This window comes from Larus michahellis, chromosome 6, assembly GCF_964199755.1.
Source record: "Larus michahellis chromosome 6, bLarMic1.1, whole genome shotgun sequence".
NCBI lineage: Eukaryota > Metazoa > Chordata > Aves > Charadriiformes > Laridae > Larus > Larus michahellis.
In genome coordinates, this window is record NC_133901.1 from 29,866,938 (window position 1) to 29,985,873 (window position 118,936).

General features: G+C 53.6%; 7 protein-coding genes across 19 annotated transcripts; 4 read left to right on the plus strand and 3 right to left on the minus strand.

The window, feature by feature from the left end:
- The first annotated feature begins 1,197 nt into the window (after window positions 1-1,197).
- Window positions 1,198-27,345, plus strand: MASP1 (MBL associated serine protease 1). Of its 3 annotated transcripts, none has more exons than XM_074592650.1 (11): window positions 1,198-1,850; window positions 4,163-4,388; window positions 12,696-12,873; window positions 13,121-13,252; window positions 13,700-13,896; window positions 14,232-14,379; window positions 14,880-14,998; window positions 15,861-15,939; window positions 20,469-20,606; window positions 21,153-21,227; window positions 24,768-27,345. In XM_074592650.1, the coding sequence occupies exons 1-11, from the start codon at window positions 1,609-1,611 to the stop codon at window positions 25,661-25,663; spliced, it is 2,430 nt and encodes an 809-aa protein (XP_074448751.1). In that variant the 5' UTR covers window positions 1,198-1,608; the 3' UTR covers window positions 25,664-27,345. The 3 variants fall into 3 exon arrangements, with proteins under 3 accessions (XP_074448751.1, XP_074448752.1, XP_074448753.1); XM_074592651.1 differs by having other exon boundaries at window positions 26,797-27,345; XM_074592652.1 differs by lacking the exons at window positions 20,469-20,606; window positions 21,153-21,227; window positions 24,768-27,345 and adding an exon at window positions 17,597-18,146.
- A 4,638-nt stretch (window positions 27,346-31,983) lies between these two features.
- LOC141745356 (receptor-transporting protein 3-like) lies at window positions 31,984-33,998 on the minus strand. The gene is made up of 2 exons (XM_074593034.1): window positions 33,853-33,998; window positions 31,984-32,748 (listed from the first exon to the last, which is right to left on the minus strand). Exons 1-2 carry the CDS (start codon window positions 33,996-33,998, stop codon window positions 32,199-32,201), a joined length of 696 nt encoding a protein of 231 aa, XP_074449135.1. The 3' UTR covers window positions 31,984-32,198.
- Window positions 33,999-42,700: 8,702 nt separating this feature from the next.
- On the minus strand, window positions 42,701-49,811 carry PDCD1 (programmed cell death 1). Of its 4 annotated transcripts, none has more exons than XM_074591435.1 (6): window positions 49,699-49,811; window positions 48,780-49,022; window positions 46,238-46,570; window positions 45,095-45,250; window positions 44,410-44,444; window positions 42,701-43,569 (listed from the first exon to the last, which is right to left on the minus strand). In XM_074591435.1, the coding sequence occupies exons 2-6, from the start codon at window positions 48,886-48,888 to the stop codon at window positions 43,351-43,353; spliced, it is 852 nt and encodes a 283-aa protein (XP_074447536.1). In that variant the 5' UTR covers window positions 48,889-49,022; window positions 49,699-49,811; the 3' UTR covers window positions 42,701-43,350. The 4 variants fall into 4 exon arrangements, 3 of the variants coding, with proteins under 3 accessions (XP_074447536.1, XP_074447535.1, XP_074447538.1); XR_012587559.1 differs by lacking the exon at window positions 49,699-49,811 and having other exon boundaries at window positions 42,772-43,020; window positions 43,175-43,569; window positions 48,780-49,103; XM_074591434.1 differs by lacking the exon at window positions 49,699-49,811 and having other exon boundaries at window positions 48,780-49,103.
- A 4,539-nt stretch (window positions 49,812-54,350) lies between these two features.
- On the plus strand, window positions 54,351-60,949 carry DYNLT2B (dynein light chain Tctex-type 2B). Of its 2 annotated transcripts, none has more exons than XM_074589939.1 (5): window positions 54,351-54,500; window positions 55,020-55,153; window positions 56,752-56,821; window positions 59,836-59,899; window positions 60,506-60,949. In XM_074589939.1, the coding sequence occupies exons 1-5, from the start codon at window positions 54,433-54,435 to the stop codon at window positions 60,551-60,553; spliced, it is 384 nt and encodes a 127-aa protein (XP_074446040.1). In that variant the 5' UTR covers window positions 54,351-54,432; the 3' UTR covers window positions 60,554-60,949. The 2 variants fall into 2 exon arrangements, with proteins under 2 accessions (XP_074446040.1, XP_074446041.1); XM_074589940.1 differs by having other exon boundaries at window positions 54,362-54,500; window positions 55,037-55,153.
- Window positions 60,950-62,421: 1,472 nt separating this feature from the next.
- PCYT1A (phosphate cytidylyltransferase 1A, choline) lies at window positions 62,422-82,834 on the plus strand. Of its 5 annotated transcripts, none has more exons than XR_012587396.1 (10): window positions 62,428-62,566; window positions 69,458-69,598; window positions 72,404-72,503; window positions 73,781-73,897; window positions 75,344-75,495; window positions 76,309-76,387; window positions 76,841-76,983; window positions 78,045-78,233; window positions 78,815-79,125; window positions 79,360-82,834. XR_012587396.1 is itself a non-coding variant. In XM_074589942.1 (9 exons), exons 2-9 carry the CDS (start codon window positions 69,482-69,484, stop codon window positions 79,019-79,021), a joined length of 1,104 nt encoding a protein of 367 aa, XP_074446043.1. In that variant the 5' UTR covers window positions 62,422-62,566; window positions 69,458-69,481; the 3' UTR covers window positions 79,022-79,320. The 5 variants fall into 5 exon arrangements, 3 of the variants coding, with proteins under 3 accessions (XP_074446043.1, XP_074446044.1, XP_074446045.1); XR_012587397.1 differs by having other exon boundaries at window positions 81,474-81,683; XM_074589942.1 differs by lacking the exon at window positions 79,360-82,834 and having other exon boundaries at window positions 62,422-62,566; window positions 78,815-79,320.
- A 589-nt stretch (window positions 82,835-83,423) lies between these two features.
- Window positions 83,424-86,133, minus strand: SLC51A (solute carrier family 51 member A). Of its 2 annotated transcripts, XM_074591490.1 has the most exons (9): window positions 86,028-86,133; window positions 85,743-85,837; window positions 85,194-85,348; window positions 85,002-85,075; window positions 84,743-84,901; window positions 84,498-84,609; window positions 84,230-84,376; window positions 83,936-84,041; window positions 83,424-83,811 (listed from the first exon to the last, which is right to left on the minus strand). In XM_074591490.1, exons 1-9 carry the CDS (start codon window positions 86,060-86,062, stop codon window positions 83,675-83,677), a joined length of 1,020 nt encoding a protein of 339 aa, XP_074447591.1. In that variant the 5' UTR covers window positions 86,063-86,133; the 3' UTR covers window positions 83,424-83,674. The 2 variants fall into 2 exon arrangements, with proteins under 2 accessions (XP_074447591.1, XP_074447592.1); XM_074591491.1 differs by lacking the exons at window positions 85,743-85,837; window positions 86,028-86,133 and having other exon boundaries at window positions 85,194-85,700.
- A 16,061-nt stretch (window positions 86,134-102,194) lies between these two features.
- Window positions 102,195-118,393, plus strand: TFRC (transferrin receptor). 2 transcript variants are annotated; one of them, XM_074590848.1, is made up of 19 exons: window positions 102,195-102,277; window positions 103,949-104,019; window positions 105,885-106,098; window positions 106,705-106,927; window positions 107,140-107,283; window positions 107,941-108,034; window positions 108,399-108,521; window positions 109,744-109,839; window positions 110,006-110,145; window positions 110,527-110,696; window positions 111,004-111,123; window positions 111,729-111,814; window positions 111,944-112,007; window positions 112,354-112,421; window positions 112,809-112,876; window positions 113,265-113,346; window positions 114,293-114,514; window positions 114,993-115,133; window positions 115,417-118,393. In XM_074590848.1, exons 2-19 carry the CDS (start codon window positions 103,987-103,989, stop codon window positions 115,657-115,659), a joined length of 2,331 nt encoding a protein of 776 aa, XP_074446949.1. In that variant the 5' UTR covers window positions 102,195-102,277; window positions 103,949-103,986; the 3' UTR covers window positions 115,660-118,393. The 2 variants fall into 2 exon arrangements, with proteins under 2 accessions (XP_074446949.1, XP_074446950.1); XM_074590849.1 differs by having other exon boundaries at window positions 102,240-102,258; window positions 115,417-116,725.
- The last annotated feature ends 543 nt before the right edge of the window (window positions 118,394-118,936 follow it).

Here is a 118,936-nt window from a genome sequence, read left to right on the forward strand (position 1 = left end):
AGGGAAAAAATAGATCGCAATGTATTCGGGGCTCAGACAAGACCACACTTGCCTGCAAAAATAAAGCCTTGCATTTGACACATTGCTTACATATTAATTAGTTTGATCAGCTTGCCTGGGTGTGTTAACATGAGTGAGAGCTCGTGTCTGTACAGTGATGAGCTGTTAAAAACTTCCCAAATAGAACTACAAATAATGGCAGACAGATCTTTGCACAGAGCCTTTCTGCTATTTTTCTAGTGCTTTTCCACTCGTATTTTTCTGAGTGACTTGACTGAGTCTCCTAGGTACCATTTCTTCCCCAGCACAGAACCAGAGACCCAGAGGAGCAAGAGAAGCATCTTCTGCACGGGAAGCTGAGGAACTGACACCCCCCAGAGCACAAAGGCACGAAACGGAAAAAGAGGAAAGCCCTCTTTTCTTCACTTTATTCCCTTCACTCCCAGCTTCTCCGGGATGGCTGGAGGCGCAGCAGCCGCCGCAGAGGCTGGAGTTAACGTCGCCCCTTTAACGGCGGCGCCGCAGCCTGACATCAGCGAGCTGGGGAGTCCGGGGAGGGCCGGGAGCTGCTGCTCCAGGAGTGGTGCCAACACATCCCTGTTTCCCTGCCTCTTCCCGGCTCTTCTTTGTGTGTGCCTTTTAACATGCCGCGTATGTATCCGTGCCTGCCAGTGGACGTCTGGCGGGGTTTACATTAACCAGCTCAAGCTGAAGTTGGTAAACAGCTATTAAAGTTTTGCTCTTCATGTCTCCGAGGGTGTCATTTCTGGATGAGGGAGTCACTTGCATCCTTTGACTTCCTACAGGCTATTCCCTTGTTCACAGCCCAAATAGATCTTCTTCCCGCTTAGTTTGTAGACAAGAGGGTTTGGGGTTGGTTTGTGCCTGGCACAGGGAGGGGAAATGAATCTCCCGTGGCTTAGTGGGGAGTGTTCATGGGTTTACCTGTTTCCTCAACAGGAGGAAGTCAGGATCAAAACGTGCAACTTTAGTGTTTAAAGTCCTCCATCCTGAGCAGAGTCCGCATCTAAAGCTGCTCTTTTGCCCTTGGAAAAAATGCTGAACACAGCGTTTCCTCAGTTCTGCAGGAGGCTGCAGACTAGGTCTTGATTTTATTCGGCTTGTCACAACTCAAAAGTTTCTTGGAAACTAGATTCCCGTCCCAAACGCTGCGCAGGACTGAGCAGAGAAGCCGAAAGCAAGTCCCAAGCACCGGTCCCAGCTGCAGCACCACCACTAAAGCTATTTATCCCCGCACAGGTTTTTAGGGTTGGTTTTGGGTTTTTTTCACGCGTTCTTGACGTCTGTTTCTGCTGGAGCCTCCGACCCTATTGAGAGGCAAATTTTAGCCATCTGGCAAAGCAGGCTGTAAGGGGGAAAAAAAAAGAAAAAAAAAAAAAAGAGAGAAAACACAATGTGCATGGGCGCGCACACACACACACACACACAAAACTCTGGAGATTAGGGAAGACAAAAACTTCGCTGAATGCCGCGGCTTGTGCTGGAGCGCAGGGGCAGCTCGGCGCGGGAGAGGAGGGAGCGGCGGGCGGGCGGGCGGCGGGGGGGGACGTTTCCAATGCAGGCAGGTCTCCCTGCCTGCCTGCGGGGATGTGGGGAACGGTTGCAGGCAGGGGAAGGCGTGACCTGCATGGAAAATGCCAGACAACTCCAGACGCGCGCACACACACAGACACACACACGCACATAGGCGCACACACGCTCACAAATCTCCGGACCAGAGATAAGGCGGACAGCGGAGCGTTTGGAAGGAGGCAGAGGCGTCCCTCGCAAACCAGCCGGCAATCCTCCACACCAAACCCACTGGCAAACCCTCCCGGCAGCAAAATGAGGTGAGTACCTCCGCCACGGGCTGACGCCGGGGGTCCCGCACGCTGGGGTCTCGGGACACGGCGTGGCAGGGGGGCCATCCCGCTGGGGAAGGATTCCCTCTGATGACCGTGGCTTCGGTTTCCCCATCCGCGAGCGAACGAGGCGTTGCTCATGCCTTGCCTTCGTGCTGCAGCCCGGCTTGCGTGCCGGCATCCCGGCGGAGCACGAAGGGAGCCTCGGGTGATGGGCACGCAGCCCGGGCGTACCGCTCCACCGTGGTCCACGGGCGAAAGGTGCGAGCGAGGCTGGATGTGCTGCACGGGCTTCAGGTTTCTGTGCGCACCACGGTCGTTTATCACTTTTACATGAGGTTAAGACTTTCCTGGCAGAGGGAAGAAGTTTGGTGTTGTTTTGCCTCCCCTGTTTAAAGGGAGAGCAGAGAGTTGCGCCGGCAAACGGCCCGTTCAAGTCGAGGAGGTGATGCCCGTTTACACCAGCTGAGCTTCTAGTCCCCGTGCATGTACTCTGACCAGAGGAGAAACAGATTTTCCCTTCACACATTTTTGTGGTTTCAGACAAGCTGTCAGAAAAAGGCATGTTCAACCTCACTCTGAAAGAAAAATAGATGCAAGTTTCTCAGTACCCATTAACTTTGCTTTGTAATGAAGAGCTGGGAGAAGTGATGGCACTACACAAATGAGCCCCAGAAATCTACTGCCCTGGTTTTGAAAGAACACAGACAGGTTAAAAAAAAGTCCACTTATATAGCTTCAATTTCCTCACCAGCATACCTAAATCAAGCCCTGATTTTGAAACCGGGTGTACGTGTGAGTAGTTCCAGCGCCTGTAATACACACCTACAAGCCTTTGCCAGGCCTCAGTACCTATTTTAGAAAGCGGAAATTTTCATCTCTAATGGCTCTAATTTCCTGCCTGTTTCTTTTCCTTTGTGCGTTTCACGGGGTGTGAAGAGCCTTTGGTCTGCTCCTCTTTCTGGGCACAAGCTTTTGTGTTTGCACCTCCAGCACAGGCGGTGTTCTCCCCTGGCACAGAGAAATACTCAGTGCATGCTCACTTTCATGCTCAAATGGAGCTCGAGGCTGGTGTGAGGTCAGGTGGGCTGACACTGATTTACCTCTCCTTTCTGCCCTCCTCTGGGGCAAACAAGTTGGTAACAAATTGGGACAAACTCTTCAGGCTGAGGTTTTTTAAAAGCTAAGTTTGATGACGAAAGATCTCTAAGGATCTCAGCCTCTGTGCGCTTCTCCAGCTGGGGTGAGTGGTACCCTAAGAATTGAAGAGAAAAAGAAGAAAGAAAAGAAAAGAAAGGAAAGGAAAGGAAAGGAAAGGAAAGGAAAGGAAAGGAAAGGAAAGGAAAGGAAAGGAAAGGAAAGGAAAGGAAAGGAAAGGAAAGGAAAGGAAAGGAAAGGAAAGGAAAGGAAAGGAAAGGAAAGGAAAGGAAAGGAAAGGAAAGGAAAGGAAAGGAAAGGACAAGAAAAGAAAAGAGGAAAAGGAAAAAGAAAAAGAAAGGAAAAGAGAGAAGAGAAGAGAAGAGAAGAGAAGAGAAGAGAAGAGAAGAGAAGAGAAGAGAAGAGAAGAGAAGAGAAGAGAAGAGAAGAGAAGAGAGAAGAGAAGAGAAGAGAAGAGAAGAGAAGAGAAGAGAAGAGAAGAGAAGAGAAGAGAAGAGAAGAGAAGAGAAGAGAAGAGAAGAGAGGAGACTAACATGCTGGGTTACACTGCTGGGGCCCTGGACCATCCTTGCCCAGTTGCAAGGAGATGTGCTGTTTATTGAGAGTCAACGATCCCAGCTTGGCAGGATGAGGCTAAGCAATAATAATAATAATGATAATGATACTTAGCAGTTATTGCCATGATGCTTTCATTAAACCGATTTAGAAAGCGTCATTATTTTATTAAGCCTCCTTATGTTTATTCTTCCATTAAAGGAAGATCTGCCCATCAGAGCCCCATTAGTTAAAGGACGCATTGCCAGCAGCTGCTGCTTAGAGAAGTGTGAGAAAGACCGAGCTCCTGATGCTGCCCGGAGCTGGCTGGGAGCTGTGGAGGTGCCTTTGTATCATGCGTGGTGCCTGTGCCACCCACCTTTCAAAGGGGCTTTCTCCTCCTGAGAGCCACGTGCAGCTCCCACCCTCACCTCCACCTCCCTGTGGCTTGGCGGGGAGTTTGCTTATGGTGACATGGCTCTGCATCTCCTCTCCCAGCCGTTTCAAGTGTGTGACCTTACACGACCCACCAGGGGAAAGAGACTGAGCCCTCAACAGGTTTTGCCATTGCCAGAGTTTCATTTCATCTCCACACGTGTGTTTTCCAGGTACCCCCTGACCTGGTCCTTCTGTGCCTTGCTGCTCTGCACAGTGGATGCCATCGAGCTGACGGACATGTTTGGAGAGATTCAGTCTCCCAACTTCCCTGATTCCTATCCCAGTGACTCAGAAGTCACGTGGAACATCTCTGTGCCTGACGGATTTAAAATCAAGCTGTACTTCATGCATTTTGACTTGGAGTCATCCTACCTCTGTGAATACGACTATGTGAAGGTGAGCTGTCATATGATGGGGCAGATGGTGGGGTAGACAGCAGACCTGTCTGGCCAGCTGAGAGAGGGTAGTGCTGGAAAAGCTGGGAACAAGGTGGTTTTCCCCACTTATTCGGCACAGGAGTTGTCAGTCCAGCGGACAATGGGGAGAGCACAGGTGAACTGACAACATCCGTTGGACTAACGGTGAGTGGACACCACATTCAGAGCTTACCCACGGAGGACCAGATTTCTGAAAGTATTTGGGCACCTTATTCTCATTGGACCCAATGGGATTTACACACCTACGGGCTGATGAAGCCCCGGTGGCTAAACCCCGAGCCTGTGCCACTCTGTTGTGCAAGGAGGACCCCTGAGCTGGGCACGCTTTGCCAGGCCATGGCTGTGGGTGCACCTTGCAGCCAGCCTGGATGCCTGGCCGCAGCTTGCAGGCTCTTAGGACACCCTGTCCAGCCCCCAGGGAAGCAAAAGGGAAAGGTTCGACGTGAGCTTGAGGCTGCAAGTTGGGGTCTGTGAGCTTGGTGTCCCACAAGTTGGGGTCTGTGAGCTTGGGGTCCCACAAGTTGGGGTCTGTGAGCTTGGGGTCCCACAAACCACAGGGCACAGACCCAAAGGCAAATAGCTGCAGCCCAACCAAGCTATGGAGGTTCTCAGGGAGATATCATGGCCAAACCCACACCAGATTTCAGTTTGCTTCATTGCTGGGCAGGAACCCATCAGAAACCATGGTGGGCCACACACTGCTGTGCCACAGAGCATCCTTGCCTCTTGCACCACAGGTGTCTCCAAGCAGAGCTCTCCTCCGCATCCAGGACAAGCTGCCTTCTCCACATCTTTGAACTTGGTCAGGTTTGGTGCTTTCTAGCAGACCAGCAGGTGCTTTCTAGGTTTGCCTGGCTGAACATGCCTTCCCCCATCGCCTGGCACAAGCCTCGCCTTGCCCCTTCGCACAGAGGCAGGTGGAAGTTGCACCCAGGTCTGGAACGGCAAAACTCAGCCCTGGTGCTAGTTGCCAGCTAGTTGAAATTATTATTTTATTCTTGCCCTAAGAAAACAAAGCAAACGTTTGTGTTTTTTTTTTTCCTCTAGGAACTGTTGTTCGCTGCTTTAATTTCCCCTTCGTGCTGGCACTCATTCTGCTACTAACAGCTCTCATTGAGGCTTGATTAGTTCTTTCTGCTTCTCCTGGATTTTCTCCAAGCACGAGGGCCAGGGACATATATAGAGATATATTGCTTTAAAAACCCAATAAGCTCAAGGAGCGGATTTCTTGGAAACTTTCCCCATTCCAAGCTTTACCCCTCCTCCCACCCTTCACCCCCTGCTCATTTTTCCTTTTTCATAAGGCTCCCTGTTACTTGGCCATGGTGCCAACTTGGCACCATAGCTCTCCCTGCCGCTGGATTTCCATAAGAAGGCGGCACTTTTCACAGGGATTTAAATCTCAGCTGTATAAATTTGCCTGGGGCTGTAACTCAGCTTGCGGAGCCTCCACGATGGAATTACATTTGAGAAGTGCCGAAAATGGATGGATTACGGGAGATCCGTAGGCTACTCTGCTAGGGTAGGGGTGCGATCTTCATGCTGCTAAACCACCAGCTTTAGAAAACATTAAGGAGAGCAGCAAATGACTCCGTGGCTATTTTTCTCCTTGGGTCTGTGAGTCCAGCCTCTGTCTGCATCAGTGCAAGATGTAAAAAAAGCATCATCCCATTCTTTGACAGTGGCCAACAGTGCATGGCTATAGAATATCATTATAGACCCAACGCATATAGGTGCTTCTCTGTCACACTCTGCCAGTCCCAGTGAAGAGGCTCAGAAGGCCACAGGTGGTATCTCTGTGTTTGATGGTGCTCAGTGGGTTCCCCCTCCATGAACTTTGTGTTCTGAACTCACGGGTGACTTTAATCTCTGCAGCGTCCTGTGGCAGAGAGTTGCACAGGTTAAATACATGATTATACGCCTCTGTGTGTGTGTGAAGAAACATGTTCTTGCTTGTTATGGAGTCTGACCAGACTCTCCATCAGGGTCTTCATCATCTTGACTGCCATAAGAAAGAGGTCAAAATGGGGGCTGAAGAACCCCGATGCAAGGTGGGGACCCAGCTCAGGAGAGGCAGAAAGCCACCATGCCCTGGCCATTGCTTTCCTCACCTCCTTGGCTGCCTACGCTCCCGAGACCTTGAGCAGTGTAGAAAGTCATCCTGAAGTGGCAAGTTCAGGGTGAGCTGAGCTGCAAAACCCAGGCGGATCTCTGACTTTGGGGTGGTCTTCAGAAGGGAACAGTTTCCAGAGCTCTGAAACAATGGCTAATTAAAACAATAGCTGTTTATTTATATATATATACACATATATATGCGCGCGTGTGTGTGTATATATATAAAAAGAACATGGCTCCCAAAGAAATGCTCACACGCCAGGAGGCTTCTTTGTGCAAACGGGGATAGCAGAGAAGGGGAGTGGTACTTCAGTAAGGAAGTGAGCCAGGAGGAACGGGAGGAACGGCCACCCCCAAAATACCCACCCAAAGAAGCTCCGTGCTGCCTCGGGAAGCCGAGCTCTGGACCCCGGCACATTGGAGACAGCGTCTCCCCAGGTTTTGGATGGCCGCCCTCAGCCACATCCAGGGGACGGGGAAGGAGCAGCCATCCACGCTGGGCTTTCAGCTCCCGCCCTCCACCATGCTCCTCGGCAGGCTCTGCCTGGCCCATCACTGGTCCCAGGGAGCTGATCTGGGGGTTCCTCATTGGTGTCGGAGGTCTCAGTGTGGTTTGCCCAGCTCCTTTCTGGGGTCACCCAGCACTGAGCACTTTTTCACACAAGTCTCTGGCACTGGCCTGGGGCACCCCAAAAGCCACCGCCATGACAGGGAAATCAGGTTAAGTGACTTGACCAGTGTCACTGAAGAGTGCTGTGGCAGAGGTGGGGAGATGGGAGATGAAATCCCAGTGGAGGGCCAGAGATGGGAGATGAAATCCTGACTTCTGAGGGGCCTTCAAGAGTAAATCCCCAAGCTTATTAGGGAAATCTGAGCCTGGGGTCCTGTCCATGAGGTTTTGCACGTCACTCAGTCAAGCCCTGGAATGAAATCGGTCCCTGAGGGCTTGGCAGCCAGCTTGGGACCAGCTTCTTGATTGAAGTGAAGATGGGGCCTGTGGTGAGAGGATTTCCGCCTGGCCAGCCCGTGGCAAGTCCTTGTGTGGAGCCTCGTAGGGTTACATCTGTTCACCCCAATCCCTACCACTGCGTCCCAACTGAGGGTGGCACACGCTTGAGACCTGGCAGGTTTCAGCACATGCCACATCTGCTGAAAGGGCTTTCCGTTTGCTCCTTCAAGCCCAGGGACTGTCTGTGATGGGTTCTTCCAATAGTGCATGGGGACAGGGAAGCAGAGGCGTCCATGAGACTTTGTGGGCCCAATGGGTGCCGTCTCCCCTGACACAACCCAAGACTCCCTTGGATGCATCTCTTCATGTTGTATTCAGACTCCTGCCCATGTGTGGCACTTGGGACACTTTTCTGCAGCTGCTGTTCACACCCGTGTTCCCAGGGAGGATCCATGCCACCAGGTGCTCACCCAGGCAAGGTTCCTACTAACCCCTTGCGTGGGTGCCCAGGAGCTGGGCAAGCATCCCAAGCAAAACCAGTGGCTCCAAATAAATCTGCTCGAGGGTGGCCAGGGGCCCAACTGAGCGCAGGAGACAGCTTTTGCTGGCCCCGGTGAGGAACCGGTGAAGGGAAAACAGGGGTATGGGCCAAGCTATGGAGGCAGGGCTGTAGGCAGAGTGTCAGCCCTGGAAAGCGGCCCTTGGGGAGGGGGATTATGAAAAATCTGTGATTCGATGGAGCCGCATTCTCCTGAGGTTTGGTGTGGCATTTAGGGCTTGTAGCAAATTGGCTTTGCAGGCGAAGTCCGGGCTCGCAGTGTGCCATGCCCTGCCGCGGGCAGTTCGCATGGGCCAGGGCTGTGTGCTGCGCCGGGCAGAGCGCTCGGTGGCACCGTGCCCAGGGACACCCTCAGTGCTTGGCACCGCGCTGGCAGGGGCCATGCAGGGCCAGGGAGAGAGCTCGATGCTGCGTTCAGGACAGTGCCTGCCCAGCCTGGGGTTGTGAGAAGGGTGCGCAGGACCCATTTGCACCTCCCTCTGCTCAAAGAAGGGGGGAAAAGCACAAATTGCGGCTTGGCGTGAACGGAGGGGTCAGGAGAAGAGCATCCTCTTTCAGTGCTGTTGACCGGCCTCAGCCAGGTGGTAATCCATGCCCAGGGGGTGTGGGCTCCCAAGAGGAGCACTTCAAATCCCAGGATGCAGCTGGGAGGAGGGGAGGGCCCAGGGCTTTGCTGCACCCCTTTCCCATGCCGCTGGCTCTGCGCAGAGGAGTCTGGTGGCACCAGCCACCCCCTGCACCACCGGGGACCAAGTCACCCCCCAGGCAGGGGAAGGAGGAGGATCAGGCATGAGAGCGAGCCAGCAGCTCCATCAGCACCCCTGCATCCCATCTGGGCTCTCCTTGCACCCCCACCCCCCCCAGGAAATAGACCTGGCCCAGAAACAGGACATGAGGGCACAGCAACCTGCAGGGGGGGGACAGCCTGCAGATGCCAAGCCAAGTCCACAGCCGGGGAAACCAGCCACTCTCCCCTTTCCCCCACGGCACGGCTGCCATGGATGTTCCCGTGAAAATTCAAGTGCACATTTGCCCAGGAAAAGTCCCTTCACATATATCGGGGAGAGGACGCATGCATGTTGGGGAGAGGATCTCCAGGAGACCTAGATGGAGGCTCCTGCTGGGGCTGTCCCATCCCTGCCTTATTTCCAACAGTCAGCAGCAGCAGCGGCAGCAGTCGTTTTGAAAAAAAAAAAACCTTCATCTGGGTGTTGCCTTCTTGCGTGCACTCTAACTGCAAGGCAGCTCGGCAGGGGCTGTTCCGTGCCCTTCGCTGCCTCTGAGTGTCTCCTCCCCATGTCATGTTCCCAGTGTCTTCAGCCCAGCACTGCGATTCCTCTGCCTAATGAGCCATTTATATATATTACAAGCGGTATGTTTGGCCTTCATCAGTCCAATTAGTGCATTCCTGGAGGGCTGGAAGGGGGGGGGGGGATGGCGGCTGCGTTTCCGTATTGCCGGCTGCCTGCTCCTCTCCAGCGGCAGACACTGAACGGCCGGGCCAAATTCCCCTTGGTCTTTGTGGTGTTTCGTTAACCCACCCGCTGCAGGAGGCATCTCCGGAGCATAGCTACTCCAGCATCCCCAGCATTCCGTGCCATGTGGCAGCATTTGCTGCCCAGACAGGGCACCCCAGCTCCTACCTCTTGCTCCGAAGGGGGAAATTAGTTTGGGACAGAGGAGGGCCACACAGCTTGGGTCACCACTTTTCTTAGGCACAGCCCGAGCCAAAAATGCAACAGCCAGGGAGGGACCCCCATCTGCTTCCACCCAGAGGGGCAGAAATCTTAACGAGGGAATGAGGAGGCAAAGCAGAAACAGGGAAGACAGCAGGAGGCAGCGGCAAGGGCAAATTTAAGGCACGAGAGTGTCGCTATATTTTATTTTTCAAAGGAGGATTCTTTCAGCGTATTTTTATAGGGAATTTCTCTGCGGCAATTGATATTTCCCTCAGGGACACATCTTCTCTAGTGAAAACGTCGACATCGTGACCCGAGAGGGAGAAACTCCAAACAAACAACCAGGATTTAATTACCAGCCTGCTCGCTGGATGTAAATGATCTATGAAAAAGTATACAGTCCTCAGCAGAAGCAGCAAATATTAACCAGGGATGATGACCTCTCTGTTTAGTTTACTGCTGGAGGGCTGTCTCTGCTCCCTGTGTCTTGGGGCATGGGACCCGTCACAGATAAGGGGCTGTGGATACCTTTGGTGAGGAGAGCGAGGGTCTCTCAGGCCTCATCCTGCCACTCCAGGGCTGTATCCAGGGATGCTGGGGGTGGCGTTGGGGCTGGCCCCATACTGGGAGCATCCTCGGGACAAGACACAGGGCACCAGGGAGGTTTTCTCACGCATCGGTGATGCTGTGCTGCAGGTCCCACACCGGCTGGGGCTGGAAGAGAGGGATGGGAGCTTGCACGGTGGCTTGTGTATCCCTGCAGAGGCGACAGCCACCAGCCCCACACAAAGGAGCTGGCTGGAAATTGCTCCTTACCACAGCTTTCCTTAAGAAAAAGCCGTTTTTGCAGAAAAGGCTGTGTGCCGCGTGCTCACGCAGCCAAGACTGCATGTCAGGGCTGAAATGCCATTTTCCTTCAATTTTGGTGATGATGCTCCCATTTTTCAGTCTGAAACACTATTTCATTTCAAAACAATCTTTCTTTCAGATTTAAAAGGGATTCTAAAGTACCACAGTATATTTCAAAGGAATTGAAACCAGATGGATCCCAAATTACTTGTTTTCCTTTTTTTTTTTTTTTCAGAACACTGTTTCACGAAAAGAAAAAAAATTCAATTGGGTTTCTGTCCCAATGTGGGGTGCGTGTTTTTTCTCCAAATTCTCAAAATTTATCATCGGAAAGTCTCTCTCTTTTCTGGCCAGCTCCAGCTCGTATGAGAGGATGGAAAATATCTGGAGGCAATGTCAAGGCATGCTGAGTTGCCATTTCCACGTTGGCTTTCCCTGGTGTGAGCGAGTTTCCGCCTGCTTGTTCAGCCCTGGGAAATTTCCCTTTCAGCCCCAGACTCTCCCCAGTCGGCGCATACCGAGGGTCTCCAGGAGACGGGCATGCAGCCGGAGGAGGGTCTCGCCTCGCAAGCCGGAGGTGGCATTGTGACACCTCTGGGACCCCGTAGGTCCCCGAGCAGGCGGCTGCTTTCCCCTGGGATGGGCTGGGGAGCTGCACGCTTCATCACAGCCTCAATAGCGTTGGCTTGGCATGAGCAGGAGTGGCGGGAGCTGGCTTGGTGATGTTCATGCATTCCTCAAGCCGAGGGGTTATTCATATTCAAATCTCCTGGGGGAAAGCAAGGCAGGGTGCTGGGAACGAGCTGGGAGAGGTTGGGGTCCAGGCAGGGGCTGGGGGTGGGATTTGCAGGAGAAGGCGATGGGGTCGATGCTGAAATAGTCCTGGGGAAAATGTGGAGGGAAAAGGAAGGGAGGGGGTTTCTAGGGAAAAGCAGCGGGTTTTTCATAGGCATTACAGTGCTTGAAGGCACAGGCATGGCTGTGCTTTAAAGGGATGCACACAGAGGCTAGTGAGCATGCTGACATGGCAACAGGGCACATTGGCCCCTTGGTCCCCTCCTGTAGCTCTGGAGCCCAAACAGTGCCTGGTGGTGCAGGTTTGGAACCAGACAGGGACCCTGGGTGGCAGGGACAGGACTGAGATTGTCCAAGACAGCCCAGGGGACAGAAACGCCATCCAAATTACAGCTGCTGCTTTGAGCTGATGGAAAACCGATGGGCAGGGGCTCCTCTGGGGTCACAGTGCCCTCCCAGCAGCACGGCCCTCACACAGATGCTGCTGCCCGGATCAGCATTTGGGCTGAGGGAGGAGGTGAGGGGAAGCATCTCAGGTACCAACAGCTCAGAGTAGGTGCAACATGGCCTGCGGCTGATTTTCACACCCTCTCATCCGCCTGTCACCTGCCCACGTCCTCACCCCGCCTCCCAAACAGGCTCCCTCCCTGCATCCTCCCCTCACACCCCCCAGCTCCTCCCTACATCCAGGATGCTGCCTACTCTCAGCATCTCCTTCAGAGGGTGACCACAGGCAGGGGCAGGCAGACCTGAGTCCCTGTGTTCATTCTGTAGAAAACATTTAGTTGCTTTACTGCATTAATGGCATCTCAGAGAGCCGGAGCAGTGGGAGTCAGACCTGACATGCTCTGAGCATCCCCGGCATCACACTTTGGCTTCAGAAGGTGAGGTGAATGCAGCAGGAATGGCTGGAAATTGATCTTTAGGGCCAAGGCAGCACAGGGCTGAGCAGGACGGGGTACCCAGGGGTGCAGAGCTGCATCCTTGGGCTGTCGCCATCAAAGGCTGCCAGACAGGCAGCCTGCCCCATGGAGACACTGCTGAGCTCTGGCAGGGGACAGGCTGGGCTGGGCAGAGACCTGAGTTGTCAGAACGTGCAGAACATGACTCCAAGCCCAGCCTGACCTCCCCCAGAAAAGCACCGTGGGCTCCCCAAGCTTGCAGACACTCACAGCCCCATACAGAGAAAATTCAGAGGTGACCAGCACTGGGGAGCACCCCAGGGACATGTTAAACTCCTGCACTATCCTAGTGCTCAGCAGAGCCCAGGGGGCAAGTCCCGAGCCCTGCTGAGTGCTCACCCATTCTTTCTGCTCACAGATTGAAGCTGAGGACCAGGAGCTGGCAACCTTCTGCGGCAGAGAGACGACGGACACAGAGCAGGCCCCCGGCCAGCAAGTGATCCTGTCCCCGGGGCCCTACATGGGGCTCACATTCAGGTCCGACTTCTCCAACGAGGAACGCTTCACCGGCTTCGACGCCCATTACACGGCTGTGGGTAAGCAGTGGTTAAACTTGCAGGACTGGCTTGCTAGGGCAGCAGAAGAAATTGGCTAGGATCACATCCCAGGCCAGCCTTGGGGACCCTAGCAAGAGATGTCCTTATGTGACATATGGCCCATATGGTACTTGATGGGTGCTTGTGTGACCTACCATATGAGACAACTAATTTCTTGGTGCTGTAGTAAGTGTCACCATGAGGAGTGACGCAGGGTGACCTCCCTTCCTTGCTATCTCCATCCTAGATGTGGACGAGTGCCTGGAGAAAAGTGACGAGGAGCTGGCGTGTGACCACTACTGCCACAACTACATCGGCGGGTACTACTGCTCCTGCAGGTTCGGCTACATCCTCCACTCCGACAACAGGACCTGCAAAGGTACTGCCCAGGCACAGCTCGGACATGGGAACAGTCACACAGAGGAGTCCCTGGGCAGGCAACCAGACACAGGCAAAACTGCCCTCTCTTGCTGCCAGGAGAGACGAGATGCCTCTTCTCCTACAAACCAATAGCTTGGGTCTGGAGGGTGCCCAAGGCCCACAGTTGTCTTTTGTGGGAAGGAGATGTCGTTTCTCCCATGGGTTATGCTCCTCAGATAAGCCCCATAGACCTCCTCAAGTGAGAGAAATTAAAAGGTTTAGTCTCTGCTCTGAGTCTGCATCATGTAGATTACCTGGGATTAGCTCTCAGCCCAGGACCCTCTATGCCACAGGCGCATTTGTAGCTTGGCTGTGTGAGGTTCTCCTTGCATGGACCCATATTCAGGGGTGGCCAGGGCTGGGATGTGGCTGGCAAGCCCCTGAGAGAGCCATGGCTGTGTTTCAGTGGAGTGCAGCGACAACCTCTACACCCAGAGGAGCGGGGTGATCACCAGCGCTGACTTCCCCAGCCCCTACCCCAAGAGCTCGGATTGCCTGTACCGCATCGAGCTGGAGGAGGGTTTCTTCATCACCCTGAGTTTTGAGGACAGCTTTGACGTGGAAGACCACCCTGAAGTGACCTGTCCTTATGACTACATCAAGGTGAGCGGAGATCTGCCCAATCCTCCTGTCCCACTCTACTGTTGTTTCCCCGGTGCCCTGGAGATTGTCCCATTCTAAATGGGGGTGATGAAGCCAGCAGGAGCCCTGTGCTCAGTTGAACCCATGTCTCTTACTATGTCTGATTTTGACCTTCTCAGCCAATGGTGACCCTCCTTCAGTTCACATCCCCCTAAACACATGATGCTTAAGCCCCACTGACCCCACTTCATGAGCCTCAGGGTGAAGTGATCCTCAGGGATCAAAGTTCCCACTCAAGCCACCCACTCTTCTTCCCCTGGGTAGATCAAGCTACCCACTTTTCTTTCCCTTGGCAGATCAAAGCTGGCCAAAGAGAGTTTGGCCCTTTCTGTGGAGAAAAGTCCCCAGGACGCATTGAAACCCAAACCAACAGCGTGCAGATCCTCTTCCACAGTGACAACTCAGGAGAGAACAGGGGCTGGAAGCTGTCGTACACAGCAATTGGTAACTCCTGCTGCTTTCCTTTGTTTGCTGGGCTTGGGCAATGGGAGGGGCTTTATAAACCCTGCAGGTGGAGACCATGAGTTTGGTGGTCCATGATTCTGTCTCCAGAAAGTGTCTGTCCCAGAAATCACAAGAGAGGAATAAAATAAGATGGAGCCCTTCCATCAAAGGGTGTTTTTTTTCCCTCTGCCAGATGGGCCCTGAAACAAGACCACACTGCAAAGCAGTGCAGTTTTGGGCAGGATAATTGCAAAAGCTAATGTTATTAACTCCCGGCCTTGTAATGCCCAAAGCCAGGAGCAGCCCAGGACTGGGGGAAAGACCCGGATCTTCCACTCCTTCTAGGAGAAGAGCCTGGCTGAGCCATGTTAGTGTAGGTTAATAGCAAGAGCAGGGCAGGGATCCCTGCTACAGGGACTGGGTGGCAGAGCTGGGATTCTTCATTTCCTCCCATTTATTCAGCTGAGTTTTGGTTTTCTTCATTTGCTCTTTATTCAAAGGGAACCCATGCCCACTGGTGCAACCACCAATCAATGGGAAAATTGAGCCTTCTCAAGCCAAGTACACCTTCAAAGACCAGGTTGTCATCAGCTGCAACACCGGATACAAAGTACTAAAGGTACAGGGTGACGGTATGGAGCTGGGCACCTGGGTAGGAAAGGGAGGATCCTTCCTCCCAAAGCCATTGCCTCTGTTTGAGAGAGTGAACTCATCCCACGCACCATCCTTACCCCCTTCCTAGGGGCAAGGACAAAGTCTCCTCTGAGAGCCACCAACTTTCCTTCCCAAAGTCGCAGAGGAATAGAGGAGATGGCAGCTTCCCGAGCCACCCTCTCATCATCCCTCCAGAGCCGGCCAGCTCGCAGGATGCCAGACTTGGCACCTCTGCGCAGGAAAAAGTCAGCAAAAGCCCTGGGGATCTGCCAGGACTCTGCCTGCTCCCTACCTCGGTGGGCACTTGCTCAGCCTCCCGGGCAGCCCTGCAGAGGCCAGCCTCTACAGACCAGGAGGTCCTCCGGGACTTTGGGACAGCTTCGGCAAATCAAGAGGGCTGAGATGTTGGCAGGCCCTCTTCAGGAAACAGCTGAGAACCACGGGGAGTGTGGGTGACTCATGGGGTGGCTGTCTTCACTCCAAACCAGTAGCCCGGTCTGACTTCCGACATGGAGCTGGGTATTTCTCTGATCTCCTCCCAGACTCATCCTTCATGCAGAGCTGCCTCCTTGACCAACCCAGCACCTAGAACAGGAATAGATGTCTCCAGTTCTTTTACATTCAGCATACCACTGAGTTGCTGGCAACAAGAAAACTCTTCAAGTTTTTCATTATGATTTTATTGCATTTTTTAGCTAGAAAAGTCCTCTTCCGGGGGGATCTGGTTATATCTTCACTAAATCACTGAGAAATTGAGTTTTTATGGGGAGACGAATTTCCTTGCTTTGTACATTGATGGTGCTTTTTTGCTGGCATCTTCTGCACAGGATAACCTGGAAAGCGACTCCTTCCAGATCGAGTGTCTAAAGGACGGGACCTGGAGTAACAAGATCCCCATCTGCAAAAGTAAGGACACCCTTCCCCACCCTGCCAACGTCCTTTTCCTGCTGAAATCATTTCATGCTAAAGGGAGCTGCTCCTGCCAGAGCGGAGTTCCTTACTCAGAGACACAAACCCAGCCAGAGAGGCTACGTAACTCTGCAAAGCTCTTTTGGCTCGTTCTTGGATAACATAATGGGGCTCGCTCCAAATGCCACAAGCAGGAGGTTGGTGCTTTTATTTAGATTACTCATATAACTTGATTTGTGAGCCGCTTTGCTGTCTCCCTGTCAAAGAAAGAGCAACCCTGACTCTTGAGAGCTGGCTGCGTTGGATAAATCTGGGACAGTTTGGGATAATCTGGTTCCTGGTCCAAATCTCCTTGCCGATGGGAAGACTGCTAAGGCCCAGGGCATTACAGAGGTCCCAGGTACTAGCCTAAACTGGGTACTGCTCATTTAAGTGAAAGGGGAGACAAAAGTTGCCCAAATACTTACAAACTTCAAAACTGGAGAAAAAGGAAGAAGGAAGGAGATGCCATTTGAAAGGACAGGTGACAATTTGCATCATCTCTTCTTTCATCTAACCCAGCTCCTCTCTCAGCTCAGGCTTGGAAGATGTACCTGACAACATCTTTTCCCTTTCCCCCAAACACCCTCAGCCTCAGGGAGGCTCTCGCTGCTGCTCAGTCTGCTGTAAGGCTGTCCCAGAGAGGAGAAAAGCAGCAAACGTGCTCAGAGAAGGTCCCAAGACCTTCCAGGACAGGCAGGATGAGATGCTCTCAAGGGATGTTGGGATGCAGGCTCTCCCCCTCTGGGCAGATCCTTTTTCTTTTAATGAAACAACTGTGGATCTTACCTTAGGGGAGTATTTCTGGAGTTTTAATTCATGTTTTCTCACTCAAATTGGAAAACAGGAGGCTCTCAGAGCTGCTAAATAGATTCATATCTGAAAGGGCTCCCCAGACAGTGTGGGGTTAGTGGTGTCTCTGCCTTAACAAGGATCTCCCCTCCACTCCTACCATTCTCACTACCACAGTCTCCCACAGATTTTATCCAGCTTGAGCAGAGATCAGATAAAAATTGTCCTTGCCTAATAAAAAAAGAACAAAAATATAGGTAAATATTTTTAACCCCCAAAAGTATTATTTTTTGGAGGAAATTGAAATTATTACCTGCATTGTTCCAGCCAGGCTGGAACTGGTCCCTTCTTGTGTGATATGACTCACCACACTAAATTTCTAAGACTTTTTTTTGGAAAGCCAAGAAGCCCCTAAATGGGCAATTCAGGCCTCCGAACTGCAAATGCCTCCCACCTCCCCGGGATGTCTGGGAGAGGCAGGGCATAAGCAAAAATGGTTTTAAAAAGCAGAGCAGAAAATAGAAAACTTCTCAGCCAAGGTGGATAAAATCCAGCTCCGTGGCCTGGCGAGGCTAAACACAACCCCGTGACGGCTTCTCCCAGCCACTGTCCCCAGGTCGCCCCAGCCGAGCAGAGCGAGATGGGTCCCTGGCATGACCGTGGCTCTGCCAGCATCCGTAGCACCCTGGCACGGCCAGCTGGGCGCTCATTAACGATTTCTGGTGTTTTGGGGGCTGGGTTTCCTGCATGCCTCTCTCTGCTCATCTACTAATTGGGCTTTCTCTCTCTCTGCTCTCCTCCTTCCCCTCTGCTTTCGGTGCAGTTGCAGATAGAGCCGACAACCAGACAGAGGGAAGAGCCGGCTCGGAGCAAGTGGCCGCCTGAGGCTGGCGCCGGCCACGCCGCCCCGATGGGCAGTCTGTCTTGATGCCCCTCTCTGATCTGTCCGGTACCCAGGGCAGGTCCCCTTCACCCCTGGCCAAATCCATCTCCGTGGCTTGTCTAACTGGCATGGCACTCTTAACCTCCCGCGCCTGGTGCTTTCTTAACTCCGTCTCGAGAAGGGGGAAGCAAATTTGGAGTCAAGCCCCCCTTTCCGGCTGCCATGCTGCCCCATGGGAAGAGTGCCTGCCCGGCCCCGGCACCGCTGCCCAGGGACCACGTGCTGCCGCCAGCTCCCGGCGCATCCTCCACATCCCTCCCTCTTCACTCGGATGCCTCGGCCCAGCTTGGCTCCCCCTCCAAGGCGGCGGTTGCGCAAGGAGCACGGCATGGCCGCCCGGTTGTCTGTTTGTTTGTTTGGATTCAGCCTCCCACTGCCCTTCCTCCCTGGCCCAGCGTCGCAAATAAGAAACACTCCTTCCTCTCCTCTCTCCAAGAGTCCTGGTGCCTTTCAGACCCTCCGGGCAAGATGGCCTGGAGGATGGGTTGGCATCATCAGCCCTTTCCTGCAGGCACCGAGCCCTGGCACCAGCACAGGGGGATGGATGCTCCTCCTCCTCCCCTTTGCTACCCACTGCTGTCCCAGCAGAGGTGAGAACGGGCTGAAGCCAGCTGGAGGAGGTCAGAGCCCGGTGTCTGTCCCCATTCATGTCCCCAGGAGCCCAAAGCATGCATCCTGGACTCCCCGAGGCATTGGAGGCTTCACTGGGAGGATGCTGGGGTGTGGATCAGAGGCTGGGAGAGGAGGAGGTGCGTGTTGGGGAGCTAAGTGCACCTCTGGTCCTACAAAGATGGAGATGCTAAATGGCCCCTTTCTCAAGACAAAAGTCTGGAAAGGGCCATGGCACAAACTCCCTCCCCTTGCCCTTTCAGCAGGACCCAGGACACTGATGGGGCAACACCTCTGTGCAAGAGCCCATTCTCCAGGCATCAGGCCTGCCCCTGGCTGTGGGGACACAAAGGGAAGGGACAGGCTGTGCACACCGGTGGATTCTGCCTTGCACCCATAAACAACCCCAGAGCAGATGTTCAAGCCAGGCTGTTCCCCCAACATCCATTCCCTCATTCCTGCAAGCCCCAGCATCCCCCAGGGTCTTTTAAAGGTCCCATGATTGCTGGCACCATGGCACAGGAGCGCTGTGTGCCTGTGGAAAGAGAGCAGGAAAGCTCAGGCCAGCCGGGGACCCCCAGGGCGGGTGAGAGGGGTCTGTGTCCCCTCCTCTGCCCCTCTGTAAGGCACATGTACCCAGAGCCTCCACCCAAGCTGACTGCACCCACACACCCATCCCATCACCTGCTGTCCCTACAGGGGGGTGGAGGGGACCTTGGTGAATAGTGAGCTGCAGCATTTTGCCATAAACCAGGCTTTTTTCACCCAAACAGGTAGTTAACCCTCAGTACACATCCCTGGTGCCAGCTACTGCTTCTAGTGAATTGTCTCTTTGTTAGCATGGATCACTGCGTGAGGAGTTAGGGCTCCTGTCCTCATCTCCTTCACATCTTGGAGCACATGGAGACCCACAGAGCTCATGTCATCCCTGAGCCACAGGACCTGCTTTCTGCAAAGTCACCCATCCCCTACTCAACGCCACATCTTAAATGTGGCAGAAACCAGCTCTGCAGCCATCGGGATCAGACCATTGTTCCTGCCCTGCCCTAGGGCAGATCCCCCAGGCAGGTGCAGGGGGAGCTGCACAGCATCACCCAAGTGTGCTGTGAACTGCCCGCGTGGTGGGGAGCCCTAGCTCCTGTGGAGTGGCTCCTAGCTTTGGTGAATGAGCCACCTTGCAGCCTGGGGTCCTTCCTAGGGTGGGTGGCACAAGCCCAATCCAGGGGACAAACTGGTGAGGAAAGGCTGAGCAGGGCACTGTGAGGGATGTGGGGGAGAAAAGGGACCACGGACAGGCCATGGGAAAGGGCAATGGCATCCTGGAATACCTTCTCTTTCCACCAGACCCTGAGCCCACACCAGGGATGGGTGAAGCAGAGCCAAACCTGCCCTTGTCCTGGGGGATGGAGCAGGTGGGATCTCACCCACATCTGCTGGCCTTTCCCCTGCCTGCAGACCAGCCAAGCTACGCTCTCAATGTCCCTCATCTCCTGCCATCGCAGGAACGGCCAGGACCTAGGGTTGCTCAGCCTGAGCTGTAAGTGCTTATCAGTGCTGTTTGGTGAGCAAGACCCAGAAAAGGAGATACGAGGCCATGCCCCCAGCAAAGCCTTGTGCACAGAGGAGCTCCCCTGATGCATGGTGTAGGTTAGTGAATCACTGCCTGCTTTTTCCTGCCCATTGGTAAGGGATGCCAAACCATACTTCGGGAGCATCTCACAACGGCTCTCACCTGCCAGTGCAGGTTTCTTTCCTTCTTAAAGGTATAGCAGAGAGATCTCGCCCTAATGAAGTGCTCAGAAAGGGCTCCCAGCATGGGGATCTCCACTAGTGTGAGTGGTGTTGGCCATACAACCTGCGGGCGAGCCATGCCAGTGGTGCTCAGCGGTGCCAGACACATGCCCTGTCTTTGCAAGGTGGACATGGTGGAGTTTCATGGGGACAGCCTCCTGCTGCCACCTGAGGCCACGTCAGGCTGTGCCCCCTGTAGTGCCCTAGAGAAAGGGGATGCAGGACTACACAGGCCCTTGCTGTGCCCCATAGGACCATCATCACATGCCAAAGCCCAGCATTGCCTGCCTGCTGGCTGGCTGGGCACCCCAAGAAACAAGAGCTGAACCCTCACTTCTGTGTTGGCTTTCAGTTGCTGACTGCAAAGCGCCGCCGGAGCTGGAGCATGGCTTTGTCACCTTCTCCTCCAGGAACAATCTCACCACCTACCGAGCAGCCATCCAGTACCACTGCCAGCACCCCTACTACCACATGGCCCCCAACAGCACGGGTGAGCGGTGGGGCCGGGCCGCGTCCCCACGGCACGGTGCGGGTGGGTGTGTGGCCGTGCGTGCGTGCGTGCGTGCGTTCAGAAGCGGGGGGAGCTTGGGATGCTCTGCAAGCAGCAGGCGGTGGATGTAGCCTACACACGTGGTACCCTGCACCTGCACTCAGCAAGCAATGCCAAAGGATTTCCTCACATTCCTGCCTCCCTGCTCATATTCCCACACACACGCGCTGGCCCCGTGCATCTGGTCCCAGCAGCCGGCATGCATTAGCAGACCGGGCACTGGCAGCATTTGTGGGGCGGTAGCTCCCAGCCGAGGCTGAGGTCACAACACAGCCCTCCAGAAGGCAACGAAACTGAGGACGGTGGCATGTCCCCCGCTGGGGACAGGGCCCCCCAGGGAATGGAGCACAGAGAGCGAAAAAAGGGAGATCACCTCCTGCTCTGGAAAAGGGTTCAAAAGGTCATGACAGCTGGGCAACATCACGCTGCAAGAGACACCCCCTCATGCCATGGCTGCAGCCCAGCTAATGCTCTGCTCTCTTCCAGCTACCTACACGTGCGACGCATCGGGGGTATGGAGGAGCGAGGAGCTGGGGACCAAGCTGCCGTCCTGCCGACCAGGTACTAGTGCTGGGGTGGCCGGTCCTGCAGTGAGGGGTGCAGAGCAGGGATGTGCGGGATGGGGCGTCCCTCCATGCCAGACCTGACCTGCTGCTTCCCTGGGCAGGGACCCTGCTCCCTGGTGGCAATGCCATACGTCTTGGCTATACGTATCCAGCTGCTGCAACGTGTGGCCAGGAGGGTGATGGGGACAGAGGCCTCCTGCTATCCCAGCTGGCCCAAATGATCAGGGTGCAGTGGTGGCACTGGGCATGTCCCCCTAGCAGCATAGGGCAGCTGTGGAGTCACAGCCATCAGGGCTCCCCGAGCTCCCAGCTCCAGCTGACAAGGAAACCAGCAGCACCAGCAACCCAGGGCAGAGCCCACCAGCCACATTCAGCCCCCAGCATCACCGGACATGGCTCCAGCCAAGGACAGAGCATTACCTGCTCAGCGCCACTGGCTGTCAGATCCCATTAGCAGTCTGTCCACGTGCAGGAGCAATTAGCACCTCTCTGAGCCTTGCAGAAAAATCCAGCCACTTCTCAAGGAAGGAGAAGTCCCAAGACTTTTAGCAGTGGCAGAAATGTTTGCAGCCAGCAAGTTTTCAGGCCAGGCGCCCACTCAGGATTAAACAAAAGTCCCTGAGATGTTGGCTGGCCATAGCTGAGCATGGAGCCAGATCTGGCTGCCAGGCAGGGGGGGCTGGACACAGCCCCGGGTGCAGGTTGTGGTCGGATGTGCAGGGACGGCTCTCGGAGCGGTGCAGCGATCCAGCCACCGGGCAGCAGCCGCAGTTCCAGCCACCCCAGGGTCCAGGAGCTGGCTCAGCCCCATGGCAGGTCTTACAGGGCGTCTGTTCTCTGGCCACGCTGAGCGACTGCAGAACCAGAGGAAGGACCCCCTGAGATTCCCTGCAGCCCACAGAGCTCCGAGGCCAGGGCTGTGGCTGTCGTTGTTGCGGTGGCTGCTCCCTGCATTTCTCCTTGATGTTTCAGCCTGAACTAATTTGAGCTGGGAGCATATGGGGACATCTTTTGGGGCCATAGCTTGCTTCATGGGCCATTTCCAGACCTCTTGATTAGTGACAGAAGTCAGAGAGACTTCAGGAAGATGGAAAATCCCAGAGAGAGGGTGACGCTCTCCTGAGATCGGGATCTGCAGGCAGCAGCTGGCCAGCTGCTCTTCAGATCTTCCCCCCGTGTCTCACGCCACCTCCCCATCAATAGAAACTCCTCTTCCAGGCCGCTCCGCGCCTTCCTCTGCCATTAGTGGGAGCATTTGCAGCCTGGTCAGCGTTTTTGATATGTAATTTAATAGAATAAATATTTGGCTGCATGCGCTTCCTCCAAAACCATCTCCCTGGGACGGCCGTCAGCTTCGGTGCAGCAGACCAGCTGGGCTGGGCTGGGCTGGGACGCAGGAATTATTTGCCTGAGCACGGTTTCTATTCCTTTCAGCGTTGGGAAAGGCAGGGGAGCGAAGCAGGCGCAGAGACGCTCACCACGCTCCCTCTCTGCCAGAGTCGCAGATTTCTTAGTGGCAAATCCACGTCAGCAGCTCCTGGTGCTCCTGCCCTGGTTGCGAGGCTGACTCTCAGCCCTGATCCTATCACCCTGGGGGTCAGATCCTCTTTCTGTGAGGCTCTGAATCTTCCCCTCCCAGCACAGGGAGCACTGGGGCAGAGTCCTGGCGTTTTCCGTGGAGGATGTGTGCTCCCCTTGCAGACTCAGAGGGATGAGACTGCCACCTGCGCTGATGTGATTTGGGACTCTTCCAGCTGCGGAAGGGAAAGCGCAAATCGACTCCCATAACCTCCTAGTGACATTGGCACCCTCGAGCATTGACCACCCTGGGAGTCTTCCTCCACAGCTCTGCCACAGGCATGAACCAGCCACCCTTGTCCCAAGGCTCAAGTTCCCCAGTGTCCCTCTCCACCCCGTCCAACCCTCTCAGAGCCACTTTCAGCATGCTGAGTGCCTCCTCTTCCTCATGCCATGTCACAGCACCTGGATAAATCTCCTGGAGGTAAACCAGGCGCACATCAGGGCTTTCGGACATTAATTCTGGGTCTGTTGAGGAGCTGAGCAGAGGGATGCTGGTTTGGCTGATGGAATTGTGGTGAGGACTTGAAATGCGGGATTAAAGCCCACGGTGCTAGGCAACATCCCACAGCCGAGCCTTCTCCAGTCACAGCTCTGCCGGGAGGACGAATGCCATGGCCATGAGACCACAGACCTCGTGACGGGTCTCAGAGCAAGGGGTGAGGCTGGGCTGATGTCAGGGTCCAGTCCTCCCACTAGCGTTCCCCTGGGTTTCTCGGCACATTGAGCAGGAGCCGGGCAAGTGGCTGGATGATCTGGGAAGAGCTGAGCAAGCTCACGGGGAACGGTGAGGCAGAAGGATTACTCATTTGGCCTTTCTGCTTCTGAAATGTTGTGGATCCAGCCAAGTCACTCCAGAAACTGAGCTGAAAAGTGAGGAATTGCAAAGTGCAGGCTGTCCCTCAAGCCATCTCCTTGTCCCACCTACCATCCTTTAAGTCACAGCCCTGTTTTACTGCGATCCAGAGTTGGCAGAAATCATAGCATCTGCCAGGTCTTCGACACAGCAGAAGGATCCCTCCACTTCCCCTTCCCCAAGGAATCTGGTAGTGCCATGGTTCTCATCTGGAATATAAATCACACGGGTGTAAACCGAGACAAAGATCTAATCCTACTTAGAGTGGTTGAAGTCCCACCTTGGCTCACATGTTTTGCTGGATCCATGCCTGACTTCAGTGTCAGGAGATCTGGTGCAGCTTTAGGATAGCCCAGATGAAAGCCTCCACAGCCCCACAGTGGGCTATACACAATTCTGACTGTCCATATACATGCCCAGTGGGCAAGAGCCACTTGTTACACCAGATGAGCCTGCTGCTTGCAGAGTAAATCCTGCGGCCCTTCTGGAGTGGAGGTCCAGCACATACCACCCCGTGGCACAGCCCACCATTTTCATCAAGGGCTCTCCAGCTCCCTTCATGACAGGGCCACATGTGCTGCAGTCCTACCTTGACACGTACCAAGACCTTGACCTTTCCCAAGTTCAGTGGAGACTCTTTGGGCCTGAGACACATCTGGGCTGGTAAACAAAAGTGTGCCTTGAAAATTCATGGTCTCATGGCCAAGAGCATTCACATAATCTTTTCACAGCCTACAGCAAAGGTGGAGAAGAAGAGGGCAGCTGGGAGGCTACTTTTTTTGAGCAAACTCATGGGACTGACTGGGCCCTGACTGCTCACAGCCAAAACCAGGATGGACTCCCACAGAGCCAGGACAGCAGGAGCAGGGAGCTCCCAGCTCTGAAGCACGCCCTGCCAGGAGAAGGTGAAAATGTCGGGGAGGACAAGCTTTATCTGCAGAGAAAATGAGAAGAGTTGCCCTCTATTGAAAAAAAAAAAGACTCAAGTGAGCTTTTGGTTTGAAGATAACCAGCCATGCGGCATAATCTACATGGTTGTCCCTTTTCATTTGTTCCCTAGGTAAGTGCTGGGAGTAACTGTCCTGTCCTTTTTGTCCCCAGTGTGCGGCCGTCCGGCTCGTCCTCTGCCTGGGATCATCAAGCGCATCATTGGCGGACGAAATGCAGAGCCTGGCTTCTTCCCCTGGCAGGCCCTGATTGTGGTGGAGGACATGTCCCGGGTGCCCAACGACAAATGGTTTGGCAGCGGGGCTCTGCTCTCAGACTCCTGGGTGCTGACGGCCGCCCACGTGCTCCGCTCCCAACGGCGAGACAAGACTGTCATCCCTGTTTCCAAGGAGCACGTCACCGTCTACCTGGCCCTTCATGACGTGAGGAACAAGATGGAGGCCGTCAACCGGACGGTAGAGAGGATCATCCTCCATGAGGAGTTTGACATCCAGAACTACAACCATGACATCGCTCTGGTGAAGCTGAAGGAGAAGGTGACCATGGGGAACTACGTCATGCCTGTCTGCCTGCCCCAGTTTGAGCACGAGCTGGAGGGGCCTCACCCTAACACGCTGGGACTGGTTGCTGGCTGGGGTATCTCTAACCCCAACATCACAGTGGATGAGATCATCAGCTCGGGCATGAGGACACTGTCCGACATCCTGCAGTATGTCAAACTGCCGGTGGTGCTGCACGCGGAGTGCAAGACCAGCTACGAGTCGCGGTCAGGAAACTACAGCGTGACTGAGAACATGTTCTGTGCCGGCTACTATGAAGGTGGGAAGGACACGTGCTTGGGAGACAGCGGAGGAGCCTTTGTCATCCAGGACCCAGGAACCCGGAGATGGGTGGCCCAAGGGCTGGTCTCATGGGGTGGCCCAGAGGAGTGTGGCAGCAAGCAGGTGTATGGTGTGTACACCAAAGTCTCCAACTATGTGGACTGGGTGGAGAAGAAAACAGGCTCCTCAGAGAGATGGACATTTCTGGACCCGGAGCTGGAGAGATGAGTGACTAAGCAGCCTGCTGCTGCAGCTCCCTTTCTTGTTGTTGTTTTTTAATATGCTCCAGACTCTGGTCTTTCGCAAGCAGTAGCCACAATGCTCAGCACACGCCAGGCCTTTGCCAGCCCTCCACGTCATTTGTTTCGCTTGGTCCCATGTCCCTTCGCTTGCACTCTTAGGAAATGCTTGCTAGGGAGCTGGGGGAAGGGACCGAAGGGCGAGATCTCAGCCAGCGTCCTCAGCTTGCGCTGCCTGTCTCCAAACCTCACCCATGCTCCTGGGGAGCCCTGTTCCAAGCCAGGACAAAGGCACGGCGACAGAGGCAGCATTTCCCTGCCACCAAAGCTTTGGGCCATGCGCAGAGAATTGCGCCCATCCCTGTGGCTCTGCAGCCAGATCTTCCCTTCAGATCACACAACTGCAGGAGCTACAGAGGCTACGGACAGCACGGGAAACCCAGCTGGGCCGGCCTGGACCTCACAGGTCCCCCATCGTTTCTGTTCAAGGAGCAGTGAGAAAGGCCTGGGGGTTTGCTACAATTTCTATTTGTAAAAAAATGTCCCTGCCTGATGGCATCTCAGGTGATGTTCACCTGTCCCTGGGAATGTGAGGGTACATCCACATTAGCCCTGAACTTCAGTGATGGCTGACAAGCTAATGGCTGACAAGACAACACCAACCTAAATGGGCTACCTTTACCCCACCATGTGGGATGGGTGCCCCACAGAGGACACAAGGACAGGGAGCAGGGTTTGAACTCAGTGTCACTCTCACTTCCAGCCACCAAAACTTCTCCATCCCTCCTTGACCTCAAGCCCTCTCCAGTCCTCTCCCCAGGCTAGATCTCCGAATGGTGTCCAGCCACAGCAGACCTCCCAAGGAAAGTTTTCCAACACACGAGATAGCATCACATCTGCTGTACCTAAGCAACACTTATTTTCAGCAGAATCATTTAAGATAAAATGCCTTTCTTTGGGGTTTCACCTCTTCTTTAGGGGCCTCAGTAGTCCTGCATGGCAGTGCATTCATTCTTGCAGAAACCTAGTCCCTTTTAACTGCTTTAAGGCCATTGATTTGGCTGACTCACAGGTTATTGATGGTGTCCAGTGTTTGCTCATGACTCTTCTGGCCTATTGCAGGTGTCCAAGTCATTCTAGACTGACCCCAACTCACCCAGCACACCAGAAGGATTCATATCTCCCCAGCCTTCCTCCCCATGAGACAAATAAGCCCCAGCAAGGAACAAGGTCAGGTGAGCTTACCTTCCTTCAGTGGGGACATCATCTCCTTCCTGCCAGTAAAGCCCTCCTATAGATCTAAGCAACATGCAAAAACTGCCTGCTGTCCTTTCTGCGTGCCTGTGGCCTCCTTCGGGCCTCTCCTCCTCCTCCTCCTTTGGCTTGCCATGCAAGATAGGATTCAACAGTGAACGCGTCACTCTGCCATTTTGCTATCGTCCAAAAAGCCATTTGTAGGGCACGTAGAGGAACAGAAGGCCTAAGGAAGGTCAAACCTGCAGACATGCTAAGAACTGTACTCTTGGCTATATCATGTAACTGCAAGGTATTTTTTTTATATATATATATATATTTCTTTTTTGATACTACATTCTGTAAAATATCCAATGTCATGTAAGGATGGTTCAGTGGAATCTTCCTCCTGAGAACAAAATAAAACTTTATACATACTGGGTTTGTGCCCTGAGGCTTTTATTCCGAGCGAGACGTGGTCAAGGCTGGTTGCAAGTCTCCGCCACGGACGCCTGCGCTCCCAGGGGGATTCTCCCTCTGTCCCTCGCCCCGACGGCTGCTCAGCCGTGGCCCGCGCAGCTCCATGGGCTGAGACAGACCCTGACCATCCGTGAATACAAATTGCAAAAATCGGCAAAAACCCGAGATCCTGCCCTTCAATTATTTATAGCCTTAGCACATTGCTGAAGACGGGGGTGGTGGCAGGAGGAGAGTGCAGCAACCTGTATGCTGAGAATAGCAATTAAATCTGAGCTCAATTGACATGCGGAAAAAATAACAAGTATGTGACTTTTGCTTTAAAAGGGGTGAAAAATCAGCCCGTCCCCGCTAGCTGTTGGACTGAGAGAGTGCATCTTCACAAGAGAGGCTCTGCAGCACGCAGGGATGGGAGCCGAGGCAGGGACACAGCTCTGGCGGGCATCTCCTCTCCACATCACAGGCTGTGGAAATCCAGCCTTTGGAGAGAGCTTAAAATCACAGGCACTGTTTCCTATCATATGCCTGGATCCAGGGCTGAGAGCTGGGTTATTGATCCCTATTTCGCTACGGCACAGAACTGAAATAACAGCAATGGGCTCCTCGGGGTTGGCAACAGGGAGGAGGGCGGCGGGTCTGGCTCCCTCGCTCACGGGCCTGCTAACATGTCCAGAGGCATCAGACGGATGAAGGGGAGGAGAGAGAAAAAGCAAAATCAAGTCATGGCCCCCTGAGCATTAAACAATCAGCTGTAGGACCTGAGCCCAGACAGCTCCGGGGCAAGTTAAAAAATATTGCTGCCCTATAATAGATCAGTCATAAATACAGACTTTCCTCTGCCTCCCGTCGATAGCTCTGCCGGGAAATCCCCGATGCAACCCAGCCCTCGCCCCCTGCTTACCAAGCCGCCGTGCAGCCAAGTGCCAGCCCTTCATGCCCTGTGGCCACTGTGGCTGGGAGAGGGCAGCAGAGGAGAAAAGCAAGAGCAACAACAACAGGCTCTGCATTTGCTGGCACCTTGCGACCTGCCGGAGTGGTGAGAGCTTCTCTCCAGGGAGACGGGCGTGGAGACAGCGATTTATCAGTCTGGCAGTGGTGAAAGGCCAGAAAAAGGTCCCTGGGTGAGGTTTGCCCGTCCCTGGCTGTGGGTAAGTGCCAGGCATGAGCTGAGAACTGGCTGCAGCAGAGCCCAACCTCAGATGGACCAGGGGGGACAGCTGGGGCCTAGCGGGGACCCACAGGGAGTGAAAGCATCCTTCATCCCTCAGTATTCCCTGGGATGGGCTCGCTGTCACTATGCCAGCTCAGGGGCTGGCCACTGCTCACCATCCCTGGGGATGAGCAGAGCCATGGGGGCTTGCTCTGAGCTCCAAAAGTGCCAAGAGCCACGAAAAGCAGCACTTCGAAGGGCAGTTTGCTAAGAAACAAGTGGAACATGGGCACAACTGCACATCGGAAAGGGGTATCCTGGAAGGAGACCAAAAATGAGGCCGCATGCGTGTCTCTGAGTAATGGGGAGGGGACGAAGGGGCTGCACGATGGAGGGGACATGCATGCACGGTGCGAGGAGACAGGCAGGCAGGCAGCAGAGGGGAGGAGACCAGGGAAAAAGCACGCAAGGCTGTGGGTGGGGGAGCGCGGGGTGTGTGCAGAGGGCATTGCAGGGGGGGTGAGGGATGGCTCTGCCCTTGTAAAAGAGCATAACAGACCCAAGCAAGAAAACAAGGACCCCTGCAGGGATGCAGTCTCCACCAGAGTTGGCTTCCCAGGAGGAGGCAAGGGAGTTCCCCCTCAGCAGCTGGGTGGTTGAGGAGGCTGCAGACAGCCAGACATGATGACTGGGGCTGGGAAAACCTCAGCATGGAAAGAAGAGGACTACGGGCAAAGGCAGCAAGAAACTTGGCCGCATCTCTGCTTCATGACATAACGCCGGTGGCGAGAGGGTGGGCTGCTCCCAGCACGGGGAGAGCTGCGCAGGAGGGAAGGGTGTTGGTCCCGGCTGCAGGATCAGCCTCCTCCTCCCCAGCAGAGCCACTCAGCCTCCGCCGCCCCAAGCAAGGAGAGACCTCCTCCAGAAGGACAGATACATTCAGACACAAGACCCTTTGGGTCCCAAGAACTCCCTCAGCCATGGTTCCCCTGCCAAAAACTCTCGGGACATCACTGATATTCGTTCCAAGGGGGACAGGTCATGCTGGCTCTTCTACCCGGGGAGGTCCCCACTGGTGGCACCACACGGTCCCCAGCCCTGCTGCCGTGGCACCACTGTCCCTCAGGTGGAGCTGGGGACCAGGAGGGCTTTGAGGCCCTGCGCTTTGCATCGTGTGCATCTCCAGTGCTCCGAGAGTAGAACATCACAGCAAGAGGCCAGTTCATCCACAGACCAGGACCATGTAGGTTATGGTTTGGGAGGACCACGCTACAGGGAAACAGCTGGGCACAGGGATGGGCATCCCTCATCTGGGGAATGCTGGCGTGTCACTGGTCCCAGCGCTTCCCAGTGCAGTGCCGGAGATCTTGCAGCTCCATCTGCTGGCTCCACGGCCAGGGTTTGCAGAGGCTGTGGAGGAGGGAAGGCGCTGGGGAAGGGGGAGAGTTGGTGGGACGAGCAGGACAGAGAGCTTAAGAAGCAAAATCTGCATGGCCCCTGGATCACAGAGGGTTTTCTTCTCACTTTCATTTTTTTAACCAATAGCCTGCATGTTATATATGAAAATAGGGGAGAAGCTTACAGCAGGGAAAAAAGCAAACCCACAGTGAGCCGTGCAAGCAGGACCCAGCCAGGAGGAGAGCACTTGAGAAACTGCGCAGCCAGGGCCCAATGCTGTGCAAGCTGCACCAGTGACACTGGGTTTGGTTATTGCGTTTCCTTCAGCCCATCTTTCTTCCATTAATTCAGTCGTTAAATCCATTCTACCATCTCCATCTTCAGCATCAAAGCATTTGCAGAGTCAAGAGGGGACGGATGCAGCTGCCTCGGTGGCTCTGCGGGTCTGGCCCTCGTTTGCCAGACAGACCAAGAAATGATTTCAGTACCCAGAGTAGTCTGGGGGTTGTTCACTTCAGCTCTTCCTACTCGCGGTGAGCAGCAGCAGCTCCCCCACTGTTTGGTTTCTGCTCCTCGACCACCCAGGCAGTGTATGAAGCCCAGAGAACACAGCAAAGAGAGAGTGATGCAACTCAGTTCAGGGGGTGGTGGGTGTTAGAAACCCCCACCCCAGCAGCCGGCATCCCAGCACTGTCAGGTGCCTGGTGCCACCAAATCGGTGCAAGCTGGGAAGTTGATGGAGTTAATAAAAGTCATTCACAGGCCAGGAGCCCCTGGCCAGCCTCTCTGTGAGATGTGGTATGTAATAAAAATGAAAAATACGATGAGGAAGGCACAGGCACAACAGGGGTGATGTCTCATGAGTTGCTTCTAAACCCATCCAGGGGTCAGTGGTGGGCTGGCAACTGCACCCTCACCTTGATTTTTTTTCACCTTGGTTTTGTGCGCCCGAGTCATGCGCACAGGACATGGTGTCTTCATGGGTAAGTCCTGCAGAAGCCTAGCAGCTCCCCTGCAGGGAAGGTAGGAGGCTGAGGGGTGTCAGGCTGCAGGGGAACAGCAGTTTTACTCCCAACTTTATGATACCCACTGGTCCCTGAGCCCTGCAGGGCGACATAGCAGCAGGTGGGAATCAGCATCCTCCCCTTTGCCCAGACCCTGTGGCCCAGTAAGTGCAATTCCCCTGTGATTGACCTAACAGGGCAGAGACTTGGGACTTGCTGCCGCAGCCTTCTTACGTTTGCCAACCTTGGGCACCCTTTGCCCCCCCGGCAAGGTGCCCAGCCAGGTGGGAGGGGTTTGTGTTTGCCAGGGTGTTTTTCAAAGCCACGGTGGGGCTTTGGAAGGGACCTTAAAGATCACCTAGTTCCAACCCCCTGCCATGGGCAGGGACACCTCCCACTAGACCAGGCTGCTCAAAGCCCCATCCAGCCTGGCCTTGAACACTTCCAGGAATGGGGCAGCCACAGCTTCTCTGGGCAACCTGTGTATCACCTCCCTCACAGTAAAGAATTTCTTCCTAGTATCTAATCTAAATTTTTCAGTTTAAAACCATTACCCTTCATCCTATCACGACACTCCCTGATAAAGAGTGCCCTTGCGAAAGCTCAGCACCCAGATGTTTCTAGGGGACGAAGCAAACCCTGTGCTTCGTGGGTGGCACAAAGGACTTCCACGGGTGCACAGGGCAAGGGCAGATGCTGCTGTACACAGCTCATAGGAGGCAGTGCCAGCCTCCACAGGCACTGGATCCCCGTGACTTTGCTGCAAACCTCCAGCTCTAGGTGCCCCTCAGTTGCTTTGGGTGCCCAGTTCCACCAAGGCCAAAGGCAGGAGAGCATCGGGATGTGTCTCCCTGGAAGCTGAGCCCAGCTGGTGGATAAAGGCAGCCCCCAGCTTCCCACCGAGCTGCTCACACATACCTAGAAAAGGCTTTGGAAAAATTAAAAAGCACAAATGCACCCTTGGGCTGAGGAGAAATGGCTTGTTTTATTCTCACAAGTACACTCCAGCTGTCACATGGGGCAGCTGAGGGTCTTCCTCACGCTGAATATGTCCCATAAGAAACCATCAGACCCCCCAGGCTCCCCGAGGCTGTGGGACGAGTTGCCCAGCTGAAGCACCCCAGTGTGTCCCTGTCCCCTCGGATCCGGGGAAGCCTCGCCACCCCACAAGGGAGGGCTGACCTTGGGCGCCCAACTTTAGAAGCACTCCATCAGCCCTCCAGGCCATCCCTCCTGTTCCTCTTTGCGAGCCATAGCTCCCACTACTTCTTGGTGAAATAAAGCAGGATGAAGAGGAGCACTGCCAAAACACAGAGCAAAAGGATGCCGATGCAGCAGCAGCGTTTCCAGGGGAAGTTGCAATTGGAGGGCGAGGGGTGGTGGGTTGGGGTTGCATGGGGCCTCCTGCCCTGGTGTTTCGGGGTGTGATGGGCCTTGGCCATCAAGGGCTTCCAGGCATCCGACGCTGGGGCCGGCCTCGACTTGCTGCAAATGCCGAGCTGGCAGCCCTCACAGCGAGTGCTGTTGTGTGGCCCCGCCACCAGCGCATCCACCACGACTTCCAGGAGGTCAGAGGGCTGGACTGGCAGGTGGTAGAAATACTGGAGGATCTTCAGCACCAGGTTGTGCAGGAGCCTCTCCACGGTCTCCTGGTTGAATTCGGCCTCCTCCAGCCGGGGGTCGGGGCACCGCCTGCACGCCTGGCGAAAGGTTCGCATCCGTACCGTGCCCTGGCCCAGGCCCCGGCACATGTGGAACAGGATGTGCACTTTGGCTGAAGACCACTCCTGAAAGCACTGGGAGCACCGAAACCTGCCAGGGCACAGAGGAGACCAGCTCATCTCAGTCACCCCATGCTAAGCCGGCAGCTTCCCGTGCCATCAGTAGGGACCAGGGCAGCCAGGCTGATGGCTTAACTTCACTCATGCGAGCTTTTCATCGAACTGTCCTCCCCGTAACGGCATGATGCCAGTCTGGGGAGTTCAATACAGATGTGAGCTCAGGGCTGGCCCCAGCATTAAAGATTTTAGGAGCCAGGCTGCCTGCCAGGACCATCCTGGTCCCCTTTCCTAGCCCATCCCAGCCCCACTGCCCGGATCAGGGGTCCTTGGGGTGGGAAGCAACAAATACCAAGTCTATCTGGGGCTCCAGCCCCTCACCCGTGCTAGCTCATCACAGCTCAGCGGAAAGCTGACGTCAAACCCAGGGATGGGGGAGTCAAAAAAAAAAAAGAAGAAAAATAGAAGGAAGGTGTGGGTGGAGGCTGCAGGGCAGGTGAGGAGATGTCTTGAGGAGTCAAAAGGTGTGCAGCCTGTATCTCTTTGTGTTCCACAATCTGTTGTGGGGGGCTGGCAGCCAAAGTCTCCGCTTGCTACCACCCAGGCAGGGTGTCTGGTCGATGCCCAGGGTCCTGCCTGGGGTGGAAATGGTTGGATGGGGCCTCTCATCAGCTGTGCAGGGCCACAGCCTCTCTCCGCTCCTGCACCCCGCAGCCTGATGCAGATGCAGGGACTGCTCAGGCATTGCCCCGTGTCCCAGCAGACAGCGGCTCTCCTTCTCCTCAGCCCCTGGGTGCAAACCCAGAAGATTTGGCTCTAGTGTGGTAGAACTACCCCTGCTCTTCGTATCTGGACACCAACATGGAAAAAAAACTGTCCAAATGCCAGCTCCCCTTTGGCCCTGTGGAGCTGCCGCACTCCCCTCCCCTCCAATTATTGTGATTTTTTTCCAGTTTGGCAATAACCTGCCAAGCTTGGAACAAAATGGGAAAGCCCCTCCCAGCCTCACCCACCTCCAGACTGCCCCTTTTGTGTCAAAAGCTGTTTCCTACAAGCAAACTTTGAGAAAGGGAAGGTCCACATGGCAGCCCACCATCCCTGGTCCCACTCCGACAGGGACCGAGCTGGCAGCCCCTACCTCCCAAGAGCACGGCGCTGCACAAATTCCTTCCACCCAGGCTCAAGGACATGCACCTGCAGGGTATCATCTTCCTGAAGCATCCATGGTTCTTTCAAGTGCACATCTGCAATCTTCTCTGCAAAAATGTCCTGCCAAGTCCTCATGGTCCCACCTGGGGCTGGGGAAGAGGCAGTGACCAAGTTTGCAGCTTCTGAGTGCCGATATATGTGTGCAACTGTCTTTTCCCCTAACTTTTCCTCTTTGCACAGTGTTTTTGTGCTTGGAGAGGGGAACCTTTGCTCCCACGTGAGCAGCACCGCCCCATGCCGATCCCTGTGCCAACAGGCTCTGCTGACGTTGCACCAGGTCCTGGCCAGGTGAAATGTTCCCCAAAGCAAGGACAAGGCGGGCTTCCCCAAGCCCCACACATGAAGCCCTGGCCTTGCTGAAGCCGTGCTCTCATGATGCTGTTCTGTCCATAGGCAGAGAGGTTGGAAATGAAACGCCCTGCCAGGCTGCCCGTCCCCATAACTACCATGGTAGCAGCAGAGATTGTGCCTAGCGTAGGAATAACAGAAGTGAAACCCACCAAAAACACAGAACTCAGCAGCTGATAAAGCCCCAGGTAGCCTTATCTCTCTTGATAGCTGCCACCAAGCATGGGCTGTTTTTAACAACTTTCAGCCAACTCGAGCAGAAAAAGGCCTGACATGAAACCGCAGAGTGGAAAGTCAGGGAGGATGGCACCACACGTAAAACCGAAAGAGGTGAGGTGTGCTCTGAGCTGAGAGCACCCAGGGAAGGTATAAACAGCGGGCCTGGGGCTGCCTGCAGCCCTCTGCCCCCCAGCTCACCCCTCTCCGGGTGCGCGGGTCTCCAGGACATCCCATGGAGAGCGATGCAGGGTGGGGAGCAGGTTAGATAAGATGCCAAGTGATAACTGGCATTGAGTTAGGGAAAGATCTGGAGCTTGATGAAGCAAGCTCAGCTTGACTTTGAAATAAAATAATCTTATCTAGAGTGAAGCTTTCAGAGGACCCTCTTGTGCACAGAGAAGGCAAAAAACTCCCCAAAATGCCTGGCCTTGGGGAAAATGTACCAGGTGGCTGCTGAGGATGAAGCCACCATGGAAAGATGGCAGCTACTCATGTTAAGTGTCCGGAGCATCACTCAGGCTTCCAGAAGCAGGGAGGGTTTAACGCAAAGACTGTGGGATATTAAAGCCCACAGTAGGACAGAGCTCTGCTTAAAAAAAAAAAAAAAGAGGGGGGGGGCAGAAGGATCTAGGAATCAGCCTTAAAATACTTCACATTGGTGTCAAATGAAGTATGTCCCCGTGGCACCCCAAAAGCCGCCTGGGGCAGCAGGATTGCTGAGGACGTAAGTGACGCCACCTGTGGCCTCGCAGGAGGGGCACAGTGGCTGCTGGCAGTAGGTGACAGTGGCTCTGAGGTCTTAAGAGGCACCAGCACACCAGGCTCATCCTCCAGATCCCAAAAGAGAGGCAGATTATATAGATAAGTCCCAGTAACCACAGGTTGGCAGGGAGCATCTGATCTTTGCTGCTGGAAGGTAAAAGCCAGCAAGTCATTTTATACCGAGAGCCCTCCAGCACCTTCACAACGTGCACTGCCCCTCCTGTGAGCGCGTAAGGAGGTGACAAGGTCCTGGGGCAGAGCCCATCTTCAGCTTTGAGGTTCTTCCCTGCTTGGAGGTCCTTCCACCCTTAATTACGCCTTGATGCTGCGATGTGGAATAGAACTAGAAAGAAGAAAAGGAGGTTTCCTGGAAGCAGAGGATCCAAGCCAAGGTCTTCAGGATCCTTACAGAGAGCTAACAAAGCCCTAACCCGTGGATAGGACCTGAGTCACCCACTATTCAAGAGCCCTGCCATGGGGACATGGGGTCCCGTTTGGGCTTGGGCAGCGCCCTACAAGCAGGACAGTGTAGGAGGTGTTCTCCCATCAGCATTTCTAATGCTCACAGATGGGGACTGATGGACATCCCTGGCTCCGGTCTGGTGCATGGGGAGAAAGAGAGGGAGCAGCAGATGTCCCTGCCCCCCCTCCCACTCCTTTCTCAGAGCACAGGGACCCCACTTCTATAGGTTCACTGTAGAAGACCCCTTCGTGCACCCCCCCACAGAGAGGTCTCCAGAGCAGCAAATCTCCTAGTGCAGAAAGCTGGCAGCATGCAGTGCCTGGCATCCTCATGCCACAGCATGGTACGGGGAGCCAACAGGTGACCAGGATGGGACCACCTGTCCTGTGCCACCTGCCCATCCCCTGGGGCCCCTGTGTTAGGGGCTGAGATTTACCTGGGGGTGGTTGAATGCAGGAAAAACCTAAAGGTTTTGATATCTCCCCTTTACTTCAAAGGCAGCCATGCCTGTGTTGAACACCTTGAGCTATTTTGAGATGGAGGAGGAGCCCCCCGGGGAGGCAGCCCTCTCTCCTGGCACTCTCATATTCACCCAAACAAACCGATCACTTCATCTGGGGGATCTGTGGTTTCAGCCCAGCCCTTCCTCCCCAAGGCTGCTGCTGTGGGGCAGAGGGATGCTCCCCACCAGGGCAGACACTGCTCCCCATGGTGCCCACCCGGGAGGGTCACAACACCAACCCTCAGGCACACAGCTCAACGGGGGTCCAGCGGCACCCCTGGCATGGGGACAGGCCCCTGCCTCCAAAACACGGCTGTGATGGAAACCAGCCCCCTGTTACGTCATGGCAACACAACTCAAATCACAACTCACGGTGCACCGAGCCCTCACAGTCATCTCTGAGAAGGAGCTCGGTGCTGGTCCCTCTATTAAAGCCTTTGACTTGCTTTTACTAAAGGGACTTTCCCAGAACCACCCACAGAGACGAAACTGCTTTGACGTCCTGTTCCACTTCACATACACCTCCCGGCGCTGCCCGAGTACCTTGACACTTACAGGCACCCACCTGGAAACAAAAGGTGCTCCTGCAGGTCCTCCCGCAGCCTGGCCTCGGCAGGAACCAAGGACAATCCCTGTTCCAGCCCTGGCATGACCCCGCTGGGCTGGCCAGACCTGCTGGGGACAGACCCTTGCCAATCCTTTCCATCCCGGCATGCTGGTCGTGGCTCCTCCACGGGATGCGTGAAGGAGGCAAACACAAGGTGCAGCCCAGGCTGTAATTCCCCTGCCGCTTTCACACAGCCTGAAATTATTTTTGACTTCAGCTCCCACCCCCGGGTGAGCCGCCCAGGCAAGAAGAGGAAGGTTTCCCAAAGTTCTTTCTCCTCCTCTCCATCTCTCGCTGTGTGTCAGCCTCCCCATCCCCTGCCCCTCCAGCCCAGGGACAAAGTGCCCACGCTGTCCTGCTTGGCCCACGTGCCTCCCAACCCTGCTGAGATATCCAACCTTTCCCTTTGGGGTCACCCCATACCCAGCTGGCTCCATCCTGACAGAAGTCCCCAGGAAGAGCACAAAGGGACATTCAACCACGGTCCCCAGGCAGAGCAGGACATCCCCTCAGCAGCAGGGATGCTGTGTCTGTGGGCACAGCAGGGCTTGCAAGACGGATGGAACTGCCATCTGAGCAACAGCGTATAACCCTAAACACATCTCTGTCTTTCACTGCTTGCTTCACACCGGGGCTTTTTTCCCACTCTGAAAACTTCCTTCATCTTTTCCTACACTAAATACACCCAGTTCTTTTCCATCAGTCATTCTTTCAGGGCATTTCTGCTCTTTTTTCCAGGTCATCAGGGTGAATTTGATTTCTAACCCACCTCTCAGATGGCCCCTACATCCTTCCTCAGTAGCATATTGCCTTCATTTGAGCCATGCTTCCCCAGAAAACCTCTGTTTGATGTGTCTGCTGTCACAAGCTATTGGTAACTGCTCATGGGATATAGCTTCTTCAGTAGCCATCCATTCACAGTGGCAGAATTTCCCATTCCCCTAATTTGCTTGTGAGAACATCACGTAAGGCAGCACCAAGATAGCATCACTCCCACTTTCCCTGCAGTACCCAGCCCGTCACCTTAATGAAGGGAAAATGAGGCTGGTTTGACACAATGTGCTCCTGCTAAATCTGTTCTCAGCCCCAGCACTGCCCTCTCGGTGTTTACCGCTTGGTGGCCTTACTAATTTGTTCCAGCAGCTTTCTGGGTACGGAGGTAGACTGACTCATCTAGTATTTCCTGGATCCTCTTTTTTCCCCTTTCCTTGAAGCAGATGGTGAATTGGGCATCCATATGCTCCTGGGACATGGTTCCACACCAGCTCTCTGCGGCCCTGTCCCCCTCCAGCCTTGCCACTGTTGACAGTGAATGGTTGTCACCTCATCACAGTGAAACCCGCCACCTCTAGCGACAAGCAACAGCTGTAGGATCCCTTCCAGGCTGGACTGTCTTAATACTCAAGCCCTTGAAGTAGAAGAATACTCCTGTCCCAGGGTGGATTTGAGGCAAAGTGGATCCTCTGGAAATAGGGATATGCCCAAGCTGGACTGCAGAGAGGGGATGTTGCCCCATCACCCTGCACTTCTGGGATGGAGAGGGATGCCAAGCAACGGGGAGAGAATAAGGGAGGAGGTGGCTGTGAAGATGCGAGCAGGTACCACCCCAAATGGGTTTGGGCTCCCTGTTCATCTAGTGGGCCTTGCGATGATCCCTCCAGGCATAAGGAGAGAGCTCAACCCCCTCTGACAAGGCTCTGCCCCCATCCTGTGGGCAGTGGTTTTAGTCTTGGGGGTGCTGGAACAGGCAGGCCCAGAGCTCATGCCTGGCCCTCCAAGCCCCTGGGCACCAGCATCCAGCCTGTTGGCATCCTCCTCAAGCAGCACATCCCACCAAAGGAAAGAAGAGAGAGAAGGAGAAACCCTGGAGCCAACTCAAAACAAAACTAGAGAAAGCAAAATGAGGGCAGTGGGAGGAAACGCAGATGTTCTGCAAGCCTACAGCAGGCTTGGTGACAGGCAGGGAGAGGTTCTTGGTGGGACAGGATGGAGGAGATGCTGTGAGCCTGGACCCCTCAGGACACACCAGGGCTCTGCAAGCTGGCCATGGTTAGAGGTCCAGGCAACCTGCCCAGCAGCCCATCCCTCCCAGCACCAACAACAGCACCCACCAGCTCAACCCAGCCTGTCTCTTCCAGGACCAACAGACGCTTTCCCAGCGAGCCAAGGCCATGGCACTGCTCCCATACCCCAGTGCCCGACAGACCAGTCCCACCCACAGATCACCCCATTAACCCAGAAGCCAAATAACCCACACACCCTGCTGCAGCACCTCCAGCCCAACCTCTCCCAAACCAAAACTAAGCTCTGAAACCTCCCAGTGACCAGGACAGTGCTCACTTGTAAGTGACCTTACTGCTACATGACCTGACCACCTCTTCTCCCCCTGGCTTCTGCAATGTCCCATTTTGCAGGAATAGTGCGTTGCTGCTCCATGGCATGGCTCTCCTTGAAGACCTGCAAGCAGTAGGAGAGGACTTCTTCTCCATCTTCATCTGCCTGCACAGTTTTCTTAAGACCTCAATTTTGGGCTCAGATTTCTTTAAGAGATACTTGCTGACATGTTGTTCCCAATCACCTTTAATCAAGGCCTGGGGTATGTAAGGGGGCTGGCTCTCAAGCACCCCTATAGAGGATTTTGATTGCTTAGGGGTAGGCTGAAGGCACACATCCGTCTTCCTGCAGATGCTGACAGGGATCAGTTCCAGCCCTCTGAGGTCTCCCAGTGGGATCTGGCCATTCCCCATCTGCAAGACCCCAGCGTGGGATCAGGGATGAGCTCAGCTCTCTGGAGGTCTCAGCTGATGTGGGGTCCCAGGGAGCTGACAAAGCATTTTTGGCACTGACGGTGGTGGCAGCCACTCCTCGGGGGAGCGCCGGGTGGCCGTGGTCGGAAGCGGTTGCTGTAACCACCAGACCAGAGTGTGCAGGAAATGCAGCAGCTTCAGCGCCTGCAGCCGCCCCCTCAGCTGCAGCCGGGTCCTGGCATGGGGAGAGCTGCAGCAATGGACGGGGTGGCTGGGGCTGCGTGTCTGCATGTACTTGGCACACAGTAGCTGTGCGAATCTGGGGGTGTGCGCACAAATTTGCGCGGGGAGCTGTGTGCACGTTTGTGTGTGCATGAGCGTTTGTGTGTGCTTGTACAAAAGGGTGCACGGCCAGGCAGGGGGTGCTTGCTCTAGGGTAATACAGGGGGGGAAAAAAACCTGGAACCTCCCCAGCTTGGCTGCTGGGCGCTTGTGAGCACAAAGCACGGGGCAAGGGGCTGTCAGAAACATCCTCCATCACTCACATCACGATGCCGGTAGGAAAGAGGTGGGCAGACCCAAACCTACGCCCTGTCCCCTCTTGCCCTTGCAGAAGCCATTCCCGGAGATGGCACATGCTGAGAGCATGGAAGGGTCAGGTCCAGGCGCTATGTAATTTTATAGGATCTTGTTCTTCTCCTGCTTGCACTGCTATAAGCCTCATTTTCCCAAAATGGGATGCTGAGGACCAAACTGGGACCCTGCTCTTATTCTGTCAGTGGCCAGTGGCTTTGAGGCATAGGGGTTAGCCCCAGCAGCTGCGACACCGCAGGGAGCGAGGTTAAAAACCAGAGCCAGGTGGTGGGGTCCGCCTAACCACCCTACAGCAAACCTCCTCTCCACAGCCTAAACCAAAGACCACTGAAACTGTGCCACCCACGCCCCTCCAGAGCCAACAAAGCAGCTGCAGCAGAAAGGATGTACCCCAAAACCGTACCGGGCCCATTGCAGCCCAGTCCCTTCTTGGTGCAGGCAGGGAAAGCCAAAGGACTTGAGGGTGTCAGCTCAGCCTTCCACAGAAAACCTGACGCAAACCTTAGCATCATAGGTGGAAATGAGTTTGCTTGGGTCCCTGCTTAATTTGGAGCAGAGAAAAGGGGCATAAATGTGCCAGTTGGCGCAAATAGTGGGCAGGCAGCTGGTATGGGTGCAGTGGTGGGCAAAAGCAGGACGGCTGTGATATGGAGGGAGGGGTAGGGCAAGGTGGGATGTGGGATGGTGGAACTGGGAAAGCCAGAACTGGGGGCTTCTCGGGACAAGAGGTAAGATAACTTCCTCCAGATCCCACGCAGTGACTCCAGGAAGACTGAACTACAATCACCATGCTGGAGGGAGAGTCAAAACACTCAGCAGCTGCTCTCCTGGCTTGCATGGAAAGACAAGAGTAGCTCCTGCACATGAAGGTGCTTGGCTCCTCATCCCCAAGCAAGATGCTGGGACGTGGGGGATGAAACCCATCTCAGGGCACTGCTTGTTTTGGGGACGCTCAGTTGGGAGCTTGAAACCTGCATCCCACCCAGAGCTCACCCCAGCCCTGCTCCTGCTCTGGCTGGCACAGACAGTGCTGTGCCCAGCGTGGGGGAGCATAGCTCTGGTCTCTGCTGGCACCGGGCTCCCATCTCTCCAAACAGGGATGGGACACAGTGCCTGGAAGCATCCCCACCACTCACCCTACATGTCCCCGGGCCCCAGCCTTGCTACCTTCAAGGGGAAGGATCACAGCCAGGCTGCTGGGGAGCTGGAGGGGCACAGGCACTGCCACGGGCTGGGTGCTCTCCCATCCCCAATGGCAGCGGGAGATGCTTTTGCTTCACCTCCAGTCCCACTGGTCAGCTTGGAGCCTCTGGCCGGCTGCAAACCACCATTCGTCAAGAGGGGAAGGGACCCATCCCTGACTGCTCTTGGGGGAAGGGGGATCAACCTGCATCAACCAGGGGATGCAGGAAGGGATGAAGACCCGGCACCTCCGCTGCCCAAGAGGCAGGATGGAAAATATGAAGCAGGGCCCACCCTCTTGCCGGCACCATGTCTGACGGGAAAGCCAAAAACAAAACTGCTGACTGAGCTCCCGCTTCTCGCCCGCTGCGGCTGCCTCCTGCCTCGGCTTTCCGGGCGAGCTGAGCCCAGCTGGCCACAGCAGGTCTCTGCCGGAGCCACTGGGGCAAGGAGCAGGGCTGCTGCTTGCAAAAAGCCCCGATGGGTTGAGCCATGCGTTGGCATGAGTGAATGTTGTGGGAGTTACAGCTCTGCCCACGGTGGCTTCTGGGAGCCAGGAACCGATGGGGACCACCACATCCACTCTCCTGCCCTGAGAAAAGGTGAAAGCCATCCCACCAGACAAATGTTCATCCCACCTATTCCCCTGTGGAGGTTTCTCAGGGACTTTCCAGCCCCCACAGGGGACAAACTGCGGTGCCTGGCGTGTCTCACCATTCACCCTGCTTCCAGGCTGGCTCCTGCAGGGCTGTCCTGGTTTCACTAGGGGTAAGAGAAAAAGAAACCTACTGAGAGTGACACCGAGGTGCGAGATGCAAGTGACTCTTCTCTGTTTCCGCTGGGTTTCATGGTCTCCTGGCAGGTCTCTGCTGCCTCCAAAGCCACTCCTTACTGAGGTTTCTCCCCTCTCAAGCAGCTGTCACTACTTCCCGTTCTGGTTTCTGTCAGGCAGCACGGCCCCGGCATTGCTTTCAAGAGGGAAAATGGAAGTTTGGAGCCAGAAAGCTGCACTTAGCACCATGCTGTGAGCTTTGCTCCGGCTCATGGCACCCAGGCCACCAGCACGGCGATGATGCTCATCCCCAACAAGTTGGGCGAGCGGTCCGAGACAAGCCTGGTAAGGGGGTGCTTGGTTTGCAGCTGCACCTGGGTGACCGGCTCAGACGGGCGAGAGCAAAAAGAGCGGTGGCTTCTCTAAATTATTAAGAGCAGCTTTGTGGAAGAGCGGCTTGCGTATCACACAGAGAGGCCCAGGAACCACAACAGACGCTGCCACCTCCCGGCTCTCGCCTGCGTGCTGCCAAGAGCCGTTATTTGCCTGCCCACGCATTTGCCATCACGAGTCAACAAACTCCCCGGACGTGAAATCCTTTATTCACCCCACAGGGGTGGATCCGTCTCCCACCTGTGGAGGGAGGGGCACGGGGATAGATTTCCCTTCTTGCAGAGGAGGAAAATGCCTGGAGACAGGAGGAAAACCAGCCGCCCACTTCCCAGGGTTTTCTTGAAATAGCAGTACACAAGGCAGTCTCTGCCCTCAGCCCCAGCCTCCTGTGAGCGGCATCTCCCAGGATCCACTCCAGCTCTGGCCTCCGGAGTTTCATCCCACAGTCGTGCTTTGCTAGTTGAGTCAGACCCAGGCGAGGGAAGCAGCGTGGCTGCTCCAGAGGGCCCTGGGTGGAGGTAGAAAACTAAGACACAATGTAAAATCCCCTTTGGGACAGACCTGTTGGCATCGCTGCTCTGCCCCAGCCCATTCTCCCTGCCCTGAGCAAAAAGGCGGCACATGGAGCCCAGCAGGGACATTCCTCATCCTGTGGTACCCACCCCACAGCCATGATCCCACCATGGCCAGGACTGTCCAATATCAACTCCAGCAGTGGCACCTCTGTTGCTCCGGTCCTTGCACGCTGGATCTTTCCCGACAGCAAACTGTGGTGGGAGCAAGGGGCCGGGGCAGCTTGTCCCTGCCCACAACCCCCAGCCAGGAGGGACCCCAGCCCTCAGCAGGGCTGTAACTGCAGCTGCCGAGTTCTCTCATCCTGGTGTTTCTTTGCCCGCTCCGGTGTGATGGGTTTCTCCTCTGGGAAGATGATGGTGGCGTATTCCGTCTGTTCGACTGGCCGGGTCTCAGAGGGCATCTGGGTGCACTGGTCCCGCTGAAACTCCAGCACACCATAGTCCACAGTGGACACAGACACCATGGGGGGCTTCCCTTCCTTCTACAAGGAAAACCCGTCAGGGCAATTTATCATCCAGAGGTACCTGCCAGCCCCAGAACAAGCCCCCTTTTTACAGCAAGTGCCAAAACCAGCTCTGAAGCGTCCCAGGAGGGTGAGAGCGATACAAAACAGAAAGACGCATAGACCTGGGATAGCATTTGCCCAGAGAAACCAGACCATGAGCCTTGGGGTCACCGCCAAGGCCATGTGGGTCTCGGTTCTCTGCCTCTCAGGCAGGTGGAGCTTCCCACTTGCCCGGCCATTGAAGACAGGGTCATGCCAGGAGCCCTTTTCCCACCTCTCCATCGGTCTCCAAGCTGGCACAGGGTGCACAAGGAGAGCCTGGGACTGAGTTTGCTCATCCCAGAGAGGGGAGAGAGAGGGGGGACCTACTCGTTGCCTTCAGCTACCTATTGGGGTTGGAGAGAAGATGGAGCCAGACTCTCCCCGGCAGTGCCCAGCAAAGGGAAGAGCAAAAACAGGGACTAGCTGCAGCAAAAGACATTTTAGCTTAACATATTTGGGTGGGAGGGGGAACATTTTGTCCCATTTTCTACAGCAACACAATCCACTGTTAAAGATAACCCCGCTTTGAGCAAAGCGTTGGACTACAGAGGTCCCACCCTATCTCAGGCAGTTTTTTGATTGTGATGGGGCTGTGCTGCAGGTGCAAAAAAGCAGTTGTAGCTGTGCAGAAAAGATCTTGCAGCATCAGAGAAGATAGGCGAAGCGAGAAGCCTGTGAAGGGCTGATAAAGGGAGGCCCTGCACCCTCCGCACCCCAGCGATGGCGCAATGCTCCCCTGCAGCATGGCAGGGCATCAAGAGACAGAAAACTTACCGCTGGTGCGTTTTCACTTGGTGGTTTCTGCACATCTGCAAAGTAACACGTTTGTTTAGAAGATGCTTGTGCGCAAGACAGCATGAGCATCTGGGGCTGATCCAGCACCCACATCCGAGGCGACTGCTGGACACCGCAACCATTGCACCATGCTTCCTCCTTCTCCACTCAGGGTCTAACCCCCTGATCATTACAAGCACAAGTGAGATACCAGCCCATGGTCTAGGGTTTAATTGGGTTTAGTGGGGTACAATTCCTCTGGAGTCCCCTCTCGGAGAGCCCCCCTGGCTGACTGTGGCATGGCCGAGGTGATGCCCAGTGCTATGGCAAGGAGACAACAAGATGCCCTGAAGGTGCCTGGGCAAGGTGCATGGGAGGGACTCGCATGCAGCATTAAAACACCATGCTAACCAGTGTTTCAGAGCCACAGCACGTGGCCTGGGGGCTCCATGAAGGGTGAGCATAGCCCAAAGCACTCTTCTCCCCTAGGCATGGAGATACCTGTACCATGGGGACGTGTCACAGCTGAGTTTAGCGCATTGAACCTGCCCGTGTACCCCAGGGAGCTGCAGGCATCCGGCTGCCCCTGGATTCAAGCTGGGTTTGTTGGGTAAGCATCACCACGTCAGGTTCCCTGGCAGACCCCAGCCCCTTGGTGTAGCACAGCCCCCATGAGTGATCATACCTCCTCTCCTGTACGTGATGGTGAGGTAGCCAAAGATCAGCAGGATAACCACCCCAGCCAGTAGCAGGATGCCCAGGAGCACAGCCTTGATGTGGTCCGGGGAATTGCCTTCCTCCATCTCGGGCTCTTCGGTGGCATTTGTCTTCTCAGGGGCTGCTGTAATAGCCATCCAAAAAAAGGGGGAACAAAACAGCTGGTCAGGAGTGTAAAATGGCCTCTCTAGTCCCCGACAAAGTCAACGGGGGAACACAGGGGCTATCCCCAGAAAGGGCTGCCACAGCCCCTCCATCCTTCCAGGGCCCCTAAATTTGGGCTGACGTGGTGAAAGTTTTGGCCATATCCCATTCCTTCCCATTGCAGGTGGTGAGGATGATCCCACACTGCTGAGAGCTGGGGTTCAAGGGGCCAGGGCACTGCAGTCCTGTGGCATGACCCCATGCCCGGCAGAGCCCCATGGAGGGCATGGCTTTCCCAAGCCTCCCAGCTGTTTCTGCATCCTGGAGACAGCACAGCTTCAGCTCACGCTGGGAGGAGATGTTGTGAAAGACAGCAACTTTTGCAGTGTTTTTCCTTTTTATAAAAGGCCATCTTCAGCCCCCCAAAACCTCCATGCTGCTAGGCAAGTGCACGGCATATCTTCCTGTGAGATCTCAGTCTCCCACACCATGGGGCTACAAGATCTTCTCAGGACATGGTTTTGTAAGAAGAGTATCTACACCAACACCGGCTGTTCAAGGGGTCTGAGCCCTGGTCATTACCCCAAACACAAGCCTTGTCCCCAAATAAAAGAGATGTTCAGGGGTGCAGGCAGCTCCCTGCGCTGGTCTCCTGCCTCCATCCATGGGTAAGGACTCACTCCTCCCCACAGCATCGCTGGGGACACAGCCCCAGCAGGATGGAGACCTCCTGCCTCAGGGCCAGATCCAGCCACAGTGCAGATGCAGGACAGCCTGTGTCCCTGGGCATCAACAAGGCATGCAAAGGAGAGGGGAAAGGGCAGAGCTGTGCTGTCCTGACCCACACCACGATCTCCCCCAGCAGGGTAGGACCTGCCTTATGCCCTTGGGGCTGCAGTGTGCCTTAGGGCCATAACAGCACAGGACATCAACAACCTGTCCCCCTCAGCTCAGCCCCCAGGCTGACCTGTGACAACCAGGTGGGACCGGTTGCTCTCCATCACTTTATCAGGTTCAAAGAAGGTGATCAGCCCACAGTAGTAGGAGCCCGAGTCATTCTGGTGAAGGTTCAGGATCTCAATCTTGAAGGCAGGAGTGTGATTGGTGAGCAGGTACTTCTCCGTCTTCGTCTGGGGATTGTTCCGGCTGATCTCAGCAATTTTTTGGGCTTGGCTGTGGTTGGTCTCCTTGTACCAATTGAGGCTGTACTCCGAACCGGAGTCGTTCTCCATGGAGATGTTGCAGAAGAAGGTGGCTGAGCCACCTGCAGGGAGAGTTAATACAGCTGGGAAGAAGGTCACTGTTTGGGAGAGAGGAAACAAGGAACAGACATGGTTACAGTGGGCAGAGGTCTCAGAAAGAGCTGCATCCCCCCGTGCAGGAACCAGGGATGCAAAGAGGGTGAGAGCCCGCCGTGCTCCGCACTAAGCGCCCTATCTCATGGAGGGGTGATGGGCTCCTACGTCCTAAACCCAGAGGCTCCACGAGTTCCTCAGCAGTTTCACTCTCAGATCCTGAAGGCCTCTACGGGGATTTACAAAAACCTCCTGGCGAGTGCTTATGAGCCCAGCCTCGTGTCATGGCCAGCACCAGGCTCACGTGCCAGCGATACAGGCAGCCTGGTGCTTGGCCAGTCCACAGCATCACCCCGGATCACAGGGAGGTACATCAGCCCTTGTCTCTCCCCTCCCAAGTGCGTGCCTGCCAGCCAGAGCGCAGTAACTGTACTGTGAAGTGGTTTCAGCAGAGCAAACTGGGCTCTGGGCTACCTAAAATTAGCCCAAAACACCTGTACTGGGGAAAACAGATTTGGGGGGTTGATTATTAAATCTATGTTGTATTTTAATGTCTGAGTTACCCTTCCTCCAGCTGATGTTGCCTCTGAAAGCGAGCAGAGCGACCGGGTCCCAGGCAGGGGCAGGACCCCACGGTGCAGCGCATCTCATGCTGGGGTACTCTGGATCTGCTTGCTGCTCCATGCTGGGAGCACAGAGTGGGCAGGGGCTGCCCAGGGCACGGTATTTGCCATCTCCAGCCTGAGACCATCTGACAGGGCAGAGCGACCTGGAGCTCACAATGCCATCCCTTTCCAGCCGCCTGTCCCCTCCCCGCATGTACGTGGGCAGCCAGGCATCCCCCTGGGGGGTCCTGGGCAGGCTTGCCAGGTTAATCCCAACACAGAGGGCGATCAGCCATGGCCGCAGCCCCCCCCCGGCCCTTAACACCAGCACTGCTGCTTCACCACATTTCCCTGCCCATGATCCCAGTGGGTTCATCCCCCCTGGGCAGCGGGGATGCTGCAAACAAAGACCAGGCTCACAACATCCCGGCTCAGCCAGCCCCATCCAGCAGCTGCCGCATTAACTTTTGCTCAGACTAATAAAAAGCAGGAAGAAGTATTTTTCACAAGCATTATCTGACCAAGCAATTCAAACCATCAATGCTTTGAAAAATTCCTGCCGTTATGAAATTTATCTTTCCTTTTCAGAAATCGCTGCCGACAGCAGCCTCAGGGCTTGCAGGCAGAGTTAGAAAAGTCCATGACTCCCCTCCAGCACTGGCCTGAGGCCACAGCACCGTGCCCTCAGCATCACCAACCAGAAAGGGAACTGGGACAATTCCTTGGATAGATACAGTATCAGATGGAAAACCGGGCTGAGAAATGAGGGATGAGGACCAAACAGGAGGAGGGAGAGAGAGAAATGCCCTGGTTCCCACAGGCAGCACTGTCTGCGGCAGTGCCCACACCAAGAGATGTAATTTTTGCAGTGTTCTGGGTTTCTTGTGATTAACAGCAAATATTCGGCAGGCTCGGAGCTTTGCTTCCTACCCAGTGCCGCTGCCAGCAATGAATGAAGCTCTCGGAGGATTTCCGAAAGCAGAGGTTGGGCTTACATGTTTCCCTGCATCTTCCCAGCACCAGAGGTAACATCTGCTCCAAGAGATGCCCAGCCCTGTGCCCACCCTTGGGGCAGAAAGCACCCGAAGCCACCAAAGAAAGAGCTGGGCTGTGAGGAAGAGGGAACACGGCTTCACCGGAGCTCTCAGTGAAGTCTGCACCCTGCTCGGACTCACCCCTTCGCCTCCGCCTCCCATTCTCCCCCAAATTTCACCCTGAGCAAAACTGCATGCAGGACCCCATCTGCCTCAGGGTCAAGCCCAAAGCAGGAGGTGCACCCCAAGGGCGCAGCCCGAAGCCATGAGAGCCAGAGCAGAAAACCCCAGACCCTGCAAGGCGCTGGCAAACCCAGAGGCTCAACACCAAACCCTGACCACGGACAGTGTGCCCACAATGGGGTGCCGGCACCACAGATATGGGACCTATCTCTTTTCTCCATCCTTTAACCCATTTCCCTTGCTTCAGCAGCACGTACCCAACAGCTTTGGGTTTTTTGCCTTCTTGGTGCCAGAGCTATTTTTAACTACAAAGCTCCCAGCCCTACGACATTTTCCACCGGCTGCGAACGACATGGGCTGTGCCGGTGAGTGTGCCACGCTCCAGTACCTACCCCGGCGGCAGCCGGCCAGCATGGGGCCGCAGAAGAGCAGGACGGCGTAGAGGCCGGTCAGGGCCACCTCCATACGGCCCCACATCGTCTTCGAGGCATCCGGAGCCATGGCGAGGTGGTCAATCCCCTGCCCGGGCAGGCGTGCTGTGTCGTGCCGTGCCGTGCTGTGCTGTGCCGCCCCCGGCTCTCTCCGTGCTTCCTTCCCCGCAGTGGCAGCTTGTTCTCCGGCGTGTGTGGCAGGGGCTGGGGTGGAAATGAAACGTGCCCGTCTGTGCCCCAGAGGGAAACCCGGGCTGCCTCCCGCCCCCGGCTTCCTCCCCGCAGAGGCAGGGATCAGCTGAGCTGAGCCTGGCCCCTTCGCCTCCCGGCACGCTCCCAGCGCGCTCCCACGCAGGCACCCAGACACCCAGCAGCGGGGACAGGCATCGCTCAACCTGCACCCTTTTTTGGGGAAAGCTCCCAGGGATGGAGCGGGCAGGGACCACAGGGGACATGTCCTTGGCTCCAAGCCTGGCCCAGGAGTAAAAGAGCTGTCTTGGGCTCCTGAGCACCCATGGGTGCTGGGTGCCCATGGCCGTGTGGCACTGGGCAGCTGGGCAGGGTCTGAGCAGCCATGGGGCACCCTGAGTGTCGTTTGGCAGGGTGCTCCCACTGGGAAGGGAAGGGAAGGGAAGGGAAGGGAAGGGAAGGGAAGGGAAGGGAAGGGAGCAGAGGGAGAAGGAGAAGGAAGTGATGGAGAAGGAGAAGGAGGAGGAGAAGGAGGAGGAGAAGGAGAAGGAGAAGGAGAAGGAGAAGGAGAAGGAGAAGGAGAAAGGAGGAGGAGGAGGAGGAGAAGGAAGAAGACGGAAAAAGAGAAGAAAAAGTAGGAGATGGAGAAGGAGGAAATGGAGAAGGAGAAGGACAAGTTTTGCCTCCTTACACGTGTTTCTCACAGAGAGCAGGGGCAGGTGCCCGGGGCCAAGGTGCTGTTATGACCTTTGCAGCAGACTTCTTCAATTTCTCCGCCGGTGATGTTCCCTGCTCGCTTTGCTGACTAATACTCGCATAGGAAATAACCAAAGGTGAAAGCAAGCCGTGGCTGGCTCCTCCGCTTCTCTCGAACACAGTCTCGGTGCCCCGCAATTTTGTAAAGCGTCAGGGGAAAATTAATAATCGGGGTGAAGGATGCAATTCTCATAATGATTTCATTATTTTCCGGGCTTTCAGAAACGAGCTGCGGGGCTGGGGCTTGCTCACCTCTCACTTTCAGACACAGCCCCAGCAGGCGAGCGGGCTGGGGGAGCCACCCCTCCTTCGCGATGGCCGAGGAGGGGGCTCTGAGCCAGGGCAGGCAGGGCTCACCCTGGGTTGGTGGCTCAATCCAGGCTGTCCTGGCTCCTCTTTTCCAGTTTCCTCCTGTTAGTGCAGCATCACTCCTTTCTTGTGAGCTTCTGGTCCTGCTTGGGCCACAGTGCAAGCCTGGGGGGCTGTCACCTCCTTGTCACTTCCTTGTCACCTTTTCATGCCACCTGGCCTTGTTCACAATTTCCTGCATTCTCATTTTAAAAAAAAAAAAAAAAAAAAAAAAAACTAAACTAAAATGAATTCCAGAAAACACGGAAGCTCACAGCAAGGAGGCTTTTCCACCTTGAGGCTTTTTGTCCCCAGATGGTGACACCAGGCACCCAGGCTGGGTGTGGGGAGGCTTGTTTGGCACTCACAACATGTTTTGGTTTTCTAAGGGCGGAAGATGTGACCGGTATCGCCACGGAGATCGCGACTCACCGAGCCAGGGATCGGCAGGAAAAACTGGCTCATCCTTCCCGCCCCGTGCAGCAGCGGAGGGCTCTGATTAAAATCGTAGCATGAATTGCTCAAACTTTCCAACACACGCTTGAAATGAAGCGTAAGCCGGTACCCGGGGCGGGGAGGCTGCCGCGACCACTAGAAACCAGCGGTGGCTGAATGCAAACCATACGGCAATGTTTTTAGATCCCCAGGTTCCTTCGGAAACACATGCCCAAATACTCCCCACCTGCTCCCCAGGTATCCACTGATACCGAAGGCTTTCCAGGCTGCCTGGGGAGCAGGATGAGGCCGTGTGTGGCCAGGAAGCACCAGGGGAGCTTGCAGAGCGAGCAGCAGAAACCACAGGGGAGGGCAAGCCGGGAGGTCTCCAGCAGCATGCTGATGGAAAGCTTGATCCACCATAAGAGAGAGAACAGGGGTTTTTTTCCCCTTTTTGACAAAAAAAAAATTAAAAAGGATGACAAGAATAAAAGAAAAGATTGATTTTGCTGATAGGAAGCCGCTGTGGGGGAAAGCGAGGTGAGCAGCGGTGCCGTGCCCCAGCCCAGCACGTGCCCCAGGTGCCGGCATCACGGAGGAACCTGGCCCCGGCCGCGCAGCAGCCCCTGGGCTTTGGGCAGGCTTTGTGCCCTGCCCGCACCCTGCCTGCACCCTGGCAGGCCAACACAGCTCCTGCTGGCTCCTGCATCACCTTCTCCAGCACTTGAGGAAAACAGCCTGGCTCCAGCTGTGCTGTAGCTCCCGCTCATGCTGGTAAATCCCCACCAGCACAAACGGGGTGGATGGCACATCTTGGAGTTAGCTGAAGGGGGCCTGACAAAGGTCCTTTGATCCTTAAAAAAATAAATTCTCTGTCTCTGAGCTGGAATACGGCGAATTGCAGGGGGAAGTCCTCTTCTATTTGGCCACCAAAAGTGCAAAACAAAGGCTTATAAGGAAGGAGAAAGAGCAATAAATGACTAAACGGGTTGTTCTTCAAAACTAAGAAACAGGAACTTCAGCATGCACATGTCACACCACTTCGCTGAAGCACAAATGTCCCTTTTTTCCCCCAACTAGAAGCTGGCCCAATGTGTCGGTGAAGGTCCCACCAATGTGGCTGGGACCCAGACAAGGCCCCAGTCTCCTGCAGCCATCACTGTCGGGGCACACAGCTATCAACCCTGAGCAGTCACCTCAACGGATCGAGGTTCAGTCCCAAAATGGCTTAAAAGCATCTGGGGTATTTAAGGAGCACTGAAAATTTGGAAGATGACAAAGAAAGCAATGATCAAACACATCAGATGGTGCCAACTGAAGCCTGGCGCTGAATGTCCTCAAAGCCCAGGGAAAGAAAAGTTTCACAAATGAGATGGGGAACACACATTATCGAAAAAAGATGCTGAGGATGAGAAACTCATAGGTTCCCAAAGATCCCTCCCCCACTGGTTTAACTGAATTCACATCTGTGGGCCTGGCGCAGGCAGGAGACGAGGTGGCTGGGGCAAGAAGAGGAAATGGTTAATAGTGTTTGCAAATAAACACGGAGAGCGCTGAGGTCTTTCAGATACTTCTCGGAAATTAGGAAGGCCCCTGCAAACAATTTGCATGAGCAAAACCTGACCGTTGGGGGTGGGAAAGGCAGCGGCCCCAGGGGGTGAGTAAGCAGCAAGTAAGCGGAGGGATGGAGTGGAGGCACAAAACTGTTCCTTTAGCGAGCGGTAATCGGCAGGGCAATGGCAACTGTGACGCGAAGGTGCCACATGGCTATGGCATGGGGCCACCACCACCTTCAGCATGGCAGCAGGGTGCTGTTCCTGCTGGCGGGCAGAGCTGATGCCCAGCCCGGCAGTACTAAGGGTGGACCATCTCTAGCGAGCGGTGCTGCTAAAGCCCGTGGAAATTGGGAGCTGATGATGATGATAAGCGTCTCAGCAACCTGCCTGCACTCAGGGCAGGTTGGAGCAGGACCTGGCACCAGCTGGGATGCATCCGCGCATCCCAAGCAAAACTCCAGCAGAGGCACCTCCTGGCACCCAAGGGGCACCTCCAGGTAGCACCCTGTCCGCAGAGCCCCAGTCCGGGGTGTCCCCCAGCCCTGCCGCATGTGATGGCCCCCTCCAGCCCACCGTCCCCAGCAGCAGCACGCTCCGCCCCGGCACCGGCTGCCCCTTCACGCTGTTTCCACTTGAAGCCCGGGGACCTTTCTCGGTGGTGTCACCCACTGCACGTAGGAAACGCGATGGTGGAGATCGCTGCATCAAGATAAAAGAGCGGAGGAAGCAGGATGTCAGCATCTCAGGAGGGGGCCGTGTCATAGGCACACCGTCCTTCGTCAGCCTTCCTTGGGACAGCCAGCAGCTGCGGACAGGGACAAGAGCACAAGGGTGTGACGGGGGGAGGATATTGGGGGAGCGACAATTCTGGAAGAAGTTCCTGGAGGAAGGCTGGGATCTCCATGATGATGGTTGGGATGGGTGGCCCAGAGGCAGGGAGGGAGCACAGGGTCTGGAATCGGGGGAACAGGCTCTGTCAGGGCAAGGATGGCAGGCTGTGCTCCCCTCTGCCTGCACCCATGGCCCCTGGGGTGGCTGGGCCTCCCAGCATGTCACCTGAGGCTGGGACACCAACACAGCCCCCTCTGGCCGAGGCCATGGAGTTCTGTCCTGCTTTGAGTGACACAGAACTGATTTCTCTTCCAGTAATTTTACTTTTCAGTAAGGTGTCTTCTAATGCTAGGGAAAACTGCACTTTTAGAAGACTCTAGTGTCCAAATTTGTGAAAATATTTACTTTGCAGCCAGCTATGGTGCGTGGATTTCAAGGTCTCGGTGTTTTTGAGCCTCGCCAGGCGTGGGGATGATGAGGAGTGACACCCGGGCACTTGACCCAAGCTGCCAGCAAGGATTATTTCATATCACGAACATCACATTCGATACAAATTAGACAGTTTGCTGAGGGGTTCCCTCTCTTCTTTGATGGTTGCAATCCTGAGAACTCCTTGCCCGGGTGCCGGTCCCCCAAGCCCTTCCCTTCCTCCCAGCAGTGCCCAGCTTCCCGCTGACGTAATTGGCTGAGTATGATCCTTGTACACTTTATCTTGGTATTGGGATCAATATTGGTTCTTTTGTGTTATTAATGTTAATTAGTCTTAGTCTATTAAATATGTTTATATATTTCAACCCTTGGCTTTCCTTGTTTTTCCCAATTCCCCTTCCCGGGTGGGGAGGAGTCACCAGGTGAGAGAATAATTGTCTAAACGACAATAAATCGGCGTGGGTTCCTCAAACCACCACAGCTTGCCAAGACGCCTCGGGGGACCCCCTGGGGACCCCCCCTGCCGTGCCGGCACCCAGAGCACATGGGCTCCGCGGCCGCTCCAGCCCTGGGCGAGCGACGGGTGGGTGGGGGCTTCGGCTGCTGCCGCTTTTGGGGCAATTTTGGGTGGGAGGAGGCCACCGCGAACCCCCGGCGCCGCGACCCAGCCCCGCAGCCGCCCTCTCCCCCCATCAGACCCCCCGCCACACTCGCCTCCCGTGGCAGCGGGCTCGGCAAACCCGTCATTTGCAATTGCAACCATTATTGCCATTATTTCCCGCTTATTTACCCATTATTTTTTTGTGTAATTATTTTTTTTAAATTGTAAAAAATGCCAACATACAAAATTGTTTTGACAAATGCCAAACATAAACACAGAGCCCTCCCCAGCCCCAGACTCCCCCCGGGCGCGCACCCCAGCTCCGCGCGTCGGATGCACTACTGCCACCGCGGTTGCGCGCCATGACGTAAGGCACTGCGCCGTGACGTAAAGGCGGTGCGCCGTGACGCGACGGAGACGGAAGTGGTGGTGGTTGTCAGGGTAACCAGCGCCGGGGCGGTCTGTGGCCATGGGCGAGCTGGGCCCGGACGATGGGGCCGGGAACACGTACAGCCTGCGGCCCGGCCTCCAGCACCGGTGAGCCGGGGGGGCGCCTGGGGCGGTGGCTCCGGGGCGGGAGGGGCGTGTCCTGGGGGATTCGGGTGGAGGGGCGGCCCTGGAGATGTGGGAGCTGCGGAGGGACTGTCGGGGAGGGGGTCCCTGGGTATGGAGGGCTGGGATGAGGCTATGGGGCTGGGGGGGGTGGGGTGTTGGAAGTGGGGGAGCCCTGGGTTTGGGGACTGGGGGGGGCACTGGGCTCCCAGAGCAACTTTTGACATGAGGTGTAGGGGGATGTGGGTGGGGAGGTGAGGAGAGCACAGGTGGGAGATAGCCCCCGATGGGGCTGGTTTTGCACCTGTGTTTATGGGTGTTTGGCTTTTGGCAGGGCTGGTTGAGGATCTCCATCTTAGCTGGGGTTTTTTTCCCCCAGGTTTTTTCATTTGCCTTTATTATGTGACAGCTAAATTTTCCCAGGTCGGGTTATCTATGTTTCTACACGTTGTGTGAACTTTCTGGGCCTTCTGTTGCTGTTTGGGTTTTTTTTTGCGCTGATAGATTTAAGTCATCCACAGTAAAAGAATGTATCCGTGCGATACTGAAGGAGAAGCTGGCCAACGTAGAGTATGTCCCAGAAGAAATGCCTCAGCTTACAAAGTCTTTATCAGAGACAATAAAAGACAGACTGAAAGGTAAGGCGGTTTGCTGGGGAAGTAATTTTTTTTTTCTTGCTGTGTCCTCTCCCTTTGACAAAATCCCTCTTTCCTCCTTTATTCTTGAAATCTCTATTTCTTCCCCGTTGACTGACCTACTGTTATGAAACATTCTTGCCTATCTACATACGTTCCTTGCCTGCGGAACTGGAAACCTAAATCAAGCAGACAAGATTTGTTTTTTGTATAGACTGGCTGGTGTGGGCTTTCAGCATTGGAGGGGCTGCAGGGGGAAAGAAGGTACATTAGAGAGAAGGAAGAAGTGATGCTTCTTGCTTCAATAAACAGAATCATTCCTGCTTTTTTTCTGCTGCAAGCTAGATCAGAGTGGAATAGCAGGGAGATCAGAACAAGGCCCAGTGGGAGCAGTGAAGGGAGAGTTAGGAGCACAGCCAAGGGAGGGCGTGACGACAGCCTTACTGCACTGGAAAAAGGTCTTGGTGGTGCTGTGCAGGATGCCCTCCAACACTTTTGAGTTCAAGAACTAAACTTCAGGCTCTGGCAGGTGTTTCCTGTGTTCAGTGCTTGAACAAGTACATAGATGTGAGTCGGCACAATCACTTTTTATTTGCCTTCTTCCTGGGGACAGGCTGGTGCTCCATATGCTGGGCTGGCCTGACACGGTGACACAGATGTACCATCACCCTCGGCAGGAATCATGGATTTATGCTTCTTCCAGAATTACACATCTGCTTTAAAACCAGTAGCAGCTGTAGTCCCAGCACATGTTGATGCTGAGCTAATATGCACAGGGCTTGGCTTCAGTAATTTGTAAACACGCTTGCAGTGGCCTGAAGCGAGATTAGCCTGGTGTGGCTGTTGTATCAGCCAGCATCTCTGGAATTGACATGGTGGATGTTACCAGGCCCAGCATGTTGTGTTCAATCCTGCAGTGGAAACACTGCGCCAGAGTCTTCCTGGGACACTGCTTTGTTGAAGACAGGCATTACGATCTATATTTTATTTTAAACATGCTTGTTCTGATTTGGCTTCTGGAACATTGCCATGGCCTGACTGGATCTGGCCTGTGCCCCAGAGGTATTTCTTTAGTATTGTAAAACAACTGCATATCTTTGCAGACACATAGCGTAGATCCACACATGCTTTTATGTGGCCGTTTATCCCAGCTCAGAAGCAAAGGAAACACCTACATGGCTGAAGAATCTCTGCAATACTTTTGCATCAGAACAGTTTTAAAATAAGCCTTTTTTTTTTTTTCAAATTGGATTTTGTCCACCAGCAGCCTTATTTACATTCTTTCTATGTGTTCAGTTCTTGAAAGATGTCAGGGCAGAATGCTGACATACAGTGTGGCTGTTCAGGGGTGTCTTCTGCCTTAGATGCATCTTTTAATGGATGCCAAATACCCTCTTCACCCTTTAACTCCAATAAGACTGTGGTACTCTGTACCAAGGAAAATGAAGCCGCAAGGCAGTCTGTCCACTTCACCAATTGCATGGACTTGTACAGGATGCTTGCTTTGTAACCAAAAATCTTTAGCTTTCTGGGTCCTGTTTTGGGCTCATATTTTAAACAGGTCATTGCTCTCACTATTATTTTTTTTTCTCCCCTTCCAGAGGAGGGATTTGACAGGTACAAAATGGTGGTGCAGGTTGTGATTGGAGAGCAGAGAGGAGAAGGAGTGAAGTAAGTTTTCAACCTACTAACTGTATTACTATAATTTTTGTTGGGTTAGGGTGGGTTTTTTTTTTCTTTGGAAGCTGCTTCAAACTTTCCTAGGCTACAGCAATCTCTCTGCAGATGATAAAGTGTAAAACAGTTTCTTTTAAGTGGAAAGTGAGGGCTTGGACTGTGCCTGATGGAATTACGCAGTGATAATTGGCTGTGTGGTGGTTCTTAGCAAGCTGAAATGCTGAAAAGTGTTTGTGAGAGCAGTGTTGCAGAAAGGCATTAGATGTTGTACTTATGATGAACTAGAGCACACACCCAGTCCTTTCTCAAGGCCCTGCTGGAGCACAAGAGCCATGGTAACTCACTTCTACCTAAAGCCAGATTTCTACAAGTACTGCGTTTGCATTTAATCCCCCCTGGTAGGCATTTTTCAGAAGTTTAAATATCCGTAATCCACACGCAATACTGTCCTGGGAGTCGAGCCTAGACTGTGGGTGCTGAGCACTTGCAGTCCAGCTCCAGATGCCTGCAATCAGACAAAAGAATTCCTCATGGCTGCAGTAGTGGGCTGTAGCTTTCCATTACTAGTGAGTAGGGAGAAGACAAAAAAGAACAGCCCACAAGGTTTATGTGTTTTATCTGCTGGGCTTATCTTTATTATTGCGCCTGGTACGCCAGCAGAAGCTAAGTGCAGCAGAGATGTAATCAGATCTGCTGCTTCAATGTTCTGGAGGTCAGGAAGGAATATTTGTACCTGCTGCTTAGGCTTTTGTCAGGAATGTCTGTCTGCGGGCAGGCTGCTCCAGAAGCACCGTACCAGGGTGACTGGTTCAATGAAGTGGCCTGATTTGAAATGTGAAGCCCAGCAACACAGACTGACAGAGCAATTGGGGAAATTCTCTGGTTTGCAATAGGCAGGAGGCAAGACTGAAGTGTGATCACTAACATCGTTAATGCAAAATACTGTGTAACCAGGCTATTCCTGAGGCAGAGTGGATTATTGGAGTGGAAAAAAATAAAAAAGAAAAAAAAACACCACCAGCATAACCCTGAGGGCTAAGGTAATAGGAAAAAAAGGATGAAATTCAGCAGGCTTATAAATCATACGTGTAGGGACTAAGAACAACACGCTGCCACAAACAGGGATCCGGTCAGCTGAGACTGACTAGGGCAGGGCATTTCCAGCAAAGAAAGGGGAGTGTCAATAACATTAGACAAGGCAGCAGCAAGGTATTGGCTGTAATATCCTGTTATTGTTGTCCCAAAACTCGTGGGATCATTTACCCGGTGTGCAAGCCAATAACACACAGAGTCAAGGTACTAACTACTTATTAGCAGTTCTGCGCAGAAAAGGGTGCTAGGGGATATTTCCACAAAGCTAGCACACGCAGCACTGAAACAGTCCTTCACTTATACATTGTAAATTAGCATAATTAACATATTCATTGTTTATCAGCTTTTTACTGGTGCGTATAATTCCTTATCTTGAAGCCGATTGGCATAAAATGTCCTCGTCTCCAGTTAAAGGTACAGTATCTCTTAATTTTACTGTGCAGGCTCAGTGTGTGAGAGTCTTCAAGTGGAGGCAGCTATCCTAACTTCTAGAGGAGTGGTTTTCATATTATAATTAGTCAAGTTCACCTTAACACATTTCATGCAGTATAGCCAAGTTTCTTGGGCAATTGGCCCAGTGAAGTTTCTGCTACTTGGTTTTAGGTCTGTTTGTTCCTTTTCTCCCATTGCCTTGTCAAGAATCATTTACTCAAATGATTTACAGAGTTACTATCATAGAGGTTTCAATATTGTTATGGTCCGGTTTCTTGTCTTCAGGGTAAGGCTTGGACTGAAGCAGGTGTAGAAAAAAGGCCAGCAGGATGGTCGGGGAACAGGGAGGATAGGTACGAAAGGACTAGAAAACCTTAGCTCATGCTCTAGTAACACGAAGTCTGCCAAGGAATACGATAGCTCCCTATAAATAAATTGGGAGCATGTGCTAGAGGGTGCGGGAGGTGAAGGACAAGAACAAATAAGCTAATTTAGCCACCAATATGCATAGGCCAGAAGTCAAATATTCTCAAGCACCATAGCAATGAGGTTTCAAGCCCTGCTACACAGAGGATATGAAGAATCACAGGATCTTCATGGTTGGAAAGGACCTTTGAGATCATCGAGTCCAACCATACACACACAAAAAAACCCCCTACAATCTCTGCCACTAGAGCATGCCCTGAAGTGCCACATCTAGACATTTCTTAAACACCTCTAGGGATGGTGACTCAACCCCCTCCCTGGGCAGGCTGTTCCAGTGCCTGACCACTCTTTCAGTAAAGTAATTCTTCCTAATGTCTAATCTAAACCTCCCCTGCTGCAACTTCAGACCATTTCCTCTGGTCCTGTCATTATTCACCTGGGAGAAGAGGCCACCACCCACCTCTCTCCAGCCTCCTTTCAGGTAGTTGTAGAAGGCAATGAGGTCTCCCCTCAGCCTCCTCTTCTCCAAGCTAAACATGCCCAGCTCCCTCAGCCTCTCCTCATATGACCTGGTCTCCAGACCCCTCACCAGCCTGGCAGCTCTCCTCTGGACACGCTCCAGCATCTCAATGTCCCTCTTGTACAGAGGGGCCCAGAACTGAACGCAGTACTCGAGGTGAGGCCTCACCAGTGCCGAGTACAGAGGCACCATCACTTCCCTGCTCCTGCTGGCCACGCTGTTCCTGATACAGGCCAGGATGCTGTTGGCGTTCTTGGCCACCTGGGCACACTGCTGGCTCATGTTAAGCTGGCCGTCCACCAGCACCCCCAGGTCCTTTTCTGGTATGGGCAGGGTTGGTAGCTGATGAGTTTGAAGATGGAGCTTGATCCACATACAGAGAGGGTTACAGCACATGGGGGAATTCAGCAGTGGGGATCTAGGCTCAGGATTCAGGAGAACACTTTAAAGGAAGCTCGCTTGAGGAGAGTATCTGGTCACTTAGGTCCTTAAACACGAACTCTGTGGGTAATGGCTCCGCTCTGTCTCCTTTGTCTAGTATGGCTGCGCGATGTTTCTGGGATGCTGACACTGACAGCTATGCTCACGACGTGTTCATGAATGTAAGTATCGGCTGTTTTACCATGGGAAAGTGAAAAGCCGCTTGCTTTTGTATGAGAGGCGGAGTCACCTTAAACATGGAGCAGACAGAAAACAACCACTAGAAGGAAGGAAGGAACCAAGACCTATTGAAACAGTATGATTTACATCCTCATTGACAAAACATACTTAGATATAATATCCAACACAGTAAAACTTATTTCCTGAGTAGGTCATACAGTACTGTTCACAAGTCGTTATAGTCACACCATTTTACAGGTGCAGAGAGGAAGCACAAGAGATAAAGTCTTCTCTTATATGCTTTGCTGGAATCCAGGACTGAGCAAAAGTCAAGGTTTTATTTCATTATTATTTTATTTTAAACTGACACCTAGACACCTGCGGGTGCATGGATGGAGTAAATTGAGGCACTTCTGGCATTCAGGCGCATTGACCTGGGTTACACCGCAAGTGAGGTGAATAAGAAACTAACTAAAAGACAGAACATTGCAATATGTTACAATATAAGGTTATGCTCTGCTCTAAATGTTCCCTTAGGTTATCCTTTTCGGTTAGGCTAGCAAAGAGCTTGCCTTTACTAACCCAGAGCCTTTCGCTGTTTTCCCCAGGACAGCCTGTTTTGTGTGGTAGCTGCATTTGGCTGCTTCTACTATTGAAGACTGTAAACAATCTACAGAAGGACAGAGGTGGGGCAGAACTCTTTAGGGTATTCTTGGTTAACGTGCACAAAAGCATCGTGTTCTTCCTTTAGTACCTAACAAAAAAAACAGCTCTACAAACATGTCCTACGCCTGTTCTACACACTACAACATTCCTTCTTCCTTGTGGGTATTGATATAGCTTTAAGCACAATATTGTTATGTCCTTTATTTAAATCACCCTTTGTTTTTATATAGCATATTGGTTTTGTCCTAAAAAAGTGTATTGCCAATAGCCCTTGTTTCTAAGGCAAATTCAACTTTTGTCTTGAAAGGGTTCTGATTTTTGTTAACTTTCTGAAATGAACGAACTATTTATAAGAAATGTAACATAATAAATCTATGTATTTAACATTTTGTCTCTTGTGGGTTGACCAGGTTGCCATTCCCACCATTGTCCTTTTCTTTCCACTCTACAAGATGCACTAGCCTTGGCTGCTTGTCTGTGCTTCTCAGAGGAGCGTTTGCTGAGGGTCCTTTGTAAGTTAACCCATAAAGCCAACCTCATATTCTGGTTATCCAGAGTTGTTCCTGTGACTCCCATAACAACTGGGCTGTGAATCCCAGCTAAGTGTCACACGAGATGATATTAACTGATAAGAAGACAAAGTATTTAGGACACTAGGTCAGGCTAGTAACCTGCACACCCTACTGACAGCCGAAACTCCTCCCTGCTCTAACTCCTCATTGGTTTGCCGCAATTTGGCAGCTGTGGATGCTGTGAGTAATCACTGCTCATTGCCTGCTGCAGCAGATACTGCAGTGTTTTCTCAATTTTCTCAATCTTGCCTTCCTGTAATTGTCTTGGCATACGAGGGTGGATGTTTGGAGCCCAAACTTGTTAGGTGGGACTCCAGCCTTGTAAAAGAGCAGTAGAAAAGGCTGCTGTAGATCAGAAAAGGGGTGATAAAGCTTCTCACCTCCCCAAAAGTTAGAGGACCGGCCTGGTTCCCAAGAGAGTGGGTGCCACCAGAGTGCATCCTGGGTGCCCATTGGAAAAAGTTGCTCTGTGGTGATGCCTGTTCCGGCTCTGCTGACTGAGGAGCAAGCACAGCTGAGTAATTTCAATGGCACAAATGGCCTTTAGAGTGCTGAAGTTGGGTGAGGTGAATCCCAAATCCTGCCCTCACCAGCCACTAGAGCAAAACGCGCTCTGCCCCTGCAGCTCTCGGAAAGTGGGGAAGTAACAAATTACAATGCATTTTCTACAATCACTCTTTTGGCTACCATACCGGAGGCAGCGTGCACCTGTTTGTTTATTGTGTTTGTTTGAAAGTGGTTTCCTCTCATTTTCCTCCGATGGGAAACAGAGGATGAGTTCCCCGATTGCTGCCCGCGGCTGCTGCTCGTTCAGGGAGCTGCAGGGAGGATGCAATGGCACCATCAGGTTTGTGAGAGAACCTGGAGTGCAAATTTTGGGGAGCAGTGAAACCCTCCACATAAAGACACTTTGCCAGGAGATGATATCTACCCTCGGATTCTTGTTTTGACTTTCTTTATCAAGTCACAGCGATTAAATCACCATTTTTCACCTTGCGCTTGCTCAGTTTTTGAGGATTTTAACATCTGTTTCACAAAGGCGTTGTATAAAGCAGGTGAAGGCAGCTCAGCCCCCGGGGTGCTCCTCTCCGTCCTTCCGCAACCCCCCGAGTTCATATTTGGCAGGCGAAGGTCCTCCTTCGGGGGGTTCCCGTTCCCCCGCCGCTGGGTCCCGATCCGAGCGCGGCGCGCCCCGGGCACCCTCCACCGTACGAGACCGGCCCCGATGGGAGCCGGAACGGAGGTTGCAGGGGCGCGGTTTCCCCGGGGCGCGGCCGGTCCCTTCCGGCCGCCCCGGCCCGACACGCAGCGGCTCCGCCCGCCGCCCCGTTGGCGTTGGCGGGAGCGGGGCGGGGCCCGGCCGGGAGCGGCTCTGGCAGCGGCGGCGGGGCCGGCCGGGCTGCGGAGGTGCCTGCGGCCGGCGGAGCGCTGGTAGGGCGGAGCGGCACTGGGGCGGGGGGGCACTGGGGCGGCTGCGGGGTCGGTCGCGGGGGTAACGTGGGGGCCCTGAAGTGGCTGTGGGGTTTGTTACTGGGGATTGTAGGGGGGTTCTGGGGTGGCTGTGGGTCTGTCAGTGGGGAATGGGGGGGGGGGCACTGAGGTGGCTGTGGGATTTGCTAGTGGGGCATGTGGAGGGACGCTGGGGTGGCTGTAAGGTCTGTCAGTGGGGAATGTGGGGGGGCGCAGGCACTGGAGTGGCTGTGGGGTCTGTCGGTGGGGAATGTTGGGGGGACACTGGGGTGGCTCTGGAGGGTGTCCCTGTGGGGTGGCTCTGGGGACAGGTTTCTCCCCTGGGATGCTGTGTGAGGAAGGGTACAACAGTCTGAGACAAGACAGCAGCAGATGCTTTGGGAAACTTTGGAGTACACCCCCAGGGCTTGGAGCATGGGGGCCTTGGGGGACATCCCCCCTGTTAGGGGATACAGCCAAGGCCTGGGCAGAGAGAAGGACAGCGAGGAGGTGGCCCTGACTGCGGAGAAGGAAGGTGTGACCTAGCTGCTGTGCAGGCACGCATCCTCTCCAACCCGCTTTTTGTGTCCACCAAGGTCCTGGCTGCACTAATTAATAGTTTTGTAGTTAGAGTTAAAGCCTGCAGGAATTCTGAGAGCTGTGGTGCTCCTCGGTAGCCCTGGCTGTCTGTGGAGGGAGGTGCCGGAGGCTGCAGGTGGCCTTCCCTCCTCTGTCCCCAGCCTGCAGCTGGCAGAGACTGGGGGAGCCAGCAGCAGGTACTGCTGGGTTTCCGTCCGCAGGACTCCAGGGCCCGAGGACAGCCACTGTATTTGCTTTGGAAATTCACATGGCAAATACGCATGCTCTATTTCCCAAAGCAATTTCCTATATATACAAAATTATTAAAATTCGTGACTTGGAAGTTTCTTGGTCCAAGGTCTGGTTTGCAATTGTCTTGGAATTACTGTAGAATGAGCCACAAACAATAATTGTTGGAGCAAGGATTTGGCATTGATGTGCAAGCCTACTAAAGGAGGTTGCCTCCCGAAGTCTCAAAAGGCTCTGGTTGTTAGGCCCTAAAACCAAAACACAATGCAAGACAAAACAAAAGTCAGGGGCAGAACAACCACCCATCCTTGTACTTCATTGTCCCTGTGCAGGCTCCAAATCTTTTCTGAAATTCTGCGTAAACCCGATTCTTGCTGCCTCGCTCGCCGCAGCAGAGACTTTGTCACGTGCCAGGACGCTCAGTGCCTTGGGGTTCTGGTGTACCCAGAAGGGCCGTGAATTCATGGGGAACGTCTTGCCGACAGTTTCTCTTTTTGTGTGTGTGTATTTCCTAGCAGCGCTGCCTAGGTGATCACGCTGCACTGATTGCAGTTGTGGTGGTGTCAGAGAGAATTATCTGAAGCCATTTGGGACTTTGTTGGTGAAAAGCAGCGTTTTTTAATCAATTACAGGGCAGGGATACTTCTACATGCTTGGTCTCTGCTTGAGCAAATATCAACCTGCCTGTAGCAGTAGGGGATGCAAGGTTTGGGGATTTGTTTTGGCAAAGGTCTGGGTCTGGATGCTGTTGGACCAGTGTGTGGCAGTGGCTGAACTGGAATCCCTTTTATACATTCACGTGACTGTTGATATACTGCAGGATAGCTGCTTTTGCTCAACCAGAGTAGCCGAGGCAGCCCGTCTCTTCGGGGTAGACAGGGCTCTGCCTGCCAGATCCTGCAGTAACCTTCATAAGGGGCTTAGACCATCTAGAGCTAGCTGATGCTGACTGTGGGGAGCCACGCTGGGGAGAGTCGCAGTCTTCTGGAGGTGAGCAGGCTGGGTCACAGCCATTAGCACTGGTTTTAAGCAGATGCCCTCGGCCTGGAGATTGGAGCAAATCAAGGCCTCACAAGTTGGGGCTGGGAATAAAGTTGCCTTGGAGATTGGGCAAGATTTTTAAGCACAGACTGAAGAGACATCCTGGTCTCTCCCAGTAATTATGTACAGGTTAACCCTCATCTTGTAAACAGGCTTTCATCAGGTTCTCACGGTGATGAGTCTTCTGTCATTAACCTCTGCTGAGTCTTTTCTGTCTACAGCAGACCTCTACAGGGATACAAACCAGTAAGGTTAATCGTAAACTGGGGATTGGAGGTGAGGGAGAACGGGGGGAAAAGGATTGTCTTCTCATGATCAAGGAGCACAGGGTCATTTTGGTACTTTACAGCCTGGCAGGGGAATTATCTGAAGTGACAGGACTTTTTCCTTTTCCTTGAAGCTCTCGCTGTCCGTGTGTCAAGGCAATTCTCTGCAGACAGCTGGCAGAGTGCAAAGTTTAGTAGTATTTGCCTGCAGATGAGTCAGCAGAAGAGAAATAGCTTGCCCCTGTAAAGTGGAATGATCTTGTAGGCAAAGCAGCACATGACAGTCACATCTGACTGTGCCAACGCCTTCAGAGTTCAGCGGGACAATGGGAGAGCTGGGGAGCAGGCAGTGCCACCGGGGAGCCCTGGAGCTGCACGGGTCAGAGCGGCCTCGCTGGACCAGCGTGCCTGACTGGGATCTCTGGGGAATGCCACAGCCTTGGGCTGGAGCATTTATGAGTTGTCTCAGTCAGCTCTTGTTTTCCACAGGCTTTGAGTTTAAGTAGCAGGATTTATTTTGCCCTGGCGCATAAATCTGCAAGTGAAAAGCAGCGGAAGTGGCCGAAGAAATCCTGCTATGGCATGTAGATTTGCAGATAATATTCTTCAAGAAATTCCTTGGGATGTCAAAACACAAAGAATGCAGCAGGTCCAGGTCCTCATGCCATCATTGTGCTTAGGGTGCAGGAATATCTGATCTCCTTCTCTGGTGTAGTGTGAGGCAGGCAGTTCTCTGGCACCACCAAGGCTAAACAAAACCTCAGCGCTGCCCATATGAAGATGCAGACAGTGAGATAAGGCTTTGGCTAAGCAAGATTTGCCCAGCCTATTCTGACCTTCTCCATCTGCCAGAGGTGTTAACTTGGGTGTGGTGGTTAAATTCCAGCTTGGAGGAAGGTGTAGTTAGCTCACACTAAGGGACTAAATTCCTTCCCTGCCTATATATGTTTTTTTCTTTGTCGTAATTAATGCTTGTCCTTTATTTCCTCCCAGAAGTGGCAGCATTTCAGTGGGAAGTGTCTTGAGCTTTGTAGTATTACTCTCAGCAAAGTGCTGGATGATTTCTGAAGGCCGTTATTGCCACAGTTCAAAGAAAACTCATATTTCTCCCTTCGACCACTTCCCCTCTTTTATTCGATAGCTGCACTTGAGGACTGAGAGGAAGGATGGAGTGATTCCCTGACAGGGAGAGCAACTCTTCTGTCTGACAGTCAGCTGCTCCTCACAGAGCCCGTACAACTCACTCTGTCTCAGGGTGAGCTCGCTGGCAGGTGATGCAAGGCGCTTCTTTGATAGAGGATACGCACCAAAGAAATAAATCTCAGAAGCAAAGCCCCGTGTGTTTTGTAAAGTGGCGCAGAGACTGTGATTTGCCCATTGCTTTCCCAAATGGGGCACTTCTTAACTTTGCTCCTAGCGAGCAGTTTCTCGTATTCTCAGTAGTGCAGGAGGGTGATGCCTTAGACAAAATAGGCTCTTTCTTCTGGTTATGCCTCCTTTTTTATCTTGGAGTATTTCAGAATGAGCTTTGAGAGCTATCTTTTCTTCCCCCTTCCCCATCTACTGCAAATGTATTTAATTTTAGAACAATCAGTGTTTTACGCATTTGGGGAAGCAAAGCTGTGTGTTCGTGTGTTAAGCTCAGCTACAGATGCCAGATCCCATTGTTAGTAAGTAATTGTTTGGGTTGCTATTTTAGTCATTTGGGTCAAAATGAAACATTCTAAGATTAGTAGCTTTATCGCGGTAAGGTATAGTTTGTTTTTAAAAACAACGTGTTCCCAGTTTTTAAGGAAGGTTAGTTTGGTGCTGGGGGGACTTCCCAGAAACTCCCTAGCCACAGGATAGAGGTTTTAAAGCTCTGAAGAGTGGTAAAATTATTGTTTAACTTCTGCATTAATTTGAGTAATTAGCAGAGCTGTGTCACTCATGAGGTGCCCAGCCCAGCTCTCCAGACACTGCAGAGGCCCTTTCAGCAGCATCTGTCCTGAAACGTCAGAGCAGATTGAGCATATTTACACCGTCCTCAAAGCTGTTGTTTGCCATCATTTGATGACATATACCCTGAGAAGTGGAAAAGTGAGTTAGGGTGGACGTAAGTGGATGGTTGGGTGTAGGAGGGATTGGAAGAAGCTGTTTGAGATTTCTCCTGATCTGGGACAGTGCTGCTGTACATTGGCATAAAGCACAGTGTTGCCCTGTGTTGTAACCTGCAGGTTTTGGCTGGCCCTGAGCTCTGCACCCAGCAGCAATATGCTGGTGATAACTCAGCAGAGAGCGTACTTCTGTGCAGAGAAGTCAGGGTGCTCTGCTGATGGGCCAAGCTAAATTGGGAAGACCTTTACCTGTTTGTGCGTGGAGGTGGCTGCGTCTGTACTTCAGCACCAAAGCCTCTGCCAGTGCTTTTTAATGTTTTACTGGGCAGTGGTTCAGAATGACTGCGTTCAGCACGTTGACAGACCTTTTAATTCTCTCCAAAGGGGAGGAAAGCAAGAGATCAGAGGCTGGCAGGTGACTTGAAGCACAGTGAAATTATTCTGACCAAATAAAAAGAAAATCTGCTGCTGTTTCCCCCCACTGTTTCTGTGAACACTGGGGTTACCTGAACCAGAGGCAGAGGTCTGCTGCTTTTTGTGAAGTGGATGGTTTCTGCTAGGACCGTGGTGGTGAATCAATAACTGGTTACAGAGTGTGCTTGCAAGATGGCACCTTGCAAAACTTAATTACTTGTGTCATATCTAGTTTTTTCACAGAGGCACTCTGGAAGCTGCTGCATTTATAGCACAGATCTTGCCTGAAAGTTAAATCTTTGCCAAAGTGTTTGAAGACTTGGAGCTCAGGGTTGCAAACTCTTTTTGCCTGAAATAGCTTGTGCGCACTCCTGTATGTTTGTCTGTTGTTAGGAAACAGTAAATTAATTACTGAAATGGGGGAAACTCGGCAAACCTGACTCACAGGCATTATGGAGCGAGTGCTGCATGGCTCATGCGGTTCTGAAATATCCTTGTGGCTGCTCTTCACTGTTATTTTTGTCTCTCCCCAATATTTTTTTTGACTCCCCACTCACCTAAGATTCTTTTTTCCTGTTCCTAGTGCATTGTGCTAGGTCTAGCAGAGCGGTCTGAGGTACCCACATGCATGTAACCCAAAAGCAGTTCAGCTGTGTTTGGCCCTAATGCTGTTCCTAAGGTATCTTGTTGTTGATGAGAGGTGGGGAGAGCGGGATGTTCATGTGTATTGAACTGTGTCTGACTCCTTACATTGGAACATTCCTTAACTTGGAGTCATTTGTGCTTGAGTGAGTCTGATCACTCAGTGATCTCTATGACAAAGCCCACACTTCTTGGTTGCTGAGCAGCAGGGCTTTGCCCAGCAGCTCTTACTGAGGACAGTCACAGCTCATCCCGAGCGGGAATGCTCGCCAGAGACTCTCTGCCAAGGAGAGGGATGGTGTTCAGAGGGACATCTGCCCTTTCCCATACCTCGCGCTTGCCCCACCTGACGTGTTCCAGCATACCTACTGCATGTGGGTGGGGAGACGTTTTAAATTCCACAGGGCTCTTATTATTAGGGTGTTGAGGCACGCACATAAGCATCATTCCTGGGCGAAGGGGTCGTGCTGCTCTCAGGAATGCCAGGTCAGAAGTGCCATTCGCTGCACTGGAGAGCTGCACGTTTCAAGTGAGCGAAAGAGATAATGCTGCTTTTTACTTACAAACTTTGCAAATCTAGCACCCGTTTCTAACTCCTGCAGCAGCTGAAAAGGGAATGTTTGCTGCTGTGCTTTTTTATAAATCCCTGGCTTTGTTTCAGCTGTGTGGAGTGCTGGGCTTCCTAATGCTCCAGGGCCCTTTTGGGAAGGTACAGTGACTCCAGTTCAAGAGCAAGGATAGCTCACTTCCAGATAGCTGTCACGATTTCTGTCCCAAGCTGGTTGTCTGTCTGTCTGTTCATCACAGAAGCAGTTCAGCTGAACCACCGCTAATTACAACCTGGTACGTAAAGTGCCAGAAGTAAGTGTGCCCTAATGTGGTGTCAGCAGCTGCTTCACCATCAGCTGAGTCACCACTGCAGTGGGGACAGGGGACGAGAGGGGAGCATGGTGGCAGCCATCCCAAGGTGAGCTCTCTCTACTGGGGAGCTGCAGCTTGGCCTTACACAAACAAGAAAACAAACAGCAAGCCAGCTAGCCAGTTAAGTTATGACCATGGGCTGCACCCTTTCCCTCGCTCTTGCCCATCTGCTCCTTCCTCTGTTCAGGATTGTACAGGGATGCAGGACACCCGCCAGCTGTCTTGGTGGGCAAGGGGGAGGTAGAGAAGGGTAGAAGAGTATTTGCATTCATCAAAATGAGAGCTGGGGGAGGGCTGAATGCGAACTGGGCATGCCTTAATCCTTAGGTTGCTTTTCAGATGCTAAAATAGCATAATTAGCCTCATAGTAATGATTTATAACTTGCGTTGCAACTCTTGTGCGAGTTTCTCTCCCGCCAGCTGACTGCTGCGTGCTTCTCTCTGCGGAACAGCTCCGGGTTGCATTAAATGATTCAGTATTCCCACCAGGCACTGTTTGTCAATCCTTGGCAGCTGATGCCAAATACAACTGGCTAAGCCCCTTGTTAGGTGGCGCTGACCTTCTGTACACTGTGCCTGCTGTTGACTGATTCTGCTTTGGAAAAGCTGAAAAATATCTCTTTTTTTTTTTTTTTTTTTACCCCCTCTCCTTCATTTTGTTCCAGTTCTGACTGGACGTGCTTGGCAAGATGGAGCCACCGACCTCCTCCAGGCTGAATTCCCGAAAGAGAAGAAAAGATGGATCTGGCCCCAATGGGGCTGCGGAGCTGGATGGAATCCCTCCAAAAATGTCCCGGCGCTCATTCGTAAGTAAGCAGAGATAGGAGCTCTAGGTGCCTGTGAGATTAGGACATTGAGCCATAACAGCAGAAAGATAAATGTGATGGTTTTTCTGTGGACCCAGAAAACAAGGAGGGGGGGAAGAAGCAAATGACAGTAGCTATCCTTCTTGCAAAGCCAGTTTAAAATCTTCCTTTGTTCATACTAATAACACACTTACAATGTGGCCTTAAATTAGGTCTGAGGCAAGCATTACTAAGCTGCTTTTGTAGTGTGTCCGGCTTGTTTATAGTCACTTAAGCTGAACCCGAACAGGCTGGATGTAGATATCCATGGAGAAGCAAGCATTCATTTCTCACAGGTGGATTTTCTTAAGCGGGAGGGAGGAGTTCTCCAGACAAGCACATAACAACCCTTGCACCTATCAGATAGCAGTCCTGCTCAAGTCAGGGGGGCTGCAGGAGGATCTGAAATCTAAGCACCTGCAGAAGCAATCCATTGAATCCACCCTCTGAAACACTGGGAAGATGACTGCTCATTTGATTCTCATGATCTGGCAGGAGCCTGCATTTATGTTGCTGATGCTTCAGGAGTGTTTGTAAAAAATAAAAAAAAAAAAAACCAACAATGATTTCTCCTAGATTGGCCTTGGGACAGCTTTAACAAGCTAAAGTTAGTGGGGTCTCTTCCAAAGGGGGTCTGTGCCAGTTAATGGCGGTGTAAAGAGTTGACTTTAACTTGTCCTTGCCACAATATTGTGATGATGGGCTTTTTACAGCTCTTCTCTGCCCTCTTCCTGGAGCTGTCCTGCGTATCACATGTACTCTAGTTGTTCTTTCCTTATCTCTGCCGAAAGCCAGCTACCATCCCAGCCACGTCATATTGGGGTCATAGTCCTTGGCAAAATACGGTGATGTGTTGCAGCCTTCCTCTTTGATAACAACATTTTGCTCTTCAGCAGGACTGCAGTCCTGTCCCAGGGCATTTGACAGATGGTAACGAAGTGAGAGCAGCACCAGCAGTGAGAATTGGGGAGGCAAGTTTTGGGAATGGAGGCTTGAGCTGTTGCGTGACTTGTCACACAGAGCCCTGATATCCATGATGGTTGCCAAAACCCACCGTGTCCCTCTTAAAGACCCCGTGTATTTCAGTAAGGAAAGAGAAGTAGATGGGGTATCCTATGGGAATCACTTGCTCTTCAAGTTGGTGTCTGTCTGTGTTAGAAATATAAAGCATCTGTCTATGAACAGCACAACACTAGCCACTTTCTAAACTTCCTATTTTTTAGCCACAGGGGTAATGTGGACCTCCTGATGAAAGATCTGGTTTTTTATTCCTTTTGTGAAAGTTCTATTTATTGTAGCAAGAGTAATAGCGTTGCCTAATGGTGTCATTGCCTTGAAGCTTTTACTGCTCCCAACTAAGGAGCTGGCTGGCAGAGCCTTCCCCTAAAGCGATGGGGCTCAGCAGCAGATGGTAGTAACAAGCCTGCTGACCCATAAGCCTGTTGTACTGTGCACATCAGGTTGAGTCCTGACCCTCGTAGGCGCTTCAGAGGAAGCGCAAGACTGTGGCAGGAGCTTTTGAGGGCATTTCTCTGTGACCCTCTGATAATTTTGATAGTTTTTTTAATGCTTTTACTCCTAGCTTTGTATCAGGTATGTGACAACCGAACTGCAAAGGATCTTGTTTTATTCACAAGTCCCAGATATAATAGCAGTGATGAAAGGAGAGACCTGCAGGCCTTAACCTAACCATAAGGATCCTGGTAGAGGAGGTGGTGTGTGAAATGTGGGTACTGGAGCCTCAGTAAGTTAAAGGAGATTTTTGTCATTACCAGTTTGCTTGAATGTAGTGGTCCGTGGCTGCTTTCGTTCACTTGGAGCACTCTAAGAAGGAATGAAGTTAGGAATAATAGCAGTGGTCTTTCCAGTTGCAGCGGTGCTGGGCACCGTGGCAGGATGCTGCAATGGGACAGGTAGCCAGAGAGGAAACTGCTGATTAGCTTTTTGGAGCTTGAAGGTATTATTGTAATGTATTGATCTGCAAGCTCGTTTCCTAGTCTTCTGGCTCAGTGAAGAGACATCTATTGCTATTGCTGCCCCGCACCTTCTGCTAGAAGGAAATTATTGTTCTGTTATGGGAAGGGCAGGTGCTTTGTTTCCATTCAGAGGAGACCAGAAATGATACCTGAACTTTACCTGCTGGTTAAACATACCGCTGTGGTCAAGCTAGCTGATTAGAGGGGTTTTCCTGCGGCAGTTGGAGATATTCTGCCACAGATCGAGGTCAGTCTCTCACCTTCTATGGCTCAGAAATGGGTGACAATACACATGTTCCCTGGGAATTTGTGCTGCTGTTGGTATTGCTCTTCTGCTCTTTCATATGCTCAAATCGAGGCGCTGTTACAATTTGTACATCGTAGCACAAGGAGTCAAGCACAGCCAAGCGGTGGTCGTGCCCAGGTGGGCATAGCTGGAGCTGCAGCAGTGAGGTTTGATGAAGCTTGGCTTGTGCTGTTGTGAACTGCTGTTTGTCAAAAGTCTGTTGTAGCCAGCTGGAGATCTGAGCCTCTAGGGGTTTTTTTGGGTCCAGTATGACCGCCACATTCTTAAGTAGAATTTTCTCTCTCTCTCTCTCTCTGAACTCGGGCTAATGGCCCTGCAGGGCTGTCTTGAGGTTTAACACTAATTAGTCTTTCAGTACATGTGTTTGAATCACGCAGAGAATCAGTGAGTCAGGCGGTGACTAGGACACTGCAGACGCAGTGCTGCCGCTACGTAGTGCACTCACCTTTGCGTTCTCACAGCTAACCTTCTCTGGCTGTTTAGGGACTGAGGGAACCGGCTCCGTTTTCAGATGAAGTGGAAATCGATTACAGCAAGCCATACATCAGAGTAACATATGAAGAAGCGATGAGAGGGACCCCTTGTAAGTAAAAACCAGACTGGAAGGGTTGTATAAATGTTGATTTTTGGAAAGGGGGGGGGTATGATTTTGATATTTCTGAGACTGATCCAACCTTGTGTGTCAGACCAGGTTTGCAGCCAATGACTTAATGCTTTGGTCATTAGATAACTGTTCCCACGTGAAACTGGGCCTGCCAGTACAACTGAAATTGGAGCCTTTGTGTGTGAGGAGCCGTACCTTCACCAGTAAGACTACTTGAAGCAAATAGATATTTGTGTTTTAGTTCTTCCTGTGCCACTGACCGCTATACTGTAGTATCAGCGCTGAACATTCTTCTGCACTACTTTGCCTGAGGTAGCTTAAAGTTAAGCACTTTAAAAGTCATCTCTCCTGAAACGTGAGATGGGCAAATAAAACCAACATACATCTTTGTCCAGAATGTCCCATTCTAGTCTGGATTTGAATTAAAATCAGTGTCATTAAACATGTAGGCCAGCCCCACAACGAGAACACATCCTTTTAGTCTGTAAACCAGACTAGGATAAACACTGTTCTCTTTGCAAGTCCAGAGAGGAGGCAGAGGCAGGACTGACTCTGGACTGGAGGATGGCTGCCCTCTCTTGCCAAACAGAGTGTGCCGACAGTGCTGTCTTTGTTCCTCCTTATTTATCGATGGATTTAGCTGATAGTGCCAGTGCTTCAGCAGAATTGTGTCTGCTTTTCTTTCAGTAGTCCAGCTGAGTTTCTGGATACGGTCACACACTTCACCAGCCTAGGGAGAGACAATGATGCTGGTGGGGAATCAGAACAGACTAGTCCCTCAGCCAGACTGGCAGCTGTGGCAGTGAGCTGCAGAGGAGGATGCTAAAAAGGTCTTGAGATGCCATCATGGGCTGAAACTGAGCATTTCTGAAACATTCTGGCCAGTTCCCCTCTGGTAGCTCGCTGCTGTGCAAAAAGTTAAGGCTGCATTTGGATTTACACAGGAGGGTGATGTCCAGGGTTTGCTTTGCCCTTGGTCTCCCTTCACCTCATTTTGGTGGGTACGGGGTAGGTTTTGAGTCTGTCTTTGAACACAGTTGTATTTCAGCTCTGTGCTCAGCAGCATTTGCTTCCATGTGGGAAGGCAGAGCGCCAGCCATTTCTCTTCACGAATCTTTCCTGGCTGCAGCTCTGCGTTCTGCCAGTTTTCTGCAACGCCCCCATGAGTTTCAGAAGGTCTCCAAATGCGGGCATGAGGAACAGCTGCTTCTCCGGGAAGGCATCTTGACAAATGTCTCTCTGTCTCTTTGGCACAGTGGATCGCCCCGTCAGAGTTTACGCCGATGGAATATTTGACTTGTTTCACTCTGGACATGCCCGGGCCTTGATGCAAGCAAAGAACCTCTTCCCGAACACATACCTCATTGTCGGAGGTAAGGAGTGACCTTGTTGACTTTGGCTGTCGTAGAGTACAGTTTACCTCCATCCATGCTTGTGCATACGGATGGCATAGCAGGGTTATTGTCTTTATGGTCTTAGTGGCTTTCACTGCATTCCAAATGTTCTTGGAGTCTTATTGCAATATATTGAGAGTTAATGTGTCTGCAGAAAGATATCCTGTACCAAATGAGCTCTTGAGGGAAAGATTTCTGAAAGCTGTTCTAATTTGAGCCTTCTGTTTTGTGACAGATACTGGTGAGTTGCATGTCTGAGTATCAAAATATATTAGGGACAGTTGAGCATCTGCCTTTTGAATGAGACAATTAACGAATGAGGAGCAGTCCCTCTGTGGCGGGTTGAGCTTTATGTCCTCTGTATCGCCCTGCAAGTCAACCCCCTCGTCCAGGGAAGGGTATAGTGATACTTCTGCATTTTTTCTGTGTGCTACAGTAGTGTCTGGAAGGGTAACGGAGGGAGGAAAGCTGAAATAGTTGCTTCAATCTGCAAAACGCTCTGTGTTTAGAAATCTTGGAAGTGGAAAGACATTCCCATGTACATAAATGTTGTACATCAGACAGGAAAATATCTTTGGGTCAAACTATTAAAGTGTTAGTGCAGCAAGGTGTGTAATCATGGTCTCTGCCTGTGGGAGACTGGTGAGGAGGTGGAGGGCAATGAACTGATCCCCTTGCACCAGGAACTGAAAGACAAGAGGCCACAGTCCAAGTGAACATTAACTCCAAGCTGGGAGCTATCTCACCCGCTCTTTATCGTCTTGTTTGTCTAGAACATAAATATGTCCAATACCAGTGAGACTGGTAATGCCTTGTTTACTTTTGAGTCTGATAACTAAATAAAACTCCCTGCTTTCTTAATGTCTTACATTGTAGATTATGAATTGTTCATTTACTTTCTCATAGAACATAATAATGAAGCTAGCTTGATTTGCTGTGAACTCACCCTTTGTTTTAATACAACTTTCCAAGAACTAGAGTGTGGTACAGCAATTTATGAAATTGGAAGCTTAGGCAGTGGGTTTTTTTTCATGGTCTTCAGTTTTCAAGCCTGAGACATCCATAGGTTTAAAAGCAGATTTCTGCCCGGTAAGTCCCCAGGTGCCATTTCATACAGGAGAGTTGTCTTCTGTATTGGCTGGTTTTCTTGATAAGTGTTGTAGGCTCTAGAGATCTTGAGGGCATGAGGTGTAGGTCCCCGGCTTGCACAGAAATCCCCCAAACACCCTAGAATTGCTCATGAGTTGAGTGCCCTGCACTGCTCCCTTATCCTGGTGCTTTGTGCCTGGAATAGCTGGGTTTGAAAGTGCCAGCGCCAGTCTCCATCAGCAGATGGAACTGCCTGGCTTAGCAGGAGTGCATGCAAGGTCCTTTCGCTGTAAAGCATTGGTGTCTACCTCAAGCTCACTGTGCCTCTTTCTCCAGTCTGCAGCGATGAGCTAACCCATAACTTCAAGGGCTTCACGGTGATGAACGAAAATGAGCGGTATGATGCTGTGCAGCACTGTCGCTACGTGGACGAAGTGGTGAGAAATGCTCCGTGGACGCTCACCCCCGAGTTCCTTGCAGAGCACAGGGTAATTTGTGACACCTGATCTGTTCTGAATTTTGATTAGCCTCTGTCTGTGCTTGGTGTTTACAGCAAGAATTCATCCATGGGGATGACCTCTGCCTGAGCAACCGGTTTCTCTTCAAACTCCTTGAATGTAGTATGAGCTGGGTTATAGGAATTAAGTGGGTTTCTTGGGAGACTAGAAGCAGTTGCTGAGCTGGCAGTTAAGGTTAAAATAAGGTAGAGATTGTGACATGGTGAAAAATCCTGAGAGGGTTCTTGCTGTTCCAGAAGAAGTTGATGCTGGTTACAGATTGGTGTGAAACAGGCAGGAGGGAGAAAATAACATGGGTTGGAAGGAATTTCTGGGGGGGATCTGGTCCAACTCCTTGCTTACAGCAGGAGCAGCTTTAGATCTACATCAGCTTTCCTGCAGCAGGAGACCGGGCAAGCTGTCTTGAGAGTCTTTTATCAGTTGGTGTGATAAAGGAATCTCTAACATCTGTTGAACTGCATTGGGAGGTGAAGGAGTCTCTAGGGGAGTTTGCTTAGTTTACCCTTGTTGCCATTAACAAGCCATTTCTCTGTGGAGCTTAAAACAGCTGTGTCCTTAGTCCCAGCCTTTCCTCTCTGGTGTGTGCTTACAGTTGATACGCAATTGCCAGTGAGAACTTGGGACTGACCTGTGTTGCTTTTTAACTGAGCTAAGTGTATTGCTGTTCTCTCTCACACCCCTGTGTGGAGATGTTGAGCAAAAAGTTACCATCGTTTGATAGAAAGCAGGAGAACTGCACGTTTGAGATAAAGTGTTGACTCACATTGCTTGCTTAATTTTCAGATCGACTTTGTTGCACACGATGACATCCCCTATTCTTCTGCTGGCAGTGATGATGTTTATAAGCATATAAAAGAAGCAGGTGGGTCTGGGTCAGATTCTCCAGGGCTTCCTGTCAAAGATCTGCTGTGGTTTCTCCTGTGCCCCTGTATCTCAGGATTATGCCTGAGGAAGTGGCAGCGTTGGGAACAAGGTCAGCCCAGGAGGTTCTGAGGGCAGAAAGAAGCCCAGCTTTGTGCCCTACTTCATAGGGCTGGGGCTGTTCCGTGTCCCAGGCCAAGCATTGCCCAGCATTAATTTCTACTTCCAATCTAGTTATTGTGATTGAATTAACAGCCACCTTTTGAAAAAATACTGCGGTTTGGCTTATAGATTCTCATAAATGGAGAATCTCATGAACTTGGCAAAGTGGCTTCTCTAGTTGTTTCTAGGAAATGAGCTCTTGACAGGAGAGATTGTTTCCTAATAGAGGTGGCAGCAGCTTTTTGCCATGTGTCTTGCTACAGCAATCCTGGGTCCTGTTCCCCAACTTTAGGCATGTTTGCGCCAACTCAGAGGACTGAGGGGATCTCAACATCAGATATCATCACGCGGATCGTGCGGGACTATGATGTTTATGCCAGACGGAACCTGCAGCGGGGCTACACAGCTAAAGAGCTCAACGTCAGCTTCATAAACGTGAGTTGAAGCGTGTCTCACTACGAGCTGTGTGAAGTGGAATCTTACAGAGTTCCACTTACAAAGGGGAGATGTAGAGTCTCATCTAGTGGTAGGACAGTCCATGCCAGTAAAAGGCCAGTCTGCGGAGCTAAGCAGTTGCACCAAACCAGTGTCCTTGGAGTAGAAATTAGGCTACTTCTGCCCCTGAAACTGCCTCTGGGACCAACCCAAAGGAACTGGGGTTTTGCTAATACTGCTCCATTGTCAGAAATGTCTTGGTGACATTTTACCTGTTGAAAGAGCTGGAGACAGGGTGTTTGGTGAAATGTGTGTTTTCTTGAATTGAATAAAGTGTGGGTTGTTCTTGGCAGCAGCTGCTGTGTCTCATCTCTCCTCTTCCCTCAGCCACCTTCTTCAGGTAGACTCATTTGTTAGGATAAAATCTGATCTTGCTCTCACTGTGCTACTCCCTGGAGCTGCAGGAGCAGCAGTGCTTGGGCAGGAGAGAAGGACAAGCTCTGACCCTGTGCTGAGCAGTTCTAGCCCCCAAGCAGAATACATGGCACAAGGCACTTCTGATGTTGGAAGTAAAGTAGTAAACGTTTTTTTTTATCACTCAGATACTATGCCTGTTTTTTAAACTACAATCCAATACAAAAATGAAACAGGAGAGGTAACGGCTGCTTGACCTCTCTTTGGCGTGTGATTCTGCCTCTGTTTAAAAACACCCAACAAAAAGAGTTGTGCTATTGTGATATGCAGAGAGACCCACAGCAGGTCACTCAAATCTAATCTGCGTATTGTGTAAATATTTCTCTCTTCGGTGCGCTCCTATTAGATAGTGTTTATCTCTGGGTTTACTCTTGCTCTGTGTACTGTGCCTGCCACAAGGCATCTCACAGCCCCACTGTGTCTGCCATTTAGTCTAGGGAAGAAGTGTCACTGAAGTGAAGGAGAAGTGTCACGAGACTAATGGAGATGCTGAGCCTTAAACAGCAGTTCAGTGTAATAACACAGAGCAGAGGTGGTCGCCACTCAGATCTGGTGAGCTGTATTCTGATCCATTGCTTATTGTACAGGAGAAGAAATATCACCTGCAGGAGCGCGTGGATAAGGTGAAAAAGAGGGTGAAGGATGTAGAGGAGAAGTCAAAGGAATTTGTCCAGAAAGTGGAGGAGAAGAGTATCGATCTCATTCAGAAGTGGGAAGAGAAGTCCCGGGAGTTCATCGGCAATTTCCTGGAGATGTTTGGCCCAGAAGGTGCATTGGTAAGGATCCACCCTGGAAAAAGAGGAAAGGGGATTTTGGAGAGCTTGGCAGTCACTGTGGGGCTTCTGGAGCCTATGCTCTGCAGAGCAAAAGTTTACGGTTTGTTTCAATGCTCGATGCCGGTCTCCAGACCAGTTTTCCCAGGCTTGGGCAGCCTGTTTAAAGGGAGCCCTCACTCTTGCCAGCTGCATAACGCCAGTTAGTTTTGTAGCATCAAAAGTCCCCATGTCCCACAAGCTGGCCTGTAAACTCCAGCTTGTGTCCTGCAGGCCACTGAGCAGCCAAGAGATTGGCAGTCACTTTGTCACTGGCCTGGGATGAGTGTGAAGCTACTTGTTTTTGCCAGGCTCTCCTGTGCTGCTGGGTAAATATCACAGGCACTTCATGCTAGAGGTGCTTGAAAATGGGTGATGATTACAGTGGGCAGTTTCCAAAAGCCAGAGCAATGCTTGGGCTTTTTCTGATCTTGTATTGCATGAGGCATTGAAGGGACACAACTCCAAATGCTGCACAAGCTGTTAAGTAGTGTCCGTTTCTATTGCGATTTGAGCCATGCTAACTGTCTTCCTTCCATCGCTAGAAACACATGCTGAAGGAGGGCAAGGGCCGGATGCTGCAGGCCATCAGCCCAAAGCAGAGTCCCAGCAGTAGCCCCACGCACGACCGCTCCCCATCTCCCTCCTTCCGCTGGCCCTTTTCAACCAAGACTCCTCCTTCCTCACCGGCCAACCGCTCCAGGAACGAGTCTGCAGTCACCTACGACATCAGTGAGGATGAAGAGGATTAAGCTACTAGCCGGGATTTGCTGCGAACCGCTAATCGCCGAATCCTAAGTCCGGACCCACTGGGGAACTCTAAATGTGCAAGAGAGCCATAGGAACAGGGCTGACGGTGAGCACAGGGCCTTGGAGGCACCCGTTGCTCTTAGCAAGGGCTGCTGCCTGGAAGCACATTCAAACCTCCTCTCCCTTCTCCTCCCCAAATCCCCTTTTTATTGTTTACGTTCTAGTGTTTTCCAGGGGGGAAATGGTTTTTATATTTTAAGAAAATACTCTTTTAAAGCGCAAAGAATAGCACCCAAGCGTGGCTTTTGTTTTCGTTTCTTTTCCCCTGTTATACCTCCAGGCAAGAGGGAGAGTGGGAGGACCCATCTGTCCCTTCTTTCCTTCAGCTCCTCCGTCTTATCCCCCCGCAACCCCAGGCAGGATCCGTGCTGCTGCCAAACGAAAAGCCCCTCGGTTCCTCAACCAGCATGACCTCGAGAGCACACAGGGAGCGGTGGTATAAAGAGGTTTCTAGGAAATAGAGACATCTCTGCTGCGCTGGAGCTGATAGGAATCTGTCCAGCAGACGCTGTGGTGCTTGCGCGCCTCTTAGCTGAGCTTCCCAGCGTGTGGCAGTGAGGACGTGCTGGGGAGGGGGCTGCCGGCTTAGCACGCAGGAGTTGCACCCTGGAAGAAGTCACAGCACTGTAGGGCCACGCATCCCATAAGCGTGTGGCGTTCGCGGCTCCAAATGTCTATGGGGGCTGCAGGGGAAAGGCCTTCCCAGCTAATCTTGACAAGACTGCTAAATCTTGAGCTAAAATTCCGCCCTTAGTTGCTGTTGGAGAGAAGAGAATTAATCTTTGCTTCGGGGCACTTGCTCTCTGTGCGTTTCCTTGGGCGTGTGAGAGCCCAGGTAGGAAATGAATGTGTGTACTCCTTTGAGAAGTTCCTCGTCCCGGTCTCTGGTGTGTAATAAGTTTTACTGTCTGTCCAAATGGCCCCTCAACACTGTGCTCTGTGCGTGTTTGTCTGTGTTTCAGTTGCTGTGCTCTAGGGGCTGGAGCAGTCCTTCACACTGGTGCCGTGAAGTCGCTGCTATAAGGACAAAACGTGAATTCGTACAGCCAGTTTGCTGTCCGTGTTGGTGTGTGCAGCTGGACAGATGAAGGGCACGTTTTACCCCAGTGAAGGGCCCCAGTCCCACGTGACAGTTACCTGCCTTGCGCAGTAAACGGACAAATCTGTGCCCGCTTACTCCGCTCCTTGAGGCGGGCCAGAAACAGCATCAGAGAGCGCTGCAGCTTTTTAAGATTTTAAACATGTAATCTGCTCATTTGAAACCATGGTCGAAGTCGTGCCTGTTGTTGTGTCTGTAATAAACACTGAGCTTTGTGGCCTGCAGTTGCCCTCCCCATGCTGCATGCCCGTGTACAGAGCAGCTCGGCGTGCTGTCCCAGCAGCCAGCACTGGAGGGACTGGGCTGTGTCACGTAGCCGTGAAGCTCCCACTTGCTTTTCCATTTGGATTTGGCTGTGATATCCGTTGTCTCTGGATGGAGCTGCTGGGCTGAGTTGCCTGTATCCTCCTGCGATGCTGGGAGCAGAGGACAGCTCGGAGCCTGGTCAGCAACACTGCAGGGAGGTCTCTGGAGCGGGATGCAGGGCTTGGGGAGCAGCAGGTGCAAGGACGCTTCCAGAGGATCAGGGGCCGCGTGGTAGGAGCAGGCTGCCGCTTCTTTCCAGCTTTTATCTTGCTGATCCTTTGTCATGCTGCCTTAAGGGCTTGACAGAGACTCTGTGCTTCTGTTGAGGCCAGAGCTGGTATGGGAAAGGGTGCTTTGGGGATTCCTCATCCGCCACTTGGACCTCTCTCAGCAGGGACGTGCATGGCTCTGGGAGTGTGGCTGGCTGCTATGGATTTTAAGCTGTAAGGAGCAAATAATAGTCACTTGGAACAAGCCAGTTGTTAATCCCTGCTTTACAAGTGGTAGAGCACTTAACTTTATATCACCCACATTCTCTCCTCCCTCATCCTCCTCACCTTCCCTTCCTCACCCTTCCCTCAGTATGGGTGTCGCATTGCTTTCCCGAGCCAGATCACAAAGGTCAGGCTGCTTTCGAGCCTTACTACTGTTTTAAACACAAGTTATGCAACAGTGTTCTGTCATTTTGGATAACAATGGTGTTTTGGATGGTGGTTTGTTCTGCAGAGACCTTAACGTATTTCTTGATCTCTCTGCAAAACCTGGGGTGCTTGGTAAGAAGCCAGCCATGGTTTTACATGTAGCTTGGATTAACAGAGCTGTTATTACTATTGTAACCAATAATCCCTGCTTCCTTCTTGCACTTAAATTAAAATGGACACTCAAATCCCAGACTAGTCTTTTTTTCACCCCCCCCCCACCTTTGGTTTTTTTGTTTCCTCCTGGAATCCTTCACCAGCCTTATCTCCAGTGCTGCTCTGTCCTATCAGGAACGGGGCAGAGCTTGATCTCTGGGCAAGACGTGTGAGCCAAGTTCTCCGGGAACTTCTTGTGTTCTGAAGTGCTGCTGCTTTGGGGCTGTCTGGCACATCCCTCACCCATCCCACACTCTTCAAAACAAGCGTCCAGAAGATACATGCTGGAATTAAGCATGAAGTAAGAAGTAGAGTAGAAAAATAAAACTTTACTATCATGCACTGAAGAACGTGTGGAGTATGATGCTGCTAAATCCAGAGGTGTCAACTCCTGCAAGGCAGCCCTACCTCGGTTCCTCTCTAGATGTGGGGTGTGAGCCTGCTGGCAGAGGATTTTCTCGTGGCAGAGAACAGCAGCAGCAGGGCAAAGCTGAAAAGTGCCAAGAATGCTGGTAGAAGCAAGGCATGAAAAGTGTGGCGCTTTAACAGCACACTGCTTAGGGTTGCAGGCGAAGGTTTTTAATCTCTTGAGGAAATTACGGCACACCCCTGCACTGACATGATTTTGTGCATTTTATAGAGGGTTGGGACTTAATTGTGGGCTCCGGTTCTTGTAACTGGAGGGAGGTGCTGGAGCAGTGAATGCACTTGGCAATAGCAGTGACTTTGGTAGGACAGAGCCTGTGTTGTGCCCCCTACCTTCAGAGAGGGCTTCTTGCTGGTGTAAAGGGGTGAGTTTCCTACCTGCCCTCAAATAAGGAGCTGGGTCGGGCTGTCGTACGGCAGGGGACGAGTCCCATCATTTGCTGCTTGCCTGTGTGTTGCTGCTCGGCAAAAACAGGAGATTGCTGGTCCCCAGCACTTCTGCCGGGGCCTAGAAAGCCGTGTCGGTAATGGCCGTGCGCTGTTGCCTGGAGTCTGTCAAATTTGGCAATCTCATAACTAATCACCAGTGCGTCTTCCGGCTGAGCAGTTTCACTTTGAACACAGCCACCTACAAAAAGCTGAGTCACTTTTTCCCCCTTCTTCATGGGACAGAAAACTTGGGGTTTCCCCTAAAATGAATCAAATAAATACAGATTGGGAGCTTTGGCTTTCTGACTCTTCGCTTCCCCGATGTGTCGCACTGTTATTACAGTGGGCGAGCACCAGGGTGCAGGTCGGAGGAAGCTTCAGTGGTGCCCAGCAGCAGGCTCTTGTCTTAGCGCTGGTGATCTGGCGCCTGCTGCCCCTCTCCAGCCACGCTGCATCGCCTGGTCCTGCTGTCACCTCCAGCTCCGCAGCAGCGGCTGCCTCGAGCTGGTTCTTCCCGGTCAGCGTTTGTTCTGCTGGTTTCTCTGTATGGGCCTTTGTGCACACCCGTGTGTCTTACTGGCTTGTTCTGGAGTTGGGTTTTTGGCTTTTAACGTTTAGCCAAATAAAGTCATTTTACTTGGTGTGTGCCAGATCCCTTCTGCCATCCTAGCACAGCCAGCTCCTGTTGTAGGCTCCTCACCTGCCATCTTAGCAGTGGTTTGAGTGAGAAGATGCTTCAGTGGAGGGGGGAAAGATAAACCAGAGGTTTCTGCAAGTCATCATCACTTCTGATGTCTGTCCCAACCTCTGTTGAGTTGTAGAGCAGATACTGCTACCGGAGCAGATCTTGGGCAAGGCTGGTTAAGGCAGCATTAACTGATTGCCTGGGTTATGAAGGTGCTTCAAGGCTCCTTCCTTTGCCTGGTCCCAGGCTGGCGGGTGTGGTTACTCCCGCTGTTCTCTTAGGAGCATCCACTGCTGCGGAGGAAGTGCCCCCCAGGCCCACCCAGAGGTCTCAGGAGAAAACGCTGCTGCCCTGGCATTGCCGTGGCCGTCGGACCCCAGCCAGCAGCACCCAGAGGTCAGTGTCACGGCTGGGTGTTGGGCACCCTGTGACAGCCCCATGCCGTGGCTGTGCTGGTCTGAGCTCTGTCTTCCTCCCCCTGTGTGGAGTGATCTCCCACCCAGCCTGGACAGGAGGTGATCCAGGTTTGGTCATCAACACAAGACTCGGGTACAAATTTATCTTTATTCAGTGCCAGACAAGAGCCCCTCCGTGCTGGAGTTGGCTTCACAGATCCCTTTGGCTTGTGGCCTTCAGGTTTCAGACCCTTTCACCCCACGCCAAGATGCCCATTCCCCCTCTGCCTCCTCTGCTGCCGGCAGCTCCCCAGGGCCAGAGGAGGAGGAGATGGTTGTACAGGGCAGACCGGCCCCCTGGCATCGCTCTGCCCCTCAGCGCCCACTTTGCTCCCCCCTGCTCACGCCTTGACCTCAGTGCCTGTGGGTGCGAAGCTGACGGGCTGGTAGCCTGGCTTGTCATCCTGCTTGCGGTAGTACATGCGGGTCACCACCACCAAAATGAAGGTTTGTGGGATCAACAGCTGCACGTTCATCTCTGGAAGAGGTAAAGGGTCATTGGGAGCTGCCTTCATCAGCCGTGGCCGTTCCCTGTGCCCCGCTCCACGCCGGAGGGCGTCAGCCGGGAGCAGGCAATGCCGCTTCCATATCTCCCGACTTACGTTGCGACCTGGCCTTGGAGGAGAAGGGCGGTGAGCAGGCGATGCTGCCATTGTTGGCCAGGATGCTGAAGATGGCAGGCTGCAGTGCCGTCAGGAGAAGGAGGATCTGCAACCACCAACACCCGAGGTAGTGGGCGCCATGCCACTACCAGGCTCCTGCCCTTCGCCTTCCCTGGTCTTCTGCAGCCGGACCTGGCTCTCACCCACCAACGGCTCCTGCCCCACTGTCTCCTCCTCATTCATGTGTGAGGAGTCCCTCACCCAGGGGGGAGGCAGGCAGGACAAGGGGCTCACCTGGAAGCAGGAGAACTTGACCTTGATGTTCTGCTCCGTCAAGTGCAGACGGGCCTGCCGGAAAAGGATGCCCAGGGCCCACAGCCCGAAGAGGGTGGAGGCACCGACCACGGTGTTGATCCAGAGGGCCACACTCTGAGCCGAGATCTGGGGGGGGACACATGCAGAAAACAGGCCTGGGCTCATAAAGCTGCTGGACAAGGTGAAGGCTGGTGGAGCTTCCTCATCTGGGACATCACCCTGCCCATCCCTGTGCCCTGGCACTCACGTCAGCAGGGTTGTAGTTCCCATCGGTGAACAGGACCAGCCCCAGGAAGACGGCAAACACCCTGCAGAAGGCATACTGGAAAGTCCCCAGTAGCATCAGTTGAAGCTTTCTCCTGGCACAGCGAGAGAGACTGGTAGCACCCTAAGGTCCCCGAGCCCCTGCCCAGGGACTTTTCTTCCACCTCAGCAGAAGCAGGGGGTGAAAGCCCTCCCCAGGGGCAGGGGGTTCCCCCAGCTCTCCCTCACCTGCTCATGGTGATTCGAGGCAGGCAGGGGCAGCAGCAGCAGCAGGGCCCAGTGCTGACCACCATGGGCACGTCCTTCAGGGCGCTGAGCACCGCCTCTTTCCCCCCGAAGCCCTCCACCATGACCAGCATCATGAGGTAGAAGCAGATGGAGAAGTACCTGGGCAGGAGGAGGAAGAGGAGGAGGAGGAAGGTAAGTCAAGGCAGGTCAGGCCCCATGGGCTCCCTGTTGCTCCTGCCCTGGTGTAGTCAATACTCACGCCGTGGTAGCCATCTCCACCACCATCATGGCGCGCGGGAACCACAGCCCGAAGCAGCTGACCACACACACAACCTGGGGGAGATGCAAGCTTGGCACACTGCTGCTCCGGCCCCCGCCATGGCTTGGCACCCCTTGGGTGGCCCTGGCCCCCTTGGGTGATGCCCCCCACCACCCCCAGGCCCCAACTCACCGTTGGGGCTGAGCTGCTCCAACAGAGGGTCTTCATCTTGATGGGGCAGCGGATCTTGCGGGTGAGGTACAAAGCCTCTTCCACGAAGATCGCGACCGACAGCAGCGTCATGATGGTGGCGAGACCCATAATGGTGAGTTGGGCCACGTCCAGGTCTGCCGTGGAGGGATGAGAAGCTGGCTTCATCCTGTCTTGTTCCTCCTGGGGCCACCACGGCATGGAGCTGCCACCTGACCCACCACTCCACAGGTTTGGGAAGCCCCTTGCCACATCCTCAGCACTTCTGGCCATGCCAGAGCTGGTGCTGCTGCCCTGCTGCTCCCATGTCCCATGTCACCTGTGCTGGTGCTGGCACTACCTGGGCCACCCCTATCCCTGCAGGCAGGACTATGGGGTAGGAGGCTGAGACCCCGGCAGCGCTGCACTGCCTCCCCCTTCCTTGGGGCTGCTCCCTGCCTGCCCCCACTGCCGCCACCCTCCCTCCTTCATCCCTGTCTTGCTCCCACCAGCGGCAAGAGGAGGGTCCCCCCACCCGGTCCCCCTGCTTACGCTGCAGCAGCTGCTGGGAGGTGGGTGGCAGGGAGAAGCAGGCTGCTGGCACGCTGAAGTTCCTGATCAGCATCTCCACCAACGGGCGGGGGAACCTGCGGAGAAGAAGGGGAGCGCTGCACAGGCCCAGCAGGGACACGGGGACACCCAGCCCTGCAGGGTCCCTGGTGTCCCCTGGCCGGCTCAGCTCACCCCCAGGCACCTCCCTTCCTTTACAGAGGGAATAACCCAAAATCCTGCTCCAAAAAATTGGATTTGCCTGGCACGGGGCTCCCTGACACCCACCTGGGGTCTTCTGCCAGCTCCATGGTGGGGTCCATCCTGCTCTGCTCCTCCCCGGCTCCGTCCCAGCGGCTGTGGGGCTGCTCGGCACAGCCTGCCTCGTGTCCCCTCGCCGGCCCGCGGGGTCAGAGTCCCCAGGGCAGGGACCGCGGCAGGCCGCCACGCCTTGTTCCAGTTTAACCAGCAGCCTCCAGCACTCCCCTCCCATTCCCGCCGCTGCTGGCGCCCATTGGCGTGCCCCCTCGGCCGCCCGGTTATCGACCCCGGGGTGCCGGGGAAGGTGGTTGTCACCCGTGCCGCTGCGCCTGCGCGTCCCCAAAGCATGGGGAGCAGGGCACCTGTGCTGGGGTGACGCTGCCTACGCACCCCCTCGGGCAGCACAGAGATGGGCTTGCGGTGCCAGGGCATCCCCGTGGTGCCATGCAGGGTCCAGGACTCGTCCTTGTGTCCCCCACAGCAGCGGTGGCCAGGTGGGAGGTGATGCCGTGGGAAGCCTGCCAGACCCTGCGGGGCTCTGTGGGCTGTGTGAGGAGTTTGCAAGGGCTCAGGTCCCAGGAGCCCGAGGCTGAGCCCTGCTGAGAGTGGCTCCCACAACACTAGAGGGCCCAGCGCTCAGCGCCACGGCATCTTGGGACAGAAGCAGAGCCTGGGCATGGAGAGGGGGACGGCAGGCTTTCGGGGGGGGGCACACCAAGTGGGGAGTTGGGGCATTAGTCATGGTGAGCAGTGTATCCTTGCCCTAGATGGATCCCAGCATACTCATGGGTCCCAGGGGTGCCCATGGCTCCTGGTGTCCTCCCAGCACCCCAAGGAAAATGAGCGCTGGTTTGTACTGGGTCCCCAGGGACCTTCAAGCCCCCTGGCAGCGGGCTCCCGGTGAAGCCAGAGTGGCACCAGCACCCCAAAAGGGTCGCCAGCATCCTGCCGTGGGAGCGGGATGCTGCAGTTGTCATGGGAATGGGATACAGGGCGGGGGGATGCTGCAGTTGCCATGGGAATGGGATGGGGGGTGCGAGGAGGATGGGGATGCTGTGGTTGCCACGGGAATGGAATGGGGGGATTTGTTGCGCTGTGGCTGCCATGGGAGCAGGATGCTGCCTATCCTGGGGCGGGGGCCCTGTGGCTGCCCAGCCCACCACGGAGCTGCTCATCCCCCTGCACTTCAGCAGCCTCATCTACCTGCTCCCTGGTCTCCTTCCTGTAAGTCACCCCATAGCCACAGCCCAAGCCCCATCCCGGGGCCGTGGGGTGGCAGAGCTGCTCTTTCACACCAGTGTCCTCGAGACTAGAGCCAGGCATCAGCTCAGATGGTCTGGATCTGCGTCCTCTCCCCATCAACACCTCCCGGCTCCAGCGGCCCCTGGGGCTGAGCACCCCAAGGCGCTCTGATCGCTCTCCGCCTCTCCCACTGCAGCCCCAGCCCTGTCCTCCCCATGCCCTTGCTCTGCATGTCGTCCTGCTGGTCCCCAGCTCCACCACCATCCTCTTCCTCCTGGACCAGCTTGGTCCCTCTCAGCTTAGTCAGCCTGGGGCTCCTCCAGCTAGCTGGGGTCACAGGGGATCAGGGGCTGCTCTGGGGTGGGGTGGCCCCAGGGGCCTTGGTGGGGACACAGTCTCCCCATGTGTCTCCTGCAGCGGTGGCCTGGGAGGACAGGCTGAAGCAGGGGCTCTGCAGTACAGCGAGACGGTGCTGCCGGAGAGGCTGCCACCGTCACAGCTGGCCACACATCCTCCACTGCCCCCACTGCGTCTGCCCCGTGGAGGTGAGGGACATGGGGCACCCTGGGAGCCAGGGGGGTTCTTCATGTGTCCGAGGTGCTGCCCACCCCATCAGCCCCATTAACCAAGCCCTGAACCTCTGTCCCTACACACTCTATAGCCCACCCTGTCCTGCCCTATATACTGCACCCTCGCACCTAACCTGGCACACTGCACCCTGTAAACCCCACCTGTAGCTTGCATGCTCAGGCCTACATGCTGTGCCCCATATGCCCCCATCCCTATACATCACACCTTGCACACCCAGCTTTGCTCCCTGCAGCCCCGACACCCCATACCCTACACCCAGCCCTATACGTTGTGCCCACACGGCCCTCCCAGTTGCACCATCTACCCCTGTCCATACGTCCCGCATGCTGCACACCCACCCCTGCGCGCTCAGACACCCCATGCACCCACCGACACGCTCACCCCCGCCTTGCACGAGAACACACACCCCCCCTGCACACACGCCCCCTGCGTGTGGCACTGGGCAGAGGGCAGCCCCATGGGGTGCATGGGACCCACGGGGGGCTCCCCGCTCAGCACCCCTGTGCCACACCAGTTTCACCAGCATCGCCTACGGACGAAGAAAAGTGTCAGCTCCTACAACATCTGCTGCGTCTGCCTCTTCGTGATGGTCGCTGTGGGCTGTGTCACGGCAGTCCTGCTGTCCTGCTTAATCTACCTGGTGATCATCCCCCTGTGGTCCGTCGCCATAGTGTTGATGTGCACGTATCCTTAACCCGGGGAGGCAGAGCTCTGCCCTGGCACGCACACGTGCTGCACCACCCAGGCTGTCACAGGCACAAGCCTATTCCCCTGCCCGCGTGTAGCCCCGGGGCTAGCACCACCCATAGGTGCCCACTGCTGCCCACCTGTGTCTGTTTGTCCTTGACTCACTGCTCCAGCATCATGATGACCCTCTTCGCCATCATCTGCCTGAGCCTGATTGAGCCCTGGATCCCCTACGCCCCCCAAGCACAGCACGCCCCATGGTGCCAGGTACGGCTGCAGGGCATGGAGCATCTCACCAGCCTGGGAGGGGGATGTAGGACATGGCTGGACCCCAAACACAGATCAGGGGGGCAACCCCACGTATCGATGCTCTGCATGAGTTGGTCCCACCATGCATGGCACACACGTGCATGGGGAGGCTCCATCGCTGCACACACTCCCCTCCCGGTGCCAGAAGCACTGGTGACACCCAACAGCACTGACCTACCTCCACCTGCACCAAGCCCCCAGCCCCATCACCGTGCCCAAGCCCACCCCATGTGGGGCCAGGACAATTCCGTCGCACCATCCTGCCGTGGGGCTGGCTGTCACCACCCCAGAGCTGCCCCACAGTGGCACGTAAGGCTCTCCCCGCTGCAGCCCACGGCCCTGAGCCCTCCCTGCGCCAGCAGGACAGGACGTGCCTGCGACTTGCTTGCTCCGACCTGCCCTGGGACCTGGCGGAGATGAGTGTGGAGAAGGGAAATGCATCGGGATGGGGCAGCCCGGGGTACCCCCAACTTCTCCCCTTGTTCCAGCCCCTGTCCACGCTTGGGGTGAGCATGGACCCCACCGGGGTCTATGGCCACCCTTCTCCCCGGGTCACCCTTCTCCACACAGGCTGCTACCATGGCCAAAAGCTGGCAGGACAGGCAGGACCCAAGGGCAGGTGAGCATCCCCTGGCATGGGCAGGACAGAGGGGCCACGCAAGGCTCCTGCCAAGCCCCACCAGCTTGACCTCAGTCCCAGACCCCTGGGATGCTGCAAGGCAGAGCAGCACTGGGCACGGGGAGCCCCTTTCCTGACCAAAACCCCTTCAGGAGAGGAGAGTGGAGCACCGAGACAGGAGCCATGGCACCTAGGGCATGGGGGTGGTTTGAAGGCTCATGGCCCCCTCAGCATCGGGGTGGTCATTTTGCCCTGAGGACCTGGCAGAGGGGCCAACAGTATTAAGGGCAAATCTCCCCGTTTGCTTGGTTAGCTTTTTTATTTTAAACAAAACTGTTTGACCATTGAAATCCTGCCCCTCAAAAAAAGCCAAGCAGACCCTCTCAGCATGCCTGCATTGCCCACGCTGCTGCTTTGTCAGCATTCCCCGATACTTGGAAAAGCACTTGAAATGCAAATATTTGCACAGGTTTTTAGACAGTTTTCCACCCGTCTCTAATTCTCTGCGGTTATGGCCGGAGGGGCCGATCCCGGCAGGCATGGTGGGCTCCCAACCGACCATCACCAGCTTCCCCATGGCCAGGACATGGCGGGGAAGGAAAATCCTGATTCAAAGCCCTGGTAGGAGCCAGTAGGAGGCCAAAATGTGTTCCTCCTCACACTCTTCTCTCCCACCCAGAGCCTGGAGCCATGGTCGACAGCGAGGACGCTGAGGAGTGAAACCCTCTCGCCCAGCTCAGGCTGTGGTCCAACTGGACAAGCGGATAATAAAGACCTTCACTCCAAGCTTCTGGTGATCCGTGGTCACTGCCATCCCAGGACAGAGAGGGACAGACTCTGCTCAGCAGGACGGAGTGGCCAGGACGCTCCCTCTCCCAAGGGACATCCCTAGCTCCGCCCAGTCCCCATGCCAGGCAGGACCAGCTCCCCGAGAGCAATGGGACCCCGTGGTGCGGGGGGATGCCTGGCACCCACCTCTGGGGGAAACCACACTCCAGGAGCACCTCACCATAGGGATACCCACTCTCTGCATGACCACAGATGACCCTGGTACCCCCCCACCCCAGGCTTTACGGGAGAGCTGGTGTCCCCAACCCACCAACGTCCCGGCAGCACCCTGCCGAGCCGTGGGAAGCAGGAGGGTGGGGGCGACTCAAGAGAAACAAATAAAATGTGGAACTTGTGAAAGGGATAGGAAAGCCTTTCCCAGGGTGCTGGCCCCGTCTGTCCCCTGCCCCGGCCCCCGCAAGCTTTGCCCCAGCAAGGAAACCACTGCTGAGAGTTTGATGGAAGTGGATGGGGGGAACAGATCCTGGTGACAGTCACAAGAGGCTGCTGCCACCATCCGCCTTCACACGCCCCACAGCAAGCCCAGTGTGATGGCCTTGCCTGGACCCCTGCAAACCCAGCAGCATCACGCTCGTCACCAGGATGGGAGAGGGGTCCCGGGACCCTCCAGCGTCCCCCTGGGATGGCTGCATGGGGCCACGGGAATGTCCCCAGACCTGGCCCCAGCGCAGCAGGGATGGGGCTGGCTCCCCTCGGCCCCAGGTCTGTAGCCACCCTGCTGATAGGGATGTTGGGGAGCCCTGCCCACAGCTGGCCGACAGATAAGGCCCGTGTGGTCCCCAACGATTGTGCCAGGAGGCAGCCAGCGGGGTGGGAGCCACCGTCCCCGGGAGATACGGCCGGGAGGGTGCAGCGAGCGAGGAGGGCAGGGGGGCTACTGCAGGGGTGTGAGACACTGGGCCCCCACGGGTCCCCTTCTCTGGGCAGGGGAAGGCTCCCTGGCTCCCCCGAAAGCACAGCGAGGGTGGCACAAGGTGCGGACCCCTTGGCAGAGCAATACCCCCCCTCAAATCCTCCCCTTCCCGGTGGGGAGCAGGCCCTCTGCCAATGCAAAATACCTCCCAGTGCCCTGCAAACTCACAGGGCTGCAACACGGGCTCGTGGCGAGGCAGGGGCAAGAATACCACCGTGCCTCAGTTTCCCCATCTGTAAAATGGGGTAAAAGCCCCGGCAGCATGAAGGCAGAGAGGGCTCAGTCTCTCATTGCTCCAATGTCCAGGGAGACTCATGCCAGATATTATTTATAGACCAAGCTGACATTTCAGATGGGGACACGCTGTCAGCTGCCTCAATGTCACGGGGAGAAACGCCGGCCTCAGAGGGGCTCAGCGGGGTCCCGGGGCAGGGAAAAATCCCCCTTCTCCCAGCATGAGGGGGTAAGAATCATTCCCACCAGACACACCAGGCGACCCCCTCCGCAGGCCCTCCACGGCGGGTGGCACACACCAGTGGAGTGGCCGTGGGGCAGCGATGGCGGGACTGTAGGCGTGCAGCACGCTGAGGGTGTCACCCCCAGACAGGGCTGTGTCACCAGTTCCCCCTCCCGGGCGCGAGTGCAAGGGAGGCTGGGGATTTTCGCTAACCAGAGGAGCACGCTGCTTCACGGAAAAGCCACCCCCGGCACTTCTCGTCCTCCCCTCCCTCGCCTTCTCGAGAGGCAGAAGCAGTGCAGAGGGTGCGTGAGCAAAATTCCCCCCCTGTACCCCGCTCCCCACCAGCCCCAGCTCACAGCCGTGGGGCCGGCTCCTGTGACAGCCCTGGTGACACCCTCCTGGGCAGCTCTGGGTGCCACCATGGATGCTGCCACCCTGAACAGGCTCCTGTGCCCCAGGGCCAGCTGAGGAGGGAGGTGGGACGTTGGCACAAGTGGAGGCGTCATGGAGGGGTGACCCCCCGGGGAACTCGCTCAGTGGGCGCTCAGCAGCCTGACGCTGCAATTCATGTCAGCAAAATGCCTTTTCCTGAAACTGCTGAGTCTTCTTGACCATATATACATATATTTTGCTGTTGTTGTTGTTGTTTTTAACGGAAAAGCCATACACACCTATACAAACACACACATATATATACGTATATGACATATGTATATGACGTATATACAGTATAGGATCTTATGTAGCATATATATCGCAGTGAGGTGGGCTGGGTGTGCCCTCAAGAGAGGAAGAGCTCCTCAGTCTCCTTTTCTGTGTGCTTTTCCTCCCGGCAGCCCCACGTCCGTCGGTGTCACACTCAGCCGGAGCGGAAGCGACCGAGCCGCGGGGCTCAGCATGGTGGGGGGCTTTGTCTCCTTCAAAGGGGACGAACAAACGGCCGGCGGTCCTCAACGCGGCTGGGGGGATCCTGCGGAAATACCACAGTCGACACCCTCGGGCGACGCTTCCTCCCGGCTCCGAGAGGCTTCGGATGCAAAGAAGCGTTCTGCGGCCATAAGGCAACGTCTGCCTTTCCAGCAGGCGGCCCGGTGCAACGACGCCGGTTTCCTAGAGCCGCCGCCAACCTCCAAGTGAAAAGGCACCTTGTTTGAAAAACAGAGGGGCTTTCTTTCTGCCACAGCCACCTAAAATACCGCGCTCCGCTGCACATGTGTGCTTTTTGAGGATGACGAGGTAAAAACACACTCGGCGTGGGCCGCAGGTATTTGCTTTGGTTGGGAGTTTTGTTTTCATACCCGTCTGTCTCCTGCAAGAAGTTCACAGGTGAAAATGCTGAGGCTTTTAAAAAGCCCTGCCTCAAATCGACAAATATTTTCCCAGAGAGGCAGCAGAGACGCGGTATGTTTGTGGAAGCGGGGGGTGCTGCTCCCCGGTGGCCCCGAGCCCTCCTGGCTCCATGACACCCACCCGCCAGCGTCGGCCACCCCACGGGGACACCTGCAGTGGCCGTGGGTCGGGCATGGGGAGCAGTCCCGCTTGCCGGGGGAAACCCTTCATCCCCTCGGTGGCTCTTCTTCAGCAGGGCAAGGCTGTCCCCGAGTGATGCTGCCTCCCGTCGCAGGTGGGAGGTGGAAAGCATCCCAAGCGCGGTTCAGTGGGAACCAAGAAAAACACCTCCCTTCCGCTCCTGTTGCCTCCGCCAGTGCCGGATCCACGCCAGGGTGCCGGGCCAGCGCTCCTGCCCCGCTGCACGCTCCCTCTTGCTTCGGCAGGCAAGCGGGGCGGAGGGGCGGGAGGGGGTGGACATGCCCGGAGAGGTGTGGGCACACACCTGGGGGCCCGTGTCGGGTGTGGGGCATACATGTGGACTTACGTGTGTGTGCCCATAGTTGAGACACGGATGTGTGGGTGCGTGTGGTTTGGTCCACCTGGCCGGCGTCCACGAGCACGGCACCCTACTGGGTGCGGGGAGTCGAGGAAAAGGATGGAGGCGTCCAGCATCGCCGGCTATAGCTCGCCTGACAGCAAAGCAACGCTCAGCCCCAGCCAAGGCTCTCTCCTGCTTCTCACCTCTTCCCCCAGGCCCATGCCCAGGGATAAAGCAAAGGGACAAGGCATTTCACCCCCAGGCTCCAAGGGCGAGGAGGAGGAGGAGGAGAGGAGGGAGGGCTGGGGCAGCACCAGTTGCTCCGGAGAGGTGTGCACGGTCACAGGCACCTTTGCCCCTTTTGCATCACAGGGTAATAAATAAAACCGAATTCACATCTGGAGGGAGCCATAAAAGCCGCTGGGACGTGCACAGGCAAAAGAAAGGCGCTTTCTCCAGGGAGGAGTAATCGCACCCAACAAAACCCACGGCGGCATCCGGCTGAGGTGGGAGCCAGGGAGGGTGCTTGCAGGGGCACAGCGGGCTCAGCAGCCCCCAGGGCACGTCTTGTGGACAGACTGAGCCAAGCAGAGCTAAAGGGGAGGCTGAGGCTGGAAACGGTCCCTGCTGACCACTCCTTTTTGAGCCAAGGGTGACTAAAAGACAGGAGGTAAGCACAAATAGCAGCCCGCTCTTCCCTGGGGAAGGGAGCAGGAGAGCTTGTTTCTATTGGCTTGACCAAAGAGGTTTTTTCTTCCACTTTCAGGCCACATCGAGACAAAAATACAAACTGACATTTTATTTCCCCCTAGGGTAAAAGTCAGCTTTTCCCACCGAGTAGGGGCCCGGCCCTGCTGTGTGTGCATCCCAAAGGACGCCTGCCAAAACAAGGGGGGAGAGGCAAGATTGTGCCTCTGTGTAGCCCACCACGGACATTTGCCTTTGCCACCCTGTCCCTTGCAAGGGGACATGGGGGGACAGTGCCTGCCCAGGGCTGCAGGCTGTCGCAGGGCAGAGCAGCTGGGATGGGAAGGTCAGCAATTTGTCAGAGGCATGGGGCTGCTTATCTCTTGTTTCCAAGAGCTGGGAGAGTCACAGCCCTTCTCCCTTGGAAATTTGCCCTTGAGACACTGACATGCTTCATGTGCTCCATGGAAAATGACACCCCAGGCTCAAGTTTAAATCATCCGTGCCCGTTTCCTGCCTGTGCCCGGGAGCAGGGTCTGGCTACAAACTGCAGCCCACGGATTTCAGCTCAGCCCCTGGTACCCTGCAACAGCCCAAGGGAAAAGCACGACACACCCCCCCCAGCACCTGAGTGCCCAAAGCATCCCAAAAACATCCCGAGCCCTGTAGATCCTGGAGACGGACCAAGCTCCCCTGGTTTGAGCACCACGTCTCACCCTCTGCTCTGTAAATAAACCTACAAGGTGCATGGCGTCATCGCCTGGGCCCCCATGGCACAAAGCTGGCACGAAGGCAGCCGCGGGCAGGTGTCGCAGCTGCCACCAGCACAGATAAGGGGCAATTAGCAGGTAGGGAGAAAGCTCCTGCTCCCCCTGCTCAGCCCAGCCATTCTAATCCCACCCCAATTAAAGCGCCCTCTTTGCTTTCAGATATTGCTGGGAAGGATTAATCCGCCATAAAACAAGGCGCTTCCAGCAGGCAGACAAGACAAAGCCAAATCTCGGGTTGCAAAAGGCTCCGGCACCTGCCTGGGAGCGTTTAATTACCCTGACAATGGCTTGAAAAGCAGAAAAGCCACCGAGGCCAGGAGAGCCCTGCAATCAAAAACGCACAGAGGAGGCACTGGCTTAGCCTGCTGCTCCCGGGTGCCTGAGGCTGGAGCCTGCAGGATTCAACCCTTTCCCAAGAGCAGAACCACCATCCGAGTCCCCTCTTGGGGACACTTTTTCCCTGCAGAGCTTGCAACGCTGCACAGGGTGCTGGCTGCTTCTTTATGTTGGTCGGTGGTGTTTGTTTTTTCTTTTTCCTTTGTCCTTCGGGCTGCTCTTTTGTCAATAAATGCACTTTCTAAAAACACAAAGCAGTGGACAGGTCTAATCTCCAAAGTGACATGTGCCCTTTATCACAGAGAGTGGTTCCAGCCGAGCAGGCTGGGGCTCTCCTTTATCCAAAAGTGGTAGCATGTGCACGCATTGCAGAGAAAATCAGGGGTAAAACTTTCCCAGGTTTTCCAGCCCCTTCCCGGGCCCTTTTGGGAGCATAGGAGTGAGCAGAGAGGGACTCTCGCAGGACTGAGGTATAACGGATACTGCAGAGCCCTGTCGGGCAGGCGGATGCCCAGGGCACAAAGCAGACCCCTCTCACCTTATCTTCACATCCTTTCCTGGCTCCATCCAGACATGGCTCAGGGCTCGGCTTTCCAAGGCTGCTGGTGGGGGGGGTAACAGTCATTTTTCTTCTGGCTACATGGGCTTCTCCAGCGAAACACCACAATTTGTGGATGGCATCCCTGGCTTTCTAAGATTCAAACCACCGAGTCTGGAAGGGAAAAACCCCGACAGCTCCTGGCTGTGGCAATCGCTGATTCAAGAAAAGTGCTTGTGAAATTGCACGCTTTGCAAAAAAACGATCTGAAATGCCTGCCCGGAGGTACGCTGGAGGCGGAAAGAGAGTGGCTCTGTGCTGCGCTCCAGACACCGATCAGCGAGGGCCAAAAGAAAGTGGGACTGAGGAACCCGTGAGAAACCCATGATCCGGAGGCAGAGACCCCAGGGCTGCGTCCCAGCTCCCGCATGGGCCCTCTCCCCGCTGCCGTCTTTTCCCTTTCCGCTTCCCACCGCTCCAACCCTCGGCCCCTTGTGCCGACGCAATGCCGGGGCCAGGTCCACGGGCAGCCATCAAACACAGGGGCGAGACGGGACCTTTGATGTGCCCCAGGGCGGCCACGCTGCCTCCCCCTGCTTTTCAAAGGCCCGTCCTTGGCCATTGTCCTCGCATCCTGAGCTTGTTTGTACACTCCTCCGACATCCCCAGCCCCGCAGCCCCCCTGCCGCAGCCACAGCCGCCCTGACCCCCCAGATAAAAGCAGCCGGGCTCACTGGGCAGAGTTGCTATCAGAGCAATGCCAAGCGGCGCGGTCCCCGCCGTGCAGCCACGGAGATAGCAGGAGCTTTGCCGGCCTGACCCCGCGCCGCCAAAGGCTCCGGGTCAACAACAGCTCCTGCGAGATCTCTGCCGGCTCCGGCTGTTGGCAGGAGCGGTATCAGCCCCCCACATGCCAAGGATTTGTCCTCGTGCTGCTGCTCTCCCCCCTCATCTGCACCTGGGGAGGGCCAGCACCTTGCCAAAAGACATAACCGATGGGCAGGAAACAACGCTTAAGGCCTGGCTCTTTGCTAATTGCCTCATTTCCCTGCATTCTCTGAGCAGCGATGGAGCGGGAATAACTGTCCCCCCTTCCTCTCTATAGGAAGGCTCGGGTTGTGCAAGGAGCACAGAGGAGTCCCCAGGGCTTTGGGGGAAAATGGGTTTCCCAGCGAAAATGGGTTTCCCAGCAAAACCCAGTCTTTGCAAGCAAAGAAGCCCCCCGTTGGAAGAGACAGCCTGTTTTAACCCCACCAGGGCAGACTGTCCAAGCATGAGCCTCTCTGCTGGGCCTCCGTGCCATCCCCGGGCAAGCAGAGCAGGGGTAACAAGCACCACCATGTCCTCTTCCCTCCTCCTGTGGGCTCTGTGGTGGGAGAGGCAGGGGGAGATGAGCCTCCTCACTGCAGGGAGGCCAAAAAACCCTCTCAGACATCTCTGAGGAGGGGGTCCATGGGGTTCCCCTGGTCTGCATGGTCATAGGGACAAGGGACCGCACCGCTCTCTGCCCCAGGTGCTCAGCGTTCCCGTCTCCTCTCCAGCTGACAGGCTGGAGCACCAGGGCAGCTGCGGACAATGCGGAGATCCAAGCTGGACCCAGGTGCTTCCCCAGGAAGGATGCAAAGATGGGTGTTATTTCGAAGGGAAGACGGAGCTGCAGCCAGCTCTCAGCATTACCTGCCACGTTTCCACTCTCTCAAACGCCTTTTCCTGGCTGTGTGTCGCCCACCTCTTGCCTCCTACACAGCCCCCTGGCTGCAGGAGAAGAGGCAGCAGATCCTCTCCCAGATGCCCCTGCTTGCTGGGATTGCTGGGATCCCCCTCCTTCCTCAGGCTGCACCACAGCACAATGCTGGGAGTGTGACAGAATAACCAGAGCTCCCGAGCACGGCCGTGTGCTCCTGGATTGCCAGGAGCGAGCAGGATGGGGTGACCTCTTCCAAGGCATCACAATGGCTTCTCCTGCGAGGGGCAGATCCAACTGCCTCGCCCCTCTTGCAGCCAGGGCAATTGAGAAACGCAGCAGCACAGCCCAAAAGCACGAGGTCTTCCAGAGGATGGGGATCCTCGTGGTGTTGTGAAATTCTTGGATATCGCCTTGCTGCCTGGGGGAGACAGGAGCAGAGACGGCAGGCTCTCCCGGAAGCCATGCTGGACAGCCCCGACATGGAGCGGGGTTGCAGCACGATTCCTAGGCTGCAAAAACCTGGATTTCCCGGCTCCCTTCTGGGACCTACAATGCCTGATTGCACCCCGGTGCAGCCCACGAGTTGAGCAGGGAGCACAGCCAATGCATCGTTCAGATCTGCTCCCAGGAAGGCAGGAGCTGGCACTGCCACTTCTCACTGTGTCTGTGATGCACAGGAAGCGGCTGACACAGAGGGCAGAAGATCCAAGCCTTTCTTTTGTCCCCAGGTGCCCGTTGTCTGCCTGGCCCTGCACCCTGGGGTGCCTGGGGTGCCTCACAGCCCATAGGAGCCCTTTGACGACCTCCCACCCCATGGGCCATCGCATCTCCCCCAACACTCAGCCTCATCCCAGCAACTCTGACTTGGCACCACGCTCCAGCACTTGGTTCTTGGCTTTTCCATCCCTTCCAGATTGAAGAGCCATGTTAGTCCCAGTACTTCTTGCCATAAAAGTGCTCAAGTCACCTCCCAACGTTGTTTTCGATAAGGGGCTCACAAAGCACGGGACATCCTTTCCAGCCTGTTTATCTCTGTGGCTCCTGTTTTCGCTCTGCTTAACTGCCTTCCCAAAATTTTGGGTAGGACAGCTGGTCACACGAGGGTCAGCCGTGCTGCAAAACAGAAGTGAAACTCTATTTTCCTTCCTACACTAATTCCGGAGGAGGGACACTGTCACATCATGGGGTATTGCACAAAGGAATGCGGAGTCATTTGGGTCCAAGTCAGGGGACTCACGAGCCCCTCAAGAGTTCAGAGGAAACGGGGATAAACATTTCCTAAACTACCAGGGCCAAGCAGCGATGAGGAGGAACACCCCGATGGAAGCCAGGCTAAAGCGAGGTGTCAGGACAAGCATGGAGGCTCCTGCACTGAACTGCAGGCAGGAGCTGGGCCAGGCAAGGAGCAGAGCAGGTGGAAGCCAGCAGGAGCTTAGTGCATGCTGCAGACACCTACAGCACAGTGCAGCAGGGCCCCAACAACTGTCTGCTGCAGCCAGCTTCAGAGTTTAATGCTCCCGGTCTTCAGGAACCCGAGATCTCCAGGTGGGTGGTGGTGGCTCTTGATTTTTATGGGTTTGAACTGTGTTAAAACCACGCACACGGAGACCACGCGTCTTGCTGGGATGAGGGATCAGGAGTCAGCAGTCACCAATCCTACCTCCCCTTCCCTCCTTGGACATTTCCCAGCTTTGGCTATCTCCTCTCCTCACAGAAATTTTTGGCCGAGGTAAGGAACCTGAGCACCTGGGCTCAGCATCACCCGCTTCGTGAACAAGGCAGGCATCGAGCCCAAAGGAGGTGGCACCAGCCAGTGGTGGCCAGTAGTCAGCCAACTCCTACTACCTTGCAGCCAATGTAAGGTAAAAGGGGCTCAACTGCTCTCAGGAACCACGTTGCATTTGAAGAACTCTCATTTTAAGGTATTTCACTGCCAACGCTGTCTGCGGTGCAAAAATATCTGAGTTTGTAGAATGTCAGCTTTCTTCTCTTTTTCCTGGCAGGTGTAGAAATGGGGAACTGCTCAGCACATGGTCAGGCACACCGCGAGAGGGAACAGAAAACACCTGCAGCCTATATCTGTCAGAGCAGGTTGTGGCTGGCACAGCGGGGCATGCAGCACCTCCTCTGCTAGCTGGCAAGGAGGCACCGCCAACAGAGGCCATGGGGAGAAATAAATCAGAATGACCCTTCCCTGGCTTGCATTTTGGCATCACCCTTGGGAACCTCCCGAGTCTGAGCTCTTCTGCAGTTATCCTTCCTCCAGCAGGACACTTTCATGCTGGAACAGGTCCAGAGGAGGCCATGAAGATGATCAGAGGCTGGAGCCCCTCTGCTGTGAGGACAGGCTGAGAGAGTTGGGGTTGTTCAGCCTGGAGAAGAGAAGGCTCCGGGGAGACCTTAGAGCCCCTTCCAGTCCCTAAAAGGGCTACAGGAGAGATGGGGAGGGACTCTTGATCAGGGAGTGGAGCGATAGGATGAGGAGCAATGGTTTTAAACTGAAAGAGGGTGGATTTAGGTTAGATATTAGGAAGAAATTCTTTACTGTGAGGGTGGTGAGGCACTGTCCCAGGTTGCCCAGAGAAGTTGTGGATGCCCCATCCCTGGAAGTGTTCAAGGCCAGGCTGGATGGGGCTTTGAGCAGCCTGGTCTAGTGGGAGGTGTCCCTGCCCACGGCAGGGGGTCGGAACTAGATGATCTCTAAGGTCCCTTCCCACCCAAACCATTTATGATTCCATGATTCTATGACCACAGACCTGTGCCTGGCACGGTGTGCCCAGCCGTCACACACCAGTACCGGCGCTGCCGGAAGGTGAAGGCTTAGAGGAGGGAGCCCAGGAGGAACATAACAAAGAGGACAGGGCTGGGGCTGCCCCCCACGTTTATACTTTCCTGAGCAGCAGGCTGCATCCAGACTGTTGCGTTGAGAAACGATCGGAGGACCCAGCCTGCAGGACTGATCTAATCCCTTTCTGAACTCTCTCACGCCTTTGGCTCCCACCAAGGCAACCTGGCAGCAGCACCGAGTGACAGCAGTGTCCTCCCCATGACTGGCATCACCACACCCGGTGATGGATGGAGCTGGAGAAGGGAGAGCCTCGGCACTGGAGCCTGGTGGGTCCATCAGCACGTCTTGCCTGGGAGCTGCTGTCCAGGAGGCTTGTCTCCAGACGGCTGCATCGAGTTTCAGATCTAGTTAATCCCCCCCTTTATCAGCGCAGGAATGTATTGCTTTTCACAAAACATAATCCTCTTTGCAATCATGTGTTCTGCCAAACTACAAACTTTCTGCTCCCATCCTTCTTTCCCGGGAGGGGATTTGAGGCAATAATCCAGGCCTACTGATTTATTTCTTTAATGAGCATGGGACAAATGAGCACGGCATTGCAGAACACGCGTGCACCAAACCTTGACGGGTCCCCCAGTTCCGGCACTCCTTTGTGGGGTGCCCTGAGCTGAAGGACCGAAGCTGGAAGAGGTGACCTCCACTCCTGCTGGAGGCCAGGCAGCCAGGGCGAAGGAGGAACCCATTCATTGCCCACTCAGGGCAATTCTGGAGACAGCAAACGTCAGCGGGTGCTCGAGGAGGGTGAGGTGTTCTGCAGGGTCCATGCAGTTGGGGTCTTTATGAGATGAGCCATCAGCTGAAAGGAAGTGGAGCGAACATCACAGTCCTGCTAGTCCTCAAGAAGCTGCGGCAGAGTGAGTTTCGCAGCAAGGCTGGTGCCTGCCCATGCTGCGAGCCACAACCCGGCATCATGCTGACAACTAGAGGCACACTTGCCGAGGGCATGGGTGGCTTTCCTAGTTACCCCCCAGTGTATTATTTACCACCCTCAGCCTAAACCCGCTGAGCTGCCTCTTTACCAGTTGCTTCCTCTTACGAAGCCTACTGACAGAAGACGCGTGCTAGAGCTCCGCTTTGTCGAACGACCGGTATGTTCCGCTTCTCCTTCAAGTTCCTCAGAAACAGAAGAGGAAACCTCCCCGCTGTGCACCTGCTGGCTTTTCAATACAGAGCTCTGCACACCGGGGAGCTCCCACCGTGGCATGGGGTCCCTCTGCCCACCCCAGGGAGAGGGCTGGGGTGAGGAACAGTAAATTCAGAGCTAGAGCAATCCCATGGTATCTACCATACTGTGTTCAGCACAGCCTGGGTGGCCACAGAAACTGCTCTGCCGGCCACAAGCAGCCTGTGGCCTGACACGGCCTGTCTGTGCTTCCTGTGTTTATGCGCTACTGGGGCTGGTTCTCATAAAGGGCTGCCACGCTCCTCACCGTGCAATTAATTACAATTTCGTGTAGCACATCACGAAGGAAAGGCACCCTCGGTGCCACCGCTCCTTCAGATCTACAAAGGCAGCCCCGAGCACGCGTGACTTGCGGGGACCTGAAGATGCGCTGAGGGCTTCCCAAGCCGGAGCGAGTCCCGCGTCTGCTTTGGACTCACCGGGGAGGAAAAACATTTTTCACACAAATCCGGTCGCCCCGGGGCTAGCAGGAGCCGAACCGAGCCGAGCCGAACCGAGCCGAGCCCAGCCGCGGGCGGGCGGGCGGGCGGTAGGACCCCGGGGCCGACTGAGGGAGAAGGTACAGCCCCGCCGGGGCGCTGATTGGCTGCGGGCAGCTGGGGGCGGGAGCCGGCGCGGGGAGGTAGCCGCGCGCTGCCGCAGCCGGTGCGGCAGTTGGGCCCCGGTGTGGTGAGCGGAGGGGCGGCGGGTGAGCGAGCGGATGGGAGCGGGAGGCAAGGCCGCCCTGCGGCGGGCGGGCGGCGGCGGGGTGGAGGAGGGGGAGGCGGAGGCGGGGTCCGCAACGGCGCTGCACCAACAGCCGCCCCAGTTGGCGGCGCGGGGTGGGCGGGGGCGCACGTGGCGGCGGCGGCGGCTGCCATGGCCGCCTGACCTTGAAGGCGGGTAGGGCTCCGCTGCGGCGGCTGCCCGCGCTCCCCGAGCGAGGAGGTGGCTGCAAGGCCCGGGTGGAGGTCGGGGGGGAGACGTGTCCTCGGCCGGCAGGCTATCGCTCGCACCGCTTATCTGGCGGCCCGCAGCCGGGCCCTGCCCGCGATACCGGGGCCGCCCAGCCCCTCGCCGGAGGCTACTCCTATGTTTCTCCTCCCGCCTTTTTTACCTTATTTTTGAGGGATTGTGGGTTGCCTCGGGCCGCTTGGCAGGAGGAGGAGGGAAGGTATTTTCCCCGTGAGGCGCCTGCAGCGCGGGCTCTGTCCCCGGGCTGGCGGAGGGGGGTTTGGGCCTGGTGAGGGGTCTGGGGGGACCCTGCGCTCCCGGGGAGCATCCATCCCTGCCAGGAGTGCCAGGCCCTTCGCCCTTCCCTGGCTCTTCCCATGGCCTGGCTTTCAGGAGCCTCTCCGGATGCACACCCTGTTGCGCCCTGCCTGCCAGGCGGGGACCTGGGCCTCAGGTTGTCACTTGGCAAAGGCTCCTCAAAGCCTCCAGGGATTCATTTCCGTGTGCTCTGGCTCAAAATACAAGGTGAAATGAGCGGGTAGCCACTGTTAACTTTTGATCTCCAATTAAAACCTGCTTATATTGCAGGGCTCCCAGGTCTAATCTGCAAGCACCCGAAGACCTGTTCAAAGCCATTTTCTAGCAGCATTGCTTGAGGGCATACTCCAGTTGCATGCTCCCAACCTAATTGCCTATCCCAAGCTGTTTAGTCACTAACTTATGAAGCTTTTTCAAGAAAAAATGCTGAAGGAAATCAGTTACAGTTTACCTTTCGGATAAGTTTGTTGTCTAGAGAAATCCAAGCTATAAAAATTACTGAAATGCTTTTGGAGAGCTGCTCTGGGCTATTCTGGGAGGCTGTTCAAAACTGAAATTGCCCTCATAAAGTGATAAAGAATATAGGTATCTAGAAGAGACCTTGCAGTTAGAAGTGTTTTGGCACGGTGGGAGTTTGTGGTGCTTTTGACTTATGGCATCGTGCCTCTTATGGCTACCAGTCAGGCTCTTGTCTTCATCCTGCCATTGAGGGGGATCCCGGAAACCTTAGATACATGGTGTCTGTTTTCACAGTTGAGCAAGTGTCTCTTGCCAGCACTCCCTGGGTGGAGGTGGCCCTACCATTGATAAGACACCCTTGGGTGAAATGAGCCTTTTTGAGACTGTGTTCCTCACTTGTATGCACACATCCATCCCTGGAGTTCAACAGAAAGAGTTGGTTTGTTCATCAGAACTTATATTTGAAGTGGGAGTGTGTGAACTTCTCACTTGTGTCCAAGGTTGATGTGGGTTCATGAATGTTGTGACTTTGAAGCATGCACATAAAATCCATGGGCAAGCATTGGACTAATGGTAGTGACTGACCTTGGACATCTTATGTAGTGCAAGGGAGCAGCCTGACTTGACTTCTTGTATTCTGAACTTCTAGGGCTTTGGTGAAGTTGGTGAGCACTCCTCCAGAAGGCAATGGACCATGCCAGAGCAGCAATCTCTAACTTGGTAAGATACAATCCCCCTGTGCCATTTGTCTCTTGGTGGGCTGATAATACAGCAGAAGAAAGGTTCAACAACGCCTGTGTCGGTATCAGAGAAGATGATGAGTCCAAAGCAGTGTTAGATGCTACTGTGTGGGTTGTGAGACAAAAGTCACAGTAGCTAGCGGGCCATGATAAGGAGGTGGCTTAAGCAGTTCAGTGCTGGTGAAGTTATCGTTAACTGCTTCGATGTCTTGGGTCTCTCAGGAAGCTGATAAGGAGCTGGGGTGAGCCTTGAACAATGTTCCAGGAGGAAGTGCTGCTGAGGAAGCTGATTAAATGGCTATCAGGACAATCAACATGTGTTCTTTTATGTTAATAGAATTCTTGGGAGTTCAACCACAAGTCCAGCCTTTGAATTCGACCTGTGCTTCAAAACAAATGTGCAGGAGGAAGTAGCTTAGAGCTTGCTCAGACAAGCCTGCTGGTACTAGAGAGCTTGGACTGTGAAATGACCCTAGGTTAGAGCTGCAAATGTGATGGCTTGATCTCTCAGCAAGCATGGAGGATATGTGGGGTTGTGGCATGTCCTCTGTCAAGCGTGAGGGAAACCAAGATATCAAGCAGTTGAGCAGGGAGATGACTAGGATAGACTGTGGTGTTGCCCTTTCCAAAATGTGAGCAGACAGCCACTTTATTGGGGGTGGTGTGGGCCAGAATGGAACTGCAGGTCTGAAATGACACTGGTTTAGTTTTGACCAACCAAGCCAGTATCTGGTCTCTGCACCTCCAGCTGCTGACTTGTAGTTAGAGAGTGAGATGATAACTGTGGATGAGCTGCTGAGGATGTAACAGGGCTTAGGCGCTTGCCATCAGCTGCTTCTCCAGTACAGTGGAGAGAGGCTACAGGACTGTTGCTCCCAAAACTTTTCCTCTGGCCTTTTAGCCAGTCTCCTGCCTGTTCCCAGCACAACTGTGGCCGCAGGCAAGTTCAGTGACCCTAATGGAAGCTGAGTGGTTCTGCTCAGTGCCTGGCTATGCCTGGAATTGAGTTTTAACTGCTAATTTGAGCAACTGCCTTGCACATGCGCTGTTGTTCTGTGGGCAGTTGGACTGTATGTTGTAGCTGTTCAGAAAAGTGAGCTCCAGATGGGAAGCAGCTCTGCCTAGGCACTGATAAAGCCCTGTTGAAAGGTTCCAGTCGCTGGTGGCTGCGGGAGGTGTATCCTCAGCTTTCTCTCTCTTCAGCCTAGCTGCTTTATAATACTCATCAATAGTGTAATTTAACAGTAGCCTGGTGCAGTTTAATACAAGATTATCTAGATACTGGATTTTCTGATATTATATATATCTGATATATATATATATATCTCTGATTATCTAGATACTGGATTATCTAGGTACTGGTATTTACCTCAAAGGGGATGTGGTTCAAAGGCACAACATGGAGGCGTTGCCTTGCCTTTCCTCTGTCCTGATCAAAGTTCCCTCTGTGTGAGTTGCGCATGTTCAGGTCAGATCAGTGCTGATCAGCACTTCTGATTAAGATCAGGAGTTTCAGTTTCAATCAGCCTTTGCTCTGGGGTCACATGGGAAATGCAATTGCCATTGGCTGTGTCATATCTGTAGCAGACTCCAAGTTATACTCTGCCCAGTGTGGCTCTGAACTTGTGCGGGGCAAACAGATGCTAAATAGACTCTGGAGACCCTGAGTGGGTCCGAGTTTAACTCTGTGCATTCAAAGCAGCCAGCCTGACTTTTTGACAGGCTGTGCTGGAGCAGTTTCAGATGAACAAGCCGTATGTGGTTTGGAGCATAGGTGCAGTTGGCTGCAAGGACTGTAGGCTGGTGTAGCAAACTCTTCCATCAGATGACTGTCTTTTAATACAGTTTGGTGTCGAGCCGACGTCATACACACGCTTCAGCATTGCCCGACAAATGGATGGCGACAACAGCCATGTGGAGATGAAGCTGTCTGCTGATGATGAGGAAGGAGGGGAAGTTGGGAGGCCAGAGCACCTGCATGCCAGCATGCCTCCTCCACGGAGGATTGGCAAGAACCTCTGCTTCCTACTCATCGCAGCTGTCCTCCTCCTTTTGATTGGTAAGGAGGGGTGGGAGACAACCACATGGAGTGGACTCTGGTATTGAGCATATCTGTGGCTGTTACCATTTGGATTTGTATTGTTTCATGAGATAATTAAAGAGGCCGGAGCCTCTTGTCACTAACTCTAAGTATGTCTATCTCTGACTAATGGTACAGAATTGGCACAAAGAAGTGTGAAGCTTGACAGTGGAACTGTCAAATAAAGGGCTAACCGGTCCCTGTGGCCAGTGTACTCATTTTCCCTCAATTAACTCTTAACACTTCTCTAGAACTGTGGGTCAATGTATCAGTAAAGCCTCTGGTGCTCATCTCCCAAGGATTTTAACACTGCCGCTGACTTAAAGTAAGCACTCTCCTTCCCAAGTGGTGCCAGAGGGACTCTGCCAAGCACGAGATCGGATTTACAGTGTACCTTAAAACATGCCAGCTCAGGCAAAATGTCAGGCTGTGTATTCCTGTCTGTCCTTAGGTACGCCAGCTTGTAAAAAATGATGAGACCAGAGGTGCATCTTAACCCTGAAGCTGCTTTGAATGCATTTGTATGTTGTGGGGCTGGCTTAGTCATCTTTCTGCAGCACAAAGAAATACCTGTTCTGTCTGTAGGGTTTCTGATTGGCTACTTGAGTTACCGTGGACGAATGCAGAAGGCTGGCAGGTGTCTGGATGGAAGTGGCAAGTGTGAGATGACTCCTACCACATCCTACTTAATGGATGATGATGAAACTGAGGAAGAGGAGGTTCCTGGACCACCTGTCTTCTACTGGCCTGCTGTAAGAGATCTGTTTTCAAAAAAACTGTCAGCTGGGCATCTTCAGGACAACTTGAGGTAACAGTTCCAGAAAGCTTAGCTACAGCTATAAGAGGCGCAGCCTGTGAGCAGGACTTGGGCTCCTTTGGAGAACAAGGGCATTAAAGATGTTGTGGGGTGACATGTGGTTAAACATGGGCTTAAATGGCCCATCCAGCTTGGGTTTGCATGCTGGAGCACTGCAGGGCAACCTGGTGCTGTAGCTTAAGCTGTACGTCTGTTACCTACAGGCAAAGAGCAACTAAGGACTCTTTTGAAGCTGGCCAGAGTGAAGATGAGAGCATTGCCAGCTACATTCATGACCAGTTCGCCAGCTTCCTCTTGGACGAAGTGTGGAACGATGAGCACTACATTAAACTGCAGGCGAAAGGCAGGTACGTTAATGGAGAGATGTAGATATCTTCTTTACAGCATAGATATCTGTAGTCTTGAGCAAACGTGATTTCTGCTTAAAGCAGTGCTAAAATTGTGAGCCAGTTCCCTGTCTCCAAAGAAGGCCTTAATCTAGGCCAGCAGTAGCTGCTGCTGTCTCTTCTCAGGCTTTCTAAATCCAGAGGGCACAGTAGCAGCCCTCTGGATTTTTTTCTGGGACAGCTGTTTCCTCAAAGTGTGCTTAGGAAGTGGAGAGAAAACAAACATGAGTAAATACTCAGCTGAAGGGCAGATTCCCTGTGTCCATGACTGCTAGCATGGGCAACTATCTCTTGTCACCCAGGTGGGTGTTGCAGACCTGGCAGTGGCTCCTATAGTAGCTCAGGAGGGTATTAGTAGGCACTGTGTTGGCTGACAGCTCATACCCTCGTGTCTTACTTGTCCCCTCACGTTGCGGGAAGTTAATTTGCTTAGTTCATTAATGCCTCTGAACAACCCCAGAGATTCTTGCATAGATGTACTGGGATGAGTCTACCTGTTTCAGGCTCTGCACTGACTTGATCAGAATTGCTAGGGCACAGACCGAAATATGGGAGCTAGTTAAATACGGAGTTTATTTATGAAAGAACATGACACTGTCTCTTTACATTTAACGGTAGCAACAACACCGTGTCTATTCTGCAAGACGGTAAAGAAGAGATACTGGAGAGTCCCGATGCATATGTGGCATACAGCAAGAGTGGCTCAGTTGTTGTAAGTGACTCCAAGAAGATCCTGGAAATGTGCTTGCATGCTTACCAGGTGGCAATGTCCAAAATATGTCCCTTCAAGATATGGAGTGTATAAAGCCCTCCCCAGTTAGAGAGCTGGGGATGGTGGTGGGGAGAGTGGGGTGAGGTGTGGGTCCAACATGGTTTTCATTACTTCCGCAAGATGCAGAAGTAACTGCTTAAACTTCTTTGCTGGGATCCAGAACCTTGACAGAAGTGCTGCTCCAACAGCCATGTGGCGTGTAATCAGAGTTTACATTGAGCTGTTAACGGGAGTCACTGTAGGCTGTTTCAGGTAACTTACTGGCATAGGACTGCTGTGTTTATAACTGCTTTTTCTGTTCCAGGGCAAACCAGTCTATGTGAACTACGGACGAAAAGCTGATTTTCAGAAGATAGAGAAGCCAGGTGTTTCACTGAATAACACTGTAATCATCTTCAGAGCTGGAAAAATAACCCTGGCTGAGAAGGTAAGCAGTCTGTGCCCCAAAGCCTGGCCAGACTTGGCAGCAGGAAGCTATGCTTCCTCCTCTTGAAGACACACCTCTGTGCCTCAATTCAGGTCTCTGAAATTCATGTACATAGGCTTGTCCCTGCAGGTCTGGTCTTGCTTGTTTGCACTAAGCCTCCACGTGCAGGTCTGGACACCAAGACTGAACAGATCAGGTTACCATTCATGGTAGCATTCTTCTTGGCCTCTGGCAGCCTTGCTGGGACAGACAAGTATCTGCAGTGAGGGAGCTGGGAGGCAGCCTGGAGGCTACAGGGTGCAGAGCTGGCTGGTATTGCTAGATGCAGCAATAGGGCTGCTAGAAGCAGAACAGCCTTGCCTCCAGAGCACCTCTTGCTGCTGCAGCCAAGTACTTTCAAAGCTTGGCTGCAGTGTCTCACTTGGGCCCTTACTGACTGTTCACTTGGACCAAGTGAAGGTGCTGGCACTGCATGCCCAGTCAGCCAGCTGCCTTGCATGTTGTTGTAGTGTTCCCTCTGTAGTGAGCAGAACCAAATAGCCAAACAGTTTAAAGGATCCAAATCCTTCCGTATGCAAGCCTGTTCTGGGTCTGACCCAGAGCTGCCTTTCAGATGGGTGTTTCGGGGGAGGCTGGGGCATAGGACTTCTTCCAGTCAGACTGTGCCTATCTGCGTGCATCACAGACACAGGCAGAGCTGAAAAGTGCTTCTGCAAGGGGTGCTTGCTGGTTCTCCAGTCCCCTTCCCACTTTTCAAACTGGTGTTTGTACTGGTGGTGTACTGGAGACAGCTGGGTTGTAGGTGTATTAAACACAGACGTGACCAGACCACTCTGCCTTCATTTTCCATGTGAGGATGAGCCTCCAGTGGCTGCTTATCTTGTCTCGAGACTAACCTAATCTTGGGAAAACAGATGGAGCATAATCAAAATTAAATAACATCTTTCTTCTAAGCTGCTCCGAGGAGCAAGTATGAGCTGAAGGAATCATAGGGTGAGACACTAACTGTGGAATGTCATAACTGTTCAAAAGGGTGTTAGACACACTTTGCCTGGAGTAGGACTAATCTGCTAGTATTTACCTTCCTTGTGTATCTAGCACTGTCAGGTAGCTGTTAAAATCTGTTGTGGAGGAGCACAGCCTTTGACACCCTTACTCCGTATACTTGCTTTAGCTCCCCATTCTTGCAGTGCAAATGTGTAGTTAATGTACTTTGCTTCAGGTTGCAAATGCCCAAGAGGCAGGAGCTGTTGGTGCCCTGATGTACCTGGACCCCTCTGATTACGAGAACACAGAAACGCTTGTCCCCTTTGGACATGTGAGTATGCAGCTGGCTCCCCTCTTCATTGTTCTCTTGAACCTTTCTTACTGTGGGCTGCAGCAGTCCTTCTGCAGGCCTCCGGGTCAGAAGTGCTTCATGCCTTTGTGTAGATGGAAACTGTTGGGCTCCTCTGAGACTAGAGGACTCCTCTTGCTTTTCACAGGCCCACCTTGGAACTGGAGACCCTTTCACCCCAGGCTTCCCATCTTTCAACCACACCCAGTTCCCACCAGTGGAATCTTCCGGACTACCTCGCATTGCTGTTCAGACTATCTCTAGCAAAGCAGTAGGCAAGCTGTTCAGGTAACTGCTTCTCCTGGCTTGCAGGCTAGGCTGTAGTGACCCTCTTGCAGGGGTGAGGATGGTGTTGAGGTGCTGTGGGTCCAGGGAGCTCTCTACTGGTCTCTGCTGTGTATCGCAGGGAGCGCTTGCTGGAACTGCCTGGTGAAATGAAGCTTGTGTCCATATCTCTTACCTTAGACTGATCTTAGTCTAGTGTTGGATTCCTCTTGGCCTTTGCATCCTATCTCTCCCCGCATAATCAGCGGGACAGGTCTGCAAGCTATTTTCTGAGCAGGCCCTGAACAAGGCTGCACCTGCAGTTGCAAGCTTGCTTTTTTCTTAGAATAGCTAAATGAAGTCAGAGCTGGATAATGAGTTCAAAGGATCTCTCTTTTCCCTCAGTAAAATGCATGGAGAGGAATGCATTCTGGAGTGGAAAGGTGGGGTCGTGGGATGTAAGGTGATGCTGAACAGCACAAGCAAGATGACTGTGAAACTGAGTGTGAACAACGTTATGGTGGACAGGAAGATTCTGAACATCTTTGGTGCTATCAAGGGATCTGAAGAACCAGGTAACAGCAACTGCCTTGTGGCTCAGTCTTGAGGGGAACCCTTCCTCTTCTGTGGTCATCAGAACATGACAGCTGCTCACAGACAGGCACAACCACTTCTTCAGCAGAATTAAGACCCTTCACTGAGGATCAAGGAAAAAGCTGAACTGTGCTGCCAGGGAAGGGCTAAATGAGAACAAGTAGGGTGCCAGGTTCAGGGGTCAGACTCCTTACTCTGTTCCTAGTACAGAAGCTCAAAGCTGATTTTCTGATAAATGGTGTTTGCGACCTGAAGCTTGCAGCTCAGATCTTGATGTCTCCTTTGTAGATCGGTATGTTGTCATTGGAGCCCAGAGAGACTCCTGGGGCCCAGGAGCGGCCAAGGCTGGTGTTGGAACTGCCATGTTGTTGGAACTTGCCCGTGTGATCTCAGACATGGTGAAAAATGGTAAATATTTGCGTACAAAAGCATGGGAGTGGGAGGTAATGCACACTTAGCTCTGTGTGTGTTAGCACTGGAGAGCCCAGTTGCAAAATAATCCTTTAGGAAGGCGTAGGGAATCTGACAAAGCTTCCTGTGACACTGTTACTTGTCCAACACAGACAACTTGTCTGCAGTGAGCACTTGCTTCCAAGGGACTGCCTGCTTGTATCTGTTACGGCTTGAATGCAAGAATGTCCTTGCATTCATGTGATGGAGACATCAGACTTGAGCTGTCTATTGGACAGCCAGGCCTGAAGGTGGGAAAATACTGATGTAGCTGACCACTAGAGTGGTGAGGGCTGCATGGTGGCGCTCAGTGTGAGTGCTTTTGTCTCCAGGGTTAACTTTAGGCTCAGGCAGCTAAACAGAAAAGGGGGGAAACGCAAACAGCATGACTTTCCTACACAGCTCTGCAGCGTGGGGGAGGCAGGGTGCTGTGTCTGTGCAGCCAGTAGTGTGCACATGTGTCTGCAGCAGCCAGAATGCTTCAGCTCTGAGGCAATTCATCAACCCAGGTCCTCAGTGTCCATGGGGGAAGGGCAGACATCTCAGTCTCTCTCTCTTTGCAGAGGGCTACAAACCAAGGCGCAGCATCATCTTTGCTAGCTGGAGTGCAGGAGAGTATGGAGCTGTGGGTGCTACTGAATGGCTGGAGGTACTGTTTCTTTGATAGACTTCTACGTGATGACTGTGTGGCAGTGATTTCCTGTTGCTATGGGTGAAACATTCTGGTGTTGTACTGCTCATCTTAAAATACTGGTTTGCGTTTTTTTTTTTTTTCTAGGGGTATTCTGCCACTCTGCATGCCAAAGTCTTCACTTACATTAACTTGGATGCTGCAGTCCTAGGTAACCTGCCATGCTACTCTTAACTTTCTTGAAACTGAGTGGGACCTGTATAGCTTGACAGATGTACCTGAAACTCCAGGAATGGGGACTGTGACAAAAGTTGATGCTGGGTGTTTGGCTGAAGACTGACACGACTCCATTTATTCTGTTGTCATTGAAGCTGGGAGGCTGCTGCAGCCTGAGGCGGGAGGCAGCTCTGCTAGGTCCCAGAAGAGTGTCTTGTGTCAGTTGAAGATCCTTTGGCAACAAGTTGTAGATCAGTTGTTGCTCAGTCACAGGCCTGAGCTGCTCTAGCAGGAGTGAGTAATTGTGCCAGCATGTCAAACACCTGTTCTTTTTTTTGCAGGCTTCAACCACGTGAAGATTTCTGCTAGCCCATTGTTGTACACGTTGCTGGAGAGAACTATGAAGGGGGTGAGTTGAAGGGTCTTGACCTAATCAAGGTGACTGGTTTTAAGGAGGAACTGAAAGCAGCCAGAGCTGTGCTGGGTCACTTTCTCCAGCTGGCACCTTCTGAGGAGAAAGCCCTCTTTAGGAGAAAGGGCTGAGATACTCCGGAGGGCCTTGTCTAGAGTCAGCTGGGCTCTGGGAACTGCAGTTCATGCATGCAGAATCTAAAATCAGCAAATGCCACAGTTCAGTGAGAGCTGAATGTCTGTCCGGCATGAACTCTGCCTGTGCGGAGAAAGGTCAGGGCAGCACACCTGACTGTGGCATCTGCACAGCAATGCAAGCTCCAGGATGGACCTGGAAGCCCAAGCAGAGGTCAGAACAAGTGCAGTGACTGTCGTCTCTGTGCAGGTGAAGGACCCAGCAAAGAATTCGGAAACCCTGTATGACAGAGTTGGCTCTGACTGGGTAAAAACAGTGTAAGTATTGTCATCGGGCTCTTTGGGAAAGCAAGTCTCCATAAAGGAACAAACTAAATGGCTTTTGCTCTTTGTCATACGTGGGCTTTACCCGCTGCGATGGCATTGGGCAAGTGTGAACAGTACAACACTAGTTGTGCTTAGTGCTGCCCCAAGCTGCCTGTAGGCAGCCCAGACACCTTTTTGTAGGGCAAGAACAGCCTTGCACAAAGACCGGTGGCCAGAAATGGACGAGCAGCACTCGGCACTTGGCTGGGACTCCTTGCCAAAACCAGTCTTGTCTAGACAGGGTAGTCCAATTGTCTCAGAACTTCAACTCTAGGGCTTGTAGCTTGTCTCCTGGGATGTCCAAACCAGTTAGTAACTACTCAGTACTTGTCTTTTGTAGTGTTCCTCTTGGTCTGGATAATGCAGCGTTCCCTTTCCTGGCTTACTCAGGAATCCCAGTGGTTTCCTTTGGTTTCTACAACGTAAGTACTGTCTGTCTGTTGTACTCATTCCACGGAAAATGTTGTAAGGATATCTGCTCTCCTGTATGGCAAAGCACAAGCTGTTGTCCCAAGCTCGTTGTCCATGCAAGAGCCTCTCTGGGGCAGGAGATGCAGCCTCTGGACCTGGTGGCTGTGGCAGTACTTGCTGCGAAGGCTCCCGGGCCATGGTTGGCCTACAGTCTCTGCTCTGGAGTCCTGAGCAGTTGTGTTTTGTTGGGAGAGGGGGCGCTTGCTCTTCTGGAGGCTCAGACTTTAGTGATTGAGAAGCTAAAAGCACTTAAACAAAAGAGTTTAGTTGTTTAAAGAGCTGTTACTGCTTCAGTGAAAGAGTGTAGTACAGCCTGCTGGTCAGCAAGCAAAGTGCACTGGGGAAGCAGTACCGTTGGCCAGAGCAAGTACTAACTCAGACTGTTGGGCTCTGGTGCTGCAGCTTGGGCCTGGCAAAAATGGCATCAGCCAAGCAGCATTCTCTGTTACTGCAGGTGTGCAGCTGGGACCCTTTCTGGTAACGGCTTCCTCTGCTTATGAATGCTTGGATTTTGTTAGCATCAGGCTTGTTCCAGAAAAAACCTTGAGTTATCCTGCCAAGAAGGGTTGGAGGGTGCTGCCAACACATACCAAACTGGGTGCTGGAGTTTGCCTGTCTGTAATTCTTCAGTGAACTCTGAGGGGGGAGGAACGTCTATGTGTCTTTGGGTCTAACAAACGAGCAGAGCATCTTGCTGATTGTTGGAAACTGTGAGGGACAAAATGCAGGAGCTCCATTCCCTTCCCCTGTGCTTTGAAGTTTTGCCACTCAAGCCTTGCTACTTAGCAGCACAAAGAGATGGAATTTGGTGGAAGTAGCAAGCAAACTGTAGTGGGAGGTGAAAAATCCTAGCTGGAGAAGCACTTTTGCCTAACTTCAATGCCTTCTTTCTTGCAGAAAGATAAGGAATATCCCTTCTTGGGCACGACTCAGGACACTGTGGAGAACCTGAAGATGACTGACAACTTTTATGGTCTTATGCGTGCAGCTGCAGAAGTTGCTGGACATATAGCACTCAGGTTGACCCATGATCACGAGCTCTTCCTGGACTTTGAGAGATACAGTGATGAACTGCTAGCGTTCCAGGAGAAGTTTTTGCCCTACAGTCGGGATGTGGAGGTAAGAAAGGCTCTGAGTGCACCAAATCCCTGTAGACTGTTATGGGGCCATGTATTATTAAGGCTCCGCTGTCATTGGATACAGCAGGGTGGACATCTTCCTCTTTTGGGAGTGTAGCAAGCTGTGACCTGAATTGATGTTCCTTATAGAGCAGTGCAGGCAGAGTAGCTGTGGCAGACAGATTTAGCTAATCTGGCTCTGGTAAGCTCTTGAGGAACTGGATGTGGATGGTCTTTCCGCTGGTTATCATTCATAGCACTTTACATCTCATTTGCACCTCTGCTGAAAGCTTACAAGAAACTGTGGGTGGGGAGAGACATCACTGAGCTCAGCGACCTCAGACGAGCCTGCCAGGAACTCGCTCTACTACTCGGTTAAATTGTCAAAAAAAAAAAAAAAAAAAAACCCCAACACTTTTCCGTGGTAAGAGAGCAGCAAAAGAAGAAAATCAGGTTTGCTAACAGCTCCTCCCTCACAGGCACTGGGGCTGACCTTGAACTGGCTGTTTTTTGCCCGTGGTGACTTCCAGCGAGCTACAGATGCACTAAGAAGAGACATCACAAACAGTGACAGGGAAAACAAGATTGTCCGCAGAGCCCTGAATGACAGGATCATGAAGGTGGGTATTTGCAACTGTTTTTTCCTTTCCTCACGAAGGAGGAGAGTGCTAGCTGGGACAGGCCTCTCCCTTAGGAGCCATGGGCACCATGCAGACTGGAATCTCTTCTGTGTCAATGTGGTTGACTCCTGCGCTTGCTGTCAGGAGAGGGTCTGGCCCTTGCAGAGCTGCTGCACGAAAGGGCTGGGTGGGGATCAGAGGCTGGGAGCTTGCGATGGGGCAGATCAGGAAAGAAAAACTTGGGAGGTGAGAGTACAACCCTAAATTTGCATCTCTACTACAGGTGGAGTATGACTTCCTCTCCCCATACCTCTCGCCAAAAGATGCTCCCTTTCGCCACATCTTCTTTGGCAAAGGCTCCCACACCCTGCAGAGTCTGCTGGAGAACCTGCGTCTGCTGAGAACCAGCAGGGACAGCATGGATGTGAACATGCTGAAAGAACAGCTGGCCCTGACAACCTGGACCATTAAAGGAGCTGCCAATGCCTTAGTGGGTGATATCTGGGATACAGACAACGAATTCTAGACACGGCAAACATCTGGTTAAGGTACAGGATTAGGGAAACCCACTCTGTAACATGGCATTATTTTTTCTGTAGATTTTCTGGCAACAGTTTTGTTTTGTTTTTTTTTTTTGACCAAAGCTGAGCATAAAATTTAAATCTCACCTTGACAAATTCACAGGAGGCAGTTTTAAAGCAGGTACTAAGATTACCATGAAATCTCCTCTGACCAGGCTCCCATCTGACCACAGTCTAAACCGGTCGCGTACAGCTGCTTGTAGGGCTTGCTCTCCAGTGTACCTGAGAACTAACAGCTCAGGTGACTCCTGAACCGGTGCCTTGAGTGGGGAGGTACCTCATCTATTTAGGGTTTTAATTGTTGGCCCCCTAAACCTAGTGACAAAATGGATTCCTCTTAACACTTGTAATGAGGATCCCTTCTCTGGCAGGGAGCTGCAGAGACCAACCTGTAGTTCAAAAATAAAACAACATAGCAACAGCCCGCAAGTGCTGGATTATCAGCAAGCTCTGAAGTGTCCGGCCTGCCTTTGCTCAACAGCAGGGTCCCAATGACATCTTGGAGGCTTGCTTCTGCCGAGGCAGGTCTCAATACCCAGGGAAAATGACCCAAAGATTATCTGATGCTCCCTTTATATCCTTAGCTGGCACCTCAGTGAGTCCTGCAGCATTGAGGAATGGCTCTAGACTGACACTTCAGACCTTGCTGCTCTAGGGCCTTTAGTGAAATCGAGTCTCTTGCTGGCCAAACCTTGTTTGACTGATGCCATTTTGGTGGCTCTTGTTTGGCACTGAGATATTTATTTGTTTATTTATTTATCAGTGACAGCGTTCACTATAAATGGTGTGTTTTTTTTATAGAAGATAATTATCGGAAGCAGTGCCTTCCATAATTATGACAGTTATACTGTCGTTTTTGAATAAAGCAGCATCTGCTATTACAATCAAACATGATACTGGAACTTTGCATTTAAAATAATCTAAACAGGCCCCTCCAAAAGAAGAAAGAAAAAAAAAAAAAGTCTTTGAAAACTAGCAATTAAGCTTTCTGTGGCAAAAACACCCCTCTGGAAGAAACTTGGAGGTGTAAACCGGGTAGCAAGTCTCTGGGTTGTGCTCCAAAATGATCCTTGACATGCTAAAAACCTGGGTGGAAACTCAGATAGTAGAAATTCGGCTTCCCTGCGGTGTCTGTGCCTCTGTGGGCTTCAGACTCCCTTTCTGGATGCTGTGTGCTCACTTGAGGAGCACAGTTCCCTTCCCAGCCCTGCTGGAGGGGCTCGCTGTGGAGCCCGAGCTCCACTCACAGCAGCACACACAAACTTCTTGTACTTCAGATTAGGCATCGGCCCAATTTTTAAATGGCAGCTTCCTGCAAACTTCCAGTACCTTATGTATCGTGAAACCTAATTGACATTATCGGGGGCAGTGTCTTCCATAATGTGTAAAGAACAAGGTAGTTTTTGCCTACCACGGTGTTATATCGGAGGCAGTGACCTCCATATGTTGCACTATGGGTGTACGTAATTATCGGGGACAGTGTTTCCCATAATTGTTCTATGCTTACCATGCAATGTCATCTGCGAAGCTTGATGGTTAGTATCTAACACGGATCCCGCAGTCCTATTTCTTTCCACTCTCCTGTGGTGATGCAGATACAAACTTTGGTCTGTTATGTCCTTCCCTAAACTCTCCCTTCTCTGTAGGTTGAACTGTTTCAAATAGCTGTGCTGTCTTGAAGTGGCTTGCTGGCGCTTGAATATTTAGCGGCAACTAGGCTAGTTAGACTGTGTGCTCTGTGATTTAGTAAACTTCCTTCAAATCAGTTGCAAAGACTGGGGTAGTTATAGGTGAATGTTAGGCCTTGGGGCTGACCGCTGCCTGGAGCACTCAGGTCACCGCTCTGGGTGGGTGTGTGTGCTGCTTAAGAGGCTGTGGCACTGGGGGGATGCTGGTGTCCGTGTGTGGGAAGCAGCTTGCTTACTCGAGCCTTGCTGGAAACTTGTGCCTTGGGTGTTGTGTGGACGGGAGGGAGATCAGTGGCACCTTTCTCATGGTGCCCCTCCTCTCCCTGACCTGAAGCTGAACGTTCCTGCTGTTGGACACCTGCTAAACTGTACAGCCTGTTCCCAAAAAGCAGCTGGCTGGCTGTCCCCAGCCCCATGCTCTGCAAACAGTTTGATCTGGCTTTTAAACCTAAAGCGAGCGAGTGACCTGAGCCCTGACAGTAGCCCTTGAGGGAAAAGAAATCTGTTCCGCTGGTGTAGAGACCTGGGCCACCTCCAGGAATGGGCAAGGACAAGCCCCCAGCCCAGTTACTGAGCTCATTGCTCACTAGCTTGGAGGGCTGGACTTTCATCGGGAAGCCTGATGCCCAGGCTCGTGCAACTCCTTGCTCTTCCTTAACTACCCTGCTGTCTCTGAGGCATGTGTACAACCCTGTCTGTGTTACTGCTTCCTAGTGACGCTTCTCTGGATGGCATTTAAGAGCTGCTGTCTGGGAGTCCTCATGGTAGTGTCTGCATGCATCTTGATGTCAGATGTAAATCATGCGCTTTACAGCCAGCAGAGAAAGACAAAGCCTGTCTCCTGGCTCGGCAGCACAACCGTGATTGCTGGGATGTTGGGATGCCTTGCTTGGTGCTGGCATCTGACTGTGGGGGGGTGGGAGGGAGGGCTAAACTGTGTTTCTGGGTTACCTGCTGTCTGCTTGAATAAAGTTTTAAAGCCTGAACACTCACCTCGTCTCATGGGTTCTTGCAAAGCTACGATGTTGTTATGGGCATGGGTGAACTCAGGCAGCTGGAGGGAGGCTGCTCTCCTGCCCCATGAGGGCCGGCGGCTCTGCTTCCACATTGTTGACTTGCAATAGCAGGTCTAAACTTCACCGTGCTGCTTGGCTGAGTCCTGCTTCACCCTAGGTGAGGCGAGGACTCCCGACCATTTCATGGCCATGTCCTGCCTGCTGGCTCTGTCACCCCACTGACCCTAGAGGGCCTGTGGTGGTGGGGTAGATGGTGGGAGGAGGATGAAGCATCAGACTTCTGGGCCCCAGCTTTGCAGGTCCCTGCTGGTAAGAAGGGGGCTGGGTGGGTCGTGTCTGTGCCCCAGGAAGCCAGAGCAGTCCCCTGCCTCATCCCTGTCCTGCATCCCCTTGGGTCGAGGTGCAGGTTGGTATTTGGCTGCCGCTTGAAGCCCTGCGGAGCTCTGGCAGAGCGGGAGCTGCATCGCCAGCCGCAGAGGCCAGTTCGGGTGAGACTGCACTGATTTGGGGCTCTGCAT

Excerpts from the sequence above, each read along its gene's own strand:
- MASP1 (XM_074592650.1), top strand. The coding sequence starts at position 1,609 with ATGTGGGGAACGGTTGCAGGCAGGGGAAGGCGTGACCTGCATGGAAAA. Across the intron at positions 15,940-20,468 it reads CAAGATCCCCATCTGCAAAA|TTGCTGACTGCAAAGCGCCG; the intron begins GTAAGGACACCC and ends GTTGGCTTTCAG. Across the intron at positions 20,607-21,152 it reads CATGGCCCCCAACAGCACGG|CTACCTACACGTGCGACGCA; the intron begins GTGAGCGGTGGG and ends GCTCTCTTCCAG.
- LOC141745356 (XM_074593034.1), bottom strand. The coding sequence starts at position 33,998 with ATGAGGACTTGGCAGGACATTTTTGCAGAGAAGATTGCAGATGTGCAC. Across the intron at positions 32,749-33,852 it reads CAGCGCCGTGCTCTTGGGAG|GTTTCGGTGCTCCCAGTGCT; the intron begins GTAGGGGCTGCC and ends GTGCCCTGGCAG.
- PDCD1 (XM_074591435.1), bottom strand. The coding sequence starts at position 48,888 with ATGGCTCCGGATGCCTCGAAGACGATGTGGGGCCGTATGGAGGTGGCC. Across the intron at positions 46,571-48,779 it reads GCTGGCCGGCTGCCGCCGGG|TGACCTTCTTCCCAGCTGTA; the intron begins GTAGGTACTGGA and ends TCTCCCAAACAG. Across the intron at positions 44,445-45,094 it reads CATCACGTACAGGAGAGGAG|ATGTGCAGAAACCACCAAGT; the intron begins GTATGATCACTC and ends GTTACTTTGCAG.
- DYNLT2B (XM_074589939.1), top strand. The coding sequence starts at position 54,433 with ATGGGCGAGCTGGGCCCGGACGATGGGGCCGGGAACACGTACAGCCTG. Across the intron at positions 54,501-55,019 it reads CGGCCCGGCCTCCAGCACCG|ATTTAAGTCATCCACAGTAA; the intron begins GTGAGCCGGGGG and ends TTGCGCTGATAG. Across the intron at positions 55,154-56,751 it reads AATAAAAGACAGACTGAAAG|AGGAGGGATTTGACAGGTAC; the intron begins GTAAGGCGGTTT and ends CTCCCCTTCCAG.
- PCYT1A (XM_074589942.1), top strand. The coding sequence starts at position 69,482 with ATGGAGCCACCGACCTCCTCCAGGCTGAATTCCCGAAAGAGAAGAAAA. Across the intron at positions 76,388-76,840 it reads TAAGCATATAAAAGAAGCAG|GCATGTTTGCGCCAACTCAG; the intron begins GTGGGTCTGGGT and ends CCCCAACTTTAG. Across the intron at positions 78,234-78,814 it reads TTGGCCCAGAAGGTGCATTG|AAACACATGCTGAAGGAGGG; the intron begins GTAAGGATCCAC and ends TTCCATCGCTAG.
- SLC51A (XM_074591491.1), bottom strand. The coding sequence starts at position 85,484 with ATGGCCAGAAGTGCTGAGGATGTGGCAAGGGGCTTCCCAAACCTGTGG. Across the intron at positions 85,076-85,193 it reads GGAGCAGCTCAGCCCCAACG|GTTGTGTGTGTGGTCAGCTG; the intron begins GTGAGTTGGGGC and ends CATCTCCCCCAG. Across the intron at positions 84,610-84,742 it reads CCTCGAATCACCATGAGCAG|GAGAAAGCTTCAACTGATGC; the intron begins GTGAGGGAGAGC and ends TCGCTGTGCCAG.
- TFRC (XM_074590848.1), top strand. The coding sequence starts at position 103,987 with ATGGACCATGCCAGAGCAGCAATCTCTAACTTG. Across the intron at positions 106,099-106,704 it reads TGTCCTCCTCCTTTTGATTG|GGTTTCTGATTGGCTACTTG; the intron begins GTAAGGAGGGGT and ends TTCTGTCTGTAG. Across the intron at positions 113,347-114,292 it reads TTTCCTTTGGTTTCTACAAC|AAAGATAAGGAATATCCCTT; the intron begins GTAAGTACTGTC and ends TCTTTCTTGCAG.